This window comes from Marmota marmota, unplaced genomic scaffold, assembly GCF_001458135.2.
Source record: "Marmota marmota marmota unplaced genomic scaffold, marMar, whole genome shotgun sequence".
In the NCBI taxonomy this organism is placed as follows: domain Eukaryota; kingdom Metazoa; phylum Chordata; class Mammalia; order Rodentia; family Sciuridae; genus Marmota; species Marmota marmota.
Window position 1 is genome coordinate 49,523,621 of NW_025999968.1, and position 144,179 is coordinate 49,667,799.

At 37.6% G+C, this 144,179-nt stretch overlaps 4 protein-coding genes across 17 annotated transcripts in view; 2 read left to right on the forward strand and 2 right to left on the reverse strand.

The window, feature by feature from the left end:
- Positions 1–8,019: 8,019 nt before the first annotated feature.
- Positions 8,020–20,405, reverse strand: Rwdd2b (RWD domain containing 2B). 4 transcript variants are annotated; one of them, XM_015478681.2, is made up of 6 exons: positions 20,289–20,405; positions 11,656–11,826; positions 9,913–10,139; positions 9,738–9,805; positions 9,268–9,630; positions 8,020–9,014 (listed from the first exon to the last, which is right to left on the reverse strand). In XM_015478681.2, exons 3-6 carry the CDS (start codon positions 10,117–10,119, stop codon positions 8,780–8,782), a joined length of 873 nt encoding a protein of 290 aa, XP_015334167.1. In that variant the 5' UTR covers positions 10,120–10,139; positions 11,656–11,826; positions 20,289–20,405; the 3' UTR covers positions 8,020–8,779. The 4 variants fall into 4 exon arrangements, with proteins under 4 accessions (XP_015334167.1, XP_015334166.1, XP_015334163.1 ...); XM_015478680.2 differs by lacking the exon at positions 20,289–20,405 and adding an exon at positions 19,258–19,375; XM_015478677.2 differs by lacking the exon at positions 20,289–20,405 and adding an exon at positions 17,562–17,868.
- Usp16 (ubiquitin specific peptidase 16) lies at positions 20,102–44,785 on the forward strand. 9 transcript variants are annotated; one of them, XM_048803545.1, is made up of 20 exons: positions 20,423–20,557; positions 20,724–20,790; positions 21,348–21,536; positions 23,757–23,858; positions 25,637–25,815; positions 27,114–27,217; positions 28,884–28,987; positions 29,881–30,062; positions 30,570–30,665; positions 31,681–31,811; positions 32,124–32,211; positions 33,229–33,307; positions 34,604–34,695; positions 35,051–35,107; positions 36,025–36,201; positions 38,111–38,774; positions 40,093–40,187; positions 40,965–41,051; positions 44,093–44,249; positions 44,352–44,785. In XM_048803545.1, exons 4-20 carry the CDS (start codon positions 23,798–23,800, stop codon positions 44,474–44,476), a joined length of 2,478 nt encoding a protein of 825 aa, XP_048659502.1. In that variant the 5' UTR covers positions 20,423–20,557; positions 20,724–20,790; positions 21,348–21,536; positions 23,757–23,797; the 3' UTR covers positions 44,477–44,785. The 9 variants fall into 9 exon arrangements, with proteins under 9 accessions (XP_015334168.1, XP_048659504.1, XP_048659501.1 ...); XM_048803544.1 differs by lacking the exon at positions 20,724–20,790 and having other exon boundaries at positions 20,421–20,557; XM_048803546.1 differs by lacking the exon at positions 21,348–21,536.
- Positions 44,786–45,888: 1,103 nt separating this feature from the next.
- Positions 45,889–58,955, reverse strand: Cct8 (chaperonin containing TCP1 subunit 8). Of its 2 annotated transcripts, none has more exons than XM_015478684.2 (15): positions 58,798–58,955; positions 57,166–57,256; positions 55,861–55,940; positions 54,407–54,556; positions 53,763–53,943; positions 53,590–53,651; positions 52,339–52,476; positions 51,307–51,485; positions 50,378–50,444; positions 50,217–50,304; positions 50,017–50,132; positions 49,377–49,448; positions 49,140–49,304; positions 48,520–48,639; positions 45,889–46,224 (listed from the first exon to the last, which is right to left on the reverse strand). In XM_015478684.2, the coding sequence occupies exons 1-15, from the start codon at positions 58,855–58,857 to the stop codon at positions 46,147–46,149; spliced, it is 1,647 nt and encodes a 548-aa protein (XP_015334170.1). In that variant the 5' UTR covers positions 58,858–58,955; the 3' UTR covers positions 45,889–46,146. The 2 variants fall into 2 exon arrangements, with proteins under 2 accessions (XP_015334170.1, XP_048659508.1); XM_048803551.1 differs by having other exon boundaries at positions 46,185–46,667.
- A 35,932-nt stretch (positions 58,956–94,887) lies between these two features.
- Map3k7cl (MAP3K7 C-terminal like) overlaps positions 94,888–144,179 on the forward strand; it is a 60,475-nt gene continuing 11,183 nt past the window's right edge. The window contains exons 1-5 of one of the 2 annotated variants that reach the window (XM_015478685.2): positions 94,888–95,050; positions 97,991–98,096; positions 119,006–119,114; positions 132,436–132,497; positions 143,508–143,623. In XM_015478685.2, the coding sequence (XP_015334171.1) occupies positions 119,045–119,114; positions 132,436–132,497; positions 143,508–143,623 (248 nt within the window). In that variant the 5' untranslated portion in view covers positions 94,888–95,050; positions 97,991–98,096; positions 119,006–119,044. Of the gene's footprint in view, positions 95,051–97,990; positions 98,097–117,020; positions 117,330–119,005; positions 119,115–132,435; positions 132,498–143,507; positions 143,624–144,179 lie in introns of those variants that run through there. The other variant, XM_015478686.2, reaches the window with a different exon arrangement.

Consider the following 144,179-nt stretch of genomic DNA (forward strand, 5'->3'; position numbering starts at 1 on the left):
ACATAAAACAAAACCGAAACAGAATGAAACAAAAACGGAACAAAAAATCGTTGTATCAATTTTCTCTTTCTCAGGGCCAAACAACTTCAAACCTTGAGCCAACCATTTTTCCCAGTTTGCCTGAGAAAGTTCTAGGGATAGGCAGCTTGAAATAAAAACAAAATAAATCAAAACAAGAACACATTGTTTTTTGAAATGGTCACCCATTCTCTCGCCTTCCCTCAGGGGCAAGCAATTTTGCTTACCTCCAAGCTTCAGGCGTCCCCCGCACGGGCCACCAATTGCCGCAGTCTGGCTGGGCACAAAATCACGAGCCACTCAAGCAGGAACAAACTTTATTTTTGAAACTGCCGCCAATGCCCCGTATGCTCCCGGGGGGGGGGGGAACCTGCTGACGGACACACACGGAGTTCTCCTGGACCCCAACAGGAAGTCCCTCCTCCGGAATTCCCTCCTACCGCACTTCCCCAACCAATGGGAACTCTCCAGGAGTCCCTTAGCAGGCCGATGTGGACAGCAGTGGTCTAATATCCATAAGAATGCAGATCTTAACATAATCATATCATCTCAATGGCTTGCTGGAGTCACCATTCAACAAAAAATGCCATGCATCATACTACTTGGCTATGGCTCTTAGCAAATAGTGGGATTGCTGGAGCATATGATAGTTCTGTGTTTAGTGTTTTGAGGATGCCATATCATTCTTGGGTAGAGTTAAGATTCCTGGAGAGAGTTAAGATTACTTATAATACCTAATCCAATGTAAATGTTATATAAATAGTTGCCATACTGCATCTTTTATGGAATAATGACCCAAAAAGCTTGTACATGTTTAGTTGCAGATACAATCATATTGTAAATATTTTTGTTGTGTTAAAATAGTTGAATGCATAGATTTGGAGGCTGATTTAGTCAGGTTTGTGTTATGATCACAAAACCCTGAGGTAATCACTTTTAAAGAGATCAAGTCTATTTAGTTCACAGTTCATAGTAGGTTCCAGTTCAAGACTGAGAAGCCTCATTTGCTTTGGGCCTCTGGTGGGGGTCTTGGATGATAATGTCAGGAAGTACCTGTTGGAGCAAACTCCACTTATATTCAGAGCCAGAAAGCAGATAGAGAATGAGAGACTGAGGGGTTGGGGATATAGCTCAGCTGGTGGAATGCTTGTTTTGCATGCACAAGGCCCTGGGTTCAATCCCCAGCAACACACACACACACACACACACACACACGGGGGGAAAAAAAGGAGAGAATGAGAAACTGAGGTCCCAAAATCCCCTTTGAGCAAACACCCCCAAATGACCTAAGGCCCACCCACTAGACTCTGCCTCTCGAGGTTCCATACCCATTGTAAGAGGACCAACCTGGGAATCAGGCCTTCACATGTCTGTCTACCTTTGGGGATGCTCATCAAAACTATAGCAGAAGTCACTAGTTTGTAATTATGTTAATATTTTGAGGTATAAATAGAAAGGAAATACAAATATAAAATCAAAGAGGTTTAAAAATTAACGTATACATTTTAAGTGGAAGTATCAGTATGAACTCATTGTGTACGTGGACACATATAGATCTTTAAAAATAGTACTTCCAAAATCTGTTTTTTGAATTGACCTAGAAATAATGAAAAACCCAGTGGTAATGAGCACCCACAATACACAGATTGTTCTCTAGATACCATTTTAAAATAAGAGATCATTTAGTGAAACACTGTCTCTTATAAGAAAAATAAAGATGCTGGGTTGTAGATCAATTGTAGAACCATCCCAGCACCACCAAACAAACAAACAAACCAAAACCATGGTAAAGATAAATGAGAGTCCCTTAAAATAATTTTGTATAAGGATAGAAAGCATTTAACGGATATTAGCTGTTAGTATTATGTCAGTTCAAATCAAAATACCCATAACTTTAATGTAAAACAAAGTCTTAATGAGCTTTGAAAAGATGATTTAAAAGTTTATCTGCAAGAATAAAAATAAGGGAGGGGGCTGTGGTTGTGGTTTACTGGTAGAGCATTTACCTAGCACATGTGAGGCATTGGGTTCAATCCCTGGCTCCACATAAAAAATAAATGACTAAAAAAAGGGAGGATCAAATGAATATTTTTGTAAAAGACACTAAATTTGTCCAATTGGAAAACTCTATCTATATTTGAGGTTAATAAAACAGGTCTAAAATAAAAGATCTAAAGATAATTATTAAATACGAAGAACCTAAAAATTATAACAACATAGAAGGTACCTACAAGAAGAAGCCTACAAACATTTATTCTAACTTTGACTAAAGTGGCAAGGCTTGTGGTTAAAGGTCCCCCCCAAAAAAGAAAAAGAAAAAAAAAGGTCACAATAGAGATAAAAGGTATGTACTTCCAACTGAATTCTCAGTAAATTTTGGTTTTTAGATACCACAAAACTATTCTGAAAAGTCATCTAAATAAATATGCATGAAAGAATAAGTAAAATACTTTGAATAGCAAGGGTAACAATGATTCATCCCACCAAGATTTAAAATGTGAAACAATGCCATAACTGTCCTAAAAGTTTGTCAAGGAATAAGGAATGAAATCATGTGACAAATCCAGAAATAAATCCATATCCAGGTTCTGAATAAAGTGGTATCTTAAATCTCTGAAGAACTAGGATTATCTAGTAAACTTCACTGAAACAACGGTTTCCTTTTGAGAAAATAATTTAAATACCTATTTCATGTCACACTCTAAAATGACTATTAAAAGTGAAGCCACAGGGGCTGGGGATGTGGCTCAAGCGGTAGCGCGCTCACTTGGCATGCGCGTGGCCCGGGTTCAATCCTCAGCACCACATACAAAGAAAGATGTTGTGTCCGCCGAAAACTAAAAAATAAATATTAAAATATTAAAATTCTCTCTCTCTCTCTCTCTCTCTCTAAAATAAAAAAAAAAAAGTGAAGCCACAAATGCTGTGCAGAGATACATGTCATAAAAGTATACACAGATATTTATGGGAATGTTACACATTTATGGTAGGGGTTAGGACCACCAAGAAACAGGATTGCAAACAACAAAAGTACACAAATGGACTTCAACTACAATGTGAAGTTTCATTTTTTAAATGGACGGTAAGAATGTTGTTACTCATTGTTTTGCTTTTTAATTTTTTTTTTACCTTTTTGTGCAAGGTGAATATATCATAGTAAAGTAAATAGGATGAATGTTACATATCTATTTCACAATAAGATATTTAAAATATTTTTAAATATTTATTTTTTAGGTTTTTTTTTTTTTAGATGGATGCTGGGAGCCATTAGCCAAGTAGGTATGACAATTTCCTTGCCAGCGTACCCCATGTTGCTTAGTGGAAGGACTCGTGGAAATAGGACATTTTGCAGTGACATTGCATGTAGGTGACCTTGCTCAAGGACCAAGGCGGATCCGAGTTTAGGGTGTTCCCAGTTTAGGATAATCGGGTTTAGGGCGTTCCAGGTTTAAGATTATTCCTGCTGGGAATAGGGCGTATCCTGCTGCCTGAGTTCCCCTTGAGTTCTCACAGGATTCAGACAGTATTTTTTGGGAGACAGAAGCCCAGTGGAGGTGGATTTGGGCAGAGAACGTGGATTTCCCCAGAACGTGATTGTAGACGGCTGGTGTGAGAATAAAGAGTTGCTGTTTGAATCTACAAGCTGTGTGGTGGCTCATGATTGTGTGCCCAGCCAGACTGTGGCAGATGGACACAATATCTTTATTTTTTATTTTTATGTGGTGTTGAGGATAGAACCCAGCGCCCCGCGCATGCCAGGCAAGCACGCTACCTCTTGAGCCACATCCCCAGCCCCACGATAAGTTATTTTAAAACAAAAATTAAAGTATTATAAGATTGTATAGGTACTTATTCAAATTGTTCTGGGGCAGGGAATTTTTTCCCAGCCAACGTTTCAAAGGCAGAAAACCATAAATATATGTATTTTAACTCGAGATCCTCCTGTCTCAGACTCCAGAGCCACTCGGATTACAGGTGTGCTTACTATTTTAATATTAGTATTAAACTACTAATATTTTAAGGATACTTCTACAATAAAAATAAGGCATAAACAGACAATTCATGGCAAAAAGAAATGTAATTGACCATTATACATATGAAAAAATTAAAACCACTTTAAAAGTTAAATGAAGACAACATAGGGACAATATGTACTTTTTCATCTGTTATATTAGCAAAATAACAACCCAATTTGATAATAATCTGGGAAAAAGAAAATTTCAGAAGCATTTTAATTTTAATTTCTCAAATTTTCACAAGGGGAACTTGGAGATTAAAATACTGACTTCACTGTGAATTTCCACTTCTACAAACGCAATCTGGAGAGACAATAATGAATGCTCACGGTTACTTTGCTGATGGGAAAAAAAAAAAAAAAACAACCAAAACCCTGGAAAATGTTATGACTTCATAATCAAAACAGTGAACTGCTCAAACCAACTGCAAAACACTCAGACAAGTATTTTAACATGTTGTTGAAAAATATTTAATGTCATGAAACGTTTATAATTTGTTTAATCATAGAAGGCAAAACAAGGCAGCATGTACAGTATTGGAAAAAGAAAACATACGTGTATGCAAAAGGGTTATACACACACACACACACACACACACACACACACCTATATATAGATAGATGATAGATTTATAGATGTATAGATAGAGAAAGATAGTTTTGGAAGTGGCAGGAGTAGGTTTACAAAATCCGAAAAGTCCCACCGGGGAAAAACTGAACCTCTATTTCAGAAATGCTATGGGTAAAATCGGGGATTTCGTAGACCTTGAATGTGTCACCCGGGTCCCAAGGCACATCATTCCTCAAATTCTCTCTGTTGCAGTAACGTGTAGGAAATTTCACAAGAACGTGGAATCCGGATCGAGGCTTCTTTTTCCAAAAGATAGTAAGCACCAACAAGCAAACAGCCAGCCATCTCAGTACCAGAGCAGCACCTGGGTGGCTGCGCGATGCCAGTACCCAGGGCGAAAGGATAAGTCTGCCCCTTAGGACTCAGCTTAGGTCACAAGCCGCAGCGCCTGCGGCAGGTGACGCAACTTCTCCAGAAGTCCCCGCGCTCAGGTGACTGGCAGCCCACCAGCTAGTGCTTCAGGGACACGCCTCACAGGATGGCAGCACGCGTGAAGGGTCTAGCGCATCCTCCCAGAGCGTTGAAGCTGCGCCTGGGCGCGCGGTGGTGGCCGGTAGGGGCTTAGAGACAGCTGCTGTGTTTTATTGTGTCTCTTACCGCCCCAGAATACAAGGAGCCCGAAGGACCTGGCTCTTCGCTCGCCAGGCCCCGCCGCTCACGTTTTATAGATAACGAAGAACATTAAAACCTACAACCCTTCCCCGAATTTAGTGACATCAGATTGGCGTATCATCCCTAAAGCAAAGGGGGACAGATTATCATGTCCCTGAACGCTTCCTTTCTGTTTCCCCAAACCTAGCCCAGCTAAGGGAAATGGGAGCAGATAGAACTGGGAAGTCCAGCTAGATATTATCTTTAAGGACCCTTGTGCACTTTGGGAACTAGTAAAGGTTAGTGTTATTAGTAGAAAGCTACTCTCTTGCAGGTACGCCAGGACAGTTGCTCTGTCCAGTGCTCCGCGTATAAACAAGAAAACGCTGTTGATGTCACTGCTTCTGCAGCATAAGATAAAAAACCGGTATCTGAAAGGAGACTGGCTCGGAGCTGAAAGCACTGTGGAAAGGATGCCTGTCAGGGTTCCAGCCCTTGGCCAATGGACCGACCAAACACCATGAGGGGGAGGAGGGTGCTGTTTGGCTATGCACCTTGAGGGCTAGAGGTGCTACTGGTTCAGCACGTCGCCACTATACTTTTCTTGGAGCAATCACATATACACAGGGAAGTTTTCTCCAGTAAATCATGTCTTCCATGCTATCTCCAGGCATCTGCTGTGGCTTTTCCTGCAATCTACCCACACTGCCCTGGCACAATTGGGCTGTGGACTTGTCAGCTGCCTTGCAGTTTTTATGGAATTTCCCCAATGATTTTTGTTGGGTTTCCCTGATAAACATCTTTATTTTTAAAAAAGTTGCATAATAGTTGAGTGTGTAATAGTTTTTAAGTGCTGAAAAGCTGTAGTCCTGAACAGAAGCAAATGTGCTTAAAATTATGTAGTTGGAATCAGTGTGGCTTTGTTTCTCAATTAATTTAGATTTGTGGAACTAATCTTAGATTTCTGTTTTTGTTTCAGAGGACGTAAGAGCTATTGCCTTTAACATTTAATTTCAGATTCTTATAGTTTTATTTATTTATTTATTTAATTTTTTTTAAAGAGAGAGAATTTTTTAATATTTATTTTTTAGCTTTCAGGGGACACAACATCTCTGTTTGTATGTGGTGCTGAAGATTGAACCCCGGCCGCACACGTGCCACACACGCTACTGCTTGAGCCACATCCCCAGCCCTCTTATAGCTTTTATTGTGTCTCTTACAATGTATAAGATAGGCAGGATCACCTAACTTGCTTTTTTTCTTTTGATGATTGCAATACTTTTTTTCTATTTTCAAAGGAATTTGTTATTCATGAGATTGGAAAATCTGTACTTCTCTTGTTGTTTATATCATAATATCTAAATTTGACAGGCGGTCTGTATTGGGGAAGAGAATTTACAAATCTTTTTCTTGTAGTCTATGTTTTTGTTACTTTCTTTAAAAATATTTTTAGTTATAGATGAACATAATACCTTTATTTATTTTTTATGTGGTGCTGAGGATTGAACTCCTTGCCTCACACATGCTAGGCAAGTGCTCTGCCACTGAGCCACAATCCCAGCCTGTTTTTATTACTTTTGATGTTTATTTGTACATAACATTGTATTTTTAAAGATAATATGCAGTGACTAATTCTGTTAAAAGTAATACATACATAATTTGGTCCCTTTGGTGGTCTCTAGGGATATCAAATTTTATCCAAATTTGGTAGTGGCTAGAAGAGTCAAAACTCTAGACACACAAATGGTTGGTATGGCTGTAAGAAATGGTATTTCTAGGGTGAATGACAGGGTTATCAGGAGGTGTGCAGCAAGGAGACAATAAGGAGGTACAGAAGAGTACAGAAGACATGAAAATGGGCACTATTTTTTTTTTGGTGGGGGGGGGTACTAGGTATTGAACTCAGGGGCACTTACCCACTGAACCATATCCCTAGCCCTATTTTGTATTTTATTTAGAGACAGGGTCTTACTGAGTTGCTCAGCGCCTCAATTTTGCTGAAGCTGGCTTTGAACTCACAATCCTCCTGTCTCAGCCTCCCAAGCTACCGGGATTACAGGTTGCTCTACCGCGCCCAGCAGCACTGTGTTTTAATGCCATTCTGATTCCCATCTGTGTTTAGCCATCTTTACATTTAAGATATGTCCACATTGCCTTGATCTCTTATTCCTTCTAACTTTTACATATTAACATATTATATATATTTTATATATATTTTATCTACTGATTCACTCAGTGATGGACACATGTACTGCCTCCAACAAAGGTAAACAATGCTTTATATCTTACTCCAACCCTAACCAAGTCTGACTCTTCAAGGAATATTCAACATATGGTTACCAATTAGCAATTAACAAGTATTTAATAAATACTTCTGGAACTGATTTACAGAGGACTCAAACATCAGGCAGTGTGTTTATTTGACTCTAGGTCAATTTGCCAAAAATTAATTTCCAGAAAGTCACTTCTAGAATAAAAATATTTGTCAAAATTCAAATTGCCAAAATTCTCTAAATTACCAATTTGATACGATCAGTTGAAAAGTACAAGCTCTATTTACACCTCAGCCTTCTGTGAGGCAAGCCCAGGAGCAGGGGCAGACCATAAGTATACTAAACTGAAGACAAACTGCAAAACAACTAAGAAAAACTTCACAATCAGTATGTCAAGTGGTAGGGGTAGACACTGATCTAAAGCTTTGAAGAAATCAAAATCTATTCGCAAACTAGCTTTCAGCTGCTAGTAACAAGAAACAAAATTAATAGAAATTTAAATAAAACTGGTTTTATTTCATAATAAGATATCTACAGATAATCAGAGGATGGTACTGGATCAGCAGACCGACATGATGAGCACTGGTATCTCTTTGGTTCCCATGATCTTTCCTTTCTCATTTGAAAGGACCATTCCAGCTTCTTCCATAACTTCAGTATTTGTTTCAAAAATAGGGAAAAAGATGGCTTAGCCACTTTTATCACTTCTATTTGAGAAGCAAATCTTTCCCAGAAATCCTGCAAATGTGTCCCAAAGCTACCTGTAGCTGCAACAGAGGCTGCGAAGGTGAGCAGTTAAGCTTTCCCAACTTCTTTATTGATAGCAGATAAAGGAAAAGGGGATGTTGGGAATGGCTGACAAGTTGGGCTACCAACTTGTAATAACTTGTCATTATATAAGTAATTTCTTTTTCAAAATCAGTAGTTTTTATGTCAAGAAATTTCTGTTGATAATTTAAAGATTAAAAATTGAAATGCAGTTCTTTAAATCATGACATTTTCATCAACTACACTTCCTTTTCTTGCTTTATTTTTACCCTAACATGCAAGTGCTCCAACAGAAAGCTACACCCCCAGCCCCTTTTTAGTTTTTAGCTTGGAACTTGTGATCCTCCTGCCTCAGCTTCCTTAGTCACTGGGAATATAGATGTGTGCCACTGCACTCAACTTAAAACTACTTCATCTCTCAAAAAAGAGTGGGAAAAAACAAAAAGTCAACAGTGACAAAATACAAAATACTCTTCTCCTTAGTTACTGTCCTTCTACACCAAAAAACATCTGGAAAACATCCCCACATCCTTTGGCATTTAAGAACTGATACAGCTGACCAAAATCCATGTGGTTTCCTCTGGCTCCATTAACACTGAATACTTTTTCTTCAAAAATGGAAAATCTCCTTTGTCTTTCCATTTCATCATTTGTACCATCAAAAGGAATGTCTTCTCTATGGCGAATTAAGATTCTCTTCCAGTTTAATTTTCTGAGTCTGAAAAGAAATTTTCAAAGTGGAAATTTTCAAAATTGTGTTGAATATTCTATAGCATTAAAAACAGAAGTTATAAAACAGTTTAGCAAATGTCCTATCTTATAAGCAAAGATATCTTTTTTTTTTTCTTACTTAAGTTTACTTTTATCTCATTGGTGTTTATTTTAATCAGCTATGATTCTGGTTGTGATCCTAACCAAAACCTCATTTACTGCTGTTATTGACGTGATATATAAACTATGTGAAAGCAAACCTTGACCAGAATTCTTCACAGGCACTTTGTGGACCTTCCACACAAACAACACCAGGTTTTCCAGGCATACTAAATCCAGACAGGGAAAGCTCCTTGGCCCACTCTAGAATATTCTTTCTTTTGCATTTGTTATAGATGTGATGGCTGTAGATCCAAAGTCTTGTAAGAATGGGATCCACTGGCTGGACTGCACTTTCTGTGGTGGGGAAAGATGGGACATCTTTGCTGACATAGCCTGAGGCGTGTTCTCTAACCCATTCAGTGGCATTCAATATACAGACATCTCCTTGACAATTCTCCTGTAGGTATGCAGTCAGATCTGTGTTCAGCTGGGTCTGCTGGGATCTACTTAATAATACTGATCTGATGGAAAAGAAGGGGGAAAAATTAAATCAATTTTCTTGGAAGAGAAAACTCAAGAACTGCTTTTATTCTGATGACTTTTGACTTCTAAAATTAGTGTAACATACCTGACAGTAATTTCAGGCAGAACTTCAGGGTACTTAAAGGGAAGAATGCAGGCCAGAGAAAATATCTCCTGAGAACAGCAAGAAGAAAGACAAAGGAAAAGAGGGAAAAGAATGCCGTAAGTGTTACTGTAAGTCTTGGCATGTTCTAATTCTTACCAAAACAAAGTTGAATTACCATTGATTTCTCAGATATGTCTAGGTTCATATTGATGGTATAGTAAACTTTTGAAGATCGCTCCTCCATAGTCTTCTTTTCAATACAATCTTTCAGTTCTGCTAAAGCCAGTTGGTCATTCACTATGAGCTCATTCTCCCCAGGAAACATACTGGCCAGCAGGTCTAACTCAGAGAGCTGGGCCTCTGCTTGCTCTATCTCAATCATTTTTGGACATCTGTAAGTTTCTAAGGAGGTAAGAATAAGAGAGACAATTTACATAAACAATCTTGAGAGAACTCAATAGATTAACATGGGTACTTACCAAAAGGTACTTGATTTTTCATAAAATATGAAATTTCATCAATCTTTCCCCTCCTTATTCTACTTTCAGATGTACTATGCTCAAGACCAAAAATGTGGGGGCAATCCAGTGAGAGACATACTATTCTAATAATAACTAAATTCCTTTGTTCTTCCTATTATCTATATAGTACATCTGATATTTTCAGCTACCACAATGACCAACTTCATTGAAGTAAACAAATTACAGTCAAAAAGCTATACCAATTATATATCCAGAAGAGAGGAAACCTAGGATGAATAAATGAGTAAGAGAATTTAGTTATGTGTATGGTTAACTTCTTTTTAGAAAATAAAGAAGAGCAAGTAATGGCTAATCATCCCACAGCTCAAGTAATCTCTGTTAACATTTTTAAAGTTAGGATAGAAGGTTCAGCAACTTAGCAGTGAGACCCTGTCTCAGAGTAAAAAAATCAAAAGCATGCCTGGCACAGTGGTACATGCCTATAATCTTAGTGGCTTGAGAGGCTGAGGCAGGAGGATCATGAGTTCAAAGCCATCCTCAGCAATGGTGAGGCGCTAACCAACTCAGTAAGACCTTGTCTCTAAATAAAATATAAAATAGGGTTGGAGATGTGGCTCAGTGGGTAAGTGCCCCTGAGTTCAATCCCAGGTATCTCTCCCCAACCAAAAAAACAAAAACACAACAAAAAACCAGGGTTGGGATGTAGCTCAGTGGTAAAGTGCTCCTGGGTTAAACCCCCAGTATCTCCACCAACACAAAGTACAAAGTACAAATTCAAATGACAGAAGAAAATTAAAACACGAAGATAAAGCCTTCTGCAGGTGGCCTCTATCTTTCCCTAAGTCTACACCAAAGCAGAGTTTTGATGTTTCATATCAGAAAACTAAAGATGTTAATTAAATTATTGCATAGAATAAGAAAAATAATCAGAAATGACTCAAATGTTCAACAATAGGACACTAATTTAATAAATATACATGCAAACAAGAAAATATTATGAGGTCATTAAAAATGTCTATTGTCATTGATGTTCATGACATACGGTTACCTGAAAAAAAGTAGCTAGAACAATGTGTGTACATATATCTATATCTACATATATCCCACAGTATTCACATATATATTTTATATATATTATTATAGTCACATATTGTGTGTGTGTGTGTGTGTGTGTGTATACACACACACACACATATTTTTTTTTCCTTTCATTGCTAGGGATCCAACCCAGGGCCTCATGCTATATTATTATTTCATAATTGTATATGCATGGAAAAGAGTTAGAAATGAATTCACCAATTAGTGTTGGTTGAAAGGGGTTGAAGGAAGAAGGAAATTTTGTCATTAGCATGTACTACCTCTAAATTGAGCAGAGAAAAAGAATGATTACTCTTTTGAAAAAACACCTCATTGCTACACAGGAAAACTTAGCTTACCTTCTTTAAAAGATTTTATTTTGTGAAATCAAACATCATTATTTAAATCAGTGGTGTCTTCACATCATTCTTGTTCATCTTTGGTAAAAGTTTATCAAGCAGCTATTATATGTAAAGCTTTGACCTTCATGTCTTCCCGGCATTACTTAGTTTGAAGATCAGGATACACATCTAATAGGATACAAAAGTAACAACAAAAAGGTTGCATTAAATGACATAGGTATTATCATAGGAATAACATGAGCACATAATCAATGAAATGGGCCAAAAAAAGGGTAAGATTTGAGGAAGAAGGCAGGATCTGAGCTGAACCTTCATGAAAGTGTAAGACACAGATAGGTGAAGAAGGCATATGGAGGAGAGCTTCTGGAAGTAAGTAATCAAGTAATCCCTGTTAACATTTTTAAAGTTAGGATCATAGGTTCAAGGCTAGTCTTTGAGGTGGGAAAGCAGCACAGCTAAGTGATGAAGGTTGTAGCCTCCCCAAGCACAAGTAAAACAGTACAGTTATCTTGGTACTCATGGGGGGTTGGTTCCAGGATGCCCTGCAGATACTATACTCTATACTCCAGGGATTCTTTTTTTTTTTTTAATTTATATTTATTTACTTAACAAAAAAATTACCTAAAAATTCCCAATTTTGTTCACTAAGCTTTTGATATTTTATATAACTATTTTTGTTTTCCTTTTAAATATCTATTTACTTTTCATTTATTCCTGTTTATCAATAATTCCTTTGTCTAATAGCTTCACTCAGATATATTCAAAATATATTTAAAAGCCACTAATTATAATGTAGGCATTGATGTTTAAATATTACATTCCAGGGATTCTCAAGTATTGCCGCAGTCTGGCTGGGCACCAAATCACGAGCCACTCAAGCAGGAACAAACTTTATTTCCGAACTCCCACAGCATTCCACGCACACACTCCCCGGGAACTCTCCCCACACCACACACCAAGCGGACCCACTCTCGGAACCGGCGAGAACTCAAAGGGAACTCCAAAGTAGCGGGGCGCCCGAGGCAGCAAGAGCCATCCTATTACCGGACAGTAAAGGTCTAATATACAATTGAATACACAACCTGTTTCAATCCAACATCATCTTAATGGCTCGCCTCTCAACCATACTTCTGGTAAAATGCCAGGGACAATTCAGACTCTCAGCAAAGTATAAAATGGTATGCCACTTCCATATAACCTACACAATCCTCCTATATGCTCTAAATCATCTCTAGATCATTTATAACACTCCATACAATGCAAAGGCCGTGTGAATAGCTGTTGTTTAGGGAATAATGACAAAAAAGTCTAAAAGAATCTGTTCATACAGGCATAACTTTTTTTCCTGGATATTTTTAATCTATAATTGGTTTCAATCTATAACTGGTTCCATGGACATGGAACCCACAGATATGGAGGGATGACTGTACACACCTGAACTTATGCCTTCCTCACAATCCCAACTACCAAGATCTAATTCAGGGGCTCATTGTTATGATTATTTTCTTTTTGCTTGTCCTCTAAATCCATTCTTAGTCCTTATCTCTGCCCTGAACTCTAGGCAGCTGACCTCCATAGCCTGAAAGCATCTTATCCCTCTGCCTTTTGTGGTTGGGTTCAGTCTATGTGCTCACAGGACATGGGAGAATGGGAAGAGAAAGAGGCCAGGGTATTTTTTCATTCTTCCTTCTTTGCTTTGGTAGGATTCTGACCATGGTTGAAGCTCTTGAAGACCACAGTTTCTTCAGGCATTCCTTTTGTCCCTGGCTCCAGCAGGCTTTTGCACTTGGGGAGTGTAATTGTTCCTTTGAACTTGGCCACACCTTTGGAAAAGGCCCCTTTATTAAAGAGTCTCTTCAAAGTGTCTATTTCCGGGGAGAATCTTGCACGTTGCCTCTAATGTCTATCAACTCACACTGCACACTGTTATTACGATGATGATGATCATATGCAGTTTCTAGGCAGGGCTCCAAGGAGGCAGGCAAGAAAGCATGGACTTTTAGGAAGAGATTCACATAATGGCTGGCTGGGCACCAGTACTGAGAACAAGGGGTGGGGCAGCTTAGAGGCCATGGAAGGCCAGCTGAACACTCTTAAAAAGTTACCTTGTGCAGTGAACTTATCCACTGTTCATGATAAGACTGTTTTATAGATCTGGTAGCACAAAATGCTAGCTCACTGAAAATGGATCCAATTCACAAAGGCTGCCTTGGGTAAAGTATTATCAAGTTCTTTAGGAACATGTCTTTCTCTTTTTTCAAGAGAAAGACATGTTTCATCCAATATAGTTATATTCTTTTTTGAAAAATATTTTCTAGTTGTAGATGGACACAATATATTTATTTATTTATTTGTATGTGGTGCTGAGGATCAAACTCAGTGCCTCACGTGTGTGAGGCAGGAACTCTACCACTGAGCTACAGCCTCAACCCCTAGTTTTATTCTTCAATACCAGGAAGTGGTATTTTTTAAATGATTTAGCTAACTTATTATACAGTACTTCTGAAGAGTAAAAAAAGTTCTACTTAAAAAAAATAAAATTATAGGTATGTCCTGCCAAAAACCCATTAAGCATTATGGGAATGACTAAAAGTGAAAGGTGGCAGGGTGCTGCATTCATTAGAGTTAACTCGACATAAATCAAGAAAATACGAAGCACTCTTGAACACATTGGACTGTCTCCACAGATTAGAGTATAAATCAATGTCAACAGCATATAATTCCCAATCCCAGTGAATCTTCAACTGATTTCCTTAAGACACTGATTACTACAGTGTCAATGCCATGCTGGGGGTGGGGGGAGGGGGGAGAGGAATCACAGAAGGCATTTGGTGCTAGGAGAAGCTCTTGAGATGGAGTGAACAAAACAAAGTTCAACAGGGTGTTTTAGGGTGACCTTGGGTACTGATTAGCCTGTACACATTCTATATGTGCTTTTTCAGAATCCTTATTGGTAGATTCCAACAGTGCAATGACTTTTTAAGAGGTCAATTTAGTATGCTGTCTACCCCAAACCTATCTTACTTTAGGACATTCTTTTCCTGGCTAATTGATTTAGCTCTTTTTACCACAGAAGAGCAGAAGATGCCACCTAGTCATCCAGACTTCTGTAGTTTAAATATTATCATGATTACTCACCACCTTTGAGTCTTTTTCAAATAACCATTAGAGGCTGGGTACAGTAGCACATGCAACTGTAATCCCAGCAACTCAGAGGCTGAGGCAGGAGGATTGCAAGTTCTAGGCCAACTTCTGCACCTAGCGAGACCCTGTCTTAAAATAAAAAATAAAAAGGGCTGGAGATGTAGCCCAGTGTACAGTGCCCCTGGGTTCAATTCCTAGTATAAAAATAAATAGAACAATTGTTAGCGATACATGTGTTCTTCCATCCTTCAATCACAATGCTTTCTTTAGTAACCAAACTTCATATAATTTTATATCCTACTATTTTCACTTAACATAGTTTAAGCATTTGCTATTATTTAAAATTTTCTCATAACTATTTAAAATTCCCAGATTTATTGTAATTCCATAAACATCTTCTCTAGTCTTTTTTGAAGTTGAATAATGCTAGAAAACAATTCACTTGGTAATTATTAGAGAAAATGAATTTACCTTTTTTTTAAATCTTTATTTCATTTTTATGTGGTTCTGAGGATCCAATCTAGTGCCTCACATGTGCTAGGCGAGCACTCTACCCAAGCCACAACCCCAGCCCCGAATTTACCTTTTTTTAAAAAAAAATTGTGATAGTTTATAGTACAGACTCTTTTTTGGGAGGTGGGTACCAGAGATTGAACTCAGGGGCACTCAGCCACTAAGCCACATCCCAAGCCCTATTTTGAATTTTATTTAGAGACAGAGTCTCACTGAGTTGCGTAGTGCCTTGCTTTTTGCTGAGGCTGGGTTTGAACTCTCAATCCTCCTGTCTTAGCTTCCCGAGCAGCTGGGATTACAGGTGTAAGCCACCACAACTGGCTAAAGTATGGACTCTTTATCAGATTTCAGTTGTACAAGGTACAACTCCCAGCTTTGCCACTAACTGTGTGACTTTGGGCAAGTCGTTTGATGTACCTGAGTCTCAGTTTCCCCATCTCCAAAACAGGAATGATAATGGTGCTGTGAAGATTAAGCAAGTGTGTGAAAAGTGCTTAAAGGAATGACTGGTAACAGAGTAGAGTTATATGACTTCCTGCTATAATGATTATTTGTCATTCTTTCAACAAATGTTTCTCAAGTAGTTTTTATGTGTCAAACATTGTCATTGGCACTATAACAACGAATAAAAGGAACAAACATCTCAATTGTCATAGAGATTAAATCTAGTGAGAGACCATGACATGAAAAAACAAATATGTATGCCCAAGGGATAACTGTTATAAAGATTGAAAATGACAACAAGGACACAGAACAACAGGGAGACAAAAGTGTTTGTACACAGGGTTGTCAGGAAAAGTGATGGCAGGCAAGACAAAGGAATTGAAAAAGAAAGCCATGCACCTACCAACGAGAAGGAGCATATTCAAAAGTTAGAAGGCAGGAGGGTGCTAGACTAGCTTGCTAAAGTAGAGTGAACTGGGACCAGAGGGAAAGAAGAGGAGGTTAGTGGAGATAAACTGGGAAGTTTATGTTGGGACTTACAGGGCCATCCAGGACTTTGGATTTTATCCTGGCCATCCAGGACTTTGGATTTTATCCTCCCTGGTACAGAAGACCACCAGAGGGGCTTAACTTATGAAGAGGCTCACACGCGCTACAAGGTAGGAAGAGGTAAGCAGGAAGAGCAGATAAGCTCTGCAATAACCTGGGGAGAGATGATGGTGGTTTGAATTAGGGGAGGTGCTCAGGGAGGTGAGCAATGTACAGGGCATTGGGAGAGCGCCAACAGGATTTACTGATGAATTACATGAGCTACATAAAAATGACTCTGTGATTTAAGCTAATGGATGGTAAGATTTTCTATTTACTTGGATGGGGAAGATTATGGAAACTGAAGCTTGGTTTTCAACAAATCAAGTAATAAGTCTATTAAGATACCTTTAAATAGAGATGTCCAACAGGCAGGTAGATATATGATTTTGGAGTTTATTAGAGATTTAGCTGAGGTGTAATTTTGGAAGTCAAGGCTAATTTTTTAAAAAATCTTTTTTTTTTTTTTTTGGTACTGAGGATTTAACTCTGGGGTGCTCAATCCTCTGGTGAGCTAAATCCTCAGCCCTTTTTATTTTTTTAAAGACAGGGGCTCGCTAAATTGCAGAGACTGGCTTCGAACTTGCAACCCTCCTGCCTCAGCCTCCTGAGTCGCTGGAATTACAGGAGTGCACCAACCACATCCAGCTACCTACACTTATTTCAAGCTATGTATTTGTTTAAAGTCAGCCAGGAGGGAGTGAAGTTTGGAGAGGATCTCATGAGTTTGGGGAAGACAAACTGAAATTAGCAAAGAAGCACACAACCACCCGTGGGTCAAGCAGGGGACTGAGGTCACAGGTTAAGACACTTATTTGACAACTTATTTTCTTTGACGAGAAAACCCCCCAAAGAACTCTCTTACCCAAGATTTCAGTAATTGCTGTTAAAATGTATAACGAAACACGAGCTTCCGGAGTGGAACCAGCTCTCCTAGCAGCTTAGCTTTTCAAAGCATAGACAGGGCTCTGATTGATCAAGTCGCGACGTTTCCCAGTAACTGCGCAGCAGGCAGACGCCGTCGCTCCTGATTGGGTCTTCTGAGAGGCTATAGGCGGGACTAGGAAACGGCGATGTGGGTTTGGACCAATGAGTGGACTCGCAGAGCGAGGGAAGGCGGTCTTATCACGTACTAAGTTCCAGGAAGTTGGTGTGACCTCTCCGCTGGGAAGACTCTCAGTCCCCTTTACCAGTGCTCCCGCCGAGACACTCACCTAGAACCGTGGCTCCATCGCTGCTGTAAGCCCGGATTTCCTGGCTTACATATCCCCTCGGGAGACAAAGTTCCAGGGCTGGGCGACTGAAGCTTCAGCCGGTCCTGCGGGGCGGCCTGGGAAAAATGGGACAGAGCTCTCCGGACTAACGCCAACGCGCGCGAGGCTTCGAGTCCCGGAAGTCATAACTGTCCTGACCTTTTGGTCCGGAATGCGGCCGTGTGTTTTCTCCTCTGCGCTCGGAACTGCATAGTTCTTTGACCCCGCAGGTGCTTCTGTGTCGCAGTTTTCAGTCTTGTATTTCTCCTCATTTAACCTCATTGTCATTTCCCAGTTGCTGTCACTGTCGGAGTGACCCGGGCAGCATTTAGTAGGGCCAGGATTGGTCCTTTAAAGTAAAGCTCCTCAAACGCGAACAACGTCAGGTCGGGATTAGGTAGGTGATATTGGGAGAGGAATCCCAGATTGTGCGTTTCTAATCTATTCCCTTGATCCTGAACCAGAGTAGCAAGACAATAGGGAGATTGGAGAGGGGATAGATGTTGGCGTGGCAACCTTAAGTGTTCTTGTCCAGTAATCAAGGTAGGAGGAACCATATCCATCCACAGATTTGTCCCTGTTAATGGAAGGACCGTTTGAAGGAGACTCCCAACACGAGAATAGTTAGAAACGTTTTTGTCTTCCCTGTCCAACTACGTGCACTACACTTTTATGATGTTTTATAATTTTATGAATGTGAAGGTTTGAAAACATTCAATTTAGATATAACTGCTAACTTTAACAACTTTTTAAAAAAATAAAAATGATAATACACAGGTATTCATAATTATATCTTTTTTTTACTTGGTGTTTTGATTGGGCATTTTTCATGCCATTATATAATCTACTTCTAACTTTTATTATGTAAAATTTTAAGCATAAACAAAGAGAATTTTACAGTGAAAATTTTGCAGTGCAATTCTCAAGAAAGGATTCCCCTTGTTCACTTAGCAATTCTGAAGACATTTTGGGTTATCACAGCTGGAAAGATGCTACTGGAATCTCCTATGTAAAGACAATGAAAGTTAATCAACTTCTTGCCATTCAGATGATATTCTTTTAAAGCAAAGATAAGGTTGATAAGGTTGCCAGGCGCAGTGGCACACACCTGTAATCCCAGCTGCTGGGGAGGCTGAGATAGGAGGATCCTGAGTTCAAAGCCAGCCTCAGCATACTTATGTAACTCAACTCCTACTAAGATATAGCACATAACTACCACTTCAGAAAAGTTCCTTCAAGCTTTTTCCTAGTCAGTTCATGCTCAACTTCCCGCAAAGGCAACCACTGTTGTGATGTTTTGTCCCAGTCTCGATGGGCAAAAGGTGCTAAGTCAAGGAGAAATAAAAAATGTCCACATGGCTCTGCCATTTTCAATGCTTTTTTCACTCAAATCATTCAATACAATTTCACTCTATAGATTCTTAGTCAAGAAAAATGACAATCCTTAATGCTAGGCACTGCAATAGACAAAATCAATTCATAGCAAACAATTCTAGATAAATTCACAGCGAACAATTCTAGATTAATTAATTCTAAGCACTGAAAACACACTTAATCATGACAGGCTTATGACAGACATTTCCTCTGCGTGCTAAGTTCAAGTGTTAGATCAAAAGTCTCATGCCTTAGGTTTTAAGTCCAGCAGATGTACACTCACTCAGACAGTGTTGATCAGGTCAGGAACCAAGACAGGCTTCTCCTTAGGTGAAGCTGACCGCCAGTTGAGGAGATGGCCCTAAGGAGAAGTTGAGGCTCTCACCAGGGTCAAGATGTGGCTGTAGAATTTGAGAGCAGTGAGGAAGATGCAGAGGATCAGCAAACGATGAGAAGTGTTGGGATGTCAGTACAAGTCCTCATCAGACTCTCAGCGTAATGGCATCAGTTTTGGCTGGCTGAATGTCTATTCATTTGCTCTTTTATACTAAATTTTGAGGCTTTTGACCCCCGCCCCCTTTCAGTCCTTAACAGCTGCCACTGGATTTCTCAATGACATTTACTGTGGGGTTGAAACAGCTGGTCTGGTGGTCCCCACCCTAATCTTTTCGCCTTTCCCTCTTATTGGGCACCTTTTCCTCTAAAAGGTGGAGGACAGCTTGCCTGAGGCTTCACTCTGAGCTAATCAGGGTGGTGAGAAATGACTTGTTTGTGCCTGAGGGCTATACAGGACGCTCCAGTAGGCATGCCTGGTGAGACTGCAGGTTTCAAACAGGAGTTCTTAAAATGGAGTGGCTTAGGATCAAGCCCAAGGCCACGCTCATATTCCCCTACCATAATTAGTTTTGTCTGGTCTAGAACTTAAGCTAGTTCAATCATACAGTAGGTAATTTTGTGTATACTTTAAGTATCATAAAGATACATCCATGTTCTTGTGTGTATAGGTAGTTTCTTTTGGTTGTGGTTGTTTAGTTTTCCAGGTACAAACACATGGGTTTTCCAGAAACCTCCGAGATGCAAGTGGTCCAGTTGAAACAGAGCTTCTGACTTTCCTCAGGCTGGAGAATGGAAACTAATCAACTACCTTCATGCCCAGACCTGTGACTCGGCCCAGAAACCCACAACCTGGGCTGTGCAACACGTTGATCCAACGGCATAAATTTCGTTTTTACCGTTCAGAAGGCTCCGAATCACAGACCACCACCAGTTACCCACGCTTTCAGAAAGATTTAATTTACTTCATAGATAACCCACCCAGGAAAGACTTCATTCGCTACATCTCCGCACTACTGTGCGCCAGCTTCCGGCGTGGATTACACAGAGGCGCGCGTCAATCAGTGTCTGCGCGGCCGACCCTGGGCCGAGTGGCTTCCCATAATGCCGCGTCCCGGAAGTTCCGGCTTTCTAAGGGGCACGGTGGATTCGGCTGTGCTGCTCTCTATTCGTCACCGGGAGGAAGACGGAGCCGGCCGCCTAGCCCAAAGGCCCATTAGGGGATGCAGTTATGGGCGCTGTCACCGTGGGTAAGTTCTGCTTTCACCGACTTGCGATCACCACTCTTCTGAGCTCCTGCGCTCGTAGAGCACGAATTTTTCCGCCCCAACCGTGTTCTCCCTGGAAGGGCCCCTTCTAAGCGTGTTACTCTAACCTTTCCGGTGCCACGTTCTCATTGGCTTGATGTCCTGTCAGTCCCAGGAGCTGGCCAATGAATTCTCGGTGTTGGCGTCCTTCTCGACCCCGGACCCCAAGATTCCCGGTGGGTGCGGAACAGTTGGAAAGGGTGGGATGGGAAGGGAAGGAGGCGTGGCGGCCTCTGGGAATGTAGGTGGGCGGCTGGCTAGCTACCGGGAACCCCCCTATGAGTGGGGTTGGGTTTGTAGCTGCGTCCTTGTGCTTAGTAAGAATAGGATCGGTCTCCAAACCAGATGCGTATTCCCAGGGCAGGACTAGTTTAGGCAAAACTTGAAAGCCACGTTTAAGAAAGATCTGCTGACAGGGGTTTCCACACACATTTGTAATGGAAGCGAGTAGGCAGGGGAAGACTGGGAGGGCAGAAGAAGGGAATTGGATCAATATGAGATGTGGTAGAGCTAGTGCTGATTTAAAATTTTCATGCGGTTCTGTAAAGAGTAAGTTGACTAAGATGCTAATTCTTATCCTGAGACTCAACTGAAAACATCTAGTAGCTTTATTGTTGTTTTATAGCTGATGATACAGTACTTACTTTTCATGTCTCTTTAGTTGCCTTTGTAGTTGTCAAAACTTTACTCTTTAGTGACCTCTTTAGTGACCTCCTATGTTCTTTACCTGCAGCAATTAGGATTCGCCTTTCAAGTGTTCCTTTGGAGTGTGAGCTACTGCAACCAGATTTACTAGTGCTGTCTTCACTACTGCAGACTTCTGACTTCTTCGTTCTTCTTCCTTTTCTTTTTCACCAGAACTTGTTCACTCCATTCTTTTGTACCTACCTTTTGCACATTGTAACCATCCTTTATGCCTCAGGTACTCTTGTTTTTCCGTTTTAACAAAAAGAAGTATTTTACGAGGAACTGCTGTATACTAGCACTGGTGGTAGATGCTACAGGCAACTCAGAAATAATGCCTAGAACCGTTTTTTCCTACAATTTCTTATTGCTGAGAGAAAAATGACATGTTCAGGTTAAAGATTTAAGAAACAGCCCACAATAAGTATCTGATAAAGGGACAAGATGAATAGTGCACACTAAAATAGTGGGGAAGTTTAGTGGAGAGGTTTATTTAAAGTGGAAGTGTTGACTAAGACTTTATTGAAAAGGAAAGCTTGGAGATTTTGGATGGATGGAGAAAACTCAGAAATCAAAGGCACAGAGGCCGGGACAAGGTATTTGGAGTATAGGCTACTGAAGAGTTGGATTTGATTGGAAGGGAAAGAATGGTGATCTTAGAACCCAAACATCTGTGTTTTAGTTACATTTCTGTAACCCTGTGTTCTTTCACTATTTTGTTTCTGAGTTTCTTCCTTTAGTGAAACCCATTTAAAGGGTTGTGAAATCATATATAAAAATATTTATGAAGTACTTTGAGACTTGGAAGATCAAAGGCACCATGTAATTATTACTTCAAGTAGTTTTTTATTTTATTTTTTTTTGGTGAAAGAGTAATGAGAGTCAGTATTGCCAAAGCATTTGGGCCAAACTATGAAGGACTGTGATGGTAAAGTTGAGGAATATGGACTTGGAAATTATTAAAGGCTTTCAGTGAAGAGAGTGATGTGATTAAAAATGGCATTATTGGAAAACGAATCTGGTACTGGAATGCAGCACAGATTAGAGGGAGTTGGATTGGAGGCCAGAACTTGGGTACTATTTTTTTCTAAGATCTACAATTAAATGTTTATCTTTAAGGTAAGGAAAAGTACATAAAATATTCCTCCTTTGTATGATCTTCGTATACTTTTGTGTTCCTTTGTTCATTTATTTATTTTCTAAGCATTTTAAGTTATACTTGGAAAAGATAATTATCAATTGTACTTTCAGTTTTTATATAAATCTCTTTGAATTACCTCCAGTTACACTAAGGCACCAAAAGCCAAAAAGGGGAATATTTCTAAGACACTAAGACAGTTAGAGCACCTGCTTTGCATGTATTAGACTCTGGGTTTTCACACGCACGCGCGCGCGCACACACACACACACACACACACACACAGTAACTGTTTTCTCTAGGCCCTAATTTGCCCTAATCTCCACTTACACAATCAGAATTTTAATGAACATTTCAGGTACAATACCTTATAATCATTTAAGGATTTGTCACTGACAAATTATTCTAATGCACAAAAAATGGCTTTTCAAAATTATTAATAGTTTTAAAGTTAGATATGTATTTTTTCAGCATTTTTCCTGTTTTCTAATTTTGAATTGTTGATTAAAATAGTGAAGATTTGATGTACAGTCATATTTGTATTCCAAAGTGATTTTGGCAATACTATAGTAATGTAAATAGTTGATAATGAAGTTGTAATCAATTTTTTGTTAGCTGATACTATTGGAAATTCTGGTGAAGAAAAATGCATCACTTTTTATATGTAGGTTTGAAATTATTTTGTAAAATTTCTAACTATTTAGGAAGTTGCTTTCAGAATTATTTTTTAAGGAAATTTTTATATTTTTGCTGTACCAAGGATTGAACCGAGGACCTCCAGCATGCTAGGCAAGTGTTCTACCACTGAGCTCCATCCCAAACCCTTTTTATTTCTGAGATATGGTCTCACTTAGCAGGCTGCTCTTGAACTTGTGATCCTCTTGTCTAAGCCTCCTGAGTGGTTGGGATTACAGGTGTGCACTATCATGCCCAGCTCAGAGTTTTTAATTGATGTGGTAAGGAGTTTGATTTCTCTTAGTGTCAAGTGTTGAGACTTTTCAAGATCTGTGTATGAGGACTGAGGCTCTCCCCTGATATTTAGATTTATTGAAAGCCTCTTACCTTTCTTTGCTAAGAATCATTTTCCCAAGGTATGAAGACAGGGAAGTACTATCCCATCTACCTCAAGTTCTTATTAAAAATTAGATGATTAAAAAAAAGCAATTAAAAAAATTAGATGATATATGTCAATAGTCTTTGTAAATTATAAAATGTGATAGACATGCAAGAAATTATATATGGCTTAGCTGTATTTCCTTTTCCTAGAGCAATATAAAACATTTTTTTTCTTGGTCAATCTAACTGTATTTTGTTTTCTAGATTGTTATTTTGTGTCAGTAAATAATCTGTAAAGTGCCAGCATGGGAAAGAAACGGACAAAGGGAAAAACTGTTCCAACTGATGATTCCTCTGAATCTTCAGGTATATTGCACTAATTGAATCTTTAACATTTATATTCCTAAAAGGATATTTGTTTTCCTAAAAGGATTTTAACTTATAAAAATAGGATCAAATGTATATTATTGTTATGTAATCTGCATTTTAATGTTTACATTTGTATGTAATTTACTAGTCTTCTATGGCATTTTAGTAGTGTATAATTCCATTGATGCAAAGGGTCACAAGTGCGTATTTCATTAACTTAGCTAATTCTCTACTGTTACAGACTTAGGTAAATTTTCACTTTTTAGTGTTAAGAATGGGATAATCATGAACATCTTTGTTGTTAAATATCTGTGCACATCCAGTTATTTTCTTAAGTAGAACTGTTTTGAATCAAAGGGTATAATGATTTTCAAGGCTCTTTTGATTGGGTTGCTAAATTGCTATTCAGAAATGTTTTACTAATTTATAGGCCCCCTAGCAGCATAATCAAGTGCCCATTTACTTGAACCTTCACCAGTGTTGGTTATGATTATTTGTAAAAATCTTTGCTGATTTGATAGTTCAAAAGGGTAGCTTTTTTTTTTTTTTTTTTTTTTTTTTTTAATTTGACTATTGGGATTCAGCAGTTGTCTTGCATGATCTCATTTGTTTTTACTTTTCTCTTGGTGCACATTCATTGAGCATAAAGCCAGTTGTACTACTTAAGTAATTTCTAAAACTTCAGTGTTCCTGAAACAATGAAAACCCTTTAGAATGGCTTGTAAAGCCCTTTATTCACTTGACCCCAATATAGTTTTTAGTTTCAGGGTCCAGTTGCTTATTTTTGTACCTTCTGAGACCCTGCCATTCAGGGAGACAGCATGAACATTTGCAGGTTCTTATTCATAGGATTGTTCTCAGATTGCCCTTTACTCCCTGAGGTCATAGTTTGAAGTGTGAACTGTGAAGTCAGAAACTTTCTTCCAAGTTCTGGCATAGCCTGTCAGTAGTTATATGACCTTGGATTCTAAATATTAGTTTTTCATTTGTCATTGGAAATACTAATGTGCTCTTTCTGGGTGATTGTGAGGATTAAGGAAGTATTATATGTAAAACACTTAGCATATATTATTAACACAGCTTATAGGATGTGTTAATCAATATTGGAGATTTTTTTATTACTATTAATATAGTCCAGGAATGTATATGTTATCTCCCTTGTGAAAAATTTGGAGTCTTTAGCTGCCTCCTCTTGTGATGCTATAGGATGTTTTAGAAATTCTTTCAGATTAATTTATTTAGCTTCTGCTCCTACCAGAGTGTGAGCTATTCAAAAGAGAAGAGGTGTGGCTTGCTTGCTTTTAGGTTGCCTAGTATCTAGTGTAGTGCCTGGCCTGAAGTAGGTGTAGTGTTGACTGAATGAGGGACTTTCTCTCCAACTTCTTTAATATAAAGAAAACAAATATTTAAAGGACCTTCCTTTAAAGAAAATAGATAAATTGGAGTGAATTTTTGGGGATGGTAGTGATTATATTTAGAACTTTAAAAATGAAAATTTCAAATTTGAATAAGATCTCTTTCTTGGATGCTTGGGGGTAGAACACTTGTCTAGGCACGAGACCCTAAGTTCGCTTCCCAGCATGACCACCAAAAAGAAAAAAGGAAAAAAAAGAAAAAGTCATGTAATTATCATAATAGCCAAATATCAAGCAAGATTTTAGGGTATTTGATTGTTTATAGGGTTAATTCAGTTTTGAAGTTTGAATGAAAAATTAAGTTTTGACATTAATAAAAATCTATTTTTGGCCTCATTTTTTAATTATTTGTTTTAATAGAACCTATATGTAGACACATTAGAAAAGGATTGGAACAAGGTAATTTGAAAAAGGCTTTAGTCAATGTGGAATGGAATATTTGTCAAGACTGTAAGACAGACAACAAAGTAAAAGATAAATCTGAAGAAGAAACAGAAGAAAATCCGTCAGTTTGGCTATGTCTTAAATGTGGCCATCAGGTAATGCTTAGATTTTATCAATTTGGGATTTTAGAAAACTCTTCAAACTTGTTTTAGAAGGTATCATCTAAAAGTACTGTTATGGCTAACTAGGATAGATGCATACTCTCAGGGAAATGATTTTGAGAGTAAGATTTGTATGTTGGCAGTTTACTGGTTAGTATTCTCAAGTATCACACTATTAAAAGAGTTAGGAAGCAGGAATAAGCAGAGGGAAAAGTTAAATTAAACTGTTGCAACAGGTCCTCCGCTGATTATATAGTGAACTCTGGCCTTTGAGCAATATCCTAAATTAAGGCAAGGAGCCTTTATACCCATACAGAGACCTTCATTACTGGTGGCTTGTCCCTAGAGAGTATCATGGGCAGGTTCACTCCCTTTTGTTGAGGATAATCCTTGGGTTAGATGGACTTTGCTGTGAGTTCTCATCAGGCCACATTCCAGGCAGCTGGGGGAATGAATACTTTGGTCTTGAAGGTGTGTATGTGACTGCCTGGTGCATGACTGTCTGTTACACCTGCTCACATCTGTTGTGAGCATCTGGCTACCAGTCAGTCCTTAGTGATGGCAGGTTATGTGTATAGGAATTTGGACTACTAGGCAGACTTGTCAGGAAGGTAAAGATGGGGCAGAGAGCCAATTTGCTTTTCCATATTTTATAAGTTGAAAATTTCATTGAAATATTTACTGATTCACATATAATCATAAGAAATAATAGATATTATTAAGCATTTTGCCAATTTCTCCCACAGATAAATTTTATAAAACTACTGTGATTTTAGCTGATAGCTGATATGTAAACAGGAGATTGTGGGAATTAACATTGGAAAAATAGGTTGGGATCAGAGGGTTATCAGTTCCTTAGGAGATTAAGAGAGCAATTTGTAATCATTGAATTGTTTATGAATGGAGCTTTGTTTTAGGAACATTGAACTGAAAAAATTAAGTATGTTATGAGGGATACTAAAGTGAAGAGAATATTTGGGAGACTCTTAAGGGTCTAAACCAGGTATGACGATTTGTGTTAGTGTGGTTTATTTGCAACAGGAAAGACAAATTAGAGAGGAAGAGTACTTTTAATGCATGGTTTTCTAGATACCATTTTCCGTAAATGTCCTAAGTTGCTTATGGATATTTAATTTTTAACAAAATTCAGATTTCTAGAGCTTAACATTTTATTTTCAAAATTGTAAAAATGATATAAGTTCTTGAGACACTTCTGTATTCATGATCAATTATGAATTCTTCTCTTTTCATGAATTTTTGTAACTTTGAGGTTTATGATTTTGTTTCTCTAGGGCTGTGGCAGAAATTCTCAGGAACAGCATGCTTTGAAGCACTATATGATACCAAGATCAGAGCCACACTGTCTGGTTCTCAGTTTGGACAACTGGAGTGTGTGGTGAGTGTTAGTTCCTATGCCTAGTATGTGAAATACTGGAAAATGAAATTGTTTGAAGATGTTTAAGGAGCATGAAAGGTAAACTTCTTGCAGTATTTACCATCACAGAAGGCTAGAGAAGGTGATGTGATGTTATGAGACGCTTTTGCTACTTTTGTATACACATAAAATTGCAGCATATAGAAAATATAGAGATCTTTGTTCTTTTGATTTCTTGCTCATGAGATTATAAAATATACGGTGGGTTGTCTTTAGTTTAAAGGTTACAGTGCTAAGAACAAATTTCAGATAAATGAGAATAAAGTAAAAGTTTGACCATGAGTTCTATGAAAATAAATGTCAGACTGGCATGTATTTTTCTGTGTTTTTACATCATTAAAACAGATTTTTTTTTTAATTTTTAATATTTATTTTTCAAGTATCGGCGGACACAACATCTTTGTTTGTATGTGGTGCATGAGGATCGAACCTGGGCCGCACGCATGCCAGGCAAGTGTGCTACCACTTGAGCCACATCCCCAGCCCATTAAAACAAATTTTTACTTAAAACTATTTTCACAACAGTGTTCAGTGAGCATCATTTGTCAGTTGTAACATTTATTTTGTTGGTGTAGGTCTGTAGTTTAAATTATGTGTATAAATTAAATTATGTGGGGCTAGGGTTGTGGTTCAGTTGTAGAGTGCTCACCTAACACGTGTAAGGCACTGGATTCTATCTTCCGCACCACATAAAAATAACTAAAATAGGGCTGGGATTGTGGCTCAGTGATAGATCAACTTGCCTCGCAAATGTGAGGCACTGGGTTTGATCCCAGCACCAAATTAAATAAATAAATAAATAGATAAATATCGTGTCCATCTACAATCAAAACTATAAATAAACACATAAATACATAAATAAATACATAAATAAAACAAAGGCATTGTGTCCAACTACAACTAAACAATATTAAAAAAAAATAAATAATGTGTATTTACATTATGTGTAGAAATGACTTGACTTTAATATGATAACCAGTCCAGTAAAATGTCTGGAGTTTTTAACAGTATGTATATGTAGCATAGTTTTAGCTAACTACTAAAAGAAATCTTATTAATAGTTAGCTAGAACTATGCTACATATATAATATGCATAGTTTTCATTGGGCACAATGGCACAGGTCTGTAATCCCAACAGTTTGGGAGACCGAGGCAAGAGGATTACGAGCTCAAGGCCAGCCTCAGAATTTAGTGAAACCCTGTCTCAAAATAGGGCTGGAGGTGTGGCATAGTGGTAGAGCACCCTAAGTTCAATTCTCAGCGCCACACAGACACATGCATGGTCTTTATAGTCTTCAGGAAAAGATTTTGTGCATTTATGTGTATGTAGTACTAGAGAGCAAACCGTGGGTACTCTATCACTGACCTCCATTCTCAGCCACTTTTTCTTAAATTTTATTTTGAGATAGGGTCTCACTAGATGCCCTTGAACTTGGGGATCCTCTTGCGTCTGCCTCCCAAGTCCCTTGTGCCACCAAACCCAGCTTAGAAAACAGAATTTTTGTTTTCAGTTGTTTTAATAGAATAATTTGACATTACATATTTTGGGTTTCAGGAATTGTCATCTGGCTCTCCTTTTTTTGCTTGTCAATTTATCATTTTTCTTCTGTAATCTTTTTGGACACAGGTGTTACCTCTGTGATAATGAAGTCCAGTATAGTAGTTCAAACCGATTGGGCCAAGTGGTTGATTATGTTAGAAAACAAGCTGGTACTGTAACTCCCAAGCCAGGTAAAATAATTTGTTTCTTAATAGATACTATAATGTTGATTTATATATCTGCTGATATTTAGACTTATTTATTATGCTACCTGGTATTACATGCAGCTGAATAATGGTTGGTTGTGATTGACTTTAAAACTCTGAAACTATTTTTGATATAGAATGTAAAATGTTGAAAAATTATGCCATTATGAGGTATTAGAATGAGAAGCATTATAGTGTTGTGAGAAATGAGTAGTTATATGTGATGACAGTCTGGATGGAGACTTTGACTGTGGGGTTACTATTGATCTGTATTTAGGTGGTATACTTTTAACAAAGTTATAGTGGGTCCTGAAATAAAATAAAGACTTGTAACTCCTTCTAATGGTCATATACTTCTCAGTTCTTCATGATAATTAAATTAAATGATTTGATATACAGCATTTACTTTAGGCTTATGTTTTTGATAGTTGTGGTCACAAATTTTTTTGTCAGATCTAGACAAGGATAGAGAATTGTTTTTGAAAATTGATTTTTGGCCCCCGGAATTGTTTGATTTTAAGCATTAACTAATAAATCTAGGTAAATTACCCTAAAAAGAAGAATGAATAAACAAATTTCAGAAGAGATATAAGCATTTGTTTGATAAATGAAACCAAACAATATACATTTTCATATAAACTTTCTCCTTTTTATTACATAAGAATTCTCTACAAATGAACATTTCTTACCTGTGAAATTACAATAAAAAACAAACAAGTAAAGAATGTAGACATAAAATAAAATTTTAAAATTGGTGACAATGGCATTAGGTAACAGTCACCAATTCTAATGCTCTGTTTCAAGTATAACTTTGAATGTGATATGGATATTGCATATTTTGCCTTATTTTTTTGCTTCTTTTTTTTTTTTTTAAGCAGACAGGGATAATGGAAACATTGAACTTGAAAACAAAAAATTAGAAAAAGAGAGTAAAAATGAACAAGAAAGAGAAAAGAAGGAAAACATGACTAAAGAAAATCCACCCATGAATTCTTCCCAAATAACCGTGAAAGGACTCAGTAATTTGGGAAATACATGTTTCTTCAATGCAGTTATGCAGGTGACAGTGTCATACCCCCCCACCCTGCCCTTTTGAAATATAGGGTCTGTTACTTATAGTATCAACTTTTTCCCCATGAAATTTATTTCTATGCATTCAACATAACTCAAGTAATTGTTTATTGCATGTGAGTAAACCATAGTAGTGAGCACTGGGAGTGATGGGGTTTTAAAGCAATCATGGCTTCTGCCTATTGGAGCTTGCATTTGGTCAGGGAAGCCCAGGATAATTTCTACAAAAACAAAAATGTAATTAAAAGTGGTGGTGAGAAAATTGTGATGGTAGTGTAGGATAGGTACTTCTAACCAGGTGATGAAGGAGAATGTCCCTCTGAAGTGATGAAGAAGCTCAGAATTGGGTTTTAGCCAGAGTCGGGGAAAGAACAGGTCATGACTTTTTATTTCAGTATTGGTTTTGATTTCATGTTTTGGTAGAATGCACACTTAAGAAATTTTGAATGAATTAATTTGCCTTTATGTAATTTCCCTTTTCCATCCTTCATTCTAGAATTTGTCACAAACACCAGTGCTTAGAGAGTTACTGAAAGAAGTGAAAATGTCTGGAACAATTGTAAAAATTGAACCACCTGATTTAGCACTAACAGTATGTACTTTAAAAAAACTTTTATATAAATTTCCTCTGTGAATATCTATATTCTGAACTGTTTTCAAAGAAAACAGTTTTCTACATTACTTCTTTGTTTTTGCTTTTTTAAAATTTTGTACTTTTTTTTTTTTTCCATGGTACTGGGAATTGAACCTAGGGCCTTGCACATGCTGCCACTGAGCAACATCCCCAGCCCTTTTGTTTTTATTTTATACTACTAAATTAAACATGAACAGGCTAATGGAATTTATGAGGAGCCTTTACATTTGTTTGCTTTGTGAGCTAGTGCTCTGCTTCACTTTTGGCAATGTTGATATTTGTGAAACTCTAGGCCTGCATTTTTGTTCTTAATGTCTTTTTTTATCCCTACCCCCTCTTGGTACTAGGACTCAAACCCAGAGCCTCACACATGCTAGACAGATTTTTTTCCACTGAACTATACCTCCAGCCCTTGTTTTTAACATCTTTTAAAGTGACTTGTAGCCAAATGAATTCATTTTTATTATTTACATTTTGCTTTAACTTTTTCAGTTCCTTGGTAGTCTATCTTCCTGATAGTCTAAAACTAAAATAGAGCTGAATTCTTCATAAGATAGTCTTTTACCATAGAGTTTATTTTATCTTTGTGTGTGTGTGTGGGGTGTGTGTGTGTGTGTGTGTGTGTGTATGTGTGTGTGTGTGTGTGTTAGTTAGTGGGGATTGAACCTCGGAGCACTCTATCATTGAGTGAAATCCCCATCCCTTTTATTTTTCATTTTGAGTCAGGGTCTCCTTAAGTCGCCTAGGTTGGCCTCAAACTTGCAGTCTTTCTGCCTTAGTTTTCTGAGTCTCTCGAATTACAGGCATGCACCACTGTACCTGGCATGTTTCTGTATCTTTTTATATAATTTTCAAACTTAAATAGGGCAGCTCTATCAGGAACATTGGTAATATATGTTAACTAGTTACATTTGGGTAAAGTAAGTGATTCCAAAATTTGACTGAAAAATGTAATTTTTATTTCCATATTTAGGAACCCTTAGAAGTAAACCTTGAGCCTCCAGGTCCTCTAACTTTAGCCATGAGCCAGTTTCTTAATGAGATGCAAGAGACCAAAAAGGGAATTGTGACACCTAAAGAACTCTTTGCTCAGGTCTGTAAAAAGTGAGTATCCACTTGATTGTGCCTTTAATGCATCAGTAAAATGCTGAGAAATAATTTAAAAAGTTAATGGTGTTAGAGTCAACCCAGTAAATATATATACTAATTGTAATTTATTTCATTTGTATTTAAAGAATTGTACTTAATGTGATAATTACATCTGCCAAGGGCATTATTAGACTAAACAGGAATTTTGAGAAAACTGGGACACCCTAATATTAAGATAGGATCCTAAGGTCTCTTAAAAATAGCTTCATGTTTTAATTGACTCATTGTTGCTTTTCTTTTTCTTTTTTCTTTTTTCTTTTTCTGTAGAGCAGTGCGGTTTAAGGGCTACCAGCAGCAAGACAGCCAGGAGCTACTTCGCTATTTACTGGATGGGATGCGAGCAGAAGAACACCAAGTTAGCATATTATTACCACCATATTTTATAATCCCATCTCATGAGCTTGTCTGCTATTTGCTATTTAAATGTTATTAAGCAGTGGAAGCTAGTCATTGAAGCTATTGTACTTTTAAATTTTTTTTCTGTACTGGCCTTTTTCAACTAATGTTTTCTTCATTAGAATAGATCAAGAGAATTAGAAATGATTCTCCTTTTCATAATGCTTTAGTTTACCTGATTTGGTTTACAGCAACATTGTTCTTTAAGGGTCCTATTTTACTAGCCTCTACCAACTGATATTTTTCCCAACCAGTTCCCAGTTGCAGCATATCTTTCTTCTTTTTCCGAGTGTGATTTAGAGCAGTTTTTTGAATGTAAGAAGCATTTTCATTTTATAAAACTTAAGGAACATTTGTTGCATTTAGAAAATTTTGTCTGTTGCCAGGATGTAAAATAATGTATTTGGTGATGTTAATATAATTAATAAAATATCACAATGGTGATAGTAACCATAATAGCAGCTAATACTAGAGCTACACTTAGTGGAGCACTGTTGTCTGTAGTTCTCACAACCAATCGGTGGAGTAGGTCCTCTTACTATTTTCTCATTCCATAATACTGAATCTAGTGTGTAGAGAAGTTTGGTACTTAGTTCAAGGTCTCAGCCTGTAATGGCAGAGCTGAACATCTAGTTCTGGAGTCAGTTCCTATAGCTCTCATGCAAACACTCTTTTTCGAGGATAAGACATTTCAATGTGTTTCCTAAGGAAGTGGGCATGCTTTGAAAAGCTTTGGTTTACATAGATTTAAGATCTTGAAATGATAAGATAGTACCTTTTTTCAGGTTATTGATTGTGTTAGAGTCAATTCTTTTTAGCTCCTTGAATTAATTTTGAAAATGTGATTTTGGAAGTATTAATTTTTATTTCAGTAAATCTGGGGAGCTACATCTTGATCCTTTCTTGATTACATATTTTCTAAGGAAATTAACTTTAAAATTTAATAGTATATATATATCCATTTTATTACTTTTAGAGAGTGAGTAAAGGAATTCTTAAAGCATTTGGTAATTCTACTGAAAAATTGGATGAAGAACTAAAAAATAAAGTTAAAGGTAATGTCTAATTTTTTGAACTAAAACACTATAGTTGAATTCCTCTGTACCTTAGGACAAGATTGCCAGCACTTGTATTTCAAATCCTCAATTATTAACGTATAATTTCTCTACATCACTGTTGATTTTTAAAAATTATTTAGTACTCCATAGGTGAATATTTAAAAAAATTAACTTCTGGTTTATTCTGTATGCATTATTATAGTGAAATTTATAAAGATTGAACTAAGATGATGTCACAGTCTTGTTTTTAAAAAACTTAGAAATATAATTAACAGTAAATAATGAATCACACTAATATGAGTTGTCAGTAGCTGATTATTAATCATAGAGCCAACTTAGATTTTATTGTTGGGTGACATATAAAGATTTAGGACAGATATGTCCAGTAGATCTTACTGTGGTGATGGAACTCTTCCACATGCTGTCCTGTGTAGATGCTGCTAGCCACGTGTGGCTCTGGAGCTCTTGAAATCTGAATGGTGAAACTGAAGAACTGAATTGATATTTAGTTTTAATTAAATTTAAATGGCCAAAAGTGACTAAGGGGTACCGTATTATAAAGTTGTGGTTCCAATCAACTGTTGATAATTCTACCTTTTTGGTGCCCTAGAGAGCCTGGCCAGTAATAGAGAATTGTGGCTCCTGTGTCCATTTATTATAAAAGGATGTTTTTATATCAGTGGAAACTTATCATTTGAATAATACATATAAATTTTATATATTTGGAAAATGAGTGATTAGGTAATAAAATTATGTCACCTTACATTAAGCGTGTCAAGATTCTTTCTGGGAACTTAGAAAAATCAAAAGGAAGATTTCATCTGAAATATTTTCCTGAATTTTTTATTTTTAATTATAAAAGTAGTTTTAGAGTTTACAAAGTAAGTTACATGCATTTTGTCTCCAAGTTTGGTACCAGTGTCTTTATTAGAAAATCAGTGAATGTTAGAGCTAGACATTCATCCTCCTCTGATCTGCTCATTTTACTATTGGAGGAGGTATTAGTATATAGAAAGTCTCACGACTTGCACTATTTGGTTCACACTGACTAAGAGATCATCGATAAGAACATTTCTTAATTCATAAAAGGTGATTGTGTTCAGTTGTGTTATGTCTAGAGGCAGAGTATATGTAGCTGCTGACTTCTATAGTATAAAGATAAATAATGCTAATTATGAATGGAGAAAAATTATTGGATAAGAAATGAAAAATTTTAGAGTTAGGTAAGTAAATAGTTTTACCTTTTCTTATTCAAGTAATTACATAAAGTAATTATAAACTTTTTTCCTACAGATTATGAAAAGAAAAAATCAATACCAAGTTTTGTGGACCGTATCTTTGGTGGTGAACTGACTAGTACAATCATGTGTGATGAGTGCAGCACTGTAAGTGGATATAGTGTGGGCTGCATGTATTCATTAATGTTTCCTGAAAACAGTTTATTGTTCCCTTCAAAAAAGGAAATATCTAACTTCATAGAATATTCTTTGTTGAACTATCCAAATGTGTATGGTTTTTTGCTGGAAAATTTTAGCACTTCTAAAATTTGAAGTTGCTTTAATCTTTCAATTTATTTCCCCTAATCTGAAGTCCTCAAAATTGTGTATTTTTTCATTTCAAATTTTCATAACCCTTTATTAAAACCTACTTCCTCTTCACCCAAATGGGGAGGATCTTAATATGTAATGTTTAATGTGAATTTCTTCCTTCCTTTTACATTTTCTTTTTTGTTTGGTTAAGGTTTCTTTGGTTCATGAATCTTTCCTTGATTTGTCTCTCCCAGTTTTAGATGATCAGGTAAGACTATGAAATTTATTTTGTTGAAGTAGATTTTTTTTTTGTTTCTGTTAGATTTTTTATGGGGAAAAAAACCTTGTCACCTTTTTCAAATTTATTATTACTAGTCCATGAAGAAGTTTTTCTTAAATTTACTTGCGATAGAATAAATTTTCAGATTTGAATCAAGAATGGGATATATTTTTCTTTTAAGAAAGAAAGGGTGATATGTATATAATTCTTCATAGGTAATTAACTTGATTGCTTTACCCATAGGGAAGTATTTTCCTCCCATTAAAATTATTATTTATTATTTAAGGCTAACCACAGATCCATTGCAGTCTTATGTACATAAATATTAAATAGATATTATTATCTCAATTTTAAGCCTTATTAGTTTGGCTTCCTTTAAGTGGTTGTAGGGAAAAGGACACATTTCATGAATGTGGGATAAATCGTTCAACTTCCTGTGAAGTAGGGATCCCTTGCCTCATTACTTAGTGGTTAAAGTCACACCACACTTACTTTATTCTCTTTTTCTGTAAAACTATCATTTACATACAAGGAAAGAAAAGAATTAAAAGAAGTACCTGCAGTTTGATACATAAATCATTTATGAATAGAAAAGACATTTAGAAATGGACTCATTTACAATGTGATACAGCATGTAGTTAGTAACATCCATTGTATTCCTTTCTATTACACTTAGATGTGAAGTTCCTTTTTTGCTGTTTTATTTGCTTTCTTTCTCAGTATGTGAAGATTGCTTTCTAGTAAGTGAGATGAATGCATTTTGTCCTAGGCATGTTTTCAAATATTGTGGAAGTAATACTAGTATAAAATAGAAGTAAAAAAATTTTTGGTAATACGAATTTTCTTTCAACCACCAGGTGGATATAAAGTTTTGGTATTAACCAATATTTTCTCCGTATTTTAAGAGTGGTAAGAAAAGTATAAATGATAAAAATCTGAAAAAGACAATGGAGGATGAAGATAAAGACAGCGAGGAAGAAAAAGATAATGACAGTTACATAAAAGAGAGGCATGATATTCCTTCAGGAACAAGTAAGCACTTACAGAAAAAAGCAAAGAAGCAAGCCAAAAAGCAAGCCAAGGTGTGTAACTGGAAAAAGCATGCTTTTCTTATTTTACATTCTGAACTATTGAGTTGTCTGAATTTGACAATTATAGAATTAGCTCATTTAGTATTATCTGCAGGGAAATTGCTTTGAGTGTATGTGAAGAAAAGTTGCGTTTCTTTTTTTAATCTGGCATCATGTGTGATAACTGTTTTTAATAAACTTAGTTCATTTTCAACTTAGTTTTTTGAGTTGTTAACACTCGACATTTACAAATTTAAAAATATGTAAAGATATACAGTAACTTAAGTCACCTACTATCATTTTATGACATAGATAACTACTGTATTTAGTTTTCCATGTACTCTTCTGGAATTTGTTTTGGAAAATATAAGGAAATACAAATATATTAGAAACTTTATTTTTTTTTTTACTAAAAACACTGTTCTGGTCCTGTTTTTTGTTTGCTTATATACCTACTTAGATTTTTGGATGCCATTTCATTTCAGGATAGAAAGTGTCTTCATTTTTTTTCCCTGCTGCATTATAGTTGTTTCATGGATGTACTATAATTCATTTAGCTGTTTCTCTGTTGATTTTGGTTGTTTTTAGTATTTGCTATTTTGGTCATTGCTGTAGTGAATAACCCTGTACTTATATCACCTTTAGGGTAAATTTTGAGAAGAAGGATTACATTTGTAGTTTCAATAGATATTTTCTAGTTGTCTTCCACAAAGGTACCAATTTATATTCACACCACCACTTGTTTCTTCTGATCTTGATAGCAGGGTGATATCAATCTTTTCTTCTAGTCTAGTAGGTGGAAAATACTATCTCAATGCAATTTTATTTTGCATTTGTTTTAGTATAAATGAGGTTAAGCATATTTTCATGTTTCAGAGCCATTTTATTTATCTTTCCTTTTTTTGAATTATTCTTCCATTTTTTATTTGTTTGTTCCTCTATTTTTACTGTCACATGTTAGAGTGTTTGGTGTCATCTTGTGTTATTCTTCATCTTTTTGGTATTATAGATTAGCCTCACAGAGACTATCCTTTGAATTACAGCCAAAAATGCCAACCCCTTTGGGTCTTTAGGTACTCAGAAAACAGGAATTTTGATAAAATAGCTTTGCTTTTCCTCAAGAGGAAATAGGCTACAGAGGCAAAAAAAAAAAAAAAAAGAGAGAAAAGGATGATTTTTAGGGGGAAAATCCTTGATTGTCCTCTGTACATGTGTCCAGGTGACCTCTGTGCTTTTTTATTAACTTTGTCATCCATCCTTCTGTCCAGAGCAGTCCTGTACTTACGCGTCTTTTCAGTTTATTCTTTTTTTTTATAGAGAGAGAGAGACAGAGAGAATTTTTTAATATATTTTTTTAGTTTTCGGTGGACACAACATCTTTATTTTATTTTTATGTGGTGCTGAGGAGCGAACCCAGCGCCCCGCGCATGCCAGGTGAACGCACTACTGCTTGAGCCACATCCCCAGCCCAGTTTATTCTTTATCTTAGTGAAACTTTGACCAAATAATCATAATCATAAGTTATATGGATACATCTTTTGTTGAGAATACAATAAAATCTACCACATTGTGTAATTCTTGGCTGCTTGGGTTTAATAGTTGAAGTACTCTGTCTAGATCACTTCTCTTAAAAAAAGGGTTTATGCCTGCCTTGCATATTTCTATTTCCCCAGTGCAACAATTTTTTGATTGTTTCTGATTTCATATTAAGACTTTTTCTTCATAATTTATTTGAACCCTGATAGCCAAGGAACTTTTATAATGAGATTCTGATAGTGAACTCCTCCTTATGAAATTATTTTTGATCAGTAAATAGCAAAATTTGATGTGGTACACATGTGCTCTATTCCTGTGTCTCCATTTTTTTGTCCCCTTCCACCCCACCCCCGCCTTTGTAATGTTTTATATTCCTTTTACACAGAACCAACGAAGGCAACAAAAAATTCAAGGAAAAGTTCTTCATTTGAATGATATCTGTACCATTGACCATCCTGAAGACAATGAATGTGAGGCTGAAATGTCACTTCAGGAAGAAGTAGAAATTAAATCCAACCATATTTCACAAGAGGAAGTTACACATAAAGAATTTTGTGTTAATCAGAAAGATTTGAATGGACAAGAAAAAATGATAGAAAATATAACTGACAATCAAAAGTCCATAGAGGAAATAGATATTAAAAATATCGATATGGATAATGACCTGGAGGAATTGGCATCATCTCCCTCTGAATGTACTAGGAATTTAAATGGTACCTTTCTGAAAGAAGGGAGTAATGGAGAGGTGGACATTTCCAGTGGTTTCAAAAACCTTAACTTAAATGCTGTTCTTCAACCTGATGAAATAGGTATAGAGATTCTGAATGACAGTCATACTTCTGGGACAAAAGTATATGAGGTTGTAAATGAAGATCCAGAAACTGCTTTCTGTACTCTTGCAAATAGAGACACTTTGAACACTGATGAGTGTTCAGTTCAACATTGTTTATATCAGTTCACCCGTAATGAGAAACTTCGAGATGCAAATAAACTGCTTTGTGAAGTATGCACACGGAGGCAATATAATGGACCAAAGGCAAATACAAAAGGTATTTAGATTTTCTTACTGTAAATAAAATTAATATGAAGGGGTACATTTTGCACTGTAGAGATGGAGTAGTCTTCTGTTGTGATCTTATCAGGATTTGGATAGCATGAATAAGTGCCTTCTTGTAGGTAAATGTTTCAATGGAAGAATGAAAGAAGAATTTTATTGAGGTGACTAATATTCTGTGACATCACAGCAGCAGTAGGTTAAGTGGGACAGTGTACTGTCCATCACCTTTCTCAAAGGTAGATTATCTCACTGGAATGCAGTCACCACAGCTTCCTGACAGATAGTGTTTCCTTGCGTCCATAGCTCCCTGTCGGCATTTGTGATCATCTTTTGTTTCCCTTGCATCCAGGAAGTCATGCTTGAACTTTTTAGCGTACTTATGGGATGTGTCTATTGCAAAGGACTAGAGTGACCATCCTTTTGTACAGTTTCCATCAAATAAGAAACAGACATTGACAGTTCCTCTTCTTTTCCTCCCTTTCCCTTTTTTATTTTTTTAAGTTGGGTAAGTGAGATAGGAAAGGGCTACAAATTCCTGAGGACTTTTACTAAAAGTGGTTGAAGTGTTTTAAAATCCTAGTTTTTAATTTATTGACATGTAGATATAAAAAGGAAACATATTGCTTTTGTGGGAAATTTTTTTTTCCATATAGAATTATTTGATTTGGAGAAGGCAGTGGCAAACTAAGGTCCATAGGCCAAATTTTAGCATCTACCTGTGTTTTTGTGGTATCTGAGCTAAAACGTAGTTTGTTTGTTTTTTTTAATTTGGCTTTTTTTTGTGTGGAGGGAAATGCATGAGGTACTTCTAGTCAACCAATTTGATGATGTTCCACTTAAAAAAAAATTTGTGAGAACAAGCATTTGCTGGGATTGAACCCAGGGTCTCATGTATGCTACGCAGGCCCCCCACCATTAAGCTATACCTGTAGCCCTCAAAAATGTTTTTTATAAGCAAATATTTGTAAATTTTTTGATGAAAGGGAACAGCCATTTCAAACCCTAACAAACCAAAATGTTATATGTCATCTAAAGTAGTTTTGTTCTTCTCTTTAGTAGAGTGCACTCAAGACTTAATTTATTAAATTTTCATTTCATCCATAAAAATTTATGGGAAATTTGTTTTCTATATAAAATATCTAGAAAACATCCTTGGATATTTGCCCCTTGATCCAAAAGCGTAAAATATTTAATATCTTTTCCTTTACAGTTTGCTGATCCTTGCTTTAGATATCTGATTTTATAGCAAACTGAATACTTCAGAAGTCAAAAATAATCTTTCATTTGCTAAAATTTCTCCTTTTCTCTAGGTGAAAGAAAACATGTTTATACCAATGCCAAAAAGCAGATGCTAATTTCTCTTGCTCCTCCTGTTCTCACTCTTCATTTAAAGAGATTTCAGCAGGTACCATTTGTTATCCCAGATTTGTTTTAAGTATATAATATTTACTGTGTTATTGTTTTAATATATTAATGTTTCTTTGGTTTTCTTTAATTCTGTCTTCAAAAAAATAAGTGTATGTGTGTGTGTGTGTACACAAACACACACACACACACACACATATATATGAGCAAGTGCTTGTCAGAGAGGAAGAGGCGGCATTTAGGTATAGTTCTTCCTCACTTTTCTTAGAACTCATGCTGCTCTTTTTATAGTACCTTATTTTAACCTTAATTCCAGACTTTAAAAAGGCAGTGTAATACTTAAATCTCACACTCAGGAATTTATAGTTATTTTTCTGTTTTGTGTATGACATTTTATTTTTACTGACTCTTGATAAAAAGATATTGATACTTTGGACTTGCATCATTTTGGTGACCCAGTCTTTTCTTGCAATAGCAGTGTGACTTTCAAATTCTGTTCTAAACTTCTAATCTGATTTTTCTGGGTGACTGAGGTAGAAACATTCAACCTGGAAGTTGTGATGATCTTGCCACAGCTTCCCTGGTTGCTAAGATTTCAGGCTTGCAGCCATTATGCCTGGCCCAGCTTTCTTAATGTTCTGGGGTGTGGTGTGAGAATGAAAGAGAGAGATACATGCAATTAGCAAAGTAGATCAAAGACAAATCTCCAAGACTGAACCAGGACTAGATGCTCATGTTTGGATATTGGAGGCGGGTACTACTTAACATGTACACCTTTCTAGGGTAAGAATTGAATTTGTTTGTCCTTCTCTTTTAGGCTGGTTTTAACCTACGCAAAGTTAACAAACACATAAAGTTTCCGGAAATCTTAGATTTGGCTCCTTTTTGTACCCTTAAATGTAAGGTAGGTGAGAGTGGTCTTATTTTAAAGCAAATTATTTAAAGAGAAATCAGATAAATATGGTCGAGTGTTCAGATTATTATACATAGAATAGATGTGAACTTAATCCAACATGTTAGTGATTCTCGGAAAGCCCTGCAAAGTAGACCACGCATCAACTAATATTTAAAGTAAAAGTTAGTAAGATGAGTCAAAATGACATGAGTACTTCAGGCACAAAGAACAACAGGAACAAATGCATAACAGTGTAGAATAGTGTGCAGGGACTGGCAATGTTAGCAGTTCTAGACTAGCTTATAGAAGGTATAGGGAAGTAGGGAAATGAAGCCTGAGAGGTGAGATAGTAATGAAGAGTTTCATGATGAGGAACTTCTTAGTAATGCAAGGAGACCCTGAGGAGTTTAAAGCAATGGGGTGACGAGGTTTTATATATATATATATACATAAAACATAGGTTATGTGCTGACATATGAAGACTGGGTTTTAGGAGAGAAATTCTAGAGGTAGTAAGTTGGATTATTCAGTTAGTAAGTAATGAGGCTTATAAAGTAGAGCAGGGGAAGGAGAAGGTGAATATTTCAGGATACAGCAACATTAACCACTGAGAATTGCTTGGTGCTGCAAGGTGAGACAGAGGCCTTTACCTGGTTGCTGGTGTAGCACAGAAGCAGTTGACGGTGACTACTGTAGCCTGTATGAACAGGCAGACAGAATGCTATAAATTGAGTTAGGAAATACAAGAACAACAGGTTAGAAAGTGGAGAAAGGACAATGAGTTCAGTTTTGGATACAGTGAGTATCAGATATCTTTGAAATATTCATGAGGTTAATGTCTAGGAAACATATCTGAAGCCCAAGGGCAGAGAGTTTAGGGCTGGAGATATAGGTTTGGAAATCATGTAGGCAGTGATTAGAAGTGAGATGGATTCTCTGATATGTGGATGCTAATTCACAGTAAGGAAAGGGGGAATAGAGATACTTTGGATTAGACAGTGGGACTGAAGGAAAGGGAGAGAGTATGGGGTTAGGAATGATAGTAGAATGAAATGGACACTATTACCCTATGTGTGTGTGTATGATTACACGACCTGTGTAACTCTACATCATGGACAACCAGAAGAATGAGAAGTTATATACTCCATTTATGTATGATGTGCCAAAATGCATTCTATTGTCATGTGTAACTAATTAGAACAAATTTAAAACATTTAAAAAAAATAGTAGTAAGATGGGATCACTTGTGTACTATATAGAGCCTCAAGAAAAAGATCAGGTAGCCAAGGGCAGAGCTTCTGAACATCTGAGTGAACAGGACAAAGGTAGGAGAGGATACTTTCTGTGTGAATTTTAAAATGATGAGAATTTACTTTCCTCCCTCCCAATTAAAATTCTTTAAGGTGTGATTTCAGAGTGGGTGAGTAAATTGTAATTATTATTGTTATCACCACAAGGCTAGGTTACTTTAGCTGGTAAGTGGAAATACCTCTCATTACTTTTGAATACAAGGTCACCAGGAATCCATCTTTTGCCGAAAATACCATTGCCATGTGCTCAAGTTTCAAGGAAAGACTAAGTGTGAACTCAGTGTCAAGAATATCAGAGAAAGGGACTAAAAACTAACAACTAGACAGCATAGAGGTCATGCTATGAATTTTTAAGAATAGCATTGGAACTTCCGTGGGTTATGGAGATCAAGTATGTATATATTATTGGAAGCTTTATTGAAAAGGAAAAGTGGTGGACCATTGAAGATTATTTCTAAAAATCTCTAAGACTTAAGTAGGTTTGTAAGCCTAGAGGAAAATCTAGAAGTTGAAGATATCAGAGGAAGCTAGGAGGGCTGAGGGTTGGAGTTTGGTCTTTGAATGTAAGGGAGAGGATTGTTTCCTGAGAATGGACAACTTGGAGTTGGGTATGCTGTGTCTCAGTTTTTCTGAAGTGGGAGGTGAGGATAGTAAGAGAATAAAAGATTAGAGATAAGGAAGTGAATAGTTGGGACCATAGCTGTAGAGGGCATCCATGGAAGAATCAGGTAGCTCACACATGGTCAGAGTTCTCACACTTTAAATGTGCATAGGAAATCACCTGGGAATCCGACCTACAAAGTGATTTTGTACGGCTGGAGTGGAGAAATACCATCTCCAGATGGTATTTCTAATAAATTCTCAGGTGGTGCCCGCTTTTGCTGTTTCACACACATCTTGAATAGCAAAGTGTATACTGCAAATGGTGATGATGACAATGATGACAAAAGAAGTCTCACAGGCCAGAATAAGAGGAGGACTAGATGATCTTGTTAGATTAAATAGTACAGAATACCTGAGGTGAGAGTTGAATAGAATTATGGACTGAGACTAGATTAGTAAGATTCTGAAGTTGAACAGTTTTGAGTGATGACCAAAGCCCAGAATCTAGTTCTGACCATGATGAGTAGCTAAAATGGAATGGTAATGAAAATTCTGTGAGGGTTCCAGTGAACACAGAAATATCTAGAAAGCTGACAGGATTTAGAATGAAGTAAAAAGTTCTTTGGTGAATATGGAGGCATAAAGATGAATGTAGTGATTGTGATACTCTAAGGATTTTTGAGAGTAACCTGTAATTGGCCTTTGTCTTGAAGAATGCTTGTCCTTATTGTTAGCCCTATAGCATATGTGTTCTTTAAAGAAAAAGGAAAGTGAGTACTTGAGAGTTTGTGCTTCTGTCCCTAGAGGGCATCTAAAAATGTGAGTTGGTTTTTGGTACACAAATGACATTGCTGTTTTGTTAAGGACTTGCAGCTCATGGCTTATGGTTTCTACAGGAGGGAAACAGCAATGCCAACTTTCTGGGGGGGTGGGTGGTGGGTGGGAACGCACAACAACAAAGCAAACAAAAAAAATCCCAGAAGTATCTGTAGGCTAAGAAGAAGTAAGGGAGAAAATAATTCAGACTCATGAATAATTTCTACACTCTGAAAGGATGACTAGTGTAAACTTACCTTGCCAATGACACCTGTACAAATGGAACTAGAACTAACTTTTGGATTCTGTTCATTTTTAAAGAATGTTGCAGAAGAAAACACAAGAGTACTATATTCATTATATGGAGTTGTTGAACACAGTGGTACCATGAGGTCGGGGCATTACACTGCCTATGCCAAGGCAAGAACTGCAAATAGTCATCTCTCTAATCTCATTCTTCATGGAGATATTCCACAAGGTAAGTTGTCCTGGAAAATGTAGGCATTAAGCAGATTATGGCAAAATCAGAAAATAATCAATTTGAATTTTCCCATTTATATTTATATTTTCTTCTTGACAGATTTTGAAATGGAAACAACCAAAGGGCAGTGGTTTCACATCAGCGACACACATGTGCAAGCTGTGCCTACAGCTAAAGTTCTAAACTCACAAGCATACCTCTTATTCTATGAGAGAATATTGTAACAACAAAAAAGTGCTTTCTTTGGAAATGCATTTGTGGCTTTTTTTTTAATGGCTGTTATTAGTAACAATAAAAAATTAAAGACTACAAATCATGTTCACTTAATACTAAATACCTGACAGAAGAAATCATGTTTATTTAAGTATCAAAGGGAAAGCACTTAAAAATTCAGTGAATTTTTTTTTTGTATTGTCATAGTGGTTTTTTTTTTTGCTTCATTTCTGAAAAGTAAATTTGAATTATTTAATTCCTCTGTGCTTAATGTTTGGGTGGTGGATCATGACCCATTAATAAACTGACTTCCTCCAAAACTTGTTTTATTACTTAGATTTTTAAGTTACATTGACTGCACTAGATAACATTAAATATTTGCTGTTATCAAAGTATAACATAGGACAAACTTAGACTGTAGTTTGGTACCAAATCCTCTTTTATGCCAGCATGTCAGAGAAAATCTACAAATTGTCCTTCTAAAAAATTCCTTTTTTACCCAAGTTAGCCAATACCAGGTTAGTTACAACCAGGTTTAGAACATCAAGCCTGCCAGAACTTCTTGTATAGTTCAACATTTTAGAATTTTATGAATAAGAAAACTTTGCATCATTCCTAACTCTGATGAGTTTATGTAAAAACCAGTCAACCAAACTGTTTTCTAAAATAAATACCTTTGAGCTGGGTGCAGTGGCTTAGGCCTGTAATTCCAGTAACTCGAAGCTGAGGCAGGAGGACCACAAATTCAAGGCTAGCCTCAGCAACTTTGGGAGACCCTGTCTCAAAATATAAAAAGGGCTGGGGACGAGGCTAAGTGGTAAAGCACCACTGGGTTCAATTCCCAGTACCAAAAAAAGCAAAAATCCTTTGAAATACCAAAAACAATGTAATTCTGAACTATTAATCAAGGGCTGATGTCACCAATACATGTAATAGCACATATCCTATAAAAATAAATGAAATCTTTTTGTACATGGTCTTTGTTTTTTCAACATTCCTTACTGATCTTAGAGGACCTGCTTTAAGAAAATCCACTTGCTTACTATGGAATTGGCAGACTTTTCCCATCAAGGGCCTGATAGTTAAACTCTATGATTTGGGGGCTCATTTGGTCTGTCACAAGTACTCAACTCTGCCATTCCTTTGTGGAAAGTGGCATCTGACAACATGTGACTGCATAGGCGTGGCTGTACTGAAATTTAAAAAACCAGGCAGCAGGCCATGCAAGGGCAGTTGGTCACTACACACATTAAGTGACTTAAGTCCCACAGCTAATGTGATAACTCCATTAAGTTGAGTAACAAATATAATGGTAATGTTTGAAAATACTGTTTTATATTTCTTTTGAGAAAATAGGCAAATGATGAAAGGGTTTGAATATGTATTTCTCAGTTTATAAAAATACAAGAAACACATAAGTTCCAGATTATGATCTCCAATCTATTTTAATGCACCTGTGTCAATCAATTTCATTGTAGAATTGCTGGGGTTTACAAGATTGGAAAAAATTCAGTAGCTGGTCACCAGACAGGCTTTTACAGTAAAACACATTTATTTTATCATTCAGCCAAGGATACAAACACAAAACACTTCTTAATTTAAGGAGAATAAGAAAACCACTAGGCAATTCCTAGTGAACTACTTCAAATACAACCTTCACCTATAGTAAAAATTAGGCTATTCAGTCATTTTGGTCATCATCCCAGTCTTTCTTTCCACTTGGAGGCTTGGGCCCACCAGCTGGTTTTGCCATGATGATCTGTAAAACACAAAAGTGCTTATAAATTCAAACTTCACAAATTAAGAATATTTTTCTATTGGCCAATTATAAGATGGAGCAATCCTCTTAATATAAGCAATCAATTATCTATATTGCATATGAAACACCACAGCACAAAGTTTTCTAGCTTCCTTGTTAAAAATTATAGTGAACCTTCGGCAGTGAGAAAGCTTCCTGCTTTTGTGGGTAAAAACAGCAAAAAAAAAAAAAAAAAAGCTCACACAGATTAGTAAAGGACATTCCAAAACAAGCACTTTGATAACTTAAGCAAACGTGAAAGTTTTTGCATGCATCCCTGGAATAAACCAGTCAGTGTGGCGATTTGTTATTTATATATGAGGTTCGTCTTGCCAACCATCTTTATCCCAATCTCCTTGTGGTTTAGGAGCTTTAGGTCCACCTGCTAGTTTTGCCATTATAATCTGAAGTAGTTGATAGATAAAAGTTTAACAATGAAACTTTCTCCTACCAATGAGAACCAAACAGTAACAAGTGTTTGTTCATAAACAAATCCAAGCACCAGTTCGATGGTAACTAAAAAAAATAAGCCACAAGCCTTTCTTCAGCTTATCTAAAAAAAAATGTGCTAGACCAACATTTTACCCAAGTACAGTATAATGATTTCATATCTAAAGATTTTATTTAAAAACAAAAATGGTGGCAGTGGCTGTGGGCTCAAATAAGTTTGGGGGAAGCTAAAATAAACTATTAAGCTGAACTAATATTCACTGCTTTCCCAATTTATATGAAGAAATCATCCTGTACAACATTAAGGGGTTTGACTTCTATTTTAAGCAACATGAACATGAAACATCTTTACCACAACTCCAGTAGATTTCACACCTGTTTTCAGAAGCCTCTATGAGAAGTCTAAACCTAAGGGAGCTGGGGATGTGGCTAAGTGTGGAGGGTGCTTGCCTACCAAGTGGCTCTTGGTTTGAACCCCAACAACATAAAAATAACAGTAGTTCCCAAAATTTTATTAGGCATCACCATTACATGAAGAACTTATTAAAGCTGCATGTTAGACCTCCTTCAGAGTTTCTGATTCAGTGGGTCTGGAGTAAGGTCTGAGAATTATTAGCAAGACCTTAGGTGATGTTGATGTTATCTATTTGGGTACTATACTTCCTTTGAACATAAGTTGAAAGAGATATTTGAAAAAAGATCAATCCAGCTCCTATTACATCAACTACTGCTCATAATAAAGTCTCTTTCGAGAATATATACTGCATAAAATCAAGCACAACTGACTTTTAAAGATGGTAATTATTCTAATCCCAGCTTGGCTAACACAGTTGGATGGGTTCTTCATATATCTTTATGTGCAGAGTGCAAAAACCAAGGGCACATACCAATAACATCCCTACTATCAAAATTTAGGAAATTACTTTGTGATAAAAGTTTATAGTCTTACCTGGCATTCAGAAAAGTTCCTCAGTTAAGGAACTTCCACTATCAGGATTTCTTTTCACCACATATCTTAGTCTACTTAATCTGTTCCTGTCCCCTTCTACTTTGGGTTCTCCTTTTAACACATCATTTCTAGAATAAACAATTCCTTAGGCTTCCCTCAACTTGACTGAAAAACCAATCATATTCTTTACTGAAAACTACCTACCTGATAAGCAGATTCAGAATCCTCTTATTAACAAATCTGGCACAACAAAACAGTTTTTGCTTGGTACTGGGGACTGTTAGACAAGTGTTTTACTGCTGGGCTATATTCCTAGCCCTTCTACTTATTTCTAATAAGGTGAAAGTGGATACCCAGTTCCATTTTTGCTCATCCTCCAGTTATGAAAGAGTCCTTATTTAAATATATATATATTTTAAATTTTGTTATAATTATTAACTGGTCCATACTGTGCTTAGAAATAAGTCTAGTTGTCTATTAATATTCACCTAGGACTTCTTCTAAGTTTAATTTCACATGATTTTTTACTTACTGTATATATTCTGTGTCCCTAACAAATACAACTTTATATAGTACAACTATAAAGTATTTATAAATAGTTCAGTGGCTAATAATTACTTTGAGAATTTTGTGGCAAATGGATTTAAGATTACTCTATTTTTCAGTATAATTTAAAACTACAGGAGAAGAAAAAATTTTTAAAATGGGGGATGGGATTTGAACATCTAAGGTATGAGGGGAAGGAAACACTCCTTTGAAAACAAAGAACTATGCTATATTCTAGTTCTGTGAAAACATACTTGTTGAACCATATTGAAACTACCATTTTTAGATACCAAAGTTTCACTTTTGCTTACCTGATCCACTCTAAGTACAGTAACCGCAGCATTAGTAGCCAATTTTATAGCCCAATATTTTCCCAGATATGTATCTAGAATACCAGCTTCCAACATGTCCTTTACAGCAGGAACTTCAGCCTGTCAACACAAAACAGTTTCCATCCTTTCATTTTAAATTCTTTTCAGTGAAAGTGCTTATATTCAAAACCAAAAACCTGCATGTGTGACTCCTAAGTACCAGACAAGTAACCATGTGTAAATACTATTCCATACACACTATAAGAGTATCAATAAAAGGAAAACTAAAAATTTCTTCTATCAGATAAAATGAAAACTAATTTTTAAAAATTTTAAATTACAATTCTTAATACACCATTATACAATAATTTATCATATTTCTGATTATATATAAGGTATGTTGACACCAAATTCACATCTTCATACATGTATTTTATATAATGATGAGGGTCTCCTTTCACCATCCATGCTATTTTCCTTCCCCTGAAAACTAATTTTTAAGAAAGCAAATTGTTCATAAATCAGTTCACTATTTCTGATTTTCCCCTTATATGTACTGCTTCTATTTTTAGGTTGTGCATTCACAAAGCAATTTAAGTTCATGTTTTTTAATCAAATACCTCAATGTCTAGTCCAACATTTTTATTTCCTTCTTGGTGAACTGCATAAAGTTTAGAGATAACTTCATTGGCCTTAACTCCAGAGTTCTCTGCCAGTGCCCGGGGAATAGCTTCAAATGCCTCGGCAAACTTCTTAATAGCATACTGCTCAAGTCCAGGACATGTCTAAAACAAAATGTGTTTATTATTGCTTTTTATTCAAGCAATGGGAAGAAAGTTATACAGTAAAAGCCATACCTCTCCATATGATGTGATTTGTTTGGCTAATTCAATTTCTGTTGCTCCACCTCCAGGTACAAGACGTTTATCCTGTAAGTTGTCCAAAAAGCCAAAAAAAAAAAAAAAAAACCAAAAAAACAAAAACAAACATTAAAAAGGTAGTTTCACTAATCTTTTCAGATTCCAATACTCCATCAGACTAGTTTTCAACCAGTCATTGTTATTCAAAATCTACTTATAAACTTGGTAAAAATGAACGATCAGACAAATTTTCTTTCTGCAGTATCTAGTACATGAAAAAGGAAGACCAAAGTGAAGAAAGGGGACAGCCCTTTTTTATCTGCATTCTAGGCACTGACAACAATGCTTTAGCAACTGAAGTTAGTACATTAAAACAAAAAACCACAAACTATTTAACGGTGAAGAAATAGCCTTGCTTTGCTATTAAGTCCTTCATATGATCATTTTGAGAAACTATCGTATTCTTCAGCAATTGCAAGGTAAATCGTTGGTAAAAATCCACCTGTCTCAGCCTCCACAGTAGCTGAGATTATAGGCAAGTACCACCATGCCTGGCTAAACCACTCATTTTGAAGAAGCACCAACTACGTTTTTAAGACATTAGAGATTACTAAAGAAGCTTCTTGTTAATACTGACCCTTGTGAGAACTTTGAAAGTATTGACACCATCATCTACTGCCCTTTCTACATCATCCATCAGATTGTCTGTAGAACCGCGAAGTACTATGGTAGAAATGGCACCATCTTCTTTTTCTGTCAATAAACATATTCAGGGATTAAGTAAAAGAAAACAAACAACTTACATTTGCACAAACATAGTTTGCCATTACTACATACCATGCTTAAAAACAACCACCTGTGTGTCTCCAACTTCTGAGAGGTAAACATTGTCACAATGTCCCATTTCTTCAAGGACAGGTGGAGTCTGTAAAAAAGAGATTGTTATAATAAAATTCAAATAGATGCAACTATCTCTGATTGTTTCTCAAAATACGTACCAATCTAGGAAGAGCTGTAGCACCAACTGTTTTACACAGTCTTCTGAGATCCCATTTTGAGTTCAGCCTTAAAAAAAAAAAAGACCTTAATACAACATTTAATTCCAACTATATAGTACTTAAAGATATAAAGAGACACCAAGTCTTGGATATGTGAGTTGTCATGTATAAACTAGCATGAAACTATTATTTACCTCTGAGTGTTTTGAGCACAATTAAATCCTACTTTCCTGCATATTTGGCTTACCCAGTTCTGCTGATATTTTTATTTATTTATTAGATATATATGACAGTAGAGTATTTTGACATATATAAATGGAGTATAACTTAATTCTAATTAGGATCCCATTCTTGTGATTGTACATGATGTGGAATTTCACTGATTGTCTATTCATATATGAACAAGGGAAAATTATGTCCAATTCATTCTACTACCTTTCCTATTCCCATCAGCACTTTAGGAAATCAGAGGTTTATAGTTCTAAAACACCAGGGACCTGGTATGTATGTACACATAAAACTTTTGCTTTGCTGTGTTCTACCGCACATATAAGGAAGAGTACAGTGATTCACTCTGCACGTTTGATTAGGTGTTAAGAATGGTAGTAGATGGGAATGGATAAGTTTTCTAGTGTTCTCTATAGATGTGTTCATGGACTACAAGGCACACTCCTTATTCCACACTCTGGCTGACAAAGTTCTAGGCTTGTGTATTGTCTCAAGCTATTCCTTTTACCCAGAATGCCTTTTCTGTTTCCTCTTCTACTTATTGATATCCCTCTAAATTCTTCTGCTATTTGATCTAATAATTTATCTGATCTTGTAAGTTATTTCCCTTTATTAACTACCTTCATAGAATTGCTGAACTTATTCAGTGTTTCAACACCTAAAAATCATTTATAATTTGGTTAACAGAATCCAGCTCTTACCTCACCAACATGATATTGTATTTGTTTGCATAATGAAGAGCCATGTCTGCCACTTTGCCACCTGTTACTATGACATTGGCACCAGTATCAGCAATAGCCTTGACTTGTGCATCCATGAGATTTTCTTCTCCCTTACTAAAATTCATCAATTCTTCAGCAGTCTTTATCAATACTGTTCCCTGGCAAAACAAGTTAAGTATTCTCTTTAAAACCACTTCACTACTTTGGTGTTCAAATGCATAGGATGAGATTTAACTTAAGAAATAACCTAAGAATTTGGGAGAAAACATGAAAATAAACATGCATGTACTATGAAGCAGAATACATGATATTAATAAACACTCAGCTTGTTCCTCTTCACTCCCAAAATAGATGTGTATGCTCCTCAACAGGTACTTCAGTGGAAAAATTGGAGAAATACTTTAATTTTAGCTATGCTGGGCAGGTGTCCTTTTTTGTCTTTTATGAAAATCAAACAGTTTAACAAAAACTAGAAAGGATATGATTCTCAAATTCTTCCTAAATTTTGTGATCATTCCTAAATGGACACTCCTCTCCCCTAATCCAGCTAAACCCTTCAAAAGCAATACTTTAAATTTCAAGAATAGCAGGGATGAGTCCAGCTAAATACAAACTTAAAAAAGTTTACATATATTTTTAAAAACAATTAAAAATTTCAAATTATATTAGCATTTTTTTTCAGATTTTACCAAATGTTGACATTTAAACTATTTTCAAAGAACACACAGAGTGCTCACCTTATTTTACTTGCTGAAATGCCAACAGCTGTATGATAGACTATGAACCAACCTGGTGCCATCTAATGTTTCAAATTTAGAATTTTTAGTAACTGAATTTTATATCAAAGAATATAAAATCTGGCTTAAAAAATAAATGTGATCCTGCAATTTTCAGTAATTATGAGGTATTTATTAATTTAAAAGCAAATTCTATATCAAAACTTAAAATGGTAACATGAAAAGGTAACCCAAATTTTCACTTTAATTTCAAGAAGGTTTGAAGTTTACATACCTTAGTTTCTGTTATCATGCCATCAAAAGGGCAAGAGTATACTGCTATTTTTGCATCTTTTACAGATGTTACGTCACCTTCAGTTTCCTTCTTAAAAACCATACCATGCAATACTGAAGAAGAATAGATACCAGAGCCCTAAGAAATTGAATACCAAGATCATCATTAATGCCAAATTGTTGATTCTGTATGTTATCAAATACAGCCTTTTCTAAAATGAAGCAATACACCACGACAGAGACCCAAGGCTATAAAAGGGGATGGTAGGCATAAAGCAGATCATTCTGCTCAAGGTGGGAATCACCACAGGAATGAGCCACTTATGAAGGGGAGGTTGTCCTTCAGTGTACTAAGAAGAACCAAAGGTAGAAAACTGCTCTAACCATTTATTCATCCATTCACCAAAGTATTTGTTGCCAATAAACCAGGAACAGCTATTAGTACTATAGATTGAATAGAGAACAAAATTCTGCTCTTCTTCTTAGTGGTGGTACTGGGAACTGAAGCCAGGAACTTTTGCTAAGTGCTCCAGCACTGAGTTATATCCTCAGCCTTTTTTATTATGAGAGTGTTGAGATATTTTCACTAAGTTATCCAGGTTTGTGTTGAACTTGTGATCCTCCTACCTCAGATTCCTGAGTAGCTGATATTACAGGAATGTGCGAGGCTAAAGATTATGCTCTAATAGTCTTGCAATTTAATGAGCAAGGTGCATCCCAGACAGAAAATACATAGCACATGTACAAATACACACAGAGCATACATACCACATAAGCTAAATTCAACCACATAATCAGTATGCCAATGTGCTAAACCATTTCTACTATAAAGTACATAAAAAAATTTTATCAAAAACATATTTCAATGTTTTGATGTTATCTTTACATTGTGAATTTTATTAATGTAGAGCAAAAATCAGATTTCACCCCACTCAAAATTGTCCAAATTTACTGTTATAATTCAGCATATACAAAGAAGGCAAAGAAATTAGTATTTTGTTTTGTACACTATTCTTAATCCAAAAGAGTGGCAAGGAAGATTGACAACAGGAAACAACACGTCAATACACTTAAACTTAATCGGTGATAACATTACAACCTATTAATACTAAATGTTGTAAAATAATGCCCCAAAAGATAATTAAGCACTAATTGTCTAAAACATGAGATTAAATATAAGTTTGGATCAATTTTTTTTGTAAAAAAAAAAAAAATTTTTTTTAGAGAATGTCGATAAATTTTCTAAACTTACCAGAATTTTACAAACCCTGATGTTATCAACATTGAAATGGCCAGAATCAGGAAAAATGGACACTGTTAGGAAAATAAGACAAAAAGAAAAAAAAATTTTTTTTGAGATAACAGAAAACATTATAGTCATATTAGATATTTTAATTTTGAATCCTTTCATTTACTAGTACTTACCACATGCCTGAGCAATAAGCTTGGCTAGAAATGCTTCATTTCCATACTGTTTACTCATTATGGAGGTACGAAGTAGAGATGACACTTCATCAACATCTCTAAGGTTTTTTGCAGAACAACATACCAATTCAGGAAGAATTTCATGGGCTTTTCTGCAGGCTATTTCATAACCTTCTATGACCTAAAAAGAAAAGAACAAAAGTACTTCTTTCAAACACATAATTTTCACATGACTTAAAGTAATTCTTTTTTGTAACCTCAAGAATATGGTATTTTTGATATAAAATGATTATACTTACAGACTAATATATGGCACAGCCTACTAGTTATGAGAGAGAATAGGTTTTGGAGACAACCCAGATTTGAATTTCAACTCCTCCACTTACGAGGTATAGAATCTTGTGCAATATTTTTCTAACTAAGTCTCACTGTCCTCATTTAAAATAAAATGGGTTTAATTGGACTAACAGGATTCTTCTGATGATAAAATGGCACTGCATGTGAAGCACGTGTACTGTATTTCCTGGCACAGAGTAAAGAGCTCAATAATGTTAGCTATTCCTTTAATAACGATCTTAAATTTAAACAGTAGTGTATATACAGACAAAAATTAAATAGGGATAAGTTATAAAATGAGCACTTGCCTCTGAAACTGACAGGCCAATCCTCAGAAGTTCTTCAGCTAATTCCAGAAGAGCTCCAGCAAATACCAGAACAAAGTTTGTGCCATCTCCAACCTCTTGCTCTTGCATATGGGAAGCCATTACAATCATTTTTGCAGCAGGATGCTGTACCTGGTATAAGAAGAAATATCAAGCGAAAATTTTTGATCCTTAGAGTAACATAAAATCATCAATTTCCATTTCTTAAATAGACTTTAATTTCCCTATATGCCAGGTAATTCCATTTGATCATTAAATGCTATAAAAAGTGTGGTCACAAGAAAATCCAAGTCCCTCTAGGTCTATCAACACAAATATGTAACTATAAATGAAAACAATTTCACAATACACCTTCTTTTGATGGGCATCATCCATTACATACAACTCATAAGGTTCAGCACATTATTATGTGCTAAATTAAAAAATAAAGCAACTCCAACCACTAGATCTAGACATTAAAATATCTTCAGAGGAACAAAACCAGACATCACTTGACTTGGTTAAGAACCTCAATATTAATTTCATTGTATGTTCCTGCCATAAGGGCTATCACTTCTGGTTTATAAAAAGAAAGGTAAAAATTTTCTTAAAAGGCTACAAAAAATTTACATAATTTTGTTCTTAGGAGTCAATTTTAGATATTTGTATAGAAACAAGTAATAACTATTGACAACCATAAAAAATATACTTAATATTGTGGTATTACCCTAATAATATCCTTATTATACTTTAATAACTTCTGAGAACATCACAGTGTATAAAAATCAACACTTACAGTGGGTTCTTCCACAAATAATCTGTGGAGTTAAATATGTCCTTGAAAATACTGTTAAGATGTTGAATTATCTGCAGTTTCATTTAAAACACAAGATTGAGTTCTTTACAGGCTAACCATCAGGAAAATTTCCTGAAGTCGAACATATCCTTCAATTACAAGGCAGCTACAGAGAAATGGCTATATGCATTTAGGTGCCAGACTTTTCTTATAACCCTGCAAGAAGTATTTGTTCTATAGGCTATAACATCAAAACTGCTGCTGAATAAAGCAAAATTCCAATTTGTGTTTAGTGTCTGGATTACTTTTGTTTTTATTTTCATAAAACCAAATTGTTTGACTAAAAATGTTTTGCTCATTAGCTGTTTCTATATTATAGAATAATTCATTTCATTGTCACTCTAAAATCAATTTGACATTATTAGCAAATGTACCTTATCATAATTAATTCCTCCAAACATTAATAACATAATAGATTTTTAATATATGACTTTAAAACATTAAACCTAGAGCTGTTTATACACCTGCATAATAAAATTTCAAGTTGGAAAAAAGTAGCCCTTTATTATTTAATCTGAAGTAAGAAATTTCCTTCTATGATAAAATATATTTTTGATTTCATCAAAACATTTCTTGGTTGTTTGAAAAAGAAATAACTTACTTCTAACTCTCTTAAAATAGTGGCTGCATCATTTGTCACAAACAACTTCTCCATGTGGTTGATGACCATTTTGTTCATTCCTCAAAAATAATAGTTAAAAAAAGAAAAAAATCCATTATTACTCAAATATTTTCCCAAATACCCAGAAAAACATAGTCAAGAAACAAAATTTGTATTTACTTCTTAAAACAATGTTATAAAAAAATCTATATTCCATTCTATCTCAGAGCCCATGGGCCCATATTTCCCCCCCTAATTTCCTATAATATTTACCAAGTATGCCAAATCTTACACGGGACTTCCATGTTGTTTACAACATGTTTGGCATGCAAAAAGTGTTCCATAAATGTAAATTATGTTAACATGTATAAAAACCAAAATAATCTTCTTATATTTATTTTAATTCTTATTTCACAGATCTGCATCTTTATTTCAACTGGTGAAGGCAAGAGTAGAAAAATCTTATGTCCCCTTTCCATTTTTTTTTTTTAATTTTAATTTTGGTACTGGGAACTGAACCCAGGGGTGCTTAACCACTGAGCCACCTTCCTAGCCCTTTTTAAAATTTTGAGACAGAGTCTCCTCAAGTTGCCTAGGGACTTGCTAAGTTCCTGAGGCTGGCTCTGAACTTGCAATCTTCTTGTCTCAGCCTCCTGAGTTGGTGGGATTACAGGTGTGCACATAGCATAATGTCACTTTTTATAAAGTATTGGTTCAAGAGCCAGGCACAGGAGCACAGGCCTGTAACTCAGGAGGTTGAGGCAAGAAGATCACAAGTTCAAGGGCAGCCTGGGCAACTAAGGGAGTTACTGTCTCAAAAAAGGGAGGGAGGGGTGGGAAGTGGATGTGCTGTAATTTTTACATCCTTTCAATATGTTAAAAGTAACATTTTGATCGCTATTTTTCTGGAGCTCTAAGTTGCTGATTAAAAATCAGAAATATGCCAGGAGCAGTGGCTTACGCCTGTAACCCTAGTGGCTTGGGAGGCTGAGACAGGAGAATCTCGAGTTCAAAGCCAGGCTCAGCAATGGAAAGGTGAGGAGCTAAGCAACTCAGTGAGACCCTGTCTCTAAATAAAATAAAAAATAGGACTGGGGATGTGGCTCAGCAGTGGAGTGCCCCTGAGTTCAATTCCTGGTACCAATAAATAAATGAATAAATAAACAAATAAGAATGTACTGGTATTACTGAATAATGAAATAAACTTTCAAAGCAATACTGTAAATATAATCCTCAGAACAAGTTTGAAAGAAAAATAAAAAGGATTCCATTACTCTATTTTTAAAACATGAATTTGGAAATTACCATTTGGTCCATATGCTGTACGTGTAGTTTGCGCAAGTTCTTTGCAAGCTTGTATGTTTCTAAACACAGCCTCTTCTAATCCTGAAAAATGCTGTAAAATAAAATAAGACAATAAACAAGAATTTCCCAGCACAAGATATCTTTGCTTTTCTTTTAATAAAAATCAAATATTGTGTAAGTATTCCATACTTGGTGTTCAGAGTCCGAACACCACCTCCCATAAAACCAACCATGGTCACCAATCTCAGCTTTCTGGCTAATTTACAAGACCTTGGGCAATTTTTTCACTTGCAAATCTGGGCAATAATAATAGTATCCACCTCACAGGATTGTTGAGTTAATCATTCAAGATTTACACATGTAAAAGGTGTTGCTTGATATTTATAAAATTCTCCACACAATTTCCTCATTAGTTGAAATGAATAAAGCAGTATGCTTTTTAGGGACTACAGAGATCTACTTACACATGAAAACATAGGCTTTTAATTTTTTTTGTGTAGTGAAGAGGACAGGAGGAAAACTAAGTCCAATCAGAGAAAGGAGATAAACTATTTCAAGTAAATTATCTTTTCAGAGTTATCAATACCAAATTCAAAGCTAAGATTTCAGCCTGACATTTTTAGAGCAATCAAAACTATTTTCAAAAAGAAAACCCAACAGATACATCATACCCTGACATCTATTTGGTATACAAATTACCTCCAAAGTGCATCCTATAACCAAGAACCTAGCTCCTTCCACCTCCCATAAAACCTTATATTCAATCACACTAATCTATTTCTTCAATGAAGCACATAAACGTGGGAGATTTAAAAAAAAAAAAAAAAAAAAAAGAACACCACTATTTGACAACTTGGACAATCCAAAAGACAATATTTTCAGTGTGCAGTTAAGATACATTTTTTAAAAACTATGCTCCTGATTCAAGATCATAAAACTAAGTAGTATTTGGACCAAAGTGTCATTTATCCTGTGGGCTACACAGGTAAATAAGGCACTCGGAACTCAGAGATACCACATTTTGCTCCAATTTCCTCAATTTAAAAAAGAGATGAGGAAAACAGGACGCCGAGAGGCACGTTTTATGTCAACTTGGCTACAATGAGCTGGGACCAGAATCCATTTGGACTGTCCTACTAACCACACAATTTCTCACTCGGAAAGAGACAACCAAGAACTGGCTGGCTCTTGTTCCTATGCCCTCAGGTCTGGATCGCCTGCTCCTTCTCCCTCCCCAGCCTGTAATCCATGAATTGTGTGCTAATCGGCCTCACAGTTCCCAAAGCAATTTCATCTCCTCAACTTCACTCTTACAAATCCCTTTGAGGAGGAGAGTCTAATGAGTCCCGCTGTACTGGAGGGGAAAACGCAGGAGCAGCAGGACGCTCGCCCAGCTAGACTGTGTGGGTCGTCAATACTGCTGCCTCAGATCTCGACAGCAGAGAGAGAATAAAAAAGACTCGGGGTTTGGCGGCCGAGTCTCTCGAGTACTCCTCCCTTTCTGGAATCTTCTCCCCCGGTCGCTGTGCTAGAGGTAGCATGCCCGGCCCGTTAGTAGGCCCTTCTCCTTCTCTACAGCCACCGCAACCCCATGCGGGCTCTCCCACCTCACCCTCTCGTTCCACCCCTTACTTTCGCTCCCTCCTTGAGCATCTGGGCAAAGCCCGGGGCCTTGGGGACGTGGAGCGCCATGGCCAGCCTGCACAGAGCCGTTCACGCGCTCGATCGGAAGAAGGGGAGGAAGCGGGAGGCACGCACAGCCTTCTGGGGACTCTGCGTGCTACCGCCTCCCGTCCCTCCTTTCTCCCCAGCCGACCGCCTGTCTTGAAGCCTCGCGAGAACTAGAGTAGCTCCAGCAGCCAGAGCCGACCTGACGATCCTCGATCAGGTCGAACGATCCTGCCGAGCGCCGTCAGCGCGGTCGGGCTTTTGGGCTGACTCATGCGCAGGAAGATCCAGGGCAGATTCGCAGCGTGTTTGCGGTTTCTGACCAGTAAACCACACTTCCCAAACTTGTAATTTTCCAGACCCTGACATCAGCGTGTCAGGACGGTGTGCCCTTAGTCCTGAAATGGTGCCCCTGTCTTCATCCCCCCCCAAAACTATCGATGGGTGTCAGTTCTGTGCTGGGAACTGAAGGAGGCACTGAGAATGTGAAGGTGCCAATCAAAATCACTAATAAGGTGTGCTGCCTGTCGAGTGCTCACAGGTGCCAGGTTCCGTGTGCTTTGCTTTACCTGCAGTATCTTTGTTAATGATCCAGCTTACAAATTAAAAATATTATCATCTCCATTTTATAGAAGAGAAACGGAAACTCACAAATAGTAAATATCATACTGAAGACCACAGAGCAGATGATTTCTACCTAGATCACCCGGATTGCAACGTGCACATTCGTAACCATTATCTATGCTCCTCTTTTTTACTTCCTGGAAATATAAACCCTTTTACTGTCCCAAAACCTTTTCCAAAGCTGACTGCTGTGTCTTTCTACATCAACACACAGCTGATTTCAAAGAAAATAGTTTCCCAGTGGAAGCAATCCATTCTTCCTGTAGAAAACAAAAACGTTTTTGGTGGGTTTCTTGACTTGGATGCGTATAAATTAAACTGGAACAGACTTAGTGCGCCTTAAAAAATAATCGCATGTGTCAAGTGTATCATGACTTACATTTTTTTCTAATAAGCATTTAAAATATGTAATTATGAAAAGAATGTTTCCTTGTCCGTCAAATACATTGGGAAACGTTGCCAGAGATCAGCAGATCTCAGAAGTGTGGTCTAAAGACTTCGAGGTTCTTCAAGACCTTTTCAGGATCCATTAGTACAAAAATATTTTCATCCTAACAGTGAGGTACTTTCTCTCTTATTCTGGTACGGAATTTTCTAGAGTCCCACGTGATGTGTGATACTACAACAATTTGAAAGAGAAACCAGTTGTCCTATATTAAGCCACATATAAAAGATTTGCAGAAATGTAAAACAATGCCACTCTTCTCATTTTCTTTTGTTTTGGAAAATAGTTCTATTTAATAAACACGTGTGAATATGTGATTTTATTGTAATTTTAAAAAAGAATGCTTAAAGGCACCAGATTAATTCGTAATTCAGCAACTATTGATAGCTATAACCCACAAAAACAAAAGGTTTTTGAGAATCTCAACATTTTTAAGAGGCTAGAGGAATTCTGAGACTGCCAAGTGTGAGAACTACTTTAAATAGATCAGCCAGAAACAATAGAATAATTCAAGATTATATCATGGATTAGCTAAAAAGTAAATAAAAACACATTTCTCTAACTCAAAATATTACTTACAAACATAACTGACACAAAATAATACTGAAAGGGGCTAAATGATATCTAATAAAATCTGATTAATTAAAAAAATCACTATGAGAAATCAAACCTTTAGAAAATTTATAACCAGATCCTTGAAAATTAAACTTGAGGGCAAAACAATTGATGAAACACATTTTCTTTGAAAGTTTACAATAAAAATTATCTTACATTAACGTTATTAACAGGAAATGGGGAAAATTGAAATCGAGGTAAATATGTATGGTAATTTATCAAGGAATTAAAATTATTTAATTTCAAGAAGCATGTTTTTTGAATGAAAACTTGTTAATTTTGGGTTTAACTATATTAACTATATTAAAAAACTTGTTAATTTTAGGTTGAACTATATTAATAACTACAGAATCAAAACATCGAGGGCAACATATCCACTAGATTCAAATAGTGGGTCAAATATTCCTCACTTGAAAAGAAAATAGAAAAAAGAAAATGCAAATCTTTATTGTGGTTTTAGGATCTAGCTTCTGGCCTCTGCTTATTTCATCCGCATCTTCTTCTTCTTCTTGGCCTTTCTGCAGGTCTTCTGGTCACAATTGTTCAGCTTGTCCCTTCTGCCCTGGAGTCTTCAGTCCTGCTGTTCTCTTTAGCTACAAGGTTCTTCCTCTCCCTTTGGCTTAGTTGGTTCTAAGCAAACACTTTCCTTAGAAAATTTTTGATGACTCCCAGACATGCCCTGCTTGTCATTGTGATGGGTTCTGTGCTTCTCCTTCAGAGCATTTACCTCACTTGTAATGACAAACATTATTTATAATGTTTCTCAACCATAGGTAGATTGTATCACCAGTACTAACAACTAGATATTGTATGGAATATGGTCTCAATAAATGGTTGTCAAATGAGCTAATGGACAAACAAATGGGTGTCCAGAGGAAAAGACCAAAGAATTAGAAGGCTAATGTTTGTGTCCCTCCAAAATTCCAAATGTTAGAATAATAATCCCCTCTATAGTCTTTAAGAAGATGATTACTGGGATTAGTGGCTTTATGAGAGAGAGAGACCAAGGAGTATGTTTGCCCTCCCACCATGTGAAGACACAGCTGGAAAGCATCATCTGTGAGTCTACACCTTAAACTTGGACTTTCCAGCCTTCAGAACTGTTAGAAATTAATTTCTGTTGTTTATAAGCTACCCAGTCTGTGTTGTTTTGATATAGCATCCCAAACAGACTAAGACACAACAGGGGTGGTCTCTATTCTTCCCATGTAGGCATGTGTGCAGACAAACCCAAGAACAAACAAGACAATCAAGATTTGTCTGGGAGTTTGTAAAAAGGTCAAAGAAATTCTAGGTTTCTGATATTTTCATCTAAGAGCCTGGAACCATCACATTAGGTGCCGACTGAAAATATGGCTTTCAGCCCCTGAGAGAGAGCTGACTCCTCCTAACACCCCATTTAGGAGCAGCTCCACATGGGGCTTGGGGATGTCTAATCTGACTCAGCTCTAATAAGGACTGAGTTCATCATTTGTTTTCATCTTTCTTTTGTTTGCCTTAAAGTTTCTTTCTTTCTTTATGTTGCTCAGGCTTACTTGAACCCCTGAACTCAAGTGATTCTCCTGTCTCAATCTCCCAAGTAACGAGACTACAGGTGTCTGCTCCTGTACCTGACTATTTGCCTTAAAATTTTAATCTCTAGTATTGTAATGTTTTTGCATTATCTACATGGTTTAATTTTTTTTGGCTTTCATATTTATTTTTATCAACTCCAAAAAATCTTCAGCTGTTTTGGCTTTTCTTGTTCTCCTTTTGTATTATTTATTTCACTTTACTAGATTATCTTGTTTTCCATTAAACTTTAATTCATTCTCCTTGGCTTTTGATTTTATGACTTGTTTTATGTTGACTTGTTATTTTATTTCAGTTTCTTTTTTTAAAATGCTCTTAATGTTCCTTTATAAACTTACATTTTTTTTCTGTTTTAATCACATTTCTCTGAGTTTAATGGGGGCCCAATAATTTATATCCCTGTTCCTTTTCCCAGTTTGGAAACAATCAAGAAAATAGAGGTGGGAGTCAGGCATCTAGAACTCAGAGTATCCTAGGACTATGGAGAATATGGCTTAATGTGAAAACACAGACTTATTTATGTCACTGCTGGCACTGAATTGGAGTGGAGAAGCAGAAAAAAGAATGATATTCTTTTTGATGGATTATCTTTGGCTCCATTTCAGTAATGTACCAACTATTTCCAATGATGAGGAAAAGGAGTAAATAAGGAAGCCACCAGCAAACACATGAAAAAAATGTTCAATTTGGTTAGCAGTTAGGAACCTACACATAAAAACTACACTGAGAGTTCATCTCACACCAGTCAGAATGGCAGCCTTCACGAGTACAAACAAGAATAAATATTGGAGAGGATGTGAAGAAAAGGGAACACCTTTACACGGTTGATGTAATTGCATATTAGTACAACCACTATGGAAATCAGTATGGAGATTCCTGAAAAGACTAGGAATGGAACCCCATGTGACCCAGCTATGCCATTCTAAAGTATTAATCCTAAAGAATTAAAATTATCATACTGCTGCATCACATGCATACCCATGTTTATAGTAGCACTGTTCACAGTAGCCAAACTATGGAATCAGCCTAGGTGTGTCCATCCATGGATGAATAGATAAATATGGTACACATACACAATGGAGTTTTATGCAACCATAAAGAAAAATGAAATTATGTCATTTTCAGGAAAATGGATAGAACTTGAAAACATTATGTGAAGTGAAATAAGCCAAATTCAGGAGGTCAAGAGTTGTACATTTTCTCTTATATATGGAAACCAGAGAGGAAAAGAAAAGTGGGTGGAATCTCATGAAAATCAAAGGGAGATTAGTAGAGTAGAGGAAAGGGACCAGGGGGAGGAGGGAGTAGGGGAGAGAAAGGGGAAACATTGGGGAATGATACTGGCCAAGTTCTATCCTTATGTTGTGTGCATGTGTGAATATGTAACGGCAGATCCCACCATTACATACAACCATAATATGCCAATAAAAAATGTGGGGAAAAAGGAGGCTAAGGCAGTTGGGAGGAACAATACTAAGTGCTCTGCTCCCAATATAATTGTTATTTTTACATCTTAATCTGCCTGTAAACCTCCCCCTCCTTACCTTATCTCTATGGGGTGGGCTGAAGTTCAGAGGACGCTGGGCTTCGGACAAGCATGTCCATCTTACAGTTTCTGTCCAGCACCACATGAGACAAGGCAAGGCCAAGGTCAAGTCCTGATTGTTGGTTAAAGATATAATAATATAGATATAATAAGATAGATAGTGAAGATTAACCAAAGATGGCAGTTTGTTGAGGTCAAGGTCTAACCCATCATAAAGAATGATTCTGTAACTAAAGGGATCAGGAAGTTGTAATGCATGTTACAGGGTTGCTGAGGATCTAACTCTAGACTGCGCTAAGGGGTTTTGTGTTCTGCTATTATGGTGTGAAGGGGTTGTGTAAGAAGACCCATACTGCATCAGTAAGGTTGAAGGTGATGAGCAATTGCCTCTTGACAGAGCCCCAGGGGAGATAGGGAGGTGAGAGGGAGATGGCCTCAGAAAAGTTCTTTGCAGACATCCCATTGTTAGGTAGTGGTTACTCTGAGCAGTGGATCAGAGGTTTCAGAAAATATTTAGGGTAGAATAAATCAGTTAATCAACAGCCTTGCCTTAATGGTGTCACAAGATCTGACAAGACAACTAGTTCAGGACCTCGGTTTTGTCTGAGCTCTATAATTTATTCCTTTTTACAATAGAAGGGAGATAGATAAACTCAGGAGGTATAAACCAAAAGGTTAAGGTGTGGTTACTCACAAGGGCTCTGTTACTAAAACATCCTAAGCAAGACCTTGAACAAACAACACAGACCAGAGATTCCCAGACCATCAAAGCAGGATGATTAAGACCAGAGCCTACTAATAATAAATCCTGTAAGACAAGTTCCAATTAGAACCTGTGATCTTTTTTTTTTCTTTGTGCTGAGTAATATTCCATTGGGTATAAATGCCACTTTTTTTTATCCATTCATCCATTGAAGGGCATCTAGGTTGGCTCCACAGTCTAGCTATTGTGAATTGTGCTGCTATAATGTGGCTGTGACTCTGTAGTATGCTGTTTTTAGGTCCTTTGGGTATAGACCGAGAAGAGGGATAGCTGGGTCAAATGGTGGCTCCATTCCCAGCTTTCCAAGGTGGGAGGGAAAGGAAGGGAGAAGGGGAATCGTATGGAAGATGGAAAGAGGCCCTCATCATTATACAAAATACATGTATGAAGATGTGAGAAACAAAAAAAGAGAGACAGAGAATAGTGTTACCTTAGATTGGGTAGAGAGAAGTGATGGGAGGGGAGAGGAGGGGATGGGGGGAAAGGAAGGATAGTAGAATGAAATAGACATTATTATTGCTCTGTGTATATATGTGACTGCATGACCAATGTGATTCTGCAACCTGTACACTCAGAAAAATGAGAAATTATATCCCATCGGATTCAAATGTATGATATGTCAAGGTCATTGTACTGTCATGTGTAATTAATTAAAACAAATAAAAAATAATAAAAAAAAGAACCTGTGAGCTGGGCCAAGATGACTGAGAGTTGCCCTTATGCTGTTAGTTAATATAGTCTGTCAATCCATAACCATGAGGGAGGTGATAGTTGGGTGGGACCTGTAACAACTCCCCCTCCTACCCCAATAAAACTGAACTCACAAAGAAGTGAGTTGTTGCTCTCCTTTTTGAGTTCACCTGTCTTCTCCTTTGGGGGTGATTTTTTTCCTAATAGACTTTGTTATAGTTTGTGTCTTGCTTAAAATCTTCTCTTGCAAGAACACAAGAACTGTGAACACAACACAAATCTCCGTGAATATGTGAATCATCTTGTGTTCCAGGAAACAAAGCATTCTGCTAAGACTAAGATTAGTTTGGCACAAGGCTTTGTCTGCATGGCCTTTGCATTCACACAAAGACATTCTGGCTCCATAGCAGAGACATTCCCTCCAGTCATAGTGATGACTTTTGGCCTCAGTGAGGCCCATCTTGCCATATCACTGCTTGGATGCTTACACTTCCTGTCCATTCGTCTGAAGTAACACTTCTCTTGCTTCATCCTGCAAACATCTTAAACATTTTCGGCACTCTCAGTTATTTCCTGACATCTCTAAAATGCTGACTCCCTAAAACATCATGGAGTCAATATATTGAGGATACAAAACTAAGTTTATTCTTTTAACTTATTTTATTTATTTATTTTTATGTGGTGCTGAGGATCGAGCCCAGTGCTTCGCACGTGCTAGGCAAGTGCTCTACTGCCGAGCCATAACCCCAGCCCAGTTTATTCTTTTTAAAAAAATATTTTTAAAGTTGTATATGGACATAATGCCTTTATTTATTTTTTTATGTGGTGCTGAGGATCAAACCCAGTACCTCACATGTGCTAGGCAAGCGCTCTATCACTGAGCTACAACTCCAGCCCCTAAGTTTATTCTTACTGCAGTCAGGATTAGCACCTTGACAGAATCTTAGGAGCATCTCAGTGGTGGCAGGCAGCAAAGTTGGGACATTTATGAATTTTTAAACTCTAGTTAAGACAGGTCTTTCAATAAAGGGGCTTGGGTAGGTTTGAATATGGAACATGATACAAGAATGATGGGTACTGTGAGGTAAGGATTTTGAGGATAGAGTTTTGAAGAGTTTTTGGTGTGTAAACCATCATTTGATGCTTTCTATTGCAGAGGTGGTAGATCTTTCAGGAAGTTTCTAGAGTTAATAATAAAATTATTTTCAGCTTTAATCTTCCTGGGCCAATGTTTTTGGAAATAAAGAAATTTCTGTCTTCATGTTGATAAAGGCATTGGAAGAGCAAAATCATGCTAATGAGGATGACAAGCTGTGTGGGTATAGATGGTTTCAGTTGCCACACCAGATATTTTCTGTGGTGACAATGAAAGAGGATCTTTTCCAGGTGATTGAATCTCCTGTGAGCTCAGCGTCAGGGCTGGCATCTTGGTTTAGATAGCTTGTACATTTCCTTTGCTTCAAATGCTGGTGGTAGGGGGCATGTTTGGGTTCAGAAGAGAGAGCTGGTTGGTACATAGAGACAGGTTCACCATTTGCTGATATCGATCCCTGTGCTGTGACCAATGTTTATTCTCTCTTATTTCTTGTTATTTAGCTGAGGGTTGTTTCTCTTCCAACAAATAAGATTCCTCTTCTGGAATACAGCATATTTGGGACCCTAAGATAAGGTTCACACGCTATCTTATTTAAGAAACAAAGTTACTAAGTCTATTCTGGCTGTAGTAATCCTTTGGCTGCAGGAACCCTTAAATCCAAGGCTTTAGATTACTTTCCTAGTTATCGTAGGGGCACGGGAGACGAATCTTTCACAGGGATAAGGATGACCTAGTTATGCTCAATTTTTACCCACAATTTGTAGGGAGCAGGGAGGTGATGCCTACTCGACTCTGTCTTCATCAACTCGGGGTGCCAAAACACAAGACCATAGGCTGAGTCGCTTAAACAAGAGCTTATTTTCTTATAGTTCTGGAGGCTGGGAAGTCCACGCCTTGTGCCCAACTAATCTTAGTCTTAGCAGAAGGCTTTGTTTCCTGGAACACAAGATGATCAATATTCATGGAGATTTGTGTTGAGTTCACAGTTCTTGTGTTCTTGCAAGAGAAGATTTTGAGCAAGACACAAACTATAGCAAAGTCTATTAGGAAAAAGTCACCCCCAAAGGAGAAGACAGGTGGACGCAAAGAGGAGAGCACAACTCACTTCTTTGTGAGTTCAGTTTTATTGGGGTAGGAGGGGGAATTGTTACAGGTCCTACCCAACTATCACCTCCCTTATGCTATGGATGTCAAGGTGTCTGCCTGAGTTTTCTTTTGGCTTACAGGTGACCACCACCTTTCTGTGTGCTCACATGACCTCCTCTCTCTGAGTGTGTATGAGAACAGAAATAGAGCAATCTCTCTGGTGTTGGTTCTTACAAAGACACTGATCCCATGGTACCAGGATCCCACCCTTATGACTTCATTTAACCTTAATTGCCCATTTATAGCCCCACCTCCATGTATAATCACATTGGAGAAACACAATTCAAGCTATAACATAGAGTATTATGCTCAAATCTCATAGGAATTGTTGTTTTTGGTCCTGATTAATTTCTCTGATATATCTGATGAGATTTGCCCTGATGCATATATTGCTGATATCAGACTACCCACAAACTGCTTGGATGTTGGGCCATGTTTCTGGAATCTTAGGACTTTCCTTTATTCTATGGACTCCATAAAAGAAAGAGCCATTTAAATACTCAGTTTATCAAAAACTGGTGAAGACCTTTCTGAACCCACTGAGAGAGAGAGAGAGAGAGAGAAAGAGAGAGAGAGAGAGATTTTTGCCATTAGTTACTTCTATGGGGACCATAGGGAAAAGTTGGATGGTAAATTTCTCACCTACTTCATTTGCATATAGTTTGTTCACGCTGATGGATACCAAATGGGATAAACTTGGAGAAGTAATTTCCCCTCCATCCTGGGGGCAGTGGTATATGAGTTAGGCTCTTCAAGGTTTCGAGGACAGGTAAACTATATGCCGAGATCATAACTTTGGGTGGAGTTTATGAATAATTACAAAAACATTAAGAAAAAAAAACTCTCCTAGAAGTCAGGTAACTTTCAAATATGCTACCATTGGTGAAGTGTCTTTGACTTACCATTCTTATACCTAGCTTGTCGCTACCTCAATGGCTTCTACTACAGTGACATCTGCTTCTCTTCACTTTGAGAAACTGCTGACCTCCTGTTCTCTTCTCTGCTTCTTAGCTTCAGCTTGCTTGCTTTTCTCTGGGGCCTTTCAACTTCCCCACCCTCCACTCGCCTCTGTAGGTGGGTCTCTGTGTATTGTGTGTTCCAATATCCAAGAGAGAGGATATGAATGATTCAGTCTCCAACAAAAAGCCCCAGGTTCTTCTGAATTCTTGTGTCCAACTACCTCAGGGGACACTACAAGCCTTCATGGATAATTTGGCTTAACCAAGAATTCCAGGTGTACTCACTGGTGACCAGGGGCTAGGTGACTGTAACCTTAGCGTGAGTGTCATTCTGTGGTTGCTTTGTTTCAAAGAGTACTTTGTGTATAGCCCACATTCAGAGTTTAAGAACAGTTTAGTCAATCTATCCTAGGCTGTGCTAGAGTAAACTCCCTAAAGTCTTTCTGGATCAGGCTAGGTGAAAAGAAATGAAATGTATCATAGTTAATCACTTCCTGTGTATTATCTTTCCAAGAACCAAGATCTTGGATTGGATGAAAGCTTTGATTTTTTTTCGCTTACTTTAAATGTTGGCTTGGTTGCTCTGGTGCCTATTTATGACAATCTGTGATTAAGCTGGCTACCCTGTGTGGATGAGAGGGGTGAAATAGAGTAAGACACATTGAAATTCTATTGGTGACATCTTAGATATCTGGAGATGGATGAAATCTCTATGACAAGTGACTTTAGAGAGAAGTTTCCCTTGAGGTTTTCTGAATGGACTGTTGGTAAACTAAAACTGGGCTTCTCATTTCCTCTTTTAGTAAAATTAGGAGTTGCTGTTCCCGGGTGGACATACTAGATTGTCACAAGTGTGAGATCCTACACTGTGTGAAAGCTGAGGCTGTATCTACCAGAACCCCTTATAGTCATGGTTCTGAATACAAGTGAGTGAGGATGGGAAGGTGGTAGGGAAACAGTCTATTTCTATGCTACCTGGGCTTTTCTCCTAGCAAACAGAGTCCTGAGATGTTGTGTTTTGATATCACTATCCTGGTATTTGCTCTCCAGTCTTTCAGGTGTGGAGGAGCAGCCATGGGGATGGTGACAGCTTCTTCATCTTGCCTTCTCTGAGCCACAGATGTCGTGGTTATGCTCTCGATCTCAGTCAGCCCTGAGTCATTTCCTGATTCCCCGGCTTTCTGATTCTTCACAAAGATGGTCAGTTCTATAACATCTGGGATTGATTCCTGGAGGTTCATGTTAGCATCATGGATTTTTGAAGCATCCGATTCCTGTATTTAAACCTCTTTTGCTTATCAGATCTGGAAGGACTTTTGTTTTTACATGGGTTACTGATTGACAAAATTCCTGTGTTTGTGATTGTTAAGAAGCTAAAACACCATGGCAAGTCTTGATTTAAATTTAAATTTAAATTTAATTTAATCTGAAATGAGATCCAGAAGCCATTCAGGATCTTACCAAATATAATTTTTACTTCTGATTTTTTTTATTTTAAATATTTATTCTTGGCATATATTTAGCAGTGAGAACTGAGTGTCAGGAAATATTTTTAAATAAACTTGTTAAAAATTTAGAGAAATCCCAATATTAAGCAATACAAGGGGGCCCCTTTTCTCAGATGTATACTTTGAAATAAATTGCATGCTGTACTAATGCAAGAAACATTTCAATTTATAGTCTTGCAGATTAAAAAGACCAAATTAAATACCTTACCTGGTGAATATTTTATATTATTAAATTGTTTATGATTTGTTGTTAACTGGCTTTCCAATTTTGTTTGGTATGAATCAACATAAAGTATATTCCCATTACCCACCCCTCCCCTTTTTTAAAAAAAGATAAATATTCTACTCTTTGTTTCAATTATAAATGTATCAGTTTATTAGTTTTTCTCTATTATATTTGAGCCAGTTTCTCATGACAAATTGCAGTCTGTGTTTCTCAGGCCAATATTCTGTGTAAAGAGCAGCCTTTTGGCAAGAAAATTACTTTTCCTTTATATATTTTATGCAGGAATATTTCTAAAACAAGATAAGACTGCAGCTTTTATTTATCTTTACTCAGTGATCTACTCTGTGCACAGGAACCAGGTGTAGGTTAGACCATATATATGTAATATTGAACCCAAGTCCTGGTTCTTATGTAGAATTTCCATCTGAATTTTCTATGAAAGTCTCCTAGTTAATTGAATGATTGTTTAAAAATCAGTGAACAGAGATGTTTGACCACACTGTTTGTTTTAACTTGTTTTGCAATATTTAACATTACTTTTGGATAAATTAATTGAATACCACCCTCCTCACATGAAGAGTAAAAGTGATATTTATTATCTGTTAATATTGTCAAATTCTAAAAATGACTTTAGAAGCTCTTTATCCTGTTTTCTAATATGACATAAAGAATGGCTAAAATTCAGGCACTGTATTAGCTAGCTACTACTATGCAACAAATCACTGTAAAACTCAGTGACTTAAAACAACAGCCACTTTGTACTTTCATATGCCTAAGTCTTTGATTGATCTGCTAGGCTTTGCTGAGTAGGGCACGGATCTTCACCAAGCTAGGGGGTAGGCTAGGGTGGGAGTTGGCAGGTCAGGAGATCTTGTTTGGGACTGTGGAGAGTGATGATTTGAATCATGGTTTGACTCCCTCATGCCTGCATTGCCCTAGGAACTTCCTGTGCAAAGGTGCAGGTCAAGGTAGCCCAGTTGCTATGGTGATGCTGGCTAGAGGAGGCTACTATGCAAAGGCACCCAGCTGTTATCAGTCTGGACCTTGAGTTCAGACACCAACTCCCAGGGATAGAGGATTCTGAGCATAACAAGATGACACTAATGTCTCACCAGTCCTATGTCCTTCAGGTTGCCGGCTTTGCTGAAACTTTCCCACAAATAACCTTTTGATCAAACCTATATAATAAATGTGCTAAGCTAGCTCTGGGTCAGTCAAACTCCATCAGAGTTTGGCTGCCACCTGGCCCTACCTTCTTCTCTCTATGTGTATCTGTTTGTCTTTTCTTTACCCTTATCACTCCTTGTCTGGTTTCTGAATTAATGACTGCAGCTGACAGCAGAGATGAGGGGTCTGTGGCAAGGGACAATTCAGCTTTGTTTCACATGGTTTCATCCTCCAGCAGGCTGCCTGGGCTTATTCTCAAAGAAACAAAACAAGCAGCAACTGCAGATATTTTGTCAAATTTACTTCCATCTCATTGGCTAGAATATGTCACATGACAAAGCCCGGAGTCCACGATGGATGACAGCATCATCAATATGAAAACTGAGGGCAATAAAACAGCCAATTCAACACACCTACTCTAAAACCCCACTCATACTTTTTAGCAAGAGGGTTCCAAGATCTGTTTATTTTGTGTTCAACGTTTCCATTCAGCAAGTTATCTTAGGAAAATATTTTTAAAAACTTTTTTTAGTTATACATGGGCACAATATCTTTATTTTGTTTATTTATTTTTATATGGTGCTGAGGATCGAACCCAGGGCCTCACACGTGCAAGGCGAGCACTCTACTGTTGAGCCACAACTCCAGCCCCTTAGGAAAATATTGAAACCAATTTACCTTGAAGGATTCACTAGAAAGCAATATTACTGAAATTAAGTGTCTATTTGGTATTTTACTGAGTTGTCGATTTTTTTTGAGCCACAGTGAATGACTAATAATATCTATTTTGAAAAAATTCCCATGAAAAATTAGTGTGGTCTAGTGCCTTAATTTCACATTTATTCATGTCTGGAAATGAATTCAGAAATTTACGGAAAGCAAGATATCAGTTCTTTCTAAAGGTTTTTTGGTGTTTGCCTTTGGTAGTTTTTCAATCTTCTCTGCCATATTCTATTGCGCTGCACATCTGCACCCTGGATCCTAGTTTGAGAACATAATTTTTAACTATCTTTTAGTCAATTCTTATCAAAAACCTAGTTGCAAATATCTATGTTTGAGGGAAATTCTCTTAATGCCATATGGTACATTCTCACTTAGATAATAAATTTTGCCCTTGGGCAAAGAGGGCATCAATACTCTAGTTCTTTAAAGACCTGAATTTGATGAAACAGAACACAGCAAAACAAAATTGTTTCTATTGTAGGTTGGTTTTTTGGAGGTCAATAATTTTATCACATAGCGTCCTTTTCATATGATCCAAGGGGAAATTTTATCTCAGTCAGCCACTGTTCTTATTTTATGGGCTCTATGAATCTTGCAACTTTATTGTTTTAGAGCCAAATGCGTAGTCCACCTTTACTGACTATATGGTTATAGTGCAAAATTTGTGTATACTACTTTTAGCATTTGGTTTTATTATTTTCTTGCTTGTTCTCTTTTTGCCCAGACTATCTCAACTTTAAAAATAACTTTATTGATATTATTTGTTTTTATAAGCTATATCAAATCCATATGGAACTAGATGAGGTAGAAATACATTTTTTTAAAGTGTTAGTGTATAAATTTGTAGATTGGGAATGATTAAAAAAGTTGGAGCTTTTAATAATTTCTACAGAAATTATTAGAAATTAAACAGAATTTTTTTAACAACATAAGGGAAGTATTTACAATTTGTTGCTGGAACTAGAAACACAACCACACCATAAGAAACACAGAACAAAGCATAGAACAAGCTTGTTTCTTACTATACATAGATTCCATTAAAAACAATAAGGGGAACTAAGGATCATTGTAGAATTTTTTTCCCCTTAAGATTCACACACTAATTGATTCATATAAAATGGTTTATGATTTCTTTTAGGTACTTAGCCCATGGGTCAGTACTTATTTTTGTGGTTAGATTAGTAAGAATGATGGCTCAAATGCTTATTAGCCATCGTCATTCTCACTTGCCTTATTCTTAATGTTTTGGCTATTTTTATTACAAAGATTTCCACCAGAGTTTTCATTAGGGTCAGTCATTAGTCTCAGGGGAACAGATTCAAGAAAGGATCTCTGTGTCTATTTATGTAGCAGTCTGCTGAAGCTATTACATTTTCTCATTGCTATTTGATGGACCATTTCCTGTTCCTTAACAGATATGCACTCTTCTGACCCAATGATAAACCGCACCCACTGAAGTGACAGCTAAATCTCACCAAGAATCTGGATTCAGAAGAAGGGTAATGGTTATCAAGAACCCCTTCCAAAGATTTTTCTATCATCATTCAGTGGTTTGTGACAATTTAGGAAAATATAGTCTAACAGAATTCAGAAATGAACTTTGTGAGCTAATAAGAACTTTTACTTAGAAATTGGAAGCAAGAAATGAGAGGTACAGTTGATTATATTTAGAAAACATGTTAATGCACATTTATCTCAAGATGACTTTTGAACATTGGCAATAATCAGAAAGGATAAAGGAATACAAAGTTAGCAAGAAAAATGCCTTTCTTTAAGCCTAAATATTTTCTCTCATTTAAGATATGAAATTAATCTTATGCCCTTAATCAGGTTCTTTTGGACCCAAGAGTTGTTATAAAATAATACCATTATTTCCCATAAGCTTCATGGTCTTGTTTTTCACACAGAGCAAATGAGAACAGGAATGGGAACACAGAAGCTAAGATCAGTCAGGCTTACTGATAGAAACTAGCCAATCCCTAAGGAGCAAATGCCGAATGTTTTCTTTGATATAAAGGGGGCGACTCAAAAAAAGGGCAGGGAGGAAGACCATGAGAAGAAGATTACCATTAAACAGGGACGAGAGGTTGGAGAGGTGCGTGGGAATGGGAGAGAGAAGGGGAATCCCACGGAAGATGGAAGGAGACCCTCATTGTTATGCAAAATTACATATAAGATGGTGTGAGGGGGAAGAAAAAAGAGAGAGAGAGAGAGAGAGAGAGAGAGAGAGAGAGAGAGAAAAGTGTCACAATAGAGTGGGTAGAGAGAGGTGATGGGAGGGGAGTCGAGGGGAGGGGAGACAGGAAGGGTAGCAGAATACAATAGACACTAGTATGGCTGTATGTATAAACGTGGCTGTAAAACCAATGTGATACTGCAATCTGTACACGTGGAAAAATAAGAATTCACACCTCATTTGAATCAAATGTATGATATGTCAAGATCATTGTAATGTTTTGAGCAACTAATAAAAAAATTTAAAAAAAAGTGATACCTAATCACCAACCAGACAAGGACCTATCATACAATAAAGGAGACCTAAAGAACTAGTGACACAATTGAGGCCATTTAGTGAAGCCATTGCATGTGTCAGGGTGTTCAGTTAAAGTGATCATTGGCTATAAACAAAATAAAGATCCATATACCTTGTTTAAGTAGTCATTGAACATACAAATACATTTAAATTCTATCAAAATGATTCAGTCTTTTAAAAATCTGTTGGTTCCTGATGGGATGAACTTTGCTAGTCTGTAAAATTCATTTATATGGAAAATGTCATCCTCCTGGATAGATAATATATATAAATAAAATATTACCATACTTAACAGTAATGGAAGGCCAATAGCATGGTTAGTATTTGAATTAATGTTGTGATGGGTTTGATGCAGAATCAACTTTTTACCTTGCTCAATGAAAGGCAACTTGAGTAGCCAAATTAGTGCCATGCAAAGCAGCTGAGTGGTTTAGCTGATTGTTGCTGTAAAGATAATGTGGGATGAGGCAGCAGATCTTACCATTTGCCCATCGCCCTTCTCCAATCCCTTCCCATAAGATTATCAACTGTAATCCTGTCTTCGGTGAAAACAGGATACGAAAAATGTAGAAAAAAACAGCAGGAAGAAATGAACCTTACAAGTCTCTTAACTATTATTTTGGGCAATCTCTGGGTGATTGTGGGAGGTCATAGCCTGTTTGCTAAGGTGCTGATTGAAACTCTGGGACACCGGTTCTTTCCCTTAATACAAAACCAATTTTGAGCCAAGTCATTTAAGACCTTTTGAAAACAGACTCTAAAATAGCATGTGATATCCTGAGGAAAAAATAAACCATGATTTAGTAAACTAAATGATCCATGGGGTGAGGACATCTTTATATGGTATTCTTACAGAACAGGGAAGGCACAGATGATAGAGTGTGGCCAGGAAAAATCTTTGGCACACCCACGTGGGTTCTAGCTTGAAATGGACTTCTCAGTGTTCACATCCCATAGTGTTTGTCATCTCTGGGGAATGGTGGAAGGATCCTTACCAATCTTGGAACACAGAAGGTCCTCTTAACTGAAGAAGCTCCAGGGTAATATTGAAGTCATTTCTTGGTGACCACAGCAGTTTGGACTGATCTTCAAATACATTAAGCCACAGGCATGCCCCGATTTCACTTAAAACACTGTGGGCCCAAGATTGACTTCAGTTTCTTTGATGATAATATTGATTGTGAAAATGACAATGATAATAAAAATGTAATAGAATGAAGCATTTCCCTGGCAATGAACATTTGGCCATATGGTGATTGGCAATTACTCCTATCCTCTGCTCAGTTTCTCACTTCATTAATCTTGCAATAATTTGACTCTGAATTTCATAAGAAGAAATATTTTTTGGACTTTATGGTATTATATATGTCAGGATTTTATTATATAATGACAGTGACAATGATGGTATCACTCCTGCTGAGACTTTGCTCTGCACCTTCTTCTGAGTGCTTCGTGCATGTCATATCATTTAGTTTTACATCCACTGAGACAAAAGCTCTCTAATGCCATGGCATTGCACTAATTCTGTACCAGAGCCTCTAAGGTCTAGCACCATCTAGCCCCTGACATCTTCCTACTTTTCTGGTCACTCTTCCTCAGCCACACTGCCTTCTTTCTGTTCTGAAACATGCCAAATGCATTCCCTCTTTTTTGTTTGTTTCTTTGTTTGGTGCGAGGGATCAAACCAAGGGCTTTGTGCATGCACAGCAAGCACTCTACACACTGAGCTATATCCCTAGCCCAAATGCCTTCCCTCTGTAGGGCTATTTCACAGCTGTACCTTCTGCCTGAATGACCCTCTTCCAGACCTTAGCATGGTGATGATTCCTTCTCGTCATTCAGGTCCCAGACTGAATCTCATCATCCCAAAGAGAGTTTCCTTGACAACCAGACTAAGGAATATCCTCAATCTCTCTCTCACATCCCTTTGTTTTATTTTTCTTTTAAAACCTAAGATAGTCATCTCTCAGCATCTGCCGGGGACTGGTTCCAAAGATACCCAAATCTGCAGGTGCTCAAGTCCTTTATATAAAATAACAGTATTTACTGTAACATACACATATCCTTCTGTATGCTTTATATCATCTTTAGATTACTTATAAAACCTAATACAATGTAAATACTATGTGAGTAGTTGTCATGCTGTAGCATTTATGGAATAATTAAAAAAAAACTTGTACATGTTTAGTACAGTTTTTTAAAAAAAATTTCAACAAAAATGTATTTATAAGAACTAAATTTGACAGTGGAATGAATCTGACACAAATTTCCTATGCACATACATGAATACACTACAGTATTGTGCACATCCACAAGACTGAGATCCTAATTAGAATAAGATATATTCCATGCTTGGTATAGACATTTTAAAAGATAAATAAATAAATATTTTTCACTCCATGATTGTTTGAATTCAGTCTGGAAAACTCACAAATATGGAGGACCAACTGTAATACCGGTGAATTTTTATGTTAACTTTTAAAATTCTATCTCCACCAATTGGGATGTAATCTTATTGATAATTTAGGCCAAACCTTTCCCAGGTCTTAGAACAGTGCTTGACACATGGTAGGTAGTCAGTAAATGAATGAATCCCAAGTTTTGAGCATCTGCAGGTTTTGGTATCCATGGGGATCTTGCAACCAAGGTTTGGATGAAGAAGCTGAAGCACAGAGTGGCTAGGATATCTGTCTCAGACTATGCACCTCCCGAATGGCTTATGCAGGATATACTCAGGTTTAACTCTTTGTCCTAGCCACCAGACTATAGGTCAGAGATTACTAAAGCTCTGTATATAACACCTGGAATTATGGGAAATTTACACTGAAAACTAAACTTAGATGACCAAGACAGGAATTGTGGTTTTGTTTTAATTTACTAAGTAAACTGTGTGCTTGCAGGATTCTCTATTGGAGCACTATAGATTAGATGGTGGTTATATTTCCCCAAAGTGCTGAATTTCACCTCTGCACTCAGGAGAGAGAAAAGTTGCAAAACATTTCACTTACTTTCCAATAACTCTCATCAAGATGAATGCTTTAGATTGTTTTCAGCAGTTTTATGGTGAGACGCTTAAATAGATACAATTTAGCCTATTGAAAATATTCTTGATGAAAAATTTTAAATATAAGCCAAAGAGAAAGCAAATAATAAATAATAAATGCTATCCCTTTCTATTGTTTTCCACAAACATTTCCTTTAGTGTCAATTTGTAGTTGGCACACATGAACAGACCTTCATCATGTTTTAAGGCAAAAATATACCTCCTGAGTTTTTCCAGATTTTTCTCTCAACAGCTATTTTAAGTTATTCCACCTATTACAAAGTTTAATTTAGCTATGCTAATTTTATTTAGTAGGTTAAAAGGAATGAAATGGCTTTTAAAATAAATTGTGCTTACAAACAATAAAAATGCTAAGAGGAAATATAGTCTATAACAGTAATGCTGTATTTTTTTGGAGGCTATTAAAGCCCAGTTATTATTCTCAATAAAGGCAGTCAGGATACAACTGACTAATTTATGAAGTGAGTTTTAATTATACAGGGGAAAAGGTGTGTGTGTGTGTGTGTGTGTGTGTGCGCACACACACACACACACATGTATATGCATGTGTTTTGAAGAAGGTACAGAGAATTCGCCTTTTGTGGTCTTCCTTTCTCTGATCCCCAAATGATATAAACTTTGCTTTGCTCTTTAGTTTGACACTCAGTGAGTTAGTGTCTTTTTTGCAACATAGAGAGCTAACAAGATACAGATACTGGGGGTATCTGTAGGGACTCCCAAGAGAACAGCCCATCTCTAAGTCCAGGAGCTGGGAAAGGCTGCTAATGCTCTCAGAAATAAGGATGGGCTTACTTCTGAAGTGTTAATTGCAAAAAGAATCTGCATAGACACAAACAATGTAAACACCTAAGCTGATCTTGACCTTGTACCTTCTATATTTTGGGAAAAAAATATATATATATAACTGTTCGCCAGCTATTTGAAAAGTGAAAAAAATAAAAATTAGTTGGAAGGAAGGGAGGGAGGGAGGGAGAAAGGAAGGAAAGAAGAAAGGAAATGGAGAAGCCAGGAAATAGGGTAGTTGAGAAGGAAAGAAAAAAGGGGTTGACATGATCCACTTACAATTTCCACACTATCAAACTTGTTACCTGACCTTGATTAGAATCATTATTGAGTTGATGGTGAAAACAATAGGTGCAATCATGTCAAATGTACCTCAGACATTCGTTTATTCATTCTACATTATATTTGTAGAGCTTCAATGTGCCTTCTTTTCTTTAAAAATATTACCAACAGTCATTAATATGGTATTATGTAAAAATTGTGGATGTGTAACCGATGTGATTCTGCAACTTGTATTTGGGGTAAAAAATGGGAGTTCATAACCCACTTGAATCAAATGTATGGAAGATGATATGTCATGAGCTTTGTAATGTTTTGAACAACCAATTAAAAAAAATATTACCAAGTTGCCTGCAGAGGGTGCACTTTCCCTATTTTTACATCTTCCCCATCATTGAAAGAAAACAAGATGTTTTATAAAATTAAAAATACTCTCCAAGGAAGAGAAGATTTAACTCTTTTCTTTCCTCTACCAAATGCTGAAGAATGAATATGTAAAATGCCTAAGTGTAACTTTTAGCTTTTTTGCTAACAGAAAAATTAGTTTTCATGATTTCCTCTACTTGGATAGTCATCAAGACTATCCTTTAGAACTGTTTTTTTTTTTTAAATTCAAACTTCTGCATCCCCAGGGCTTCCTTTTTCCTCTTCTTGTGTATGTGCTTGTTTTCTTTCTCTCTTTCTATATAGTGTGGTCCAACAGGTATATAACACAAGCTGCATTTATAATTTAAAATTTTAGTCATATTGAAAAAATAAAAAGAAACAGGTGATAGTATATTTGACATTTATTTTATTTATACTAATTTATCTAATTTTTATATTTCTGACATATAAAAGTATTAACCAAGATTTTACATTCCTTTTTCTGAGTCTCTGAAATCTGGTGTATATTTTACACTTACAATACATCTCATCTTGGACTGGCCATACTTAATAGCTCAAAAGGCACATGGGACTAGTGGCTACTGTATTGGACAGCACATATCTACACTTTCTTTTCCACATTTATAATTGCTCCAGCCCAACTAAGCTAGCAGAAAACAGTGTATTACAAAATGGTGCTATGTATGCAGGGACCTTTTATGTCTGTTATATACCAATTTGAATCATGCAGGAAATATGTGGCTTGGCCTGTTGAGAGACTGTCATTTACTAGTTCTGAGATCTTTTTTTATAGAATGAAAACGTATTTTAGCCAGTGAATTTTTTTCAGTGCTAATTCTCTTTTTTTATTATTTTTTTATTATTATTAGTTGTTCAAAACATTACAAAGCTCTTGACATATCATATTTCATACATTTGATTCAAGCAGATTATGAACTCCCATTTTTACCCCATATACATATTGCAGATTCATATTGGTTACACATCTACTTTTTACATACTGCCATACTAGTGTCTGTTGTATTCTGCTGCCCTTCCTAATCTCTACTATCCCCTCTCCCCTCCCCTCCCCTCCCCCCCATCTTCTCTCTCTACCCCATCTACTGTAATTCATTTCTCTCTCTTGTTTTTTTCCCCCTTTCCCCTCACTTCCTCTTATATGTAATTTTGTATAACAATGAGGGTCTCCTTCCTTTACCATGCAATTTCCCTTCTCTCTCTCTTTCCCTCCCACCTCTGGACCCTGTTTAATGGTGATCTTCTTCTCATGCTCTTCCCCCCTACTCTGTTCTTAGTGCTCTCCTTATATCAAAGATGACATTTGGCATTTGTTTTTTAGAGATTGGAAGTGCTAATTCTCTTAGTCACAATATGAGGTATAGATTTTAATGAAACTTTTTCACTTTTATTCTCCTGAGTATCCATTTGCAAATGTATAACACCAGCTACCATCAGTTGAATACTTCCCACGTGCCGGGGCTATCTCATATAATTTCATTTAGTATTCACAATAGCCCTTTGAGTTGGGTACTGTTATTATCACCTCTATTTTGAAGATGAGGAAACAGAGGAAGGTTAGAGTTGCTGTCTAACCTATCCAGCTAGAATACTGCAGAACCAAGATTTCAAGCTGGATCTGAATGACTCCAAATCCTGGCTTCTGTAGCTTTATGCATACTGTCTCCAAAGTAATGGGTATTCTAACTGCAAGTTTTGTTTATAATACCACACAACAGTGTAATAATGCAAGAACTGGGCATGGTGGGGTACACCTGTAATCCCAGCTACTCTGGTGGCAGGAGCAGGAGGATTGAAAGTTCAAGGGCAGCCTGGGCAACTTAGTGACACTTTGTCTTAAAACAAACAAACAAACAAACAAAATAGCTGGGGATGTAACTCAGTGATAGAACACCCCTGACTTCAATCTACAGTACTGAAAAAAAAAGGGGGAGGGGGAGAATTCTAGAAGTGGCAGAAATCCTATAGCTTCTGAAATTCCCTAATCAGATCTTCGTTTTATAAAAAAAAAAAAACCCAACCCAGAGGCTGAGGAAGGCTGAGTGGTTTGTTTGTGGAACATTCCTGACCGGAACCCAGGCTTTGGACTCCAAATTCAGTGCTCACTCCCTTGATTAGAAATGTTTCCAGATTTAAACGCCAGTTTATAGGATCATTAACAGCTCTTTCTAAAGAGGAGGCAAGGGGTTATAAATTCTTCTCAGGGCAAAAAAGAACTGACATCAAAAGGTTTGTGTGGGGTCATTTGTCTCCTCATGACTTTGATTCGGCCTTGCTCTTTATTTAGCATTTCAGTTTTATGTTCTGCAACAAGTTCGGCCATGTCGGAGGACCATCCAAAGGTCAGCAAGTTGGCTACTGGCGATTGGACACTCAGAAGCCAAAGTCTATTACTGTGCAGATGGAAATCCCCAGCTCACCTCTGGAGGAGTGTCCATCCATTTTATGAAAGTCATGGACTTTGAAGGTTTTTTACTCATGGCTCTGTGGGAGCCCACATCTGGTTGGGCAGAACTTTCTTCTGCAGGGACGTGGGTCAGAGCAGGACAATGGCTTTGGAGTTCTGGGTGTTCTCCTCTCTAATCCCGTGGACACACTGGGATTCTGATTTCATTCTCACCAGAGGGGTGTGATTTGAAGGAGCACGACTATTCCTGAATTTGTTTAATTGTGCTATTTTTTACTTCTCTGACTTGACTACAAATCTCCTGATATCTCTAAGGCTCACAATGACTATCATGAGACTTATTTCCAAGAGTTAGCTCATGTTATACCTCATGCCAATATCAACGGATAGGCTTACCTAATCTTGGATACACAACACACTTTTCATATTGAACAATCCAAGTATTCCTATAGCTATTATTTTTCAGCTAATGTTGAATTTGTTACGAAAGTACTAATACGGTTAAAGGCTAAAAATATTCCTCCTTACTCGTTTAATGAAATAATTATCTTCACCTATGAAAGACAAAGACCTGTGTTTGAATTCCAATTCTGTCACTGTGATGTTGGCCACAACCAGTAACTGGTATGAATCTCAGTTTCCTTACCACTAATACTGGAATAAGGATAATTACCACTCCTGCAGAATTACAAATGATCAATATGTGCAAACACTTTGTAAACTCTAAATTATTCAAATGATAGTTTATGTCAAATTGTCATGTATCTCTAAATACTTAAGTGCATATATATAACTTTTGTGTGTGTGTTATATGCCATGATTGAGGCTTAGACCAATCTAGGGCATATTTAATACTCTAGGGCAGTGGTTCTCAATTGGGGACAATTTTGTTCCTCCAGATGATGTTTGACAATGGCTGAAGATATTTTGGGGTGTCACATCAAGGAGGCTAGTACTAGTATCTATTGCCTATAGGCCATGGCTTGTCTAGACATCCTGCAATGCATAGAATAGTCCCTTATAACAAAGAATTTTCTGGCACCCATGTCAAAAGTGCTGAGTCTGAGGTATTTTGCTGTTAGAGTCACTATAGGGGGCTTGTTGAATCACAAACAACTTGATCTCATCCCCATATTTTCTGACTTAGGAGATCTAGGGTGGGGTCCAAGAAATTGAATTTCTAAGTAGTTCCCAGGTGATGCTGATGTTGCTGGTCCTGGAACCACACTTTGAGAGCTATTGCCAGAGACCAATGCATTGATATGTATTGGTTGATTCACAGATTGCTTTGCTTAGCCAATGGAGCAACGTAGTCTCTTGTTAAATGGTGCAACATTTGCATCAGCTGGGCAAGGAGTTTGGCTCCAGGACAAAATCCTTCCTGTGATTTCAGGCACTAGCAAGGCTTTGCCTGGCAGGCCTCAGGGAGGGAAACTGCTCTTCCCACACCAGGCTTGGTGCTGGCTAGTGCATTAGTTTTCTGGAGAAAGTGGCCTACAGGGACACAGTTCCCACATTCCCCCATACACCTATGAGTACTCCCCGCCCAGGTGCCTCCCTCCCAGGCCTCTTTACTGGGAATGTTGGCTCAGGAGCTTTGCTCTACTTTGACTCCGCATCTTTTTGCTCCCATCCTCTCCTCTTTTCTTCTCCCAGCCTAGGGGTCTATAAAAAGGTAGACATGTTTTAGGGGGTTATTTCTATGTGTGAATCAGTTCTCTGTGTTACAGGCCATCTAATCCTCAACTGACTCTGTTCTCTGGGGACACATGGGGCCTGGGGGAAATGGCACCTTTCTCTTATGTCTATTGCTTGCACCTTTGTATAAGTGAACAGAGGTCCGATTGTTACTCTCAGTTTGTCTCATTGTCCTAATCTATCACCTCAACACTCGATGGTTCAACGCCAGTTTTATTTTCTATTACCTACAGTCTGCCCTCAACCCATGTGGTTTGAATACAAATGTTATGGTACAAAACATCTGATGTGGCTATTCTGGAGTAGTGACTAGACATTTTCTGAAGTTCTAGTTAGAATGCAGTTTCTTGTTCTATATAGGTCTGGGATGGGGTTTGAGATTCTGCACTTTTGAGACGTTCCAAGGTGATGCTGATTCTGCTGGCCCAGGGGTCACACTTTGAGTAGCAAGACTAAAAGTTTCAAGGAACGATTTCATTGAGGTCATTAGAATTAGCTAAAAAGCACCTATAAAATAAGTAAAGAGAAGCCACTTGGTGGTATCTGCTGTTCCTTAGAGGAATAAGCAAAGTGACTTTAGAACAATGATACTTACCCCTGGTTGACCTGTGGAGCTTCTCATTTTTATATGGAAAAGTATTTTTTTGGAAGCAAGTGGGAGATGAGCTGGATTGAGAGTTGAATTCTCAATGGGAGTTCTCTGTGGGAACACAGAGAAATTAATATGTACTTGATTGTATTAAGAAGTAGGGTTGAAGACATAAAATATGCTTTGAAAATATAATGATAAAGCATATATTTCTTGTCAACTTCAAATGAGAAAATAAAAAGAAAACCACATTTGTTTGTTTATTCAAAATGTTCATTAGATGCTTACTTTGGGCCAAGCACTAGTCTAGGTGGAGGGAAAATGTCAGTGAATAAGAGGGATACAGTTCCTGGTCTCATGCAGCTTGGAGTCCACTAGTGAAGCCAAACAGCAAGTAATAAGTAGGGTGGGGTTTATGAAAGCAGAAACACAGGGCATTATGGGAGCTTATACCAAGGGTGATCGTTAGCTGAGAGTTGGGTGGGACCCCCTTAAGAAATTGATGTTTAAGCTGAGATCTGAAGGCAAGGGCTCCAGGAAGAGGGTTGATGCATTTAAGATCCAGTGTTGAAAATCACCGTGGCCAGAGAATGTTTAAGTGTGGCCAGGCATGAGAGTGAGGGGGAGCATAGCTCCATATGAGTTTGGAGAATATGTGTCCATATTCAATAGGACACTTTTGGTTCCAGATGGCAGAGACCCACTCATAGGAGCTTAAAAGGGAAATAGTTGACTGACAGAACTGAGAAGTCCATGGGCGGAGGTCGCCTCAGGTATAGTGAAATGAAATAATCACAGCTGTCTTTTTGCTCTCTTCCTCTCCCCTACTTCCCTCTACGTGCTGGTCTTCGTGTCCCTCATTTAAGAAGTGCTTCCTCTGTGTAGTTGGGGAATGACAGATTATGATTACAGATACCTCAAGGTTTACAGCATCCCAGTTTCACTACTGCAAAGAAAAGTGAGGTCTCTTTTCTTCCAGAATTCATATAAAATCCCAGGATGAGAACTCTGGCCCTTGGATGAGCATTGCGTACAGCCCTAGGCCAATGTCTGTGGCTGGGAGAGGAGAGGAGCACTGGGAGGGGATGTCCCACCAAAATCACATGTAGGAGGGAGGGACCTACCTTAGGGAGAAGGGATTGCAATTATCAGGGGGAAAAAAAAGAAAGGATGATGGAATTTAAAAATATCCATTCAAAGTATGTCGTACAAATTTGGAGGGATCATGCATGCTGTGATAAGACCTTGGACTTTTTCCTAACTGCTGTTTAGATGTTAAGTTTGGTATTGAATACATTGATGGGATGTCTATGAACTATGTGGTGGCAGATAGATATTTGCAGGCTGTCTCAGGAAAATGAGAAGAAAGGAAGAAAACAGAAAAGAATGTTTGTGAATTAAAAATATTACTGTGCACAAAGTATAAGGACAGAGTAAAACAAAAATTCATTTTCAATGATACTATTGTTGCTGCAATTGCCCTTGAGACACTTGCTAAGCACCTGAGCTGAGATGACAACTCAGTTCTTTCACCAGCAGACAAGCCAGATTTGTTACCAGTTGTCCAAATCATGGCCTTCCTTCTGCATTCTTTTGAAAATAATAATTTCTTCTATAAGCATTATGGGCAAGTAATGTGATAAGTATTTACCAAAGCAATGGATTTCTCATAAATTAGGCAGAGGAACAGTATTCTCTATGAGCAGCTGGAGCGATTTAAAGAAAATATACTAGATTTAAATTTCTTGAGGAAAATAAAATGAATAGAAAAGGAGAAAACTGTGTATGTATTGAATTCCCACTATTGGTCCACCTTGCATAGTCCTTTCAAATAAGTGATCTTCTTTTATCTTCGCAGTAATACATGAAGGAGGTTTTATAATGTCTTCCTTATTTTTCACAGGTGAAAATGAAGTCCCAGAGAAGGCAAATAACTTGACTGTGTTCACCTACCCAGTAAGTGGCAGAGCTGTCCAAAAAGTGAGTGGATGACAAGTGGCCAAGACCACGTGTTGTTACCCAGACAGCCTTGCCAAGAGTCATGAAGCCCTACGGGGCTGTGTTGTTGGGCCTCTTTCCTTACCTACCTCTATCTGCTCACTCATGTGCACTTGGCATCCTTGCTTCTGCACATAGCTTCTCAGCAGCCAGAGTTCAAGGTCCTGTTCATTCATCTCCCAAAGATGCCCAAATGGCAGGTATCTTGACATAGCTCATATGGAAAGGAATCCTCCCACCCCCACAGGCTATTGTTCCAAGATTTAGGGCAGTAATTCTCTCTCTTTTTAGCTTGAGATGCAGCTTAAAACACTGGATTTTTTAAGGCACCATTAAAGGAGTTGAAAGATTCAAAACAGCTCACATACCAAAGTGGTAACTGACTTTAATAATAATAAATTAAACTGACTGTAATAATAAAGGAAAGCAATATCTCAGAATTCGTGAATACAGCCACAATTAAAAAATTTAATTGGTGCATTATAATTATAGATAATATTGGGATTTGTCACTATACATTCATACATGTACATACCATAATTTGGTGAATTTCATTCCCCAGTTTCTGTCCTTTCCCTCTCCCTTCATTCCCTTCCTAATTATCACACTCTTGACCTCTTTGACACTACATTGCCATCTTTCCCTCCATTGTTCCAATGTGTCAGGCTCCCTCTGTATTAAGGGTATGGACACTGAGTCCTAGCAAAAGTAGGTTTGGTTACTTTGATTACATTCGTTACAGCTGGGAGGATCTCTGTGAAGATGCTGTGACACGGCAGTGGGTCAGAGCAGGTTTGAAGCCTCTTCTTCCAATGACTTTATGATAGTTGCCAGTAAATGGATGGATCTGGAGACTATTATGTTAGGTGAAATAAGTCAATCCCCCAAAGCCAAAGGTCTAATGTTCACTCTGGTGTGTGGATGCTAAACCACAAAAAGGGGGAGGGAGGAGAAGAATAGAAGTTCATTGGCGTACACAAAAGAGAATAAGGGTAGGGAGGGGAGATGGGAATAGGAAAGATACTGGAATGAATTTGACATAATTTTCCTATGTATATATATGAATGCACTATAGTGAACTCCACCATTGTGTACATCCAGAAGAAGGGGGTTCTAATTAGGATAAGGTATATTCTATGCATAATTATATCAAAATGGACTCTACTGTCATATATTACTAAAAAGAATAAATAAAAAGGAGCCTCTTTTTCCTTTCCTCTTAGAAACAGGTCTCCCACTCTACACTTTGAGTGGCAGCCCTATAGGAGGCTATTGGCCTCAGCTGCACACACAGTGGAAATACACAAATCTTGGTGTTTTTGGACCTGACTGCATGTCTTCAGCTAAATTAAGTGACCTTCAATTCCTCGTCCCCGCTCTCAACGTTCTTTGATATAAATATAATTCAAATAGAAATTGATTACTAAGAGGTTGGAATAACTTACCTAAGGTCATATAGCTAGGTATGGGTAACATATAGCTAGTAAGGGAAATAATCTATTATGAGTGGGATAATTTGGAGTCAAACTGGATTTAAAGTTTCCAATCCTGTCATTTACTTGTGGGGTTTGAACTTGGGAAAGTCATTTAAACATTCTGTCTCTTCATTAGTATGAGGATGACATTAGCTAGGTAGCAGAGTTGTTGCTTGTTGCAAGTTTGAGGCTAATACATATTGCCTACAAGAATGTATTAGGTGTCTATCACTGCACTACAAATAACTTCAAAATTTAGCAGCTTAAAACAGCAAACACGTTAAAAACTTTTCTTGTCAGTGCATTATAATTATACACATTAGTGGGGTTCATTACGCCGTATTTGTACATGCACAAAATGTAACTTCATCAATCTCATTCCCTAGTATATCCCCTTTCCCTCCTCTCGCTCTCTCTGATTCTCCTTCTTTACTGATATCCTATTATTATTATTCCAATTAGTGCACTGTAATTGCATATATAAGTAGGACTCATTGTGACATACTTGCACATTGTATAGCATAATTTGGCATATTTTGTAACTAGTACTTCCCCATGCCCTCCCCTTCTCCCTTCTTCTCAATCTCCTTCATCTACTCTTGGTTTCTCTTCTATTTCTGTGAGATCATCTTTATTTTTATTCCTTTCTAACTTCCACATATGAGAAAACATTTGACCCTTGACTTTCTGAGTAACAGCAAACATTTTTTTTTTAAATTTCAGTTTCTGTGGATGCAGTTTAGCTGGATACCTCCAACTCAGTATCTGTCTAGGCAAAGCTACATGATATACCATGCAAAGTGTCATTTATATGGGTGTGAAAAGCAAGAAGCATAATCTTTGGGGGCTGTCTTTCAGGCTGCCTACCACAGAGTGTCTGCTATATATTTATTTATTTGAATTAGATGTTGGGTCAAGTTGTAGAGGTACCTAGACAGATTATTTGATTACTGTTCACCCAAAGGCTCTGTTCTCATTACAAAATTTTATCAATAACTTAGACTGATAATATAAAACAATAGTCTTTAATTCTTCTTGATGATGCATCTGTAAAAACATGTTTGATTTCATGCATGTTTATAAATTATAAACATTTGATGGTGTTAATCTATTATCTAATAGTAATTAATTTCTTTGTTGCTTTCAATTAAAAAATTACAAATAGGAGTTTAATTACTTTTTTACCTGAACCTCAAAGGACTGTCTCTATGGGTGGGAGCAACAAACTGGCAGAAAAAGTGACTTAGAATGTGGTGGATATCAGAGTCAGGATCCAAACAATACACCAAGATAGGAAGCAAATCATGTAAATAACATCTCAGGATCATTGCTAGCATATAAATTACCTTGCATGGATCCTTACACAGTTATCTCCTCTGGACAGAAGAAACACAAAGTTATCTTCCTCCTTTGGAAATAAGACTTAATGAGCTGAGTGCAGGCTAGAATTCATTCCTTGTCTGTGCCTCTTCTTGCACAGTACACAAACTGTACCACATTTCATGGCAGACCTGTGGCTTCACAGTAACCAAAGAAAGATTCTTGGTAGTTTTGGGTCAATTGACTTAAATTAAGACCCAAGATCAGGGACATTAAATACATGGTGGGACATAGACCTCAAAGAAAAGGCTAAATTTCAGTTTTTAGAAATGGACACACACTTGGCCAAGACATGAAAATTGACTTAATGCTATCACCATCTTTTCACCCTTCAGAAGGGGAGACTAATTCCTCCCTTCTTCAGTGCAGGCTAGATAAATGGCTTAATTCTAAAATCAAGCATAGAGCAGAATATGCCTGATTAGATCACAGAATGCATCATGGCTTCTTTCCTCCTCCTCTCTTGGATTGCACATTCTGGGGACAGCAAGCCATCATGTTCTTAGGACTCTCCAGCAGCCCTCTGGAGAGGTCCATGACATGGACTAGCAGGGCCTCTTGCTAACAGCCACAGAAACAGGCCATCTTGAAGGCAGAGCCTCAAACCTTGGTCGAACCTTTGGATAACTGCAGCCTCATGAGAGACTCTGAGCCAGACCACCTTGCTAAGTTGCTCCCAGCTCCCTGACCCACAGAAGTTGCAGAAGGTAAGATTTGGTGGCTGTTTTAAGACAGGGACTGGCAAAGGATGGCTCCAAAGCCAAATATAGTCAGTCTGCTGTCTGTTTTGTTAATGTAGTTTCATTGGAACACAACCATGTCTATTGATTTATATATTGTCTGTGGCTGCTTTTCCAGAGTTTAGTAATCATGATAGAGATCACATGACCCATAGAGTTGAAGATGTTTACTATTTGGTCCTGTCTTAAAGAAAGAAAGTTTCCCAATTCTTCCTTTAATTGTCCAACTTTTGGAGTGTGTGTGTGTGTGTATGTTTATGTATCTATGTCTATATCTTCCTATCTATATATACATCTTTACATAGCACCTAATACAGAGGGATCTGGTTAAGGTTCCAAGAAAAAACATACAAGAATAGACACTTAATTCTTCATGTTGAATTTTGTCGTATCTAGCCATGACCCCTTATTGCAGCCTTGTGACCATGAGAGAAATCAGAATGAGGATAGAGCTAACAGTAAGGATAACAAAGCTTAAAGAAGCAAGGGACTTGGGTCTGTGATGAAGTCATCAAGCCACTGGATTATCCATCCTGAGGCTGCCCTCCCTTTGCAATACCCCGGTTCTCAATATAGTTAAATTCCTTACTGTTGTTCGTTGAGTTGGGGATTTGATTACTTGCAGCTAACATTGTGTTAATTATTCAACTCTCAACTTGAACAAAGTATCCCTGCAAACAAAAGAAAATCGACTCCTCCCCCAAACATATTAATTTGTCAAGGGAATTGGGGAACATGTGAATGGAACTTGGTACTTTTGGGGGGTTTTATAGCATAATCTCTTACTGATACCACTTTAAAATTACTTTCCACTTCCCACCTCTTCCCCTCCAAATGGGCACCAGTGTTCATAGGAAAAGGCCAAAACTTGTGAGTTGGGCTGCACCAGATTTCTAAGAACACCCACAATAAATTGAAAACTCCCAGGAGGCGAAAGGGTCCAAAGAATGCACGTGATTGCTGGTGGCACGTCTGATGTCTTCACCATGACCTTGAAAACTGTCCACACCGTGTCTATGAAGGGCCTAAGGAGTAGGCCGCAGGCCTAAGCTGGTTGCTGGGCTCACTCCCACCTTCAGGCTGGCATTGACCAGATGAGGCATGGACTTTGTGTTTTGCATTTTCTCTCTTCATTACTCTGTCAAGTTTTTGTCACAAAACAGATCAAATATTCTTTCTCTTGCCTCTTTTGATTTCTGTCTTGGAAACTGACTCTGAGATGTAGGCGGGGTCATAGTAGATATAACAAATTCAAGGTTAAGAGGATAGTTCCACTGATCTCTTTTAGGAATCTTTGCCCAATTTCCCTGTATTAGGTGTCTATGGCTGTGTAACAAAAGGGCCAGCACTTTCCATCCTTTATAGCTTTCCAACCCATCCAGTGGTTTTAATTTGAGAGTCCTCATCACAAACTCCAGCCTTGACAGTGATATTGTTTTCTTCCTTCTCTCCTTCCTCTCCCTCTCCCCCATCCTCCTTCAGTAATGGAGATTGAACCCAGGGGTGCTCTACCACTGACTTACAATACCCGGCCCTTTAAAAAATATATATGTGTGTGTGTGTGTGTGTGTGTGTGTATGTGTGTGTATGTTGTAGATGGACACAATACCTTTATTTTATTTATTTTTTTAAATTTTTATGTGGTGCTGAGGATTGAACCCAGTGCCTCACACGTGCTAGGTGAGCACTGCACCACTGAGCCACAGTCAGAGCCCCAATACCCAGCCCTTTTTATTTTTTATTTTGAGACAAGGTCTGGCTAAGTTGCCTAGGTTTACCTCAAACATGAGGTCCTCTCCCTCAACCCTCCAAGTTCCTGGGATTACAGGTATGACTGCCATGCCTGTCTTTTTCCTCGTCCTTCTTCTTTTTTAAGTTGTTGTTGGACCTTTATTTTATTCATTTATTTGTATGTGATTCTGAGAATTGAACCCAGTGCCTCACACATGCAAGGCAAGTGCTCTACCACTGAGCCACAACTCCAGCCCTTTTTTCCTTCTTCTTAATACACATTTTCCTATACACCAGTCTCAGGCTTGGGTCCTCCAAGGACCTGCCCTCAAAGAGTGGTCCTTGGGCTGGCCAGCAGTGTCAGTACCACTGTAGGCAACCCTTTTAAAACAAAATGTTACTTTTTTTCCTTCTGTGAAGTTCTTTCTGTTCTCCTTTCAGAATTATCTTCCACTTCTCCTCTAAGCAAGAGCTATGGTTTACAACATGGTTGAAAACCCTGTTCCACAATTCTAAGCTACTGACACTTCTTCCCATCCCATCCTCTGTGGTCTATGCTGGTTGTGAACACAGCAGTCATTTCATTTCCAGTTTCATGGTGGACAGAACAACAAGTAAACCCTCCACCTGGAGGCAAGCTTTGCTGTTTTCAATTCTGCCCTGACCATCCTTCTCCACCAACCTTGAACTTGAGAACATTCTTTGCAGAAGCAGGGAAAGGCTGTCTGGATTAGAGAAGTCCTGTGTAGAAATTCGATACTGTCCCAAGCTGGAAGTATTTGGAATCAAACACAGGAAAGGGCTGGGTACTTGTTGAGCTGCCTAAGGGCAGAATGTGTGCTTGGCGTCTAATTACGGCACTCCAGGAAGCATCAGCACAAAGGTACGTCTGCTATGAAATGCAGCATGTCCTCCAACTAATCCTCTGTAACAGAGGTGGAGATTCTCTTTCTGCATGTACCGTCTTTTCCAAACAGCATCCTTCCTGAAATCTTTTCATGCCTTGGCAACTCACTGGCCAGGGGCCCAGGTTTATACTGGATAGATTTCATAGTTACTTTGTGAATAACCAGTTCAAAAACGTCTGGGGACCCAAAAAAACTCTGGGTCCACTTAAAGGTTCCTATACAGGAGATTGGGGAGCCACAGATAGGATTTGCTCATCCTGAGAAGCATGTCTGCTGAGAAGGGAAGAGAGTGTCATTGGAAGTATCTATCCCACCAGGAGCCGTTGGATTTGCACCCACCTCTCCAGCACCAGTAGGACCCAATGACTGATCACGTCCAGGCTGATCCTGTCCTGTGCTTTTTACAGCTCCAACACGGGAAGCAAAGCTTGCCCCAGGGAATTTTATCTATAAGGAAGGATTTTTTCCCCTGATCTTTCTACTGCAGATATTCACCTCTTCCATCCCCGGTCCCTGTCCCCCATGCCATGCTGAGGATTAACCTTCAGCAAATCAGATCGGCCCTTCATTTCTCCTGTCACTGTCCACTGAGCTTCCTCCATCTCTGAGCTGAAAACTGAAAAGACAAGGTCAAGAAGGAGTTTCTCTGTACACACTAATCCAAGTAATATGTGGTCAGTGATTTTTTTTTTTTGAGAACCATAACATTTTAATAGAAGGAATAAATACTCCAGAACGTGCAAGGCATGATTAATAATCCCAAGGATATTTAAATGTTACGGGATCCTCTAGAGGGAGCACCTGTTTATCTGGAGAGAAGTTGGGTAGAAGAGAGTTACAGGAGACTCCATTTTAGTGCAAGACAAGACAGAAACAAATCCTTCTCTCTGTGCGTTCCTCTTCTTCAAATACCACTGAGAGTCTTAGCTTGACCAGTTCCCGGCCTTTTTTGCTTTTCTCAGAGCTGGGGTCTCTTGAACTTCCCTGACTTCTCATTTCTAGGCTCTAGGATCAAGCCAGCCAGGGGTGCAGGTAACCCAAAGGTCCTTCATAAAAAAGGAAAAGCCTCCTTCTTCTGGGTGGCCCAGAGGTTGGTGAGGCTCAGAGACTTTCATAAGCACCAAATGGAATTAATATTCAGAAAAATGTGTCCCCTTTCCCAGGTAGATGGGGCCTGGCAAGGGGATCATGGCTGAGAGAGCACTGCTGAGTGCGTTTTGGTCCCATGTGCTCCTTTGGGTCCCCTGCATTGTTAGTATCTGCCCTCCATGTGTGGCAACCCTGTGGCACAACCTCTGGCTAGAGGATCAGGCTGAAGTCCAGTGTGTGAAGTTTAGAATGGAACACTGCTGCTACTGGTTCCTCTGGCAGGATGTTCAAGCCCTGTTCAGTGCACTTTGTTTGGCTCTGTGTTCCAGACGTTCCTGCCTTTGGCTGGTTCTGGCCACTGAGCTCTTGGGACCCAGACCCTCTAGTGTAGCCAATCTGTTGGAGCAGGCCTCTGCCTTGCTGTCTGTCCCAGAGCTCCCTCCCGAGGACTTGTCTACTCTGCCAGGCCTTTTAGATCCTGCTCTGCTATTTCAGAGTTGCTTTGACCAGTCTTACCCAAGCTGTGGCTTGATTAGAGAAAAGAGAATTCAGAGCCGTAGGACTGATTGCTAAGAGGACGAAGGTGTTAGCATTTAAAGCCTGAGGTGTATCAAACTCTGAATTAGAAAGAGGTTTGGTCTGAGACAGAAGAAGAAATCTCAGGAATAGAAGGAAACAGTGGAGACATGGCTAGTAGCCTACCCGAAAGTGATTTTCCACGTGTATCCCCATTTTAAATTATTTTAAGCTATATAACTAGTTTAAGTTAACTATGATAACTCTCTTTTTGGAGTGACTTAGGGTAGGCAAGTAACGCAGTTCTGGGAGAGCCTGCTGAGAGCTTCTGAGAAAATTTCGTTACCCTGCCACTTGGACCTGCCTTTGGAAGTTGTGAAAGGTAGAGCTGCAGCAGCTGTCTTGAGACCATGAGGAAGTAAAGTTATGAAAACAACAGGTGAAGCTAAAGCAAAGCCCTGACTATTGAATTGCGAAATTAACCAATGTCATTTCTGGAATGATTTTGTTGAGTATTCTGTTCATGGCTAATGGAAATATTTTAACTGATGTGGAAGCTGTATATTCTAGGTACTGTGTCAGACTTTCATTATATACATAGCTCCCTGCAGTATGTATTGCTGTTATCTCTCTTTTTGGGTATGAGTAAACCAAAGTTCAGAAATGAAAAGTATTATGTCCAACAATATTGCTTTCAAGAAACATCCTTGGTAATATATTTTGGTAAATGCACTGAATCGTTTTTTTTAGTTAATCTCCTAGCAGGGGAATCACCAGCTCAAAAGGGGTGCATATTGTTATATTCTAAATGTTTGTGGCCCCTATGATTAAAATGTTGAGGTCCTCTCAATGTGACTCTATTTGGAGATAGGCCCTTTAAAGAAGTTGTTAAGTGAGATCAGAGGGTGGGGCACCTATCTGATTAGATTAGAGTCCTTACAGAAGAGAGAGCAGAGAGCTCGCTTTCTCCCTGCACAGACAAGGAGAAGGTCATGTGAGAAAAGAGCAAGCAGGTGGCCTTCTGCAAGGCAGAGAGCAGCAAAAGCAGAATCACCTTGATCTTGGACTTCTCAGCTCAGAACTGCAAGAAATAAATTTCTGTTAATGAACCTTTCTTCCCTATAGTCTGTTTGTTATCGTGGCCTGAGCTGACTAAAACAGATTTTTTTAAGGCTTGTACTTGCTAAACAAGAGCTCTCCCCCTAAGCAACACTCCTAGCCCTATTTGAAAGTTTTTGATTCTTACTGCCAGAAACATCACACCAATTGGCATACCTACCAGTGTCATAAAAACATGCACATTTCCCTGTTTATATACTAATATGAATGTGACCTTGCAAGAACTGAATTTGAATTGCAGTTTAACTCTCAGCACCTGGGTATAATTGGACACACGACTCTCCCCTGAGTCTCATCGTCCTCATTTGTCAAATTAGCATCATCATAATGATCCCTGTCTCGCTGGTGCCAACTCACAGGATGACTGAAAGAGCCACAGAGAGAAAGGATGAGAAGACATTTTGCAAACCATTAAAGTAAAGTGTAAGTGTTGGTGTTATTCATATGATTGTTTTAGCATATCAGACTGCAGACTATCTAGGAGGCTAGGCGAAATCGAGTAACTGCGCAGAGTTCAGTTAACTCAAACAGTCTGAAAATTAATCAAAATGAGAAATGTGTGAATGCTTTCATTTGAGTTCCAAAGTTCAATATGAGTCCAAATTCCATTTAGCCAGGGCCCAAGCAATTTTCTGATTCTAGAAGAGCAGCTCTAGCAAAGAGTCCATAAACTTGGCATTTGAGATTTCCCCAGCTCCTGTGAGAAATGATCATCATTCCAAGGCAGTCTTCATTACCTTTCCAAATTAGGATAACTGTCCAACCTGAGTGGGGATGCTTGTTTCTTCTTCTCCCCTCTGTTCCCCAGCCCTTTCCTAGTAAAAGCTCAGGGTGTGGGATAGGGAGGGTGAGTGCTAAGTGCTGTGAGTCCCAAGAACGAAGGGCTTCCATTATGTACAGACTGAACATTTGTGTAATGCTAATTTTATGGCCATTAATTAATGCTATTATTACCATTGCATCTAGTAATTAATTTTGTTTAATAATAGAAAAATAGACTTTAATTTTCCTTGAAAATCAGAGATAGCTTTAGAAAATTGCTTGTATAGGAGGCGCTAAGAATTTCATAAGTGTAAGACTTGTGGTAAAACCGTATCTCACACTATTCAATTGATCTTTCTGTCTTTCTGTCAACATTTGTTGACATAGGTAAAAGAATGGATTTTGGTAGTTCCATAGGTATCCTATGCTACTGAAATCCATTTCTTGTTTTCTGTTCTTGTTTCTTGGATTTCTTGGATACAATATCTTTTCTTAAATATACATGTGGACATATATAGGTGTGTTATATATGTATATAAGTACATATATAGATCAATATATATATCAATATTAATTTTGATTTATTTATTTTTTTTTTGGTACTGGGGATTGAACCAGGGGCACTCTTATGACTGAGATACATCCCCAGTCCTTTTTATTTATTTATTTTTTTTGAGACAGGGTTTCACTAACTTGCTTAGGCTGGCTTTGAACCTGTGACCCTCTTGCCTCAGGCTTCTGAGTTACGGGAATTACCGGGTGCCACCACACCTAGCTGAATGTGTCCACTTTAAAAGTATTTTTCACTGTCAGCGGTCTTCTTAAATATCTCCTCTTTGTCTCCCGTGTGAGAAACATTCCTCGTGTGTTTGCTCTTCTTCAAGAGTGAAGAGTCAGACTCTGGCAGGCCCTTCTGAGTGGTAAATTTGCAGTCTGTGGGGTCCAGATTTATTGGGATCTTTGCCTCCCTCCCCTTCCAGCTAAGTGTGTTGTGTGATGTTGTGACAGAATTCCTGCGACTGGGTAATTCAAAAAGAACAGAAATGTATAGGCTTATGGTTCTGGAGGCTGGGAGGTCCAAGTATGTTACAAGTGTTGTAACAGAGAGAGAAACTCGTAATGTCTCTACAGGGACACTACTTTCACAATAATGAAACCACTTCTGTGCTAACAGCATCAATCCTTTTGAGAAGGCAGAGCCCTCATGACCTAAAGCTTCCATCTCCCACCATTGCTGCACTGGGGATTAAGGCTCCAATACACAGATTTGGGGACACATTCAGATCCTCACACCCCTCCCCCAACCTATCCCCCACCTCAACATGCCTAGATCCTCCCTGTCTGATTCCTCTGACAACCATCTTCATTCTCCTGCCCAAAAGCACTGTGGATGTAGAGGACAAGGGGATTGAAGAATCCCCCACTTTCTAGACTGATGTATACAGACTGCTGTTCTTTCCCTTTTTCCAGAGGATAAAGCACCATTTTCTCCCGGGGTGGGAAAGAAGCTCAGAGTTGAAAGGGAAGGAAAGGTCTGACTGTGTGTTGGACAGATTCCAATTCATCCACCCCCCATTTATGGCCCCTGCCAGAGGTACCTGGTGCCATCAATTCCTGAGCCACTTGAGGATTCTGCACTGCAGATGAAGTTGGCTCTTCTCCTTAACCACTGATAGCTTAAACCCTCTGGTGCACTAAACTGTGTTTCATTCTTACAACCTGCTTCTCAAACACAAACTGTGTTGTCTCTTCTCTAACTCTCCTAAGTCTCTGTGTCTGCAGTTCTTAGAAGGAATAAAATTGGACGCACTCCTCTATCCTTACAGAGGGAAATATTTCTTTATCACATTGTTTTAGATGTTGTTCATATAGCCCTTGGTAAGTTACCCACAGTTTCAACTCCACTTGAAAATATTAAGTGGAAAATTCTGGAAAGAAATAACTTATATATTTTATATTGCCTGCCATTCTGAGGCCATCTTTCATTCTACTTCATCTCAGCACACAGGCATTGCACCATCTCCCACTTTGGAAGAGAGAGGGATGTCATTCACATAACTTTTACTATAGAATGTTGCTATATTTATTCTATTTTTTATTGGTTATTGTTGATATTCTCTTACTGAGTCTAATTTTTAAGTTAAACTTTCTCCTGGTGATCTACATATAGGAAAAAGCGTAGTATATTCAGGGCTCAGAGTGTCTACAGTTTCCAGTATCTGCTGGGTATCTTGGAATGTGTTCCCCAGAGTTAAGAGAGGACTGGTGTATTGCTAGGATTTGGCTTTTAGCCCAGTTGTTTAATGATTAGTCTATTAGACTGTTAGGGTTTAGATCTGAAATGTCCTCCAAAGTTTCATATTGAAAGCTTGATCTCCAATGCAGCAAGGTTCAGAGGTGGGGCTTTTAGGCAATGATTGGATCAGGAGGGCTCTGACCTTCTCAATAGATTAATCCATTTGATGGCAGATGAATAGACTACTGAGTGATGGGAGGTAGTTGGAGGAAGTAGGTCACTAGGGGCATGCCCTGGAAGGGTTTATTTGCTCCCCAGCCCCTTCCTCAGCACCTGACCTTTCTCTGCTTTCTGGTTGTTATAAGCTAAGCAGCTTCTTCTGCCACCCTCCTGCTGCCATGATACGACTCAAAAGCACCTAAGACCCAAATCACTGGAACCAGCCAACCGTGGACTGAAACCTCTGTAACCGTGAGTCAAAATAAACCTTTCCTCCTCTAAGTCGTGTTTCTCAGGATTTGCCACAGTGCAGAAAGACTAACACATAGACTTTAATTCCTTATATTTTATTTGTTATTATTTATTCAGTTTTCTTTTTAAATTTGGAATTGAACTCTGGGCCTCACACATGCCAGGCAAGCATTCTAATACTAAACTACATCCCCAGTGTCCTTGTTATTTACTTTAGACTATTATTTTCTCTTTTTCCTTTTTTTTGGTATGTTTGATCAAGTTGCAATTCATTGTTTTTCCATTGATGGTTATTATGTTTTTCCATTTTGTTCATACTTTTTGGTTCTCATATATATATATTTGTATATTTCCTTACCATTTTTGAAGACAAGATAGCAATTATTTCCCTTACCAACATGCCTTACTCACCATGCTTCACTGCCACCTTGATGAGAAGACTCATACAGAATACATTTACTCCCCCTCTGCCTAGATGAGGTAGAGGCCCTTCTACTCTCCAGTCTCCCCTTCCACAACTTCAACTCTCAATTCCAATACTGGGTGAAATATTTGAGAACTTCTGAGTCTATACAAATGTTAGAATTTCTCCTCATTGCATGTTTCTTCTTTAGAAGTCACTGAACAAAGAAGTGTGAACAATGTAAATGAATCCACCATTACCAGTTGTCCTATCATATCTATGTCACCTGTGCATTCTGAGATCACACACATACTTGTCAATATACCTGGGAAGGGTTGCTATATCACAGTTACATTTGATTTCTTGACAGGCAGCACTGAGGAAGAGTATTTGGAACAAATTTTACATCCTATTTAGAAGAAAACACTAGTATTCCCTTAAATGACAGGTTACAATAAAATAAAATAAAAAAGAGTCACTGGAGACCTTGTGTATAAAATGTTTGGAGCAAAATTGTTTGGGTTTGAATGCTGGCTCTGCTACTTCCTGATTTTGTGTCTATGTATCAGTTACTTAATCACTTTGTGCCTTGGTTTCTTCCTTGGTGAAAAGGGCTTAATACTAGTACCATCCTCATGGGTATGTCTATCAAACTATAGAAACTGTTCTATAATTTCATAAGTATTAACTTATTAATAATTTTATTTGTGTTTCCAGATATTATGCCATTATTCATTTACACATATATTATCAAACTATGTGCATATATATATATATATACGCACACACATAGCATCTATCTCTATCTATCCCTCATTTTTTTTCTCTTTTCATCTTCCTCTGTGCCTTGGAAGCTTCGTTATTGTTTATATAGTAGCTGATTTGGATGTAGAATTTATGGACCATAGCCATTTTCCTCTCAAAATTGTTTTCCTTTGTGATTTATATCTATTTATATTTTTGCTTTGTGCTTCAAGCTATTTATTCCATTAGATATTTTCCACCACTATTTTGGTTCTCAATATGATCTTTCTTTCTTCCAACTCATCTCATGCAATGTTAGATGGAAAATTATAATTTTTAGCTTCAAACTGTTTTTGGACCTGAATTTGGACTTCCTTCATTGTTTTCCCCAAGGTACTTTCTTCCATTTCTATTTCTGTTGGTGTGTGCTAAATCTGAACAGTCTGACTGATTCTCTCTCTCTCTCTCTCTCTCTCTCTCTGACTGCTGAGTCTTCTTCTATGTGGGTCTGTTTTTCTTTGTCCATTCACTGTGGTATAATTCTGCTTGTTCCGGTCTCCAAATGGGAGCCAAGTCTCATGGGCAGGCAGAAGAGATATAGGCAAGTATAGCCTATTGCTGAGACATCTGAAGGAAAAATTATTTTCCTCTTCTCTTATGCTTTCCCAGCCTCAAGGTCAGGGAGGACTCAGTTCACCTTTTGAAGGACAGGGAGACCATTTCCCCAGAGTTCTATAGACCCATGCAGGTTTGGTTCAATTCTCCACTGCTAGTCTCCAGGTCCTCTCCTTACTCACTGGGGAGAAACCTTGCACCATTTCTCTCCGCAACTCCCACAGACTCCTAGGCCTTCTTGCCAGTAGCTTGTTGCTTGGCTGGAGAAGACCAAATTATTGGAGTCAGTAGCAGAGGAGAAAGGAGTACTGATTACTGACTCCCTTTAAAGATCCCTAGATTTAAAAAATGTTGATAAAGCAAAGTAGTTTTCAAGTGGCTTCTTGGGGCCAGGAAAATAAAGGTAATATACTTCTGGGTCTGGTTTAAGACGCGTCTTTCAATGTGGTAGGGCTTGGTTTAGGTTGGTCAAAGCTTGTTATATGATGGTTCAGAATTTGGGGCATAGTAAGATTTGTGAAACCAGTCAAGAAGTACCAAGAATCATTTGATAAGCCTGGTCAAGGGATCTGTTGTTCTGAGAAGTTTTGTTTTTTCTTTATTGAACACCAGTGAGTATCCTCATATTTAGATAAGTGAATTTGTAGAAATTTTCTGAAACACCCAAGTTATTTGAAACTACATCTTCCTCATCAAGAATTTCCCAGAGGGGCTGAGATTGTAGCTCAGTGGTAGAGCACTTGCTTAGAATGTGTGAGGCACTGGGTTTGATTCTCAGCACTGACTACTAAATAAATAAATAAATAAATATCCATCAACAACTAAAAAAAAAAAAAGAGTTTCCTAGAATAGTAAAGTGATGCCAGTAGATGGTGAGCTGTGCAGCTGCGGAAGGTTCAAGAATCAAGGCAAGACAGTTTTCTGTGTTCCCTGGTTGCCAACCATGACCTCCACCTGAGCATTTTCTACCTTGTTCTTTTTAAGTTAGTGTTTTCTGACTTTTTGTTACACACAGAACAGTAAAGTCATTGAAGGGAATTCCAGACCAGATTGGAGGGACAGGGTGTCCCATGACATACAAATGCAGAAAGGATTTGGGATCAGGAAAAGCTCTTTAGGTAATTCTGAGCAGGGTGATAGTTGGGAGAACCCCCTGAAGGCACTATGGTTGTCTAATTGATTAAATATTAGCAGGCATAGAGACCTTTATTAGTCAATTAGAAAATCACAATAGTCAAAAGCACTGTGAGAACTCATTGGCTCTACTTAATTCAATCAGAAAATGGGCATTTTGTCAGAGAACTCTTGAGTCTTTAAAACCATTCATTTTCATATAATGCTTATTTCACTATCAGTTACTAAGTCTGTTCAGACTTACTCACATGGTTCTGGTCTGCACTGGGTAAAGTTTTGGTAATGAAGACTGCTTAATTTAGAATAGTAATTTTCTTGGTTCTCTTTGGAAGCGTCATTTTAGATCAAATTAGGTGTTTTTTTTTTTTTTAACCTTGGCCTATATTTGGAAGTTAATTTTGTAAGAAATAAAACAAAAGTTTTATTTAAAAAAGTAAAGTGAAGATGGAAACATGACAAATAATTAATAACAGTAATAATAATAATAATAATAATAATAATAATAATAATAATAAACCTCTCAGAACTTATGTGGTGTAGATCAGGTCCTGGTTTAATGAGGAAGGTCCATATTTCATTGCTCTGAGCTGGTATATTTTAGTCAAAGTGGAACACTCAAGGTTACTGTAGGTAGAAGGTGGGTATGGAAAGGGTAGAAGAGGACTTCTGGGAACCCAGGAGACCAGATGCTTCTCTCCACAAGGGATTTGACCTTTGACTCAGAGCCCTCTTTTCCTTACTATTTGATCCACAGCTGATGCAAGTTTTTTATTTATGTTTGCCCATTGGACAACCAGGTGGTTGGGCTGTTTTCACATCTATAAAAGGAAGTACAGAGGACTTCCTTTGATGTGTCCTGCCTCTGCTATGGCCTCACCATTCCTGGCTAACTTGGTCTTTCCCATGTAGGGCTCTGGATCCCACTCTTAAAAGCTCTAATTTGAGGATCAGAGTCTGAAATAGCCAAAAGGTATCCTGTTTAGTTTGTCATTTAAATAGCTAAGCCCCTGCCACACCATTTAAAACCCTCTCACCTTTCATTTAGCTAAGCAGTTCTTTTTTCAAATTTGGCTTGTTTATGAATGCATCTCTTTTTCTTTATCCACTGCAATTCTGCACCTATAAAAAGCATTGATGGAAGGAGCAAAGAATGAATCAACATTCTTTTTTATTAAAGGACTTTAATGGAATAGTAGAAGTGTCAGGGAATTTAGCATTAATGGCTTCCGATGTCTCTCTTAATTGCAGTGGATGGTCATGGCATGCAACCTGGCTCCAATAATAGCCAGCTTTGGGACAAGTTACTTAATCTTTCTTCACCTTAGTTTCCCCATCTATAAAATGTGGGTGATAATGGTTCTTACCTTATTGACAGGATTAGCTACATAATTTACAGAGCCCCTTGTTCAGATTTCAATGAAATGAACATGCTGGATCCCTTATTCAATTTTCAGGATGGCAGCAGCTGAAAATTAAACCAAATGTGGGACCCTTCTGAACATGAGACTCTGTGTACTACTGCCCAGGAAGCTGGCCCTGCTCATAAGTTATTGTGAGAATGAAGTGAATTATTTGTTTAGAATTATTTGTTTAGAATCCTTCAAGTAGTGTCTGGTGCATCTGTGATCTATCTAAATGTTAGTTAAACCTAAAAAATGACAGTCGAGTAATCTGGAAATCAGAGAGATTGTGGTTAGCTCAGGGTAATGCAGTGAATTGGTGGCTAAGCCTCTACCCTATGGCTCCCTGCAGAATTTATCTACAGATACTGTCCTGCTTCCTTGAGTGATACTGATTCATTCAGTTGTCATTTCTTACTGCTTTCTATATTTCATGTACAAACAGTAGACAATGAGAATATGTAACTCATGATTATTGTTTTCTTTACTGCGTGAGGATGTGCTAGAATAGGTCTCAAGATATACTAGCTCTGTCATTAAACAAGCCATGAGATTCTTACCTTAATAAGTCACATGAATTTAAGAATCAAGTAAATGACATCAGGATCTTGGCATCAAAATATGAAGAAAACTTATAGGTGTAAATATTTTAAAAATATAAAAGTAAATGGAAATGATGGGTGAGTTTTCTCATATGTTAAAGCAGGGGGTGATTTAGATGATCTAAAAGAACTCTTCTAGCTCCAACATTAGTAATATAATAACACGTGCTCAGTTTTTCCCTACTGCCCATATAGATACAAGTGGGAAGACCTGTTTACAAATGGTTATTTTCTTATGTTTTTAATATGTCCTTAAAGAGAACTCTTAAAAATATCTTGGATCAATGGCTGATAAAATTTTCTTAAAATCTCCATTTAAAGAACCCAAAGGGACTATAAAATACTATCCCGTCTCTATTTGGATTCATCTTCATTTACTTTTTCTGGTTAAAAAGGGAATGTCATTCTTGTTCATTGTGAATTTCAGGTTCTAAATTTGGAGAGAGGCTTCTAAAAGCATGCTAATTATACTCTGCAGAGAGCTCTTTTTAAAAATTTGAATATATAAATAATTTTACCATTCAGGGTGTGAATTAGCTAAAGCCCAGAAGGCTTTCTAAAGCAATATACTTTTGTTGTATTCAGGAATGATTTTCTGACGTATAAGTCACTTCCTTTTTCAGAGAACTCACACGTAAAGGACAGTACAGACTTGTTTAATTTAAATTGTTGGATTAATTTGGCATGTTCCTCTTGAATAATGCTTTTTGCTGTCTAATGATGCATGCTTATATCACAGACACAAGAGCAGCTGTAAAACCTGTCCTAGCTATGGATGTGTTATCTTCCATTTAATACAACAATTAACATAAACATAAATTATAAGATTTGAGATTCTAGAATCTCCAAAGGAGATAATCTTCTGACCTTCACTGGAATCTTTCTTTCCAGAAAAATGTCAGTTTCTATTTAGGGACTCTTCTAGGAAATCTTCTTCATTCCATCTAACTGGAGTGGTGATGTGCAGCTTTCCTTTTCTGATGGACTTAACAATGCTATTTTTGTATCTCATTTGAGAGGCTGGGCAGCCATTCATTTGTGGTTAATACTGTAATTCTTCAAGTGTATTTTTAAGAAGAGGATGGAAATATCTGAAACTCCATTTTAGTTTGAATGCTATCACTGCTCAAGCACACCCAGAACTGTCAGCAAAATGCTGTTTGTGACAGGCAACTCCTGTGCATGGAGAGTTGCTAAGCTAAAAAAAGGGAAATGGACAGGTGTCTTATTAGGCCGTTCTGTTAGTCATTTTAGTATCTGCACAGTAATTGACACTCCGCTTCTAAACAAGGACTGTGCATTTACATGCTTTCAGGAAGAAGCCCTGATGGGTGATTCTAAGCCACTATTTTAGGATGTGATGGCTTAATTTGAAAAGTGTTTTGATGAACAAAACATGATCTCTTCCTTCCCACTTTTCTGCGTGGCCTCAGATTTCACGCTATAATCGGGGACTGAATGGATTCTGCTTGGGTACCAAATATCTGATGACTAAGTGGGTTTGGCAGTAAAATTGGAGGTTGCGTTGGTAACTGGCTTCCAAAGGAAAAAGAAGAGGGATTATCTTCATTCTGTTCTTTTCTTGATGATTGCTGTAAAATGTATTTTTGGTTCATTACAAACCAGTTGACTCTTTACTGAATCAAAACCAGGGAAGGAACTCTAGAATGATTTTACTTTAAATTTAGGAGCTGGCTCCATCTCCCAAAATTAAAGAAAGTGGAATTGTAGGAAATTTTAGAGAGCACTGATTTTAAATGTCTCTCTTCTAGAGGAGGAAACTGAGTTCCAGAGATACTGCCTGACAATCTTAACCCAGCTAAATGGATTAGAGACCACCGAGATGAAAGGACACTACAACAGTTAGATGCCATTTATGAGACTGGAGTCTTTTTTCTAACCTTTGTGTTAATGATGTTCTGCTCAGTGATGAACGGCTAAGGTGTGGCCCACTTCCCACTATACCCCATGCAATTTTACTTTTGTCTTTTCCTCTGCAAACATCAAATGTATCTCAGTTGATCAAATGGAAAAGTTTGACTTTAACCTTGATAAGAAAATCCCGCCTCCACCAACAAAGTGCTCTCAGTCAGTAGCTGCTCATTTGGATGCCTGCTGCAACTCCCTCTGTCGATGGTATTTGTGACACTATTCAGGAATAGTGTCACATATAAAGGTGATTGCACTCTTTGGGTAGCCTCTGTTGTCACCCCACCACCAATTTGGATTTCAGACTCACCACTTCTTTGCATCCACAAAATACATAACTCCAGAAGTGTTGGTAGAGAATGTGGCTTTTACTGAATGCTTTATGAGACCCTGGGAAGATCTCATCACCGACCGCAGAGGAAAACTTAACCTGTCCATTTGGACATCCTCTTTTGGCAATTCATGTTTTACCTCTTCTCTGCCTGGTCCTCCTTCTTTACTACTCTCCCTCACACAGATTTTAAAACTGTCCCAGCCACTCAACTTTGGTCTGAAGAATATATGTCCCTCTATAAATCAATGGCTTGTGGTAAACAGCATGTATGTTCTTCAAACATGTTCTTATTGATGGCATGTGTGTCTCAATTCATTTGGCCAGACCTGTGACTTTGGGGATACTGATTCCTCACAAAAATGGATCTAAAGTTAAAAGGGCAATTTGGATCTGAGTATGAAATCATAGATATTGGCAAAGTAAACTGGTGTCTCTAGACTTTTCTCCTTGTGTCACTGGTTTCAGTGAGTGCTTTCCCTATGAGGCACTTGTATCCTACATTCAATTTAGTCCCAGAAACACTAGCCTGGAAAATACCAACTCTTCACAAAATGCTTATTGAACTGTATTGAGAAATATATATCACAAAATTGTGACTTAAACCATGAGTGTATCACATGTCATAATTCAGAAGCAAGCATATTATGTGAAAGGCCCCTACTCTTAAAAATAATATCCCACATAACAGTGGGAAATTAGGTCTTTGGGGGCATACCCTTGAAGGGGTACTAGGGACCTAGTCTCTTCCTCTCTCTTTTTTAAAAAAAAATGTTTCGCGGGGCATGGTGGTGTATGCCTGTAATCCCAATGACTTGGGAAGCTGAAGCGTGAGGATTGCAAGTTTGAGGCCAGTTTCAGCAATTTAGCGAGGCCCTAAGCAACTTAGTGGGACTCAAATAAAAAAATAAAATGTCTCAAATAAAAAAATAAAATGGGGTAGGGTTGTGGCTCAGTGGTTAAGCACCACTGGGTTAATTCCCAGTACCAAAAAATAATAAATAAATAAATAAATAAATAAATAAATATTTATCGGTGCATTATAGTTATACATAATAGTGGGATTCATTTCGACATACCATACATGCATGGAATATAATTTGCTCCATTTCAGTCCCTATTATTTCCTCTTTCCTTCCCCTCTTCCCTCCCCCATTTGCCTTTCTCTACTCTCCTGGTCTTCTATTTATTTGTTATTTTTTAAATTTGTGCTTTTTTTAAAAGGTCAAATTCATATAGTATATTCACTTATGTACATAACATAATTTGTTCGATTTCATTCCACAGTCCCTCCTGTCCCTTCTCCTCTAGCTCGTTCCCCTTCCTCTACTCCACTGACCTCCTTTCTATTTTCAAGGGATTCTCCCTCACCCCCATGTTTTATTCCTTACTTTGCTCTAGCTTCTACATATGAAAGAGAATATTGGACTCCTGATATTCTTAGTCGTTGACTTATTTCACTTAGCAGGATGTTCTTCAGTGCCATCCAATTACTGACAAACACCACAATTTTATTCTTTTTATGGTTAAGTAAATCTCCATTGTGTATATATATATATACCACATTTGCTTAACCCATTCATCTGTTGACAGGCACCAGGGATAATTCCATAACTTGCTTGTTGTGAATTATCCTGCTATAAACATTGATGTGCCTGTATCACTATGGTATGCTGATTTTAGTTTTTTTGGACAAATACCTTGAAGTGGGATAGCTGGGTCATATGATAGTTCTTTTCTTATTCTATTGAGGAATCTCCATATTGTTTTCCAAAGTGGTTGTATTAATTTGCTGTCTCACCAACAATGTTTGAGTATGAGTATACCTTTCCTTCCATAGCCTGGCTAGCATTTATTATTATTATTATTATTTATATTCTTGATGTTTGTCATTCTGATTGGAATGAGATGGAATCTCAATATAATTTTGTTGTTGTTTTTGCTTTGCATTTCCACAATTGACAGAGATTTGAACTTTTTATTATATGTCCATTGGCCATTTGTATTTTTTCTAGTTCTGGGAAGAATGTTGTTAATTTGATTGGGATTATAGCATTGGATCTGTATATTGCTTTTGGTAGTATGGCCATTTTATCCACATTAATTTTGCCTATCCCAAAACATGGTAGGTCTTTCCATCTTCTAAGTTCTTCCATTTCTTTCTTTAATTTTCTATAATTTTCATTGTAGAGATGTTTTAGTCAGTTTTTTTTTGCCACTATAACTTAAGGACCTGACCAGAACAATTGTAGAGGAGGAAAAGTTTATTTAAGGGCTCACAGTTTCAGAGGTCTCAGTCCATAGAAGTTCAGCACCATGTCTTGGGGCTCTAGGTGAGGCAGAACATCATGGCAGAAGAGTGTGGCAGAGGGAAGCTGCTATCATGATGATCAGAAAGCAGGGAGAGAGACTCCACTCACCAGATACAAAATATATATCCCAAAGCTATGCCCACAGTTCCCACCTTCTCCAGACACCCCCTACCTGCCTTCAGTTACCACTTAGTTATCCCCTATCAGGAGATTAATTCACTGATTGATATAAGACTCTCATAACCAATCATTTCTTCTCTAAACCCTATTGTATTGTCTCACATGTGAGCTTTTGAGGGACACTTCACATCAAAACCATAATATTCCACCCCTAGCCCCTAAAAGCTCACAACTATCTCACAATACAAAATATATTTTGTCCATTTCCAAGAGTCCCTATAATTTGAACAGTTCTGAGATTGCTCAAAGTTCAAGTCCAAAGTTTTCTCTGAGCCTCAAGGCAATATCACATTGTGAGCTCCTATAAAATTAAAAGCAATTTACAAGTATCCAATATATACAGGAACAGAGTAAACATTTCCATTCACAAAAATAGGGGCATAGAAAAAAAAGGGATGGGACCAAAGCAAGACTAAAATCCAGCTGGGGAAACAAGAGCTGTCGTTCTGTGTTTGACATCTGGAGAACATAGCATGATGTCCTATCCAAAGGGCTTGTGTAGCTCCAACCCTAAGGCCTTGTTGGTTGCAGTCCAAGTGGCCTTTATGTTGGCTTGCCTCTGCTCAATTCCTGCAGCTTTTCTAGAATGATGTCCCACGTTACTGACATTTCTTAATTTTGGGTGTCTCCACTGCAATTTCAACTTCCTCCTCAAATCTCCACACCTTCCCTTCTCAGGAAGTGCCCACAGGGACTCCAACCCTGCTGTATTTTGCCTGGCTTCCAAGGCTTTCCTTTGAAATCTTGGTGTAAGCCTCCATGACCCCCTAACTCCAGTAGCTTGCATTGCTGCAGAACCAGTACCACATGGTTGATGCCAAGGTCTGCCACCATTTTGAACAGTTCCCAAGCCTCCATGGACCCTGGCTGCAGCAGCCTCTGAGTGAGCACATTGAAAAAACTTCCTAAGTACCCTTGAGCAAGAAAGGTTTCCCACTTGTCTCTTCTCAAGAGAATTTTCACTTTTACTTCCTTGAGCATGGGATGAATATGATCTTGCCAGCTCCTGAGATGCCCCCAAACCTTCTTTCTTGTTATCTTTGGCTAAGTCTTCAGGATTAGTGGCAGTAATGTCTTTAACAACTGCAACTTCCTTAGATACAGTTTTACTCCTACCGTTCAAGTCCAAGTGTTTGTTTCAAATATTTTTGCTCTGCTTTGTGTTTCTGAATATCACAATAAACTTGGCTAAAAGCTGCCAGCAATATCCATGTCACCACCTGAATGCTATGCTGCCTAGACATTTCTTCCACCAGATTAAGAAATCACTTTTAAAATCAGCCTCACAGAAAGTCTTAGGACACAGGAAAAATACAGATAAATTCTCAGCCAGAACATAACAGGAATGGTCTCTACACCAAATTTCAATACAGTCCTACTTTTCTAAACCTCTTGAAAACTTTCTTCACTGTCCACGGTCCTATTGGCATTCTGGTCGTCTGAGCTCCCATCAGAACTGGCCATTAAGCTCCACTTACAACAATCTGAAGGATTTCCATCTTGTAATGCTAAGCATCTCAAAATTCCTCCCACCAATTCCAAAATGCACAAAAAACTTCTGAAGCACCTGGTTAGGTTAGTCACAGCAACAACCTCACTTCTCAGTATCAATTTCTGTTTTAGTCAGATTTTTTGCTGCTGTGACTTAAGGACCTGACCAGAACAATTGTATAGGAGAAAAGGTTTATTTGAGGGCTCATGGTTTCAGAGGTCTCAATCCATAGAAGTCTGGCACCATTCCTTGGGGTTCCAGGTGAGGCTGAACATCATGGCAGAAGAGTGTGGCAGAGGGAGGCAGCACAATGATGATCAGTAAGCAGAGAGAGAGGTCTCCCCTTGACAGGGACAAATATATACCCCAAAGCCAAGTCCCCAATTCCCACCTCCTCCAGCCATGTTCTACCTGCCTTCAGTTACCACTAAGTTAACCCCTATCAAGGGATTAATTCACTGATTGGGTTAAGACTCTCAATACCCAATAATTTCTCCTCTGAACATTCTTGCATTGTCTCACATTTGATCTTTTGGGGGACATCGCATATCAAAACCATAACTAGAGATCTTTTACCTCCTTGGTTTTATTAATTTTTAAGCATATGTAAATTTTTAAGTTATTGTGAATGGGGTGGTTTTCCTCATTTCTTTCTCAGTAAAATTATTATTAGAATATAGGAAAGCTATGGATTTAGAAATGTTGATCTTGTGTTCTGTTTGCTGAATTTACTTACTAGCTCTCATAGTCTCCTGGTGGAGTGTTTTGGATCTTTTAGGTATAGGATCATATCATTAGCAAACAGGGATAGTTTAACTTGTTTTCCTATTTGTATCCCTTTAATTTCCTTCTCTTGCCTGATTGTTCTGGCTAGAATTTCTAAAACTATATTGAATAGAAATGGTATGAGTGGGCATCCTTGTCTTGTTCCTGATTTTAGAGGAAACACTTTTAGTTTTTCTCCATTCAGTATGATTTTTGGTTTTGGTTTTGTCCTATATAGCCTTTATAATGTTGAAGTAAGTTCCTTCTATGCTTAGTTTCTCCAACAGTTTTAACATGAATGGATGTTATAGTAAGTCAAAGGCCACTTCTTCATCTATTGAGATGTTCATATGGTTTTTGTCCTTAATTCTATTTATGTTGTGAATTATAATTTGTGTATATTGAACCAACCTTGCATTCTTGCATCACTTGATTATGGTGTATTATCTTCTTGATGTGTTTTTGAATGTGGATTCCTAGTATTTTTTAATTTATATTTTTTTTAATATTTATTTTTTTAGGTGGTGTTTGACACAATGCCTTTATTTTATTCATATGTGATACTGAGGATCAAACCCAGGACCTCGCTAGGCAAAGGCTCTACCACTGAGCTACACCCTCAGCCCTAGTATTTTTTTAAAGGATTTTTTTGCATCTGTGTTCATCAGGGATGTTGGTCTGTAGTTTTCTTTCCTTGATGTGTCTTTGTCTGGTTTTGGTATTAGGGTTATACTGATTTCATAGAATGGATTTGGGAGTGTTTCCTTCATTTTTATTTCATGGAATAATTTGCAGAAGATTGGTATTAGTTATTCTTTAAAGGTCTGGAAGAACCTGGTTGAGAATCCATTTGGCCCTGGGCTTTTCTTTATTTGAAGGCTTTTAACTGTTGCTTCAATCTAGCTGCTTTTTATTAGTCTCATTAGTTTTTTTTTTTTTTTTTTTTGAACTGGGGATTGAACTCAGGGGTACTCAACTACTGAGTTTTATTTAGAGACAGGGTCTCACTGAGTTGCTTAGTGCCTCACCATTGCTGAGGCTGGCTTTGAACTCGTGATCCTCTTGAGCCACTGGGATTACAGACATGCGCCACCACGCCCAGCTCTCATTAGGTTTTCTGTATCTTCAAGATTCAATTTTAGTAGGTTGTATGTGTCTAGAAATTTGTCAATATTTCCTAGATTTTCCTGTTTAATAGAGTATAAATTTTCAAAATATTTCCTAATGATTCTTTGGATTTCAGAAGTGTCTTTGGCAATATCTTCTTTTTCATCTCTAATTTTATTGATTTGGTTGTTCTCTCTCTTTCTTTTGGTTAATTTGACTAAAGATTTATCACTCTTGTTTATCTTTTCAATGAACTATCTTTGTCTTGTTTTTTATTCTCAATTTTATTAATTTCAGCTCTGATCTTAATTTCTGTCTTCTATTGATTTTGGAATTAGTTTGTCCTTGCTATCTAGGTCCTTGAGGTATAACATTAGACTATTTATTTGGGATTTTTCTTTTTCTTTTTCTTTTTTTTTAATAAAGACACTCAATGCTATAAACATTCCTCTTCGAACTGCTGTCATACTGTCACAGAGATTTTTTTAAAATTTAGTTTTTATTTTTAGCTATACATAATAGTAGAGTGTACTTTGACATATTATACATACAAAGAATATAACATTCTAATTAGGATCCCATTCTTGTGGTTGTACATGGTGTGGAATTTCACTGGTCATGTGTTTATACATGAACATAGGAAAGTTTTGTCTGATTCATTCTATTGTCTTTCCTCTTCCCTCCTCTTTACCTTCCCTCATTCCCCTCTGTCTAATCCCAGGAACTTCTAGTCTTCCCTCCCTTCCCCCCTTACTGTGTGTCAACATCCACATGTCAGAGCAACATTTGGCCTTTGGATTTGGGGGATCAGCTTATTTCAGTTAGCATGATAGTCTCCAGATCCATCCATTTATTGGCAAATGCCATAATTTTATTCTTCTTTATGGCTGGGTAATATTCCATTGTGTGTGTAAATATACCATATTTTCTCAATCCATTCATCTGTTAAAAAGCATCAAGTTTGGTTCCATAGCTTAGATATTGTGAATTGAGCTGCTGTAAACATTGATGTGGCTGTGTCACTGTAGTAAGCTGATTTTAAATCCTTTGGGTATATGCCCAGGAGTGGGATAACTGGGTCAAATGGTGGTTTCATTCCAAGTTTTCTGAGGAAGCACCATACTGCTTTCCAGAGTGATTGTACCAATTTGTCATAGAGATTTTGGCATGTTTTATTTTATTTCTCAGAATTTTTTTATTTCTTCAAATTTTCTACAACCTTATTGAAAAGGGTATTATTTAGTCTCCACATTTTTAAAATGTTTTCTGTTTTTATCTTGTAATTTATTTCTAATTTCATTCCATTGCAATCTTCTAGGATACAAGAAATCCCCCACCTCTTCTCTCTCTGTAATTTCTAAGACTTGCTTTGTGATCTAAAATATGATCTATTTTAGAGAAGATTCTGGGGGCATCTGGGGAAAAAAAAGTGAATTCAGTTGTTGGTGGGTACATATTCTGTAGATGTCTCTTAGGCCCAGTTGATTCATAGCATTTTTTTTTTTTTTTAGTTATAAGAGTCTCTACTAAGTTTGTGTCTGAATGACCTATCTATTGATGAGATAGGTATATTGAAATCACTCAGTATTTAGGTTTATCTGATTCTTTATATTGAGTAGGGTTTTGTTTTATGTGCATAGGTGCACCAACATTGTTGCACTGATGTCTAAGGCATAAATATTTGTTTATTTATTTTTAAGGGTTGATAATAATTTCTTTTTATTTTTGAGGCATAAATATTTATGATCATTATATATGGTTGTTGGACGATTCCCTTAGCCAGATTGAAATGACCTTCTTTGTCTCTTCTGATTAATTTTGGCTTGAAGTCTACTTGGTCAGATACGGGAGCAGGTTATCTTCTTTGCTTTTGGTCTCCATTTGCACTATGGGTCTTTTTTCAATCCTTTCACCGTCAGCCTATGGGTGTCTTCTTCTGTAAGGTGATCTCGTGCAAACAACATAACTTGATTCTGCTTTTTAATCCATTCTGGCAATCTTTTTGATTGGAGAGTTTAGATAATTTGCATTCAGTGTTATTATAGAGAGAGGATTTTTATTTCCTATTATTTTGATTTCTTTCTGATATTTAATTAAGATTTAATTTTCCCTTAGTTGATTATTCTAATGAGATTATACATATCTTCTTGGCCATCTTCCAGGACTTGTCTCTCTTTTATCTTAATTTGCTTCCTGGCAGACATAAATTAAGCAGGCTTCTCCATCATATGCTCCTACCACGATGTACTGTGTTGCCACAGGCCCAAAGCAGTGGGTTCAAGTGACCATGGATTGAATCCATGAACCCAAATAAATCTTTCCTCCTTTAAGTTGATTGATGAGTTTATTTAGGTATTTTGTCACAGGAACAGAAGGCATATTAACAAAGTAAAAGCTTTTATTGCTAAAAAGAATCAAAACCTTATACATACTGGTACTACTCAGAAACATATTGTTAATCTGCAAATATTTTGATGTGCATATGAGTCCTTTCTGGATTGAATTAGTATAATTCCATTGCATTCTTAAAATACCATGTAGTTATTTTGGATTTCAGTGGTGGGAAGGGATTTTATTTGTGTTTTGGATTTGTTGATCTCTTGTAAGTGTTTGGGTAAAGAGTCAAGAAATACATCATTGGGGCTGGAGATACAGCTCACATGCTTACCTCACATGCACAAGGTCCTGGGTTCAATCCCCAGCACCCCCACCCCCCAAAAAATACATCATTGCTCCTAAAAGAACAGAACAGTTGGTAAATATTAATTATATGATTGTGAAAACTTTGAGTTTGTATTGTCAGACTCGGAAAGAGTACATTTGGATGATTTCAGTTGTATTATTTTTTGTTCCCTTCTCATTGTCAAATGGTCCTTTAATGAAATGTTTTCCTTTGTAACATCTACCATACCTATCTTGAGGTCATCTTTAATGTGATGAGGATACAGCCATCAATGTTGTAGCCCACACACTGAGAAGTCCCCAGGATAATTTTAATGATTCTGGACTCTTCTCTGGGATAAAGAGCAGCTGCCTCTGTCAGGTGTTGTTGACAGTGTCATAGAAGGAGATATTTTCATTGTGTTTCATGTACAAATGTCCCTTTCTATCTCTGGATGATTTGGCAAGAGCTTTGATGATCAGGGCAGAAGAGAGAGGTGCTAGCTCATTCTGGCTCTTTCCATTCTGAACTGTCAGTTTCATTGGAAGCCACAGACTGCCTTGGCAATGTCAATGCCATCATCTGCTTTTCTGAAGGCAGACCCAGGGGACTGATTCGGGAGCTTACTCGGATATGATATTCACTTCCATATCTACTTGGCACACACAAGATGTGCAGCTTTGATTTCCTTGGGTTGCACTTAGATGAAAAGATGACTGATGTTGGCTGAACCTGAATGCTGGACCATAGAAGAAAGTTATACCTTCATCTCCTCCAGCCAAAAGCTGGGAGTCAGATTTATTCTTAACTAAAAAGTCAGTTGAATGTTTAATCGAGTGCATCCTGGTGTGGTGGAAAGAGCATGAACTAAAAATTAGAAAACTGGCAGCTGAGTCCTTTATTACAATGATTATTTGTCCTTGAGCTTGTTATTGAACTTTTCTGAGTCTCAGTTTCCTCATCTGTCAAGGAGCTGTGACAATACTGACCACGATTATTCCATAGGATTGTCTGGAAGATGAAAATAGCATAGTGGATAAACAATTCATTTGATAAATTACAATCCTTTATGTAAGGTGATATTCCTAACCATAAAATAACCTTCAAGCAGTACTAATTATTCCTGGAAGAATAGGTTTTTGTGTGAATGTTCTAATTGTCTGAATCCATACAACTTTATAGCTATTTATATCATAACAAATTAATTTTCCATTCATTTGATCAAAGAAAAGAGATTTTGGTTTGGATCTGGAACGTCCTTCGATGGTTCATGTGTTGAAGGTTTGGCCTCCAATGCAGAAATGTTCAGAAGTGGGTTTTTAGGGAGATAATGGGATCACGAGAGCTCTAGACTCATCAGTGGATTAATCCATACTGTGGATTAGTAATTTTGAATATATCATTAGGTGGTAGGGCATAGTTGGAAGTGATGTGCACTGGGGTATGCACTGGAAGGGCTGATCTCGTCCCCAGCTCTTTCTTGGCTTCTTGGCTCCCATGAACTGAGCAGCTTTCTTCCACCATGTTCTTCTGCCATAATGTTCTCCCCAAAGCAATGGAGCTGGTTGACCAAGGATTAAAACCTTAGAAACTGTGAGCTCAAATACAAATTTCCTCCTCATATGTTTGTGTCAGGTATTTTGGTCACAGCAATGAAAAGCTAACACATTTGCTAAGCCCTTTTATGTGTTAACTTAATTTTTTTTGAGTAGTTTTAGGTTACCAAAAAAAGAAAAATGAGTGAAAAGTACAGAGTTCTTATATATTTCCTCATCCTCCTCACTCCTAATTTCCCTATTACTAACTAGCATTTCACATTAATGTGATGCATTTGTTACAACTTATGGCCCAATGTTAATACATTATTATTACATAAGTACCACAGTTTATACCAGGGTTTGTTCTTTGTGCTGTAGGTTCCATGGGTTTTGACAAATCTGTAATGACATGTATCTACCATCACAGTGGATCATATGCAATTGTAGTTTAACTGCCTTAAAAATCTTCGGTATTTCACAATTTATCCCTCCCTTCTCTCTTCCTGAACCTCTGACAACCACTGATCTTTTTATTATTTCCATAGTTTCATCTTTTCTGGAAGGTCATATAGTTGGAGTCATACAATCTGTAGACTTTATAGCTCATTTCTTTTTATCCCTGAGTAATATTCCATTGTCCGAATGCTCCAGTGTGTATGTATACTTTCCTGTTGAAGGACATCTTGGTTGTTTCCCAGATTTGAGGATTGTGAATAAACCTTCTCTAAACATTTGTGTGTGGGTTTTTGTGTGGACATAAGTTTTCAGTTCATTTGGGTAAATACTGAGGAATGTCATTGCTGGATAGTGTGGTAAGAGTTTGTTTAGTTTTGTAAGAAACTGTCAAATTGTTTTCTGAAAGTGGCTGTACCATTTGCATTCTCACTATCGGAGAATGTAAGTTCTTATTTTTTCACATCCTCACCAACTTTTCATGGTGTCACTGTTTGGGATTTTGGCTGTTGTCGTAGTAGTGTTGTCAGTGCTGTTTTAATTTGTGATTTCCCAATGGTATATGAAGTTGTTCATCTTTTCATAGGTTTGCTTGTGATCTGTATGTCTTTTTTGGTGAGCTGTCTGTTCAGATCTTTTGTCCACTTTTTTTGATTGGGTTGTTTATTTTCCTATTGATGAATTGAAGATTTGTTTGTCTATTTTGGACATCAAAAACATGTGCGTGTTTTGCAAAGAATTTTTTTCAGCCTCTGGCTTGTCTTTGCATTCTCTTAATATTGTTTGTTTTAAATTATTTAACATTATGGTCCAACTATTTTTAAATACTCTTGGTTTCCAAGTTTACAATTGTTAAAAAGGTTGAAAAATCCTCATGCTCCATTCCTATTTACCATTGACCCTTTTGCGGTTGGTTGCATTTGTACAATGGATCAAGTCATCAAGCCCAACATGGGCTCAACCTCAAACCTCACGTTCTTAACCAGGATCATCGCTGCTATCATCTGAGAGCTGGCCTGTGGCCTGTCCAAATTGGCTGGTCTGGCGGAGCTGATTGGAGCAGTGGACATTTTTGCTGACTAGAGTCATGCTATCTTTGCCAGTTTGCTGGAATAGACACAGACACCGATTGGGTCACGCTGAAGACATTCCTGTCTTGTGAAGCAAGTCTGTTTGTATTTTAGGTTTGCCAGGACTAATGAATTAAAACATTTGGACTCTCCACAACTTGCTGTTTATCAATGCCTCTGACAGGAGGAGGGTTTTCTTTTGCTCTTGCTTTTTCTAGAAACATGACAACATCCTGGCTGTTGGAGAGGCAAGGAAAGGAGAGAGGGGTTGTGGAGGAAAGCGGAACAGGGAGGTCCCGTGGGACGCTGGGGTCTGGGACAGAGCAGGTAGCAGCGTGCAGCCCTGACAGCTGTCCCTGCTCCTCAGAGTGTCAGCGGCTGCTATGCAGCAGGTGCAACTGGGTTGCTCACTGAGTCTTCACTCCACAAAGGCAGCGACTGGCCAAGGCAGTGGCTGGTCCTGGATTACACAAGTGCAGACACTCAACTAAGTGAGGTAAGGCGACAGGTGTGAAAAGCGAACAAACTGCTCAGAGCACCAGCACCTTAACCAAAGCTTGGTCACAGTCTACAGCCGAAAGTAGGACACAGTGTCCTGTTCCCCGAGGCGGTGGGATGGAAAGGCAAGTTGGTTTAGGGGGTTTTGTGGTAGATGCTGTGTGGAACTCAGAATCCATCTCAGGCAGACAGATGTTTTCTGTTGTGCTGGGGAGGGGGTTGTAATCAGCTGTGTTATCAATTCCATTTCCTATAGCTGGAAACTGTACTAGAGATCTCTTTACAAAATTCTGGAGGTAAATATCCATCTCTTGTGCTTTATTTCTTGCTGCAGGACATTGTTGGGAGATTTACCCAAAAAGGAGTGCGGCTTTCTGTCCTTTGATATTATGATAAGGCGGCTGGGGATTATACAATGTGCAATAGCAAGACTTTTTCTTTTAACTACAACTTTTGGGGATTTTGATGATTTCTTTAAACTTGAGATAGTCTGTGCTGTTTCTCCAGGAACAGGTGGCTAGCAAAGTACTTGACTCTAAGCAGAAGAAACCACAGAGACATGTGTCAGAGTTAAGACAGAAGGAATCTTGAGCAAGAAAATGTAGCTTTATGTTGCCCTTTTCTTCAATGCGTCAGGCCACTGTTTCTTTGTAGCTTAGAAGTATAATACATGGAGGGTAGGGTGCTTATTTGTGTATTGCTATCTGTGTTAAATGAATGGGCCCAATGTGATGCTAACTGGGTGATAGATAGATGCTGTTTTTTCTTTTTTTCTCCAAAGCTGTACTAGGTGTTTAATATAAGTGCATTCTCTTTGCATATACTGGATGAGATGATTCCAAACACATGGATGTCTAACTACACATGCATATATGCACTTACTTTGGACCTATATGTAATTGTAAAAACAAAATTCAGTGTTCCGAAATCTATTTTTAGATACAGAAAAGTTATGGGAAAGAGTCAAAAACCTTGCTTTGAGAAAATGTCTGGCTACAGCAATTCCCAGAATCTTGCTAGGATGGCTAAAGAGATATTTATATTTTGCCATTTTTAGAGACATTTTCCTTAAAATATCATTCAGGTTTTTTAGTTTGCTGTCTACATGAGAAGGAGAGTAGAAGGTTTAGGGGAAGCAGGACCAAAAATAGAAAAGTTAAATATAAATATCTAAATAACAAAGATATCGTGTATTTATAACAATATCTTTCCTTAGTCTCTCTGAACACCAAATTATCAAATATTTTGTTTAAAGTGTATTTAGGCTAAATTCTCTTATAGCACAGAAATATTTATTTATTTAGAAACAGGGTCTCACTGAGTTGCTGAGTGCCTCCCTTTTTGCTGAGGCTGGCTTTGAACTCATGATCCTCCTGTCTTAGCCTCCTGAGCTGGGTTTACAGGCTTGTGTCACCATGCCCAGCTATAATAGAACTTTTCAGTGTGAAGGAATACTTAAAAAGTGATGTAGGTAGAGATTTTTGCCACATTTCATTTGTTTTAGATGTATATTGCTAAAGTAATTTCTGTATAAGCCAGAAAAAAATTTAATGGAGCAAGTGGATACTTTTGAAATAGGAAAAGGACGTTTACCAACTTTCCCCTCTAATTTCCAAGGGCGTTCAGAGGCGTGATATTGGGTAAAGTGACAAGGGCTCTCTTTTGTCCTCACAGCTGGAAGACCCAGGAGAAGGCCGGGCCTCAGGTGCCCACATGATCAGCACAGCCAGGGTACCTGCGGATAAGCCAGTACGCATCGCCTTCAGCCTCAATGATGCCCCAGGTATGCTCTGCTGGGGGGCGGGGTGTGTGCCTTCCTCATTCCCTCCTTTCCATCACCTCCTCTAATTCCACAAGGATGCTTAAATTTGCATGTGTGCATGACTTAATGATGAGAAGGTATATGGTATTCCATCATGCAGTTAGGCTGTGGCTTCCAGAAATGGCTGGGGCAACGTCTTTCCCCATATTGATGTGGTTGTCTTAGTTCATTTCTTCTTCTTTTTTTTTTTCTTTCCCCTTTTTAGCTTTCTTTTAGGGTAAGATTCATGGAGATAAAAACCATTCCTAAGGATAGCAGAGTGTGTCATTGTTAAAACTGCACGAGGAAATGTTGATTAAGAGCTGGCAGTTGGTTAGGTAATGTAAAAATATCACTGTCCCGGTTCCAGCAACATTTGTTGAAGCCTGAGTTTGAAGTGGTTTCTCACTGGTTTCTTGCTGGTGCTCCCACACTTCCGGCTAAACAAACAGACCTCAGCAGGAGTGATGAATGGGGCAGGTGAGGCGGGGCCTCTGGAAATAGTAAGGTCTGAGGTGAGGTTGCCATACTTAGAGCCCTTCGTCATGGCTCCCCTCAGTGACCTCTTAACACACATATTGAATTGCACCACCTTTGAACGAGGGACCTCATGTGGTGGGAGGTCACAGCGGCGAGGAAAGGAAGGCTTGGCTCTCCTCCACTGGCATTGGCCATTGTTCTTATCTTAACACCACCTGCTAAAACACATGTTCAAACAGCATTACCGTTTAAACTAGGGGTCTTTTGAGGACTGATTCTCTCTTTCTCTCCCTGCAATACTATGTGAGTGTGATGCTTTAAAAATTAATGATTGAAAAGGGACAGGATCTTTCCAAAATAATGTGAAGCAAGGAGCTGGGCTCTGTGAATTCTGATGTGACACAGTCAATGCATTCTTGGGGTTACTATACCAGGTGATTATGTAAGTGACACATCTACCCTGGAGTTTCCGGACCATGTGGTCTGCAATGGAGGGCAAATTGCAGAATGGGGAGGGGAATGCCTTGACTCTTTGTGATCTGTTTTTCCAGAATTCTTCCCGTGACTTGCTGTTGTAGGATGTCCCCACTCTGGGGTAACTCTATATTAAACAGTGGTGGAGAGAAACCCGCCCAGTAGGTGAATTAATCCAACCTAATACAGAAGTGACAGCTGCCATTAGTTGCACTTCTCTTTTGTATTTGGATTCACTTTTATTATTTCCAGTTCCTAAAAGAACCGTGTGATGAAGGTATGAACAATATTTATAGAAACAGAGACTGGGACCTAGAGACCACTCTGTTCAAAAGTAATAGAATTCTAAATTCAGGTCCTTAGACTCACATGTCCAAATTCTTCATTATTCCCTGTTCCTTCTCTAATTGAAAAAAGAAAAACCCTTTCAGTTTTAAACGCATTTCATAAATCCAAGATTTCAGGGAAAGTCAGTGTGTAAGTGAGTAGCTCTCAAGATAGATGCATCCAAATTCACAACCCACAAAGGAAGGAACTGCATGGTTTCTTTCTTCTGCTCATGTCCTGTATGAAAAGAAGAAGCTCTGTCATAATGAATAGTCTTTTAAATAAAATTTCAGAATATAAGACTTGCTTAAATCCCAATTGATGTTATTACATCATCATTTTGGACCAGAAAATAAATGCACTAATCAGAAGAGAGCCATATAAAGTGAATCTTGATATTTGGGCTGCATGAATGAAATCTTCCTGAAGTACAAAATATAATTTATTTTCCATAGTCTTTGAACTCTTTTGGTCCCTGATGGGAAGCTCTCATGATTTTCATCAATGAATTCAAATTGCTTTGTTCCAATCTCTGTGTTTTCTTTTAAACATCTCAGGAATGCCCATTTTTTTTTGCCATTACTCTTATTTTTAATTTGTGCAATATAGTTGTACATAATGGTATAATTTGTTCTTGCATATTTGTGCATGCACATAATGTAACAATAAAATCTGGCCAACATCAATCTCTAGTATTTTCCCTCCCTTCCCCCTCCCTGCTGTCCTTTTCTTCTAGTTTACTGATCGCCCTTTGATTTTCATGAGATCTGCCCCCTCTACTTTTCTTTTCCTTTTTCTTCTCTAGCTTCCACATAAGAGGGAAAACGACCCCTGACCTTCTGAGTTTGGCTTATTTTGCTTAATGTAATGTCTACGAGTTCCATTCATTTTCCTGCAAATGATACAATTTCATTTTTCTTTATGACTGAATAAAACTTCCTTATGTATATATTTCGTATTTCTTTATCTAAGAATGCTCACTTTTAAAATTCATGTTTTTAATAGGTAGTTTCAAAAGGGGTTATAATTTATTGTAAGTAATGCCTGTCCTTGAGCCTCATAAAAAGATGTGTATGAAGGCTTATGATGAACATGGAAAAATCAACTTTTTATTTTATGATTAATATGTCTCCTTATCTCTAGGAAGGGCACCTACAGAGAAAATCTAAGGCAGGAGCTGAGGCTCAGTATTTCTCAACTCTGGCCCGGCTGAAGTGTTTATCTGAGAGCTGAATGTTTTCTCTGATATGCAGATACTAATTCACAATAAGGGTATGGGGACTATGGAAGAATAGAAGTACTCTGGATTAGGCAGATAGGAGGGGTATGGGGGTAAGAAGAACAGTAGAATGAATTGGGTATTATTACTCTATATACATATATGATTACACAACCTGTGTGATTCTACATCATGTGTAACCAGAAGAATAAGAAGTTATATTGCATTTATGTATGCTGTGTCAAAGTGCATTCTACTATCATGTATGACTAATTAGAACAAAAAAAAGTTTAAAAATGCATGTTCAAAGGTCTTGTATATTCCAATTCAGGAGATTCATTACTTCTTTACAAAGAAAAAGAAATGTCTCCTCCTGTGTTTATACATGCCATAAATGCAAGATTTCAAAGACTAGTAAGGGCCAGAACTCTGAACTTTTCCATGCACATAAGTTGTGAGTGTACAAAAAGATGCTTTGCAGATATTTGGGGACACTCCCTTCAAATTCTTGAATAAGGAGCATGTAGGGTGTCACACAGACACTTGTGGTCATGCAAGCTGTGCGTGCCTTTTGAATTCCAGTGCTTGTGGCTTTCAGACCACACATTTAGGGGAAAAACATCCAAGAGCTTAATAGTAAATGGGAAGCTAAGGTGAATTTTGGAGGTAATTCCTTATTGTTGAATTTATTTATTGATGAATAAACAGAGTTCATGAAAAAAGAGACATCTTTGCTTATAAATATTGAGATGTTTTTTTCTTATGAACCTGACCTTTCAGTTATTTTAGGTCTTTTTGTTGTTGTTGTTTTGCACGTATTTCTGAGATGATTTATTATAGAAGTTAAAGACATAGGGCTTTGGAGTTGGAGATTCATAATTTCTAGACCATCTCCATCATTATTTGTGTGATCTTGGATTCAAACTTGCTGGGATTCAGTTTTCCATAAGATGTTTATAATAGTAACAGGATTATTATAAGAATGAAATGATACCATATAGGTTAAATATTTAGCAAATTACTTGATGCAAATTAAGCATTCAAGTCTTCTTCATAATTGTGATAATTGATTTTGTAGTGTTAAGGCAAATGTAAACTAATAAGTAGTTGTATATCCCACCTACATCTCATACTTGACGTCAGGGTAGCTCCCCCACCCCAAGCCCAGGGATGCTTAACCACAACCCCAGCCCTTTTTGTGTTTTATTTTTGAGTCAGGGTCTTGCCAAGTTGCTTAGGGCCTTGCTAAGCTGCTGAGGCTGGCTTTGAACTTGTGATCCTCCTGCCTCACCTCCTGAGCCACTGGGATTACATGCATGGCTCAAGGTAAATTTTTTTTGTTTTTGAATTTTTAATATTTTATTTTTTAGTTTTTTGGCGGGCACAACATCTTTGTTTGTATGTGGTGCTGAGGATGGAACCTGGGTCACACGCATGCCAGGTGAGCACACTACCGCTTGAGCCACATCCCCAGCCCTCAAGGTAGATTTTATAGTGCAAATGGGCTGTAGTTATTTAGGGACTAGTTATTTTGTTCGTGGATTGTGAGTGTCCTGCTCCTTCTCTGATCATTAACTGACCTTTATTTAGTTTCTGTGTTTCCAACTCTCTGCCAAAGGTAATGGGATGCACAAAGAAGGGTACAGCATGATCCCTCTCATGAGCTTTATAAGGCAAAGATATTTGGAAAAAAGTCCATGTTGGCAACAGCTTCTTGGAAAATGTAATAACCAAACCTGACTTAAAGGCAAGTAAGTTATAGAAAGGCAATGCAGGAAAGGTGTCATTTCTGGATTCCAGGTATAAAAAAAGGGGGTACATATCTTCTCCAAATAGAAAGCATGAACCAAATCTAAAAGTCAAGAAGAGCATGGTATATCCAGAAAATAACAATAGTGAATAGTCATTGGAGTAGAAGTCTGAACTGTAGAATAACATCATGCTTCCTACCTAGTCCTGTCTTGAGCCAGGCAATGTGGCTCAATGTGGGGAATGTTATTTAAATAGCAATAGACTGGAATTATTGAGCAACAGACTAAAGTTAATGAAAGTTCAGCAAAAGAGTCTGTACTCGACCAGAAACAAGTGCATTTCAAAAGTCCTTAAGCAAAAGACTAAGATGATGATAATGGTAAAAATTTGGTGGAATAGTTCAGGATGTGGAGAGATGAGAGAATGGAAGAGGCCTTGTATAATGGTACAGAGAGACAAGTGATGAGAATCTGGATTTAAGAATGGAATAGGATGACTGAATTCATAGTATGTTTTGAAGAAAGTGTTGACAGAACTGGGTGATGGACAGACTGCCCTTGGTGGATGGGTATTAGTTGGTCATTGTTCATTGAAAGCAGAACAAGCCACAGACTTCAAATAGACCATGGAATTCCAGGAGTTTAAATAAAGGAAGCAAGGTTTTGGTGTAAAAATTAAAAAAAAAATCTATCTATCTATCATCTATCTTATGATCTTACCGTCAGAGCCCTTCATGAAAAGATACTTAGCTAATTGTAATTCCTGGAAACAGAGATGCCTGTCTTTAATAAGAAAATGAAAAGATCCTTATTACTTCTAAATGAGGAATCCCAAAGAGTTAACTTTCTAATCTACATTCTTTATGGAGTTAATTTTCTCAATAAAAATATGCAGAAGAGAAGTATGAATCCTACCTCTTGGGTTATTAGAGAATCACGGGCTCTTCTCCAATTAAGAAAGTTTAGAGCTGTCCACCCAGACGTTAGGATTTCATGTTAATTACTTGAGAATTTTCTTTTTCTCCAGCTGAGCTAAAATCTGGCACACTCTCATGTAAAATTAGACTTTGGAGCATTCTTTCTTTTTTGTTTTTAGTTTTTATTTAGAAAGAGTCAAGGACACCAGTTTCAGCCCAAGCTGATAGCTGCTAACATTTTTTTTTTTTAAAGTCTTTCAAGCATTAGAATTTTTCATGTCTGGGCACAAATTAATCATATGTCATTTAGTTGAAAAAATTCAGGACCCATTTCTTTGGTATCTTTTTAAGACAATATAATTTTCTCTGCAAATATGGGGATGGAAGTAAGAATTTTGTGGAGTAGCTGAAATATTCACCTTGAACATAATTTAACAAGTTGGGAATGGTGTGGTTGTTTTTTGTGTACATGTGTGAAACTGGCTCTTAGTAAAACTGAGGGTCATTGTCTCCTTTCTTCAACTTTCCCTAACTTGGGTATGATTTTCCCTATCCTTAGAGCCCAAATACTTCTGGTACTCTCTTCTCTCCAGATTCTTAATCCTTCTTCTTTGGAAAGACTCTAGAGAACCTCATCTACACTTAAACTATAAGTAAATATTGAGGTTTACCTTTTTATCTCTCTCCGTGTTTTGTTCTTTCTTTGTTTTTCATACCCATTCAGTAGGAAGTTAAATGATAAATCCCACTAGATACCAGGCAACTTGATAAGGATGGCATTAAGAGGAGTCAGGAGTTAGGACAGACGTTTTGAACTCTCTCGATTCATCTGTGCCAGCCTGAGTCTGTGTTTAAAGCTGCCCCAGAACCCGGTGACCAAATTCAGAAGAAAGTTCCTCAAGGCTGGGTGAGAGGGGGTTTCTCCTACATTTGCATCCTGCAGGGAGCACAAAGTTGGGAAACACACTAGAAGTTTATTGAAAACTTACAAAATCAGTAGTACAATGTGGCCATTTGGAGATCATTATTATCAATGAAGATTCTTTGGGACTTACTGGTTTGTGACTGTTGCTTAAGGTTGTAAAGAAAGGCCAGAAAGAGAGTGTTGATTGAGCACCAGGTGCTTTTACTTGTGTCATCTCCTCAATTTAATCCTGGCAACAACCCTGCAGGAAGGTGTTGTCATGTGCATTTAATAAATGTGCAAGTGTTGGCTAGGGGGATTAAGTAATCTCAAATCAAGTAGTTAATAAATAGTACTAGGATTTCAAAGCCAGGCCCTCGGGCTACTTTTACTCCACTACCCATATAGTAAGAAAAGCCTGTGTGTCCCTGACAGCAGATAACTCTCCTGTGGTCCCGGGTGATGGTGAAGAAAGGTTGCTTCTCGTATGCTGCTGTAGGAAAGAGGAAAAAGAGGTAAAGTTTTACTTAGTCGTGTGATGCACAACACATATACAGTCATCCCGAGGTTTCTGACAGCATTGGTTCCAGGCCTCCTTGTTGATGCTCAAGTCCTTCATGTAAAATGATGTAACATTTGCACATAATCTATGTACATCCACCTGAATACTATAAATCATTTTAAGAGAACTTATAATATCTAACACAATGTCAATGCTATAAAAACAGCTGTTATACTGTATTGATTAGAGAGTAATGACCAGCAAAATAGTCTCTACACATTCAGTAGAGATGTAATATTTTTTCTCCAATATTTTTGATCCATAATTGGTTGAATCAATAGATGTGGAATCTATGAATGCAGAGGGCTGACTCTATGTCCAAGAGTCTTTTCTTTTTTTTAATATTTATTTTTTGTAGTTGTAGTTGGACACAAAAACTTTATTTTATTTATTTTTACGTGGTGCTGAGGATCGAAACCAGGGCCTTGCACGTGCAAGGCGAGTGCTCTGCCACTGAGCCACAACCCCAGCTCCCAAGAGTCTCTTTTTGGAGCAAATGTTTTTGAAGGAGTATAAGCTAAGTCAGTCAAAATATTCTGATAAAAGGCTGAAATAATGAGATTCATAAGTGATAGCTACAATAGTGAATAGATGAGTGTTTCTAAGAAATATAAAATGTGTTCTTCAACTCAATCAAGTCTTCCATTGTAGAAAAATGTTTTTGAGTCCACTGATGCATGATCTTGCTTGCCTGATCATTTTAAGTACTGGTTAGGGTAATATGGTGTCTATTAATGGTAAAGAATTGATAATTTCCTGGGGGGGGGGGGTCATACCAAATCTCTACCTCTATCCATCTCTGTTTTCACATCCATATCCATCTCTATACCTATATTTTTTTTCATTTTGTGGCCCTGAAAATCCAATGTACATTAAAGAATTCACATCTCTAATATTTAATCAGTAGAAAGCAAAGTTTTAAAAAGCTTTTGATGTGGCTCAAAACTGTGTGATGATCTATCAAGAACATAGGTATCTAAAAAAAGTTTTATAAGTTTTTTGATGTATTAGAAATGTGTGTTGACAGCTGTCTATCATTTTTTTTATTTCTAAAAATAAAATATCAATCTCAGTTTGGATTTGGAATAAAAGTACTCAAGGCCTTTTATGTATTAGTTAAATTTTTTTACAATATTTTCTAAAGACAGTGTTTGCTTTGATAGGAAAATAACTTTTCAACTTCTGATTTAGATGAAAAGAGTAAATCCATAAGCTCCGAGGTAATGGCTGTACCAGGGAAATCTCCAACTGTCAAGAGAGAAGTAAGTAGAGTCAGAGGTCTTGACCAAGGTGTTCTTTTCATACTATTCAGATGATAAACAGTAACACTCCCAAATACTACCTCCACAAACACATATACATGGACACACAACTGCCTTAATTTTACATTACCTTTGGTTGGATTTATGGTGCAAGGAATGGAAAATAAACTTCATGAAGCATCCATTATTATTACTGATTATTTCCTAGGTGCCAGGCTTCAGGCTAAGTGATTGACATCAATAACAAGTCTCTGAGATAAATTAAATACTCTGCCTATTTTTCAGAGGACAAAATTGCCTCAAAGAAATTATGTTGACAATTCACATTCACCAATTAAAAAGTGACCAACTCGAAATACTGTCCTACTTACTGAATGTTGTTCCTGTTGACTGTGTCTTTAGTGGTTGGGAGCTTCACTGGCAGACACTTCCCAGGGTTAGCCTCAGAACCCCATTTATCTGCCTTTAAATCAACAGTTTGTCCCTGGTGCCCTGCAGGGCAGTCTCTAGAACACCGGGACTCAGAGGTCATTCTGCAGGCAAGACCAGTTACATACTTTGTGGGGCTCAGAGCAAGATGAAAATGCAGGGCTCCTCATTCAAAAATTACAAAAATTCAAGACATTATAACAGAGCATTAACACAAGCATGGGGTCCCTTGTGGGCAAAGTGGTCTGTGTAATTGCCGGTCATGTGTGCATGAAGCTGGCTCTGACTGCAGGAAATAGAGGCATCTTCAGAGGATCCCGAGCAGGGCCATCTCTTGCATTCTAGTTGGGGAGTGGAGTGGGCAGGGGTCTGTCTTCTGGGCATGGCTTCTCCCTCTCCTGGTACAGTCTCTTCTGTGTGTCAACCTAAACTGGAATTTCCCAATTGAGACTCCAATTATGTCTATGCTGATGAGCACAGTGGGAGAGGGAGGTAACCAATCCCAAAGTTAAATCAAGATATTGTCCAATCAAGATATTGTTTAGAACAGTGGTTCTCAAACACTTGTTGTAGACCAAGTCAGACTTTGATGAAGTTTTCTTCTCTCATAAAACAAAAATAAAAAGGGCATGACAGTGAGGTTGTTTTAGGGTATGTTTGCTCATGTCCACAATCAATTTATCCAGAATGGATGCTCCTTTATTCCAAGATTCTTATGATTTGGGCATTAAAATGTTCTATCTCATAAAGAGATGTTATTGATGTACAGTAATTGTTTTTGAATCATCTTCCCTAGCTAAATAAAAAGCTGGATGCTCCGAGGCATGATTCCAAATACTGGGGGATAATTTTCAGGGGTTCATGAAATATAAGCCTGGGAATCCATGGGCCAGAAAGTGAAGAAAAGCAGAGTAGAGTGTTAAAAAGAATCCTGGGAGGGGAGATACCCCTTCATCTCACATGGCCACCAATCATGAAGTCTTGGGGGGCTCTTTTCCCTTTGAGTCTTTGTCCTTAGCTTTGCTTTGAGAGGACTGGGCCAGAGGATTGCTTGCTTCCTCTCAGCTTCGGCATTCTCTAATAACTCAGATGGCATGGCAGTGAGGATTTGGATCACAGAGTCAGTGTGTCCTCTTTATCCATTCCATGGAGAAACAAAGAGAAGACAGTTTAAGGGAATCTGAAGACAGAATCACCACGGAAGCAACCCAACAGCTGCTTGGTAGATGCTGAGACGAGCCCATCATAGAATGTACTATGGTATGTTATAATGGTTGGGATACCAACAAGAAAGTTCTATCTTAAGGACCATTGGCTTAGTCACACAGTGTTTGCCAAATAAGCAGTGGACATCTGCTTATTTTAAAAATTCCTCTTTAATTCTTTCTTTAATATTTCATCCTCTAAAAAATCTCTTAGGATACATTTTGCTTGGTCCATTAAACCTACATTGTTGTTTTGAATGAGGTGCTTTCCAATTGCTTCCTTAATGCATTGAAAAATATAAGGTAATTTACCATTTTAGCATAGAGTCTAAGTCCCTGCTTTGCACATAACAGACACTCTATAACCTTTGAGTAAGATAAATTTTAATAAAAAACATACTTGCACTATGATTTGTTCTATTATAAACACATCTAGCAACCTTCTTTCTTTCTTGTTGTTTTTAAGCTAAACATCCCAGGGGGTCTTTCGGTATAGCTACTGTACAGACTACTTCGTGCTTCTGGAATTGTCAAAACAAACTTAACTGCTCTCAGGAACTCTGATCCAGTATCACTGTCAAAATGTTTTACAATGATTCGGCCAAATGTTTGTGGAACAGCTGTGCTACTCGTCTAACTGAGTCATTTTCCTTCTTTCCTTTTGGCCCATTCCTGTGATTCATCATTCCACTTTTAGAATATTTGCCTATTTTTAAAACCAGTCAAAGAAGACAGCTACGGTTTAAAAGTAAACACCCCACACATCAACTTGGGGCAGCTCTGTGAGCTGCTTCTCGAGCCCTCAAATTCCTGGCAGGCAGGGATGCCAGCTAAACCAGATGGCATGGAGCAGTGAAATGCAGGGTTGGCTTGCAGGCTTGGTAGTCTCCTTACAACTGTCTTTGGTTTTCTTATTTCCGCTGCCATTTCCTGCTTTGGTTAATCCAACTTGATCCATTCTTTAACACAAGGTTTTTATTTTGCTTGTCTCCCAAAACATCTATTATATGTTTATTTTCATGTCAGTCAATTAGACTTTCATTTCAACTTAAGAAGTCCAGTCTTAAGCCTTCATTTATCTGGAAAATTATCTTTACAGTCACATATAATATACCTTGATGTATGACTATAAATGATGGCATAGATTCAATATTGAACTTCATTAATCCTGGGTCACAGTAGTTATTTTCTATCTATGTTACTACATTAGAAAAAATGAATAATTTTTCCTCCCTTTTTAATAATTAAGCAGGAAGGAGCATGACATTGCAGAAGGCGAGGTGGATTAAGTCTCAGGAAGCATCTGAGTTCCGTTCCTGAATATCTCCTAGAGTTCTAGAATTCTCTGTCTGCATTTGTACTTTACAGAGTGGTTTCTCCTTCCAACAAGTGCCTGCTTGTCTGTGATTATTAGGGTTGGGATGCCAAAACATAATATGTCCTCAATTATCTGTGCCAAATTGTTCTGGCCTTGGACCCAATGAGCTAAAATAATCATGGTGTCTAGGTTTTTAAAATTGTACTGAAATAAATTAAATGCCTCTAAGACCAAAATCGGTTTTACAGAGTATAAATTTCATAATGCAGGCTCTTTCTATAATGGGTCAGCAGTGGCAAGTGGATATTTCTGCCTTTTGTGCAGTTCTCTGCAAGTGATGGAGTGAATTGAAAAGGCCACAGCAATTGGCTAGAATTTGTCACTCCTAGTCTTGGTAGGAAGATAGCATTCCAAGAGTCTGTGGATTGAGTCTTCTGTGAAACTAAGTTGCATCAATGAACCTGTGGACATATACTGACTGGCCCAGGTGTGGGTACAAAATGGATTCAAGTGAGGTGGTGCATTGCTTGCTTTGAAGCCATTTCTAAGCAGGAGTATTATTATCCTCTTTACTAAGAAAGAACAAATGCTATTAAGTGACAAGACTCCTGAGGTATCTGGCAGAAGTTAATACTGCCTTTGTTTAAATGATCTTTCTGGTAAGTATCTTCCAGGTCTCCAAAGAGACATATTCCCTTAGAAACTAGGAGTACTTCATGTACTGCATTTTATTTGGGCTGTGCTATCAGTGAGTTGGGAGGGAATAAAATTGGCCTGCTAGACTTGTGAGCTCTTTGTCTGTAGATTCAACTGAGAATGGAAAATGTTTTGTTGTTTTTTTTTTTAAAAAAACTGTATTGAAGTTGTACATACTCCCTCCACCATTATTCCCCAAACAATACAGTCTAGAAGCTATACATTATTGACACAGCAATTAATTGTAGAATTAGAAGTAACTTAGAGATGATCTAAAGTATATGGAAGGATGTGCTGAAGTTATACATAAATACTACTCCATTCTATAAAGGACTTGAATGTCCTCAGATTTGGTATAATGGGAAATCCTGGAATGAATCCCTCTTGACATAAATGTACTTGTTTCTTCATTGAATAAAGCCTGTATCATTTCCTCTAGTTCAAAAAGAACACAATCAATTTTTATTAATAAGTTTGGTTATGTTAGTGAGAATATAAAGAGCCATTATCTTTCCTTGATTTATCATAATTTAAAATGGCTTTTTTTAAAAAAAATTGTTCTTTTAGTTTGTATTTTGTGGTATTCTCAATAGTCATGTACTGGGGTAGGTACTGGAGAAGGATGGACGATGGCCCCTGAGAGCCAGAGTCGACCTGGAGAGATGGAGGTGCTGTTTACCAAGGGGCTCTTCTCTAGTAACAGGGTGGGATCAGTAGGCTCTTCTTGAAGACATTCTTGGGTAACTTGGGTTTTTTTTTGGCAGTACTGGGGATTGAACCCAGGCCTTGTGCATCTGAGGCATGTACTCTAACCAACTGAGCTACATCTCCAGCCCCCAGTGACTTGGATATTTGAGGCCATATTTCTTGCAGGTTTTCTCAGATGCTTCTGAGATTGCATTTTTTTAAATATTTCTTTTTTAGTTGTAGTTGGACATAATATCTTTATTTATTTATTTTTATGTGGTGTTGGTGATGGAACCCAGTGCCTTGCCAGGGCTAGGCGAGCACTCTACCGCCGAGCCACAACCCCAGTCCTGAGACTGCATTTTTTTGATCTAGCTAGTCTATTGCCAGTCTGTCCATGTGAGTGCTTCTGGAGAAGGAGGATGGGGCAGCTGAGGACAGTTGCCACAGCTGTCTGGGCTCCAGCTGCCCTGAAACAAGTCTGTGGATTCTGCCTCAGGTGGGGAGGGCTGTCTGGTGTGTGGGTGGCTTGCTGTCCTACCTGCTATAACCCAGAGCGAGTTCCTGGTGAGCTGCCTGTTGGTGCTGGCTTGTAGTAAGAGCAGAGGGCACAACCATCAATGTTTGTGACGCTTCAGTGCAACTAATGCTTCTGTTTTTCAGTGGAGTGTTCTGCCCCATTGAGGTTGTTCTGGCCACCTCATTAACACCTTGTTAAGCACTTTCCTGCATATCGTATGTTTTGGTTTTGGCTAATGTGGGAATTTTGAAAGACAAAGTAGCCCTTATTAATTGTAGAGTTACCAGACAGGATATTGGAGGATCCTGGGTGTGTGTGTGTGTGTGTGTGTGTGTTTTAAATTTAGTCAGTCCAATTAACCGCTCCATGCTTCTATGTGTACATAAAATGAGCAAAATTTCTCTTACATTCTGTCACCACTGAAGTGATGAAAATAACTGAAGCAGTAGATAGTGACAGTTTAACTATTGCACTACAAGGCTGGTCCCAGCAGGGTGACGCTTAAGAGATAAAGGCTCTCTAGTGAAGAATCATTTTATTTTCATGTTTTAGATGATACACCTCCTGAAGACCCTATTCCTTTGGTCTTTCCAGAATTAGACCAGCAGCTGCAGGTAAGTCTTTCTGCTTTCCTTCTTAGTTTTGCAAATGATAGTGAGCAGGGGAATGGCCTAATTGCAAAAGACTGACTTGAACACAGAATGGGAGCTTCCAAGTCCTCAATATTTGCATTGCTGGAGTTCTGAAATCAGGTTGAAGCCCTCAGGGAGTACCCTGGCTAGGTACCCAGACATCAAATGCTTATAGTATAATCAAACTCCTATTTTCAGGAGTTCTGGAATCTGGAAAAGAGATTGGTTCCTGCCCCTCTTTGCTATGAGATTTCTCTGGGCCATTAGGATTTTGGCCCTGTTTGAGGCTAATATTTAACAATAAACTCTGCAAAGAAAATTTGTCATGGTTTCCAGGACTTTGAAATAATCTTTCTTGCTCTACTGCTTGCCCCTCCCCAGTTCTCTGAAAACTTTTAGTGGAATATAATCATTGTGAATTAAACCTTCTGAAAACCTTGGTTTGATCCACAAGAAAAATAATTTGTAGCCAGGTACAGTGGCGCACGCCTCTAGTATTCCCAGCTACTTGAGAAGCTGAGGCAGGAGGATCACAAGTTCAAAGCCAGCCACAGCAACTTAGTGAGATCCTAAGCAACTTAGTGAGGCCTCAAAAATACATACATATATACATATAAATAGGATTGGGGATGTAGGACCCCTGGGTTAAATCCCCAGTACCAAAAAAAAAAAAAATTGTGTGTATGTATGGTTTCCGGATGATCTTTTAAAAGATTTCTCATTTGAATACACCAGAGTTTTTTTTTTTTTTTTTTTTTTTTTTNGTTTGCAATTTTTTTTTAATATATATTTTTTAGTTGTAGTTGGACATAATATCTTTATTTATTTATTTTTATGTGGTGTTGGTCATCGAGCATTTAGGCAAAACTAATAAAGATCCTAAATTCTTCACACAGATGTTTTGCTTGTCCACCACCTTTTCCTCCTAATTATGGATTCTAAAAGCCTCTAGGGAGGGATCTGAAATCTTTAGCTTCCAACTGACCCTGACATGCTGTACTATAGGATGAGTATCCCTTATCCAAAATGCTTGGGAACAGAAGTATTTTGGATTTAAAAAAAATTTTTTGAAACATTTGCATATATATGCATATTTGCATATGTGTGTGTATACATACACAAACATACTTGTGGATGGAACCCGTTTCTAAACATGAAATTCATTGAGGTTTCATATACACCTTATGCAGATAGATAGTTTTGTACAGTGTTTTTAGTGCACCTGTGTTTTGACTGTGACCTATCACAGAGATGAAGTGTGGAATTTTTCACTGGTGACATTATATCTGCACTCAAGAAGTTTTGGGTTTTGGAGCATTGGGATTTTCAGGTTAGGGATGCTCAAACTGTATCTTATACTCAGTAGTTTTTTCCAATTGTGGGTGTGCCTGGTGTCCTAAAGTCATTTGAGCTTGGGACTTCTGATCCAGGACAGACTTTGGTGGAGATAGAAAGAACCAAGAATGGGCCCATATTCCACCCAACACAGTGTTCTTTTCTGTTTGCTTCAGTTCTTATCACCTTGCCAGGTGCACAGGGTCATTAAAAGCCTTGGAAGCAACTAGGTTATGTTGGAGGAGATGGTGTCCCAACTTCTGGGGTGCTCTCTGAAAACCAACCCAGAGCAACTCAGGCTCTGGGAGGAGCCCACATTGTCATGTCTCCAGCAGTTCTGGGCATGGCAGCAATCTACTACCGGCCCATTGGTTCAACAGAGTACTCTCATGGGGGAATAAATGATGATTGCAGAGGAGGTGGGAGGGTTACAGTGATTACCACACAGCTGTCAAAACACAGCTTCCTAATCCCTAAAATTTCCTCTCTAGCTGTCAGTCATCTTATCTCCCTCTTCCTTGGTCCCCCACGCTTCTTTGACCCAGCTCTCCTGGTTCCTGACATCTGATTTCCCTTCCTCCCTCCACCAATATGTCCTCTTCTTTTCAGCATAGAGAGCTCCTCAGCTTCCCTGTGCTCACACTGCATGCCATGCTGCTTGCTTAGTCTGTAAGCTGCTGCTGGTGCAGTTGGGATTGTAAAATAATAACACTTTTCCCCCACTTACTACTTTTCCCTTTTATATTATTATTGCAAAGCTATTTATCATCGTGGAAATTAGATGAAAATAAAAGTAAACATATTTTGAAAATAAAAAATGAAAGCATATTCAAGATCTTGTTCCTACATCAAATTATGGATTGTGAATTTTACTTTTTTTTTGTATTGGAAGAAACATTTTTCCCCCCATTGGGAGCTTTAATGATTTACCCTGGTCTGTGGAACATTCTCCACAGGATTCTCAGTACCCCTGACAATTATCCAGATAAAATTTCTGTTAAAGCATCACTAAGTCCATTCGAATTTTATAGCTTTAATTCTACCTGACATGTATTAGAAATTAAATCTATTTAATTATTTTACTCCAATGAGATGATTTCATCTTCATTGGTCTTTAATGAGGCAGGGAATTGACAGGATGCTTTCTAGCTCAGAGGTCTTTGTATTTTTTTCCCCTTTAAATATAGAATTTGTTTTCCTTTTCCTTAGCAGACAGAACCTTCTCAGCCTTCCAACTAAACACATTTAAATAAGTGTATGTTTATTGAGTGAAGGGTGTGATTGGATTTGTTACAAACATTCCCTGAGTTATTAGTACACTTGGTTAAATTTGTCTTTGTCTAGAGTTGCTGCCTGTAACCTTTACTCTACACTCTGGGGCATGAGTAAAAAAAAAAAAAAAAAGCAAGACAGCAAGGACTGAGACAGAAAAACTAACAACTAACAGAAAAATGACACCTAAAAGCAGATTCTTCCTTCTGTGTTAAGCACATGCATTTAAGCCATTCTGCAGCAGGAAGTCTGTTTTGAAAGCAATGAAAATGCTTTGTGTACAAAGGGAATAACCCATTACAAGAAGAAGGCCGCCTTTATGGGCAGTCTCACGGGCTTTCACTGCACAATTATGGTTCTTGGAATTTTTTACTACCACAATCCATTATGGAAGAATAAAAGTTGGGTTGCAAAGGCATATAAAATACCTTGTGGGTGTCACTATTTGAGAATGGACTGTCTCTTGATTGCCTCTGTTGAAGCCTTAAAAACTTGCCTATTAAAAAATGGATGTTGTCAGGAGATTATTGCGTGCCCTACATTCTGCAATCTCTCAAACTTAAATTCCCCCAGTATATGAGTGCCTGCTCAGTAAAGGGTGTTTCCCTACAAATAATCATATATATATATACTTTGTAATTTTTTTTATTTAAAATTTTTAAATTATTTATATATGCGAGCAGAATGCATTACAATTCTTATTACATACACAGAGCACAATTTTTCATATCTCTGGTTGTATACACAGTATATTCACACCAACTCATATCTTCATACATGTACTTTGGATAATAATGATCATCACATTCCACCATTATTAATAACCCATGCCCCCTCCCTTCCCCTCAAACCCTCTGACCTATCTAGAGTTTGTCTATTCCTCCCATGCTCCCCCTCCCTCCCCCACTATGAATCAGCCTCCTTTTATCAAAGAAAACATTCGGCATTTGTTTTTTTTTGGGGGGGATTACAATCTTACTTGATCCTTGCAATAATTGCATAAACTACTATGTGTCCACTTACAGATGAGAAACTTGAGGCCAAATTTTGGTCTAAAATAAATTTCCTAGTCCCCACTTTTCCTTAATACTTTTTGTGGAATGAATGGGCTGCTCGAATTACTTTGATAGGTGGAGGTTTTCTTGTATTTGGTTGCCATGGTAGTTCTGGAACAGTCTTGTAAAATTTGTTCTGACTTTCTGATATCCAGTGCACATTCCTTGGTAATTTATAAAGCGTAGCTATAAAATATCCATTTGGTAGATACTTTATCACCGATTTGACCCCCAAGATTTTTTTGTTGCTTTGCCAAGAATGTGGACATGTTTGAGCATGTAATTCGTGGTACTTCTATTTTCACAAAGCCAAAAAAAGCCCTGTGCAAGAATAGCAGTGACAAACATTTCTCTTGATGTCTCTATTAATGCAAAATGTTGGGCAAGAGATCTCAGGGTAAGGTAGGTGTTAAAGCGAGCATCTCTTTATAATATTCACTTGTGGGCCTTGGGCCTCTGCCCAAGGGCAGGTGGAAGGTTAATCTTACTTTGTGCAGATTCCTTTCTTGGGACTAGATTTCTAAATTTCCTATGCCTATGCAGGACAGTATTTTGGTAGAGCTTTAGATCATACAGTTAGTAGAAATAAGGCCCAATTCTATGTACCCTTTAGGGATAAATGAAAAATTCTTACTTTTCTTCAAATTTCAGTTTTCTTCTATTTGGAAAAGAAGTAATGACTGACCTCTCTCTGCACTGAAAGATGGTAGAATCCTTAAACAGTTCCAGGTTTTGGGTCAAAAGTAAGACTGTTTCACCCCTTGGTAATATTATGATGTTTGGAAACTCTTGCTTAGATCAAAAGTATGCTATCATGACCCAAAGCTATGCTATAATGTAGTATTAATTATATTGAAATGAGGAATATAGTTTTATAATCAGGCAAAAGATATGACATCAAGTAAGTTACAATAAACATTCTAAAAAACATGGTTATTAGCATAGATTGATGTGGGTTTGATCTCAGCTCCACAGAAGATTTGTGATTTGGGGCATGCTATTTATTCTTGCCAACCCTTACTTTTCCTAACTGCAAAGTGGAGATAACAGTATCTTTCTTACATTGTTGTGGGAATTAAATATGGTAATGAGTAGATCTAGCACAGTCTGGCAAAATAAGTGCTCAATTTAGATGAATTTCCTTTCCTGGTGAAATTTTTGATTGAGTGGAATATTTAAAACAAGTAATTTATCTTTATCTGTGCAAAGTGAAATAAAACAAGCTTCCCTTTGGATTTTCAAGTCAGGCACAGAGTTTTCTGATGCTCTCTTCTTGTCACCAAGGAAAGGTACTTGGAAAACAATGTGATTTTTTTTTCCTGCTAAATTGAGCAATAGCTTCAAACGCTCTATAGTCCTCCCATCTGATCGGAGATGACAGTGACAGGTGTCTCTGTGGTACACACTGAACTTGCCTTTTCTCAGACAGAGTCTGATAAGTCCAGAAACTGATGTCACCTCCACAAATAAACAATTTCATAGCTTCAGTTGAGAACCATAATATCTTGTTATCCAAGCAGCCTCTCCAGAAACTTCTTTTAGGTCTTGCATCAACACATTGCTGAATATCGGGAAATGAAAACGGTAGACAATGAAGAATTCTCAACATGAAATGCAATTCTAAAAGGCTCATATAAGCACTGACAATAGCGAACATTTTCTCTCTCGTGCACATGTTGAAAAGTATCTCATAATTAGGCTGCTATGACCACACAGAAAACACATATAGATACTTTGGAACATTACTGTAGTAACTTCAATTTATTTTTGGGAAGCCTAGTTAGTGGTTATTAGGATATTAGGATACAACTTATTGGAAAAATCATGAAGACATTCTTGAGTTATTGCCCTCTTTTACATTGCTTACATCAACCAAAAGGATTTAAATATACTTTATTCTAATGTAATATAATGCATAAGTTATAAGTGGTAGTGCTTACTTGGATTATAATGTAGATACTATGGAAATATCAGTTCTTAAAATACTTAAAATTCTAAGATAATAGAATTTTTATGATGGGAATTAGCCTGGACTGTTTTTCTCTTAGTTTTAACAAACTATGCTTGTTAATTTTGAGACATTTCGATGCAACAAAATTTTTGAAATTTTTTTGTAATTGTAGATGGACAGAATGTCTTTATTTTATTTTATCTTACTCTGTGCTAAAGATCCACCCCAGTGCTGGGTAAGCACTCTGCCACTCAGCTACAGCCCCAGCCCAAAGATACAAAAAGTTTAAAACAGACACCCCCATTCACCCCAGAAATAGGTAACCCTGAGAATCAAGAAATAAACACAGAGTCTGCTCAGCCACTGTAGAATGCTTAGCTTCCTAAATATATCTTCTGTGTGGGAAGCTGGGATAGGAAAATTAAATTCTTGCATGTTTAAAGTGGACGGGCCAGTAGTATTTGCAGAGGCCAAGTAGAAAACGGAAACGCTTAAGCCGGCTTTGCCCCTTGCGGAGGGATGCTTGGCCCGGCCCTCTCCCATGGGGCCCTTTCCAAAGGCCGGAATCCACCCAGGAGGAGCTTGCTGTGAACTGATGGCCGAGATGCCTGGTGTGGCTCAAGGCGGCATTCTTGGAATAGGACCCTGCGGTTTCTCTCTTACTTCATCTTGTTAAATCGGTCCCGGTGATTGGGCTGGGTACCAGAGATAGTAGCAGTTCCCACAAACTGCCATGAAATTTAAACCCTTCTGGAGCTCCATCGTCCTCCCACGCTGCCATGGGGAGAGGCGGAGATGGGAGAAAGAGGGTGAAGAGGCAGTGCCACCCCCCGGGGCCTGGCCTCATCCAAGCCCCAATCAGTGTCTTGAATATGTATGTTTTGGATTCCTCTTGTTCGGTAGGCAGCATTTCATTTTTTAAACCAGAGTATGGAATAAATGTATCCAAAGTGTGGGAAATAATTTTTTTTAAAAAAAGTAGCATAGTAATGGAGAATATTCATTCACAAGGCAAATTTCTCCTCCTGCTGTGAAAAGAAATGATCACATCAATAGTTTCTTTATTGCTTGTCCGTAGTCGGCATGGGATTTTAACTAGGATAATATAATAAATATAGTCCAAGTCAAGCAATGAGAATGGAAAAGGTGTTACTTTTATTAAAATTAAAGTTAATGAATGTTTGTCACCTGGTCACTGTGGGCATTCTTTTGTTATTCTTTTTTTTTTTTTTGTACTGGGGATTGAACTCAGGCCCTTGTGCGTGCAAGGCAAGCACCCTACCAACTGAGCTATATCCCCAACCCCTATTCTTTAGTTTTTAACTTAATACAAACGTATGCACAGCTCATCAGCTCACAAATGCCAGTTGCTTTAGATGCCACGTTGCTTAAATCAACTGGTAGCTCCATTTTTAAACTGGAGACACAATTCTCATGCTTTTGGGCATCTATTTTCTCAGGCAGAAACTTTATTTCAATGAACACTGTTGGTCATACATTGTTGCTTAACCTGAGCCAATGTAAGAAGGTAAGAGAGAATCACTGTGGTCTTGGACCTAATGAAACTACACACATGCACACCTTATGTCATAAGGCAATGAGAATATGCTGTTACACAGAATAACGCTTCCATTATTCTGTTTCTACTTTTTATATTATGTATAAAACCTAAATATCTCAGTATTTTTTTTTTTCATCAGAATTCCTGTTGGGGTGAGAACATCATGTTTCTGTTTTGTTTATAATACTGGGATTGAATCCAGGGGCATTTTACCACTGAGCCCCTGGCATTTTGTCCAGCCCTTTTTATTTTTTATTTTGAGACAGGAGCTCACTCAATTGCCCAGGCTGGCCTTGAACTTGCACTCTTCCTGTCTCAGCGTCCCCCCTACCCTCAGTTGCTGGGATTACATGGGTGGGCCCTCTTGCCCAGCAGCATCCTATGTGTTGAAACATATTCTCTGTTGAGTTTTCTGGGCTAGGGTGAATGTCTAACAATGTTACTCATCGTCTAAGAACATTAGATTCTGCTGGTCAGAGGACATTTTGATTTGCCATCAACATTCCTGATTAGCAGTGAATGGATTGGGATTATAAATATAAAGGGGTGAGGAATTTGAAGTTTCCTGGAGAGAAATTTGGGAAAGAGAAAAAGTCTGGGTACAGATGCAGTGAGTTTCAAATAGCAATGCTTCAAAGGTGAGTCAGGGGCAGCAGAAATATCTGATGAGAATTTTTTTTTTTTTTGCATTTAAAAAAAAAATTGTGGTACCCCCCCATTTACTAAAATTTATCATTTTAGTAACTTTTTTGGTGATTGTGGTTATCATAATTTCTTTTTTTTAATTTGTTCTTTTTAGATATACATGATACTAGAGTGTATTTTGACATATTATATATCCATGGAGTATAACTTATTCTAATTAGGATCCCATTCTTGTGGTTGGACAGTTCAGTAATGTTAAGTATATTTACACTGTTATATAACCAATCTCCAGAACTTTATCTTGTAAAATTGAAACTCTATACACAATAACTTTTCATTCCCCTCCCCTGCAGTCTTTGGAAACTAGTAAGATAATTTTACAATATTATGGTGGGTTTTGCAATATAATTTCTTTCCTTGCTCAAAAAAAAAAAAAAAAGGAAATCTACATTGCTCTTGAATGTTTTCTTGAAAATTAGGAAACCTTAAAGTGGTGGTGAGTTATAGTAGGGTCTGGAGGTCTGGGCGAAGACAGCTTGCAGGGGTTAGAGGCTGAAATGATAACTGCCGTCTTTTTGCTCTTGGAAATGCACATTAAATTATAGCTTGCTCTTTTTAATTGCCACTTTATTGTGGTAAATCTTGAAAATATTATTATGTATAGGTTGCATGCTTATTTCTGCTAAGAGTGCATGAGGATACTGAAAATATCCTGAAATACTTACTACTTATTTTCATGTACCCTTAGCGGCATGATTACACTACTTATATATAATAATATCTTCAGATTCCCTACAATAAAAGTGGCAATAAAAAAATGAACAAGCTAAACTTCCCACTTAAATAAAAGCATTGCAAAGTAGTAAGCAAAGGGTGAGGGGGCTAGTTTTCAATTTTCCTTTTTCATTTGTGCAGTGAAGGACATTTCTGCCTTTACATGTCTGCTCTCTTCTATATTTTCTTAAGCATGCAGATTCTTTACACAGAGTTCTCGAATCTTTTGGCTATTACATAGGTTCCTATGCTGCATTTGTGGATTGGATACTTGTGGGAGGCAATTATGTACTAAACTCATTTGAACTGAGTGTGGCCTATGTGATAGTCATCAGGACAGGATAGGATGTGTAGTTTTATGTCTGCCAGTAAGCAAATCCTTTAACAGGGCACAGATGATTTAACAGCTTGGCTAGTGAGCCCAGGGTACATTGCTTTCATTCCCCTGCCTGTTATACCTGGTAATTTGCCAGTGTAACAGGTGAAAATTGATGAGTGGGTAGCGATTTCTGGGACACAGACTGGAGGAGCCAGGAGTTCTGAATTCCTTTGGCAACAGCTTCATCTCATGGTGTGAATTATATTGTAGTACTACTATGCACTACTTTTCAATTTATTTCTATATAGAAAGGGAGAATGGTTCCAACAGGCTGAGTTTATGCTACCGGCATGCACATGGGGCAGCAGGGAAAGATGGTACACAGAAGATTGTTATTATAAACATATATATTTTAACATTTTTTCAGTTGTACCTTTATTTTGTTTATTTGTTTTTATGTGATGCTGAAGATTGAACCCAGTGACACAAGTGCAAGGCAACCACTGAGCTACAACCCCAGCCCCGTGTTATTTTATGTGTGTGTGTGTGTGTGTGTGTGTGTGGGTGTGGGTGTGGGTGTGTGATTTTTGGTGGTGGGGAGGTACTGGGAATTGAACTCAGGGGCATTCACTCACTGAGCCACATCCCCAGTCCTATTTTGTATTTTATTTAGAGACTGGGTCTTACTGAGTTGCTTAATACCTCAGCACTGCTGAGGCTGGCTTTGAACTTGAGATCCTCCTGTCTCAGCTTCGCAAGCCGCTGGGATTACAGGCATGTGCCACCATATATTTTTATGTCTCAGGCAAGACAGATTTCACATGAAAGTAAAATTGATCCAACTCTTTTTCTCTTTTTAAATTTAATTTGTGATTGACATGTGTTAATTGTTCCTATTAACGGGGGGTTCAGTATGATAATTCAACATGTGCATAGTTATTTAGAATCTTATTTCCTTTAGAACATTTTTACTCAGAGACCTCATGGTAAATAGGGAGGGTCATTTTTTTTAAATCAATCAGATGATAAATTTTATTGAATTTGTATTTCATCCTTTGAAATATGTGTCCTTGAAGAATGTGAGAGAAGCAAACAGTAAGAAATTCGCTAGTTCTCAATTTACTAATATAAAATCAGAACAGGACCTCATCAGGTACATGGCTTACACATATAGACTATTGTAAACAATTCATTAGACTGAAGAGCCTATTTAACAATGAACTCATATTTTTCAGATTGTATATACTTTTTTCTATAAATAATTGTAAAGGGTGATTTCAAAAAAACTCTTTAAAAGACAATTAACTAGTATTCTTAAAAGAGTGTTTTTTCCGTCACATGCAGATAACATAGACATTAGAATAATAAACTTAGGAAAGTTAGTTCTTTAAAAATAATTTCTAGAAGTAAGGGTTTTACCATGGTATGTTCAGAAAGGGTTGCCATGCTGGCCTCTCTGACATGAATGGGAAAAAAAAGGAGAAATGATATGTACGCTCTTGTGTTCATGTTATCAGCAGGGTTTTATTTGAGGTCTGGTCTTTCATGCGGAATTGTTAATGCTTGCAAGTGTTATTTCCAGCTCACCATCATTTCTTCAGGTTGGATGAGTTTCTCAGGGATGAGCCATTTTTGTAAGACTACTACATTTTGCAGGATGAAATTATGCCTGTGGGCTACCAGAACAGACAGTGAGGGGTAATTGAAACAGACAACTGAAGTATTCCCCCACACAACTGCCCTTTTCTAAAGCTGTTTAAGATTTCTGGAAGAGAGCTGCAAAATCATTAGGAGACATTTTTCCAACAACACATGGCAAGTAATTGAAACGTAATGGGTTTCAGGGCTCTAGCTCAGGCCCGAGATGCCCATGAATGTCATTGGAAGATGCACGTGGTGACTATCAGTCCACCTTTCTATTTTCAGTCAAATAGAACTCACCAGACTTTGTCTAATGTTGATTTACAATGCTGCTTCATGCAAAAAATCTCCCTCTAAAGAACAGGAGCAGAACTAATTGTTGGTAATGTATTCTGATGCAAAGAAATGGACTGATTGTCTCTTCTTGTTGTTTGCAAAGCCTCTGCCACCTTGTCATGACTCCGTGGAATCCATGCAGGTGTTCAAACAGCACTGCCAAATAGCAGAAGAATACCATGAGGTCAAAAAAGAAATTGCTCTGCTTGAGGAAAGAAAGTAAGTACTAACCACGCCCCACAAATACTCACTCTCCTCCAAGCACCTTCTATTTTGCAAAGGCTGGAGGTAGGTGAGAGGGGAGCAGGTTGTGGGAATAATCTAGATAAATGGTCCTGCTGTAGCTTGAGTGCTTTACTTCATGGGGTAGCAAAAAGAACAGAGGGGTGCTTTTACTCAAAACTTATTATACTTTTTTAATAAAAGATTTTGGTTCAGGAAATTAAATTGACAAATTACTACCTAGAGTCATACTCTGTAAATGTGCCTGAGGCCTTAGAGCGCTTTGGCTTGGAGTGGATTTTAATTAATTTTTAAATGGTAGAGTGTATACATTAAATGGAGAAGCCACTGGGATAAGTTTTTGGAATAATGGAATAATGCAGATGTATTAGTTGTCCAGCTATTTTATAGTCTGAATAAATTTTTGTCTTGATGGCTTTTAACAGAATTACAGTTCTGCTATAGGGGATTATTCAGTTCTATTAATTAGAGTATTCTAATTTTACTCACCCCTAACTTTTTGTTTCAGAATCCCCCTTTTTAACTGCACTCA

Bases quoted from the DNA above. Each gene is read 5' to 3' on its own strand.
- Rwdd2b (XM_015478681.2), bottom strand. From the start codon at position 10,119: ATGATTGAGATAGAGCAAGCAGAGGCCCAGCTCTCTGAGTTAGACCTG. The intron at 9,806-9,912 runs GTAATTCAACTT...TGCTGTTCTCAG, and splicing joins ACATATCTGAGAAATCAATG to GAGATATTTTCTCTGGCCTG. The intron at 9,015-9,267 runs GTTTGCTTTCAC...ATTTCTTTTCAG, and splicing joins TGTGAAGAATTCTGGTCAAG to ACTCAGAAAATTAAACTGGA.
- Usp16 (XM_015478682.1), top strand. From the start codon at position 23,798: ATGGGAAAGAAACGGACAAAGGGAAAAACTGTTCCAACTGATGATTCC. The intron at 41,052-44,092 runs GTAGGTGAGAGT...TCATTTTTAAAG, and splicing joins TTTGTACCCTTAAATGTAAG to AATGTTGCAGAAGAAAACAC. The intron at 44,250-44,351 runs GTAAGTTGTCCT...TCTTCTTGACAG, and splicing joins TCATGGAGATATTCCACAAG to ATTTTGAAATGGAAACAACC.
- Cct8 (XM_048803551.1), bottom strand. From the start codon at position 58,857: ATGGCGCTCCACGTCCCCAAGGCCCCGGGCTTTGCCCAGATGCTCAAG. The intron at 57,257-58,797 runs GTAAGGGGTGGA...TTTATTTTACAG, and splicing joins TGCTCAAGGAGGGAGCGAAA to CATTTTTCAGGATTAGAAGA. The intron at 53,652-53,762 runs GTAAGTACTAGT...TTTTCCTAACAG, and splicing joins GCTTATTGCTCAGGCATGTG to TGTCCATTTTTCCTGATTCT.